We start from the raw sequence: 106237 nt of genomic DNA on the forward strand, positions 1-106237 counted from the left end.
ATTTTTAAGAAAATTCAGAACTCATAAATTCAAAATTTTGATTTTGCTTTTACCCTTAGAGCCTGTTTGGAAAGCCACCTGGTAATTGGAATTGGTGTAATTACACAGCCTAGTAATTACACAGTATTGTAATTACAACGACATGTTTGTTTGTCATAATGTAATTACAGTATAATTACAAGCATGTTATTTGGTTGCACAAGTGTAATTACACAATTAGTTTAATTTAAAAATAAAATATAATTCTAAAAATTTAAAATTAATATTTAAAAAATATGTGCCTTTATAAATGATATTAAATTAGTTATTTAATAACACATTGTTTCTTGAAAATATGTTAATTAATAATCATATATTTGTAACTAATATTATAAAAAATAATTTATATATAATTTCAAAATTAATAATATTTTAATTTTAATTGATTATAAAACTTAAAAGCATTCCTTTTTTGTGAGAACATCATGGGATTGGATGTTTGACAAAAAAAAGAATATTTATAAATATAATGCCATAACACTGTTCAAATGTTTGATAATAATTCTATCAACTGTAAGTGAAAAATAAACAACATGTAATGTGAAATAACAAGTCAATAGTACTAAAGCAAATATTTTTAAAATCGAAAATATAACCTAAATTCAAAATCCAAAAGAATTTTTTTTAAAATAATACTCTTATGTCAAATTCCAATGTTACATAAGTAAGTTTCAACGTAACATAATTAAATACTCCTATAATTCAAAGAAAGGGAAAATATAAGTCTATAACCCCATTTACAATGAAATTCTACTTTAATAACGTCACTTATTACATGCCAAATTTGTTAATGACTCATTCTGTCTAATATTAAGAGATGTAGTTTCAAAAATTAGAATATTAACACGGTTATGCTAAATGAATAAAATAAAAAGCTAAAAAAATACGAAGAATTATTAGACCACGGAAGTAAATGAGAAGAAAGGAAATGAAATATAAATTCTATAAAAAGAAAAATATATTAAAAAATACAAATAATTAAAAAGTAAAAAAGAAAAAAGAAATTAAATAATAGAAATAAAAAATAAATTAGAAAAGAAAAGAAATTAAAATAAAATAAAAAATAAATTAAATAATAGAAATAAAAAATAAATAAACAAGAAAAGAAATTAAAATAAAATTACAAAGAAATAAACTAAAAAGTAACCCTGTAATTACAGGGTGTAATTACACGATTCTCGGACCCTCCCCCCCCCCCCCCCCCCCCCGTTGGAGAGTGTAATTACACCTCTCAATTACACTCGATTCCCACCTAATCATGTAATTACCTGATCAAACAAACATGCCAAATTGTGTAATTACACCCAATTACAATTACTTGGGTGGCTTTCCAAACAGGCCCTTAATGTCCATCTAGCAACTTGAAATAACATGTGATTAATCAGTTCATCATAATAAATTTCAACTTTTGCATGACGTTGTGCATATATTTATTTTCATGAACGTCAACGTAGGCAAATTTAGAGTATAACATAAACGTTCACGGGAACTTAAAGAAAAATGTTTTATTTACTTAATTATGTCTTCAACCGGAAAAAGGCGGGGGGGGGGGGGGGGGGTAGTGAATTAAGAGAATGCTTGTAAGGTAATAGGATTAGTAAGGTAAGGCCTAACCCCTCTTGCTTGTATTTTTTTCCTTCGAAGGTTTCATTTTTATTAAATAAATAAAAAAAATTGCTTTAAAAAAAAAAAAGAGAATGCTTAATATATGTCAGAGAAAATTCTCCTTTTACACTTTTCCTTTTTCACCCGTTCATGAGATAACGAATCAGGTTATGCCACGTGGCAAACTGGGTGATAGGACACATTATGAACATGTGTAGCAACCTTGTCTTTTGTTTGTCGCGTGGTCTAAAGTCTTTAACCAACATGTCTTCTTCTTTTTTTATTATTTATTATATTATTATTATTCTATCGTGTTCGACATTAATTTTGAGCTCGATTAAATTAAATTTATATTGAAATTTTTTATTTTGAAAATAAACGCTACTTACAACTCCATTGTTAGAGTTTCAATTTAAAATATCGATAATGAAGAATAAAAAGGTATTTATTATTCATCATAATCTTTTATGGTATCAGCCTTTGAGGTACTTAATCAATCTCGTTTTCACAGTGCACAACTTTACCATCGAGTATCAATAAGAATAGGTTTATATATATTTATGAAAACATATTTTCTAAAATAGGTCGACATCATTTGAGAATTATATAAAGTATATGTTCGTTTAATATAAAAAATAAAGTATAAAAACTGTCATAATTTTAAATTTATCTTCACTTACACATGGAATTGTGGATTGCCTTTTGCTATTTTGAGTATGTCAATCCATTGAACTACAGGGTACATGCATGCCCCGACATCCCCATTATGCTGAGACCAGCGTTGGCTAAAAGCTTTGCCTTTTTTAAATCATGAGATCCTATTAGAAAAACTTTAATTACATGAGGATTTTTTTGGGGATTATATAAGAAAATTCACAGGTAATTTAAAATTTTACGAATTTTCTTGCCAATAAAATCCAAAGGAAAAATCTTCGTGATTAATTATTACTTTTAAAATCTTCAGGGAAGTTACTTGCTGATTTAAATTCGCATATAATTACTTGCTGATTTTTTCGTAAGAAATTCTAAATATCCGCATGAAATTTTGGTAGAACTTTGGAAAAAATGGAGTTTTCTTGCGGATTTTGATAGGGAGGTATTGACAAGTAAATCCCCATGAAAATTTCTTAAGTAAGCTGTAGAATCTTTTTGACAAAAAAACTAAAATTACTATCGTCTTCCTCATTATTTTAGATGTAGAAACCACATCAAGGGATTAACATTTTAACTATATTTACCTAAAATCACAACAACAAAATTCCTAGGTAATTTTGCACGTAATAAAATCTCTAGATAAATCTTCAAGACAACTAAAATCTCCAGGTAATTACGCAGGTAATAAAATCCCTAAGTAAATCTCCAAAAATTAATCCCTAGCTAAAATCGCAGCAACAAAATTCTCAGGTAATTCCGCAGGTAATAAAATCCACAGATAGATCCCCAAGAAATAATGCTCAGCTAAATTCGCAGCAACAAAATCTTCAAGTAATTCTCCAAATAATATCGCCGGATAAATCCTCAAGAACTAATCTTAGATAAATCCGCAAGTACTATTACCTGGGAATTTTCCTATAAGTTCATAAAGGAAACAAAACTTTTTATACTTTTGGTTATTTACCTGGAATTACCTAGGAAAATAATACTTGGAGATTATTTTACCAAATAAATCCCCATGAAATATTTTGGTGCTAAATGACGCTAAATTTACTTGCAGATTTACGTGAGAAAATTGTATCCGCTGGTAAATATTTTAGTAATTAGGAATTTTTTAAATTTTTACATGAAAATTCATAGGAATAACCTGCGGAAAAAATCCCCTAGTAAAATTCTCACGTAATTGGAGTTTTTTTTTAGACTTGAGAGTGATATTTAAACTCTTCTCCATTTCTACACCTCCACGTCACTCTCTAGTCTTTATATTGATAGCCAGCCTTGCAGAATCATTACAATTACCATCAAATGTTTTGATTGGATAGTAATTGCCCCTCCATTTGTAATATAAAAGATTTTGGGATTGAATTATGTAAATGAAGTTGTTATTTATAGGGAGCGTTTTATTCTCAAAATGTTAAGTGTGAAAATAAAGCCTTTTCTATTAGTAGCTAAAAAGAAAAACAAAACAATTACATATAAGGTATGTGTATGTTCTTAATAGTGTAAGATCTTCTGAAGAAAATCTCTACATGTTGTTCAAAGCGGATAATATCACTCCATGTTTAGAATATTTATGACCAAGTTTAGCCTAACAACTCGTATTATAGGCAATTGTTCGATGAAACTAGTATGGAGATGGCGAAGTGACTGTTATACCCCATTTAAACGGGTTAAATTAGAGTACAACATATTGGAGATTCCTAAATTGCTTATTTTAAGGAGTCGCCACCTAATTAATTTTAAGGTGAATTAGGGCACCTAATTATTAACTAAGGTAAAGCCAACTAAACCTCCGTTAATGGTCTGCTTAAATTTAATTCTAGGTAAGGGTTCTAATTATCCTAAAGGGAAGGGGTTAGGCGTCCTCTAGGATCCGTTAACTACGGTTTACCAGCCAAACTTAGGTTAATTAATTAAATTTAAATATAGTGCTTAAAATTTAAGAAAATAGTTTGTACATATTATTAAGGTTTTAAAGAAAATGTAATAATGCCGTTTAACATAAAACCTAGAAATATGCTTTAGGCGTTAAATAAAATGTTATTTAAAATAAGACAGTGAAAGAGACTTTAAATGCTATTTTAAAATGAGACTAATAACTTGCATAAAAAATGTTATTTAAGATAAGGCTTATAAACATCGCTAACGTCTTACATGAGAGTATAATAGTAAAATTGGCAAAATGTGATAATCTACATATAAGTAAAAGAAAATACGGATTTGTACAATGTTTAATAAATATTTGAAACAAACCAGATGATTAGGTATTAATTGATTTGCGATTTAGGAGTATGAACATAATACGAAAATAACTAATGTGAATTTCTTTATCCTTTCTATTATTATTAACTATGCTTAATTAAAAATATACACGATTTGGGGTAAATCTTTAAAAATGGTTTACAAACATATATTTGGGTTCGTATTGGCCTATCCATTATATTTGAATTCTTTAAGATTATAAGCATAAATCATGATTACTTTAGCTAAAACATATAGTCATGCTATTTTGAAAATCAATTATTCTAATGAAAATAAATATTGCAAATGCTATAAATAGTCTTAACATAAATAGAAGAGAACGAAACTTGGGGCATTATCTATTAGTTTCCTTTGATTAATTACCCATCATTCTAAGACCAGTCATACTAACTCCATATAATTCAACTAAACTAGAAAAACAAACAAAAGTAAAAGGGTTAGTCAAATAATGTAAGCTAACTTCACAAGAAATAAAATAGGGGCATAAAATAAATTAAACGGGTTGCTATGATCGCCGCTATTGGGCTTCGGCCTAGCATTTATTTTTCCCTTTTTTCCGGCGGACATGATCCGTTGTCATTGGGCTCCAAACAACAAAATTTCATTTTTTTTTTTTTTTTTTTTTGCGGACTGGACTGGACAGAAACGACTTGAGCAAGATTATGTTGGGCTTTTAGCCCAACTCCGAATGCGGGAGAAGAACGAGTCTCTCAGACTCGTATACGATAGTCATGCATAAAAAAAAATAAGGATTAGTATCTAATCGATGAATAAAGTTAAACATGTAACATATAAATTCAAAACAAATCAGCAGATTGTGTATATTTTATATATATTCTAAGTATACCTCATGTATACACACTCATAAGGATATATAGAAGGTCAATATCGGAAAGCTTTTACCCCCGTCTTCCCGATGTTGCACAAGTTCCAAGGGATTTCATGAATCCTGTGCATGTATAACACCGGCAGGTTCAAGCTTGATCCATAATGACCAATCTAACCTCCCTATCAATGTATTCTCACAAAGGTTTGCCGATAATATACATAAATATACATGACCAACTGAAATATACTTGCAACAAAGACACAAAGTTTATGCAACACCCAAACTGATAACTATACCCGAGATTCAAGCATTCACGTTTACTCACATGAAGGCACACATAATATAGACCAAGTATATCCATAATATTCAACTATTCAAAGAATCTAAACAAGGCATTTTGCAATATAGCGTGCACGGGGCTTGAAAGAAAGTACAGTGGCAACACACGGCATTATTCTGAGTCTAAACATGGCAGATTTACGATATGCCAAACACCTGCTGAATTCAAGGGGATATTCATGGTATTTAGGCGCGTTTTCCAGTCCATATTCTTTATATTAACAAAGCAGAACACTACCAGCTATATCGAAATATTCCCAGGGCAGTAGACATTTAAACAAGCACATGATCAGTAGTATTCAAACTAACCACCTTACAGGCATGCTAACGACTGGATAGACTCACTTAACACATGTTTAACAATTGCTAACTAGATTTAAGACTATACTAACACATAGAATAAGTTAATAAATGAGCAAATTTAACATATATGATTCTTCAACTAACTACATGATTAATTGATGCTACGCTATATTAACTAAGACTAAGCTCAACACACAAACACACATTAATCTAAAACACACGAAATACTAAAAAAAAAAAAGGAAGAAGGTACTTGATCGGATATATATGCTAGAGCACACTTCTATTTTGGAAAAGTGAAACCAATATAAATACATTAAGATGGAATTACTCATCAAAGCTCAACACTTAAAAATAAGACATATCTTTCAAAAGAAAAGAAGAATAATTTACTCATCACTCAGGCTGTTAGTTCTAAAACAGAAACAAGAAGGCATATACTCATTCAAGACATGACTGTTGATCCAATTCAGCATTTTTATCAAGCAACCCATGGCATCTCTGGAAACTTGCAGTATAAATTCTTGCATTAGTAGCAGCCCTGTGACTTTTCCCTAAACCAGTTCCTGCACTTCCTCGGGTGCAGCGAAGTGAGGCGTCGAATCTCTGATATACCTCGAAACACCACCAAACCCGAACTTGCGTGTGCTCGGATTCGAAGCACTACCAAGGAAAACGAAAACAAAATAAAATTGATTTAGTATTTTAACTCGATGTTAAAACAATATTGCGACTGCTAAAAGGATTAATATTTAGGGTATTCTAGGCGGCTAAGCTCATGTTTTTGTAGGGGGATTTGCGGCTGCAGAACTTATTTTTAGGGAATTTCGCGGCTAAGAAGACTTGTATTTTTAGGGATTTAATGGCTAAAGCTTTTTTTTTTCTTTTTTCGGGAATCTGGAGACTCGAAAAACTTCCTCCTAAACGACTCGAGAAACGATTATTTATATGGGGAAAATCTAGGGTTTGCTAGGGGTTTAAAAATTGGGCGGGACTTCAAGTCAACTCTCTGTTCAAAAACGTTAGAACACTTTCTGTCACTGATCAGGAACAACCGAGATAAAGAGACAAAATCAATTAAAATGTTGGTACCGAAAATGAAATGGAGTATAAAAAAATCAATTTGAAATCATAACTGGACAAAACTCATCAAAGTCATTTCAGATGCGATTAGAAAAGCAAGAAGAAGAAAACAAGATTTTAACCTCTTTCAACGTTTGAATCCGGATGGGGGGAGGTACGAAGCATTAATTTCCCTTCCCAAATTGACCATGCACGGTCTGGGGAAGGCGAAATAGACCTGCAATTTCGCCATTTTGGTCGAGGAGCGTAGAGGAGAGAGAGCAGTGAGGAGAGAGAGAGAGATGAAGGAAGAGAGAGGAAGAGGAAAGAGAAAGGGAGCGGCGGATCTGATAAGGTGAAGAACCCTAGTGGTTCTTCAACTTGAATAAGGCGGGTCGGGTCGTGGGTTAATGGACTGGGTCAATTAATTAAAACGTGGGCTGGGTAGGATGGATTAGAATATTAGGCTGGGTATTAAAAATGGGCTGGTTTTAATGAATTGGCTTTTAGCCCAAATGGTTTTAGGATTTAAATATGGACTGCATTAATATAAAATATGTAATTATTGATGCTCAGATAAAAATGAAAATTATATTACGTCGCAATAGCCGTGCAACATTTGCAAGTCCACCTTAAATAAACGCTATTATTTAATTATGCGAAGGTAAATGCGATGCGTGTGCATAAAAATGGTAAAGATGCTGAAATGATTATAAGGCGGATTGTCCTAATATCGGTAATAACAATAACAACAACAATAATAATAATAATAATAATAATAATAATAATAATAATAATAATAATAGTAAGAATAAAACAATAACAATAAATAACGAAAACACCGATATTAATGAGAGGATAATTATAGTAAAATATAACTAGTTATTTCTTAAATTGCCCAAAATATTATAAGTATAAATAAATATTTAGGGAAGGCGGGACAAAATTGGGTGTCAACAGTGACAGCGTGAGGCCTGAGTCATAGCCTTTACCTGTCACAAGCCGATTGAGTACCTTTATCTGTATCTTTGGAAACACAAAAAGTGTGACCTTTGGTGGTCATAAATACTTGGATGATGTAGGTGTATATATTGTAAAATATCCATATCAGCCCATAGATGATGGGCATGTGCAACTTAGTTCAAGAGAGAGAGATTGTACGTAGGAAAGTGGAAACAAAGTCCCATGTTGAGAGTTGAAAATAAAATTAAGAAAAAAAGCTAATTGTCTATATGGTGTAAAGATACTCTTTCTGGTATGAGGTCTTTTAGCAAAAACCCTGCAAGTTTAGCCCAAACCGGATAAATATTATATTATATAAGACTATCTTTAAGTTGTTTAGCCTAACACAAAATAAAACTTCCCATTATGAATTCGGATTGGTCGGACTGGATGGAAAATTAGAAAAAGACAAAGAATCTTTATATATTCTTATTCTTACTAACCCCACAAAGCATATGTTGCTTAGCTTAGAGGCTATTTGGGTCATGAAAACGTGCCATGATCTCTACACTACATGTGTGCATATTACATTTGTATTTGCTCTCAATCATGGCCTTTTCCAAACTTCTCTTTCAAAGTTTTATGGAAATTCCATTTTGATAGTTGTTTCTAAACGACGATTTTGTTATCTGCATAGTGTGGAAATCCACAATCATAATTTAAAGTACGTAAAAGATAGTTTTTTTATCACTTCAAAATGAGCGAGAGTTACATATTTCTTAATATTCTCCTTTAGATTTTCAACAACGATGATCACGAATTAGCGATTAACTATTTTATTTTACAAGTTATTAATTTCAATCGAGTTTAAAATATCTAACGTGAATAAAAAAATAAAATATCTACTCCAAACCATATTAAATGCTACCAGTAAGAATAATACAACAGATATTACTTTTGAATGACATGTTACAAACGAAAAAATATATATTTTCTAATTAAATATAAAAAAAACTTGACATTTACTCATTTAGCAGTTTACAATATGCCTTACAATTTACATGCAAATCATATTGTTTCATTTTAATTGAGCAAAAATAGTTAGAATGAATAAACAAATAGTTACCTAGGTCTCTTCCAACTTTTCTCTTGGTTTTTTTTTTTTTTTTTTTGATTGGTTGCGCATTCTCCTACCTAAAATTTTTAAGGAAGAAATTATATTAAATTTAAGTTATATGTATCGTTTTTTTTTTTTTTTTAAGATTATCAGGTCTTTCAAAAAATGTCTACAAATAAGCTTCTTACAAATGTGAGATCTGTAATGTTCATAACTCTGTCATATTACCTATTACAATATGTAAAAGTAATCTAATGATATAAAATTCTCTACCCTGATCATAGTGTATATAACTTAATTGTATTTTATGAAGAATGGACATCTTGTTCAAAATGCAGAAATCATGTTGTAGTAATTGACAAAAAAAAAAAAAAACATTAAAGTGACAGCATAATGTGATTGCCTCACAGAATAATTTGTTGTCTAATATATGTGGGTGAATATTATTTCTTTATAATTTTATCCCGTGTACTATATATTGATTTGCCGTCTCATGAAATTGACACCTTGTTTTATAATTAAAAGTGCCACTAATGTGAATGCCATTTGTGGAACAACTTTTTTGTACCAAGTGAAAAGCATATAACAAAAGCTATGGCAGTCTTTTTAATTGTGCGATGCCTTATTTCGCACATATGACGAGACATGAAATAAAAAGGATAAGAGTGAAATTAGGACGATTCATTTTTTCCCACATTCTTTTCTCTTATTTTAATGCCCTTTCAATTATTATCGTAACAGCCTAGCCTACTAGTAACATATTATTCGCTCTGACCCTAGATCAGTACAATATTGAAACACATTACTAGGATCTAAGACTTGTTCCTTATATACCTAAATCTCACTTTTGTTTTGTTGATCTGGAATTTGTCTCGGATGTTAAATCACTGCATGTTAATTGTTAGGAACTCAACAACTCCATATATGTAAATAGCGGCCAAACGACTCTGTCCTTTTCAAAAAGGCTATTCTTCTCTCACCCCGCTTCTTAGTCTTATGGGATAACACTAGCTCACCGTTCCTGTAAGTCCTAACCCTTAATGTCTTCTTTCTAGCCTAATTGGTAGCAGTCCCTTTTTAATGCGCTTCTTTGCTAACGTTTCTCTACCGTCATCTCAAAGACGTGAGATTCTTCTAAACTCGTTCAAAATTAGTTGTGGTTTCCCCACCATTATGTCAAAGATGTGAGATTTATTTAAACTCGTTTGAATGTTTTGGTCTGCCCTACCATCGCCCAAGGTTGTAGGCATGGGGCTCAGTTACCACATGTAAGTTGTAACCACCCAACCCACTAGTGGTCTATAAGTTCCTTGGGGCCGAGACCCGCACTGCTTTAAAATGCATTACTCTGCTTGTTTTTTTAGATATCCAATATCTCACATATTTTGCCGATGTGAGGTCTGTTTAATTAGGATGTTACATTTCTTTATTTATTTATTTCATTAAATAACTTTTTTCCATTTTTGGAGATTCATGCCTGCTAAATGAAGTCCATATGTTACAATTGGATTCTGTTCTTTTAATTTATTATATTTTTTCATTTATTGGTTTCAGAATATGTGAATCTCGCTCTATTCTTTGAAAACTATTAAGAATGAAGCCACAACCAATAAAAACAGGAAAGTTATAATAACTTTTCAAGCATCACCATATATGGAGATGATTGATATGATGATAAAGGTGAAGACACTACCGTACATTTCCTTTTATAATGCCATGATTTGATCTATCATAAGTATTCCTTTTGGCAAAATACATCAAAACACCCCTGAACTATACCCGAAAAGTCGATATCACACCTAAACTATGCAGGCGACCTATTACACACCTGAACATCTAAAAACTGAATTTATTACCACCCTACAAGCTGATGTGGCATAAATTATAAAAATAATTAAAAAAAAAAGCGCGTATTTTAGTTAAAATTTATTTATTATTTTCTCCTTTTAATTTAAAAAAATATTTTTCTAATCCCCACCCAACCCTCCCTTTCTCCTTCCTTTCTTCTTCATCTTTTTCTTTTTCATTCAAGCACGCCCCCCCCCCCCCCCCCCCTCCCTCCCCCGCCCACCCTCACGCCCCCCCCCCCCCTAGCCCCAAATTTGACCACCACCACGCCGCCCCCTTTCCCCTCCACCTTCTTCACCATATATATCATCAACACTAGATTTCAATAGCCACCACCTCCACTAATTTCAATAGCTACTATTAAACCCACCACCACCAAAATCAAAATACCTTCGTAACTTTTTCTTCTGGGTTCTAGCAATATCCCGTGCATTTCAAAGAGATCGATGTTCCAAAGAAGGGTTTGATCATATTATTCTTGGCGTTGATTCTTCCTCTTCTCGTGAGAATGCTCGTCTCATGTGATTTGATTTTATTTTCCTTCTTCGAGATTCAATCCCTACATTTGCGAGGTAATTAATTAAGTTCTTCCTTTTTGGTTCAAATTTTTCAAAAATTCTAAAATGCTAAAGCGGTGCCAATTTGGGTTCTTTTTTTTTTTTTTTTTTTTTTAATCTTTTCACTTAATTTTCTTAGAAGTCCCAAAGCGTTCATGCAATATCTTCATTGTTGCCCATTGAAGGGTCGTCGTGCGATTTCTTATAATAAATTTTAAAGTGGCGAATTGCAATTTTTTTTTTTTGGACTTATCGTTTTTTGGTCCCCTAGATTTATTTGAAAAAGGAGGTTCTTTTAAGATTTTCTTGTCATTGTGTGGTTAAAATTGAGTAGTTAAAATTGCACGGATCGCCTTCAAACGGGCAATGAAGAAATTGCACGAATTGCCCTTCAAATGGGCAACAATGAAGGTGGTGGTGGTGATGGTGAAATGAAGAAGAAAAAAGGTTTGGGAAGTGGGGGTGGGGGTGGGGGTGGAGGTGGCGTGAAAGTGACAGAGAGGGGGTGAGGTGGCAGTGAGAGGAAGAAGAAGAAGGGTTTTGGAGGGTGGCGGGAAGGTGGAGGAGAAGGGGGTGGCGGAATTGTGGAGGAGAGGGGGGATGGGGGAGGAGGGGAAATGAAAAAAATATCAAATTAAAAATTAGAGGATTTTTTGACGTGGCGCTGATGTGGACTGACGTGGCGCTGATGTGGGGAGAGAGTGTATACACTCTCCCCCTGCCTTAACCGGGTCATATTATACGAGGAGTAACAAATATCACTTTTCCATATATTAGGTGTGTAATGGGTCGCCAGGATAGTTTAAGTGTGAAAATGACTTTTGGGGTATAGTTTAAGGGTTAATTTATGTCTTTTGCCTATTCCTTTTCTGTTTCCTTTTTAAAAGAACACAAATCTTTTAAAACTAGGAAGATGCCTCATTGTGCACCCAATTGTATGGATTAGTAATCAATAAAATGGATATAAAGTTTGGAGATCAACATATAAATTTAGAAAAACGACAAAACATATTAGGTGATTTCTTTCCATTTACCTAAATTTTAGTGGGCTAGCATTTTAGACTGTTGGGCGGCCAGAAGATCGCCATGACTCATGAGTGAGTAAGTTTGGGGGACCGAAGAGCGAAAGTAATTCTCTATGCACAAAAAACGTAGCTTACTGAATTAGTTGTCACTTGTGACAAGGATAGGAATGCATGCTACAAAAGATATAGGGTGTGGTATTATACATCGGTTGTATGCTCAATATCCTTGTACTAGTTTATAATGACTACATGATATTTTTTTCTTTGATTTCTTGGTGACTTAAACCCACAACCTTACGATTAAAGATGGAGGTCGCTTACCACCTAAGCAACCCCCTCTTGTAGAAAACACGGATTGAATCTTAGCTTGGTGAATTAAAATTTGGCCTTAACTGTAATAGGACTCCTAGCTATTGCGCGCCATCATATACTGAGGTATTTCATATCCTCATTCGAATAACATTAAAGCCTTCGAACAAACAACTATTACCACCCCAAACATATCTTTCTACCCTATCTGACATCGTATGTATTTCAATCACATTTATTTATTATAAATCCATTCAAAATATATGCCTTTACTAGAATGATAAAAAAGAAGAAAAATGTCAAAATAACGTCCAAGCGCGTGTTTACAATGCAACATTATTATTTGATACTTTGTGCTAAAAAAGGAGGAAGATGCCTCATTCTGCTTATTTTCTAAAACATATTTGTCTTTATGTCTTTATTAGTTGCCATGTTTTATTTTAATGCCGCATTTTCATTTTCGTAACTACTTTGATTTGCGATGCATGAGCTGAGGGTTTCAGAAACAGCCTCTCTACCTTTACGAGATAGGGATAAGGTCTGCATACATTTTACTGGCCTCCCCAAACCCCACTTTGTGAGATTATACTGGATATGTTGTTTTTATTGTTGTTGTATTTGTCTTTATATATCATTAGCGTCGATAGAAATTACTACTATATACAAGGGAGAATACTCATTTTTTGTAGTCTTCGCATGAATTTTTTTTGTTCTTTTTATCCCTAATTAAATTCTTAATGACTTACAAAGTCCTCATACATCTATATATAATAAAGCTAGGCATAGACAAGGTGATGTGGCACCTCTCTATGACTAGCATTAAAGCTGTCAAAACGGGCCAGCCCAGTCCAAGCATTCCTATTTATCTTTTTTCTTATTTTTTTTTGGAATTTTTACCTAATTTCTCTAATAAAAATTAGATATACAATAGTAGAATTTATGTTTACTTTACTTTAAGTACACCTCTTTGTTTTCCGTTTATTTCTCCCACCTCTTCTGTCTCTTCTTTAAAATTGCAAGTCCGTAACAATTGAAATTTATCTCTTTTTGCCTTTTTACCTTTCTTTCGGTTTGTCTTTTTATTTTGTTTGCATATAGGACTCACTAATGACCATTTGCACTAATGACTTCTTTCAGCTAGCCTTTCCAATTCTCAATATCAGTTTTTATGAATTGAATAATCCAATAAAGAAGAATAACAAGAAATAGATAAAAATAAGAAAATTTATTTGTCATAGGTATCTCTAAGACATATTTATGAATTATAACTACCTTTTATTTTATTTATTTTTTCTAGCTAAAATATTTCTTAAATTACACATCATAACTAGTGTCCTGTATTTCACAAGTTCCTCTTTTAAATTGATTTTCTCTCACCTACCAAATCTATCTTCTCCGTCACCCCTCTCTTTCTCTCTCTCTCCGTTTCCCTCTCCTACCCCAAATCTAGTTTCCCCTTACCCCTCCCTCCTTCCGGAGTTGGCATTCTCTTAGCCTTCTTATGTTTCTTCTCCGACAACGCTTGAGCAAAAGCCTCCACAATCCTTTGTTGCGATTTGAGTATCATCTCGGTTCTTTTCATCTCCATTTCTATTCTCATCTCTTCCAACTCTCTTGCCATATCCATCTTCATCTTCTCCATTCTCACAAATCCATCCCCTAGTACCTTTATCCCGCCACCATTTCCCCCATCGAGTACCCCGACTTTTTCTTCTCCCCCACTCCTTCACCAACAACCCTTTTCCCCAAATCAGCCTTCTTCACAAACCCATCCCTGAAAATCTTACTAGACCCAAAATTTTTGAGTTGTTATGTGTTTCCAAGCCTAGACCTAAATTGCCAATTGGGTTTGGTGGGAAAGCATTGGTTTGGCTTGTGGATGCTTTAAAAGCTCGTGATGAAGGTGGACTTGATTTTATTCTAATTGATTACCCTACTGGCATTGATGAAGGTGGAGATCGGAATTCATGGCTTCTTCTCCTTTTTGTATCTCAGATGTATTTGAGTGTATTCGTCATTTTCTTAGTGTATTTTTTTTGTATTTGACAAGAGATTGGACCGGAATCTATGGCTTCTCCTTCTTGTATATCTTTTTTTTTTTTTTTGAAAAAAATTATTTTATTGCATAGGCGTCGGGGAAGGGGAAATGGAGAAGGGATTACGAGGTGGGAATCGAACCCTCACCAACAAGGTGAAAGTTCAAGTAGCCAACCAACTGAGCTACTAAAATCCCCCCTTCTTGTATATCAGATTTGAGTGTATTCGTTTTTTTTATTATTATATTTTTTTGTATTTGACCAGAATCTATCTCAGATCTGAGTAAATAGAGTGTATTTTTAAAAGGATTTGAATGTATTCTTCATTCTTTTAGTGTAAATACAGTGGTATTTTGTTTTTCACCGGAGATCCGACCGGTTTTATTTTGTATTCTTCCTTTTTAATTACAGTGTATTTTCTTCATTTTGTCATTTTCTGAGTGTAAACACTGAAATACAGTTAAATACAGCGAAAATAAAAGGATTATCAGTATATAAATACAATGAAATACACAACTCCTTCTGGTATTTAAAGGATATACTACACTCTTTTATGATACATGTATGTCGCAGTATTTAAAAACACGGAAATATAGCCGAAACTCCTTCGTGTAATTAAAGGATTTACTCACTCTGTTTTTATGATACATGTATTTTGCCGTATTTAAAAAAAAGGGAAATACAGCAGAAACCACGTAAAAGGTAGCTACGGTTTATAAATTACAAACTTGTAGCTATATATTGTTAGGAGCTTATAAAAGGTAGTTGTTTATGTAAGTTTCCCATAAAAATATCAGTAAGAGAGTTCTTTAGTACCATGAGAATATGGCTTTTGGTGTGTGAATGGTGCGTGGTGTGTCTCTGCTTAAAGAGAGACGATATCCTTTGTTTTCCTTTTTCATAGAGGTCTCATTAACCAGCTCATAGAGAGACAGGACACCGGTTTAACGATTCAAGATCTGGAAAAACATCAACGACGACTTTAACGAATTATTAAGTGCGGCATGAGAAGGTTCTTGAATGGTGATTGACTTGTGGGAGTGAATATCGACAGCTCAAAAAATTATGTGTTAACTCCGCATTTTTATCTTCTATTTTTTAATGATTAAGATCGTAAGAGTGATATGCATATTGTATTATTTTCGTTTGTTTTCTCTATGATTCCTCTTTAGTTTGATTTTTATATGAGTTTCTGATTGCCGTAAGTTGATAAGGTTCAAATTAGTAACTTATAACTTTGTAGTCTACTAACTACAAACCAAGTTTCAAAACTAACAATTGATTACTTAAAAGGAATAAATTTTAAACATTGAAATACACTGTTTATTTGGAGTTCGTGATGAAGTACCATTTATTTTTATTTAAAGATTTATTTATTTATGCTTTTTTTTTCTTTTACTTGGAGATATGATATATTTATGTAATTTATTTTAAGACGGTGTAAATTGCAAGAATATATTTGAAGTAATAATGTTGTTATATTTACTGTAGCACTATATTCATGCATTAGTTTAACTTGAAGGAGGAGGAGGAGGAGGAGGAGGAGAAGGAGGAGTAGTCTCTTGAATGATGATCATCTGTGTGGAAGTGGGTGTCGACAAGAATTCGGGAGATTATGTATTAATTCTATTTTTTTAATGCTTTAAGGTCGTAAGAATGATGCGCATATTGTATTATTTTCTACTTTATTTATTATTTATATGTTCTCTCTATGATTCCTCTTTAGTCTGATTTTTATATGAATTTTTGGTTGTCGTAAGTTAGTTATTTTTTATATTTTTTCTTAAATTTATTTACGTTGTGCATTTGGGGTTTTAATTCTTCTAAATTTTAATTTTTAAGGCTTACAGCTCGCAAACACGTGTTATGTTCTTATTACCTTTTCTTTTCCTTTTTTCCCCCCCCCTATATTCCTTTCTTTCTTTTCGGTAGATTTACAATTTCTATGCTTATTAGCACGTTAGTTCTACCTTTTTTTTTTTTTTTTTGCACTCATATTGTAAAAATTTATTTCTTTGATTGATAGAAACAAATATTTAATTTACATGTAGGAATCAATGTTTATACCTTTTATTTTACTTATCGGTAATTTGTTTGTATTTCTTATTTTTTTAATTAAATCTATAATCTTTTTATTTGTAAGAGAATATTTTTTGTGACTGCGCAAAGCGCGGTCAAGTGCACTATTTTTGATAAATTTTAGGAAATTTAAGGACTTTTTCCATACCATTAGAAATGATGATGTCATGAAAAATGTGATAATGGGCCCACAAAGTACACTAATCATACAAGTCTTTCTTTTATGTGAAAAATATTATATTAAACTTGTTTTAAATTATATTTTTCCTTAATAATTTATTATAGAAACATAAAGAAATCATCCTATCATTCAATTTATATCTTATATAGGCTTAATTATTGAATTAAAATATTATTCTTATAATATTTTTTATTTTCTATTGATGCTATTTACTATCTATCATATGATATTTTAAATTTTTATTCGTCCGATTAAACGTAAAGATTTTTTGTTTTATTTTCTCCTGTGATTTTGTATTGTACGTGCTTGCAAGCGACCCTCCCCATACCCCACTTTGTGGGATTTCACTGGGTATGTTGTTGTTGTTACATGTTTGCAAACATACATTATTAACAAAGATTTTACTTAAGGTAAGATTAGGTTTTAAAGTAAAAGAATAAACACAATTAACTTATATCACGTAAAATACTTTTAAAATGTCTCAGAAATGTAAATTATAGTCCTTTTGCCTCAATCAAAAAATGAATTCCGAAGTTTGATAGCTAACTAATCTAATTTTACGTGCAAACACTTTTAACATAAAATTTATCTAACAAATGACTAAATTAAAAGAGGAACTATAAAACATTATTTTCATATATATTCCAAAAATCTTTGAAGAAAACTGTAGTTAAAGAAAATACAATTTGATCTCCAAACAAAGAATACTGAAAAATTACAAAAAGTATACTTTCACTTTTTAAATATTAAAATATTTTGTGAAATATGAGATAGTCAATATTTTATATAATTTCGGATAAAATAGTTAAGTTCAACATGAAAAAATTATTACAATGTAGATTCCATAAAAAAGTTCATTAAATTAAGAAAAATGAAAAAAGATTATTTTAACTTGCACTTTTTGGAAGGAAAAAAGAAATCGAAAGTAAGAAAATTTCATTGTTTTTGCCGTATTTTTTCTATTTTTTAATTCGAAAGAACATCTATAAAAGTATCTTACAATATCAAAACTTTTAATTATTTATATTGATTTATAAGTTAACTTTATTGATTTCATCATACAACAATATTGTAGCATTAGATATTTTTGACCTTAATTGATACTGTAATATCCTTTTGTAAAAAATAAATTAGCTAATATGAATTCAATTCAGAGAAATAAATGATATTCATTTAACATATAAAAAGTTCATTGGATCATCAGAGACTATAATCTCAAAAGTTCAGCAAAATTGAAATTAGAAAAGCTTTCATTTGTTTGTCTAATATATAAACTAAGGAAAATGTTTTCCTTTAACTTTCAAATATCTTTTATTTTTTATTTTTTTTATTCTAACTTCGAAGAAGCGGATTTTTGCAGCATTTTTTTATCTTTTAGTTATATCTGACAACATAGCAAATGGCGATATGACAACTATGTTTTAAACAACGGGTATTTTTACAAGAAAGACCACAAAACGAGTGGTCTTGAATTTGTTACCCCGTTTGTCCTACCCACAAATATTCAACTTCAAAAGTCAAAAGTGTTGAAGTTTTTTCCATGAGCAAGCAGGGGTTAAAAATTCAAGATAACTCATTTTGGCTTAATGCGTATACGGCCCCTTAAACTTGCCCCTTTTTTTTTTTTTTTTTTTCATTTGGGCACCTCAACTAAGTGTTGTTCCTATTGAACCTCTGAACTCGTCCTCAAGTGTGTATATCAAATACAATCCGATTTACATAGTATTCCATCTTCAATGTAGCAACATGCTAATACATATTTTAATTTAATTATGTCATCTTTTAGCTAAGATTAGCAGCAATGAGGGAGAGAATAACTCTTAATTAAGCTGGCAGTGGAAGAGCAGAACCAGCAGAAACCGACACATCCATGACCTAAAGAATAACTTACCACATGTCTAAAATATTACTCCATCTTCATTTCCCCAATATAATTTATCTTTCTAATAAAAATCAGATTTAGGAGGTTTGATAGAAACACTTGAGGACGAGTTCAGAGGTTTAGTAGGAACAACACTTAGTGGAGGTATCAAAATGAAAAGAAAAAAAAGGACAAGTTTACGGGGCTGCATATGCATTAAGCCAACCCATTTTTTCAAAGCCATTGGATGTAATTTCCAGTTAAACAAGTAACAACAACCCTAAAAGTGGATATTGGTACACTTAACCCGTTAAGATTCATACATCGCCCCAATGGACCAGTCCATAATTTTTATATGAACAAATTGCACTGTTTGTGCTTTAACTGGGCTGGTCTTTGATATTTGTCCTTCAAATGGTCTTTAATTTTTGGTCTTCAAAATAGAACTTATGCCTAGTGGGGCAAAACATTTTTAAGAGAAAAAGTTATACGCGAAATAATTTATGCAATATTATAATGAGAAAATATAAATTTATGCTCCGTGGAAAAGTTGTTTCTCTTGAGGACAAAAAATTAAAGACCACCAATTTGAGAGACAAAAATTAAAGACCAACGTCTTTGAAGGGTATCTTGCAAATGACCCAAAGGATCTTATTATTAGGCCCATTGAAATGCTGGGCCAGGCCCAAACTATATAATACTCAGAGCCCAAGTTCCTAAACTAGAAATTGCATCAAACTGTAAAACATTTTGGGATCTTCATAAGTCACGTAGGAATTAAATTATGGACCAAAAGTTAGGTAGGAAATAAGTTATGTGGTTGTATAGTATTTTTCAGATTTTGTTAAGTGTTAAAAGTTTTGCCGTGTCCGACATTACTTGTGTAATATACATGTTCTAAGCGAAATTTAAACTTATACAGCACGGAAAGGATTGAAGGGCAAGCAAAAATTAAAGACCAAATTTGAGGGACAAAAATTAAAGACCACAAATAGATCATTTATGCGAATGAGCCCTCTCTCATTCATACACCAGCCTAATGGACTAAGTCCACAATTAGCATTTGTTGAAGAATCTTATTAGGCCCTTTGAAATACTGGGCCGGGTCGGGCCCAATATATATATTGAAAAGAGCCCAACTTTCTAAACTGGAAATTGCCTCAAAACATTTTGCGATCTTCAACTGGAGCTCGGTTTTAATGGGAGACAATAACAGCGATACACCATCGGCGGCCAAAATCGCCGCTCAGGAAGATGCACTACTCAAGCAATTCTTCGCTGAAGTTAGTGAAGTTGAACGCAATAACGAAGTTAACAGGTTTATAGAAATATTTGTTATGTTAATTGTAATTCTAGTTCTTCCTGTTTTTTCTTTCTAAGTGTTACAAGGCGTGTAGTTTTACCCTAATTTGGAGTAATTTTAGTGCAATAACCAAGTTAACAAGTGAATCTCTATTTTGCTGTCTATATATGCACATATTTATGGAAATTTTTGTTATATTAATCCATTGTAATTATAGTACTTCATCTTTGCGAATTCGAACATTTCCTGTTTTCCTTTCTAGGTTGTTATTTAGTTGTTTTTTGTTTGCATGTTCATATTTCGTGTAGTTTTACCCTAATTTGGACGAGTAATTTAGGCGATCACGAAGTTAAGAGGTTCATCTCTATTTCGCTGTCTATATATATGCACATATTTATGGATTTTTTTTTTTTGATGAAGTAAGAATATTATTAACAAGAAGGGCATTAACTAGCCCGTATACCAAAAAGTAGAAAATCCTACCAGAATACATGATTTCTACGAAAGTCGCCCAATCATCTATACAAAAAGTGACCTCATGGGTGCACCAAAAAGAAATAAGGGAAAAGAGGCTATTTCTCAAGTGTATGATATCTTTCTCTATTCCATCAAAAGCTCTCTTGTTCGTCTCACTCCATATGGTCCACATCAAAGCTAAAGGGGCAACTTCACATGCCCTGCATCTCCTCCTCCGTCTTCTACGAGCCCAGCTAAACATGTTTTCTTGCACATTTCTCGGCATTACCCACTCGAAACCAAACCATCTCATCAACTCCCCCATAGTGAAGATGCTACACGGCAATGTAAAAGTAGGTGATCTACATCTTTCCCTGATTCGTTGCACATGAAACACCAACTAACGCAAGTAATCTTCTTCTTCTTTAAGTTCTCCGCTGTCAAGATCACCCCCCTCGTTGCTAACCAAGTGAAGATGCATACTTTCTTGGTACTTTAGGGATCCATATCAAGGTATATGGGAAAACAATCTCCTCTCTCACCAAAAGCTTCACATAATAAGATTTAACGAAAAAGGCGTTGTTCCCCCGTTTCCCATTTCCAAACATCCTGACAACCAATAGTAATTTTTTGTTGGTTGACCAAACTAACCAAGTTTTGAAATTCTCCAACTTCCCAGTCTTGCAAGTTTCTTCTAAACCTCAAATCCCAAAACACTTCTCCCCCTTGTAAACTCCATAATTGTAAAACCGACATCCTTTTTTGGCAAGAAATCCTATACATGTTAGGAAAAGTGAGTTTCAAAATATTGTTTCCACACCGTGACTCCAAAAATTCACCCTACTTCCCTCACCCACTCGAAAAGAAGTATTCTCGTTGAACTCTTCCCACTCCTTTAAAATATTTCTCCATAGCCCACACCCGTATGGAAGTGGGGCATTTTTAGTCCTCCACACCCTTCCATAACCCCATACTTCTCCGCAATCCCCCCTCCAAAAAGCATTTACCTCTACCCCAAGTCTCCATAGCCACTTTCCTAAAAGCGCCTTGTTAAAGACCCTTAGATCTTTAATTCCAAGACACCCCAACATTTTGGTGTGGTTACAAACTTTCAATCCACCAAATGGAACTTCTTTCTCCTCTTGAGCCATTCCACAAAAAATCTCTTTGCACTTTTTCCAACTTCTCAGTAACACTAACAGGAGCTTGTAGCAAAGACATGAAGCATGTAAGAGTGCTTGACAACATGCTCTTAGTTAACACTTCCCTCCCCACTTTGGAAAAGTACCTCTTCTGCCAGCCTGCAAGTCTTTTTGCTGCCCTCTCTATCACCGGATTCCATGCCACTTTGTCTTTATTAGATGCTTCTAGGGGTAGCCCCAAATAAGTGGTTGGTGGAGCCCCAACTTTGCAATTCAAAACATGTGCTAGAGCCTCGACATGCTCCACCTCGCCAATTGGTATGATCTCGCATTTTCGAAGATTGATTTTTAGCCCTGCCGCCACCTGGAACGATGTTACACTTGTCTCAAATAGGATAATTGGAATTTGTCAGCATTGCAAAACACAGGAGTGTCGTCTGCAAACAAAAATGGGCACCCTCACCGCACTTTGGCCACCTACCGCAGCAGCAAAACCCCTCAAATATTCACCGGCCATCGCTCTATCCATCAACTCAAAGCTTCCATAACTAAAATGAACAACATAGGGGATAGAGGGTTCCCTGTCTCACTCCTCTCGAGCTTCCAAAATAGCCACATGGATTTCCATCCACCAAAATAGAATATTTAGCCGCAGAGATACAAAAACTGATCCATTCCTCCATCTTGCACCAAATCTCATCTTCAAGATAATGAAATCCAAAAACTCCCAGTTGACATGGTCATAGGCCTTCTCAAGATCCAGTTTGCATAATATTCCTGGTTCTCCTTGCTTGCATCTTGAGTCAACCACTTCATTGGCTACCAGTGCTGCATCTAGAATTTGTCTACCTTCCACAAAAGCATTCTGAAAAGTAGAAACTGTTTCATCCAAGACCTTCTTTAGTCTATTAGAAAGTACTTTAGAAATAATCTTATAGATGCTTCCCACTAGGCTAATAGGTCTGTAATCCATGATACTCGAAGCTCCCTCTTTTTTCGGAATAGTGACAACAAATGAGGCATTAAGGCTTTTCTCGAACTACCCCCCTAACCTGGAAAGCCTCAATAGTCTCCAACACCTCATCCTTTACAATACTCCAACACTGCTTAAAGAATGCTAGAGTGAAACCATCAGGTCCCGGAGCTTTATCCCCAGCACAACTGTCGACTGCCTCCTTCACCTCCTCTTCCCGCATAGCCCTGTCTAGACACCCCCTTTTATCCTCCCCTATTTGTTTAAATTCTAAACCCCCCAATCTAGGCATCCATTCTGTCTCCTCCTTCAACAAATGCTCATAGAACCCCACAATTGCATCTCCTACCTCCTCTTCCCCCTCATGTACTACCCCATCTATCTCCAACGATTCTATGTAGTTTATCCTCCTATTGGCCGCCGCTACCCTGTGAACTTTGTTTGTATTCGAGTCTCCCTCCTACAACCATAAGACCCTTGATTTTTGCCTCCAACTTGTCTCTTGAGCTAACGCCAACGAATCTTGCTCTCTCTTTACCTCCTCTTTTCTCAGTCTTTCCCCTTCCACCAACTCCCTCCCCCGCTCAACCCTCTCCAGTTCACCCACTTCATGAATTAGTTCATTCATCTTCTCGTCAACCCTCCCAAACACCTCCCTGTTCCACATCCTAATATCCCTCGTAAGCAATTTCAATTTTTTCGCAAGTCGAAAAGATGGGTTCCTCACAACCACATAACTATTCCACCACCCCGCTATTCTACCGCCAAAGTCCGCCACCCTCAACCACATATTCTCAAATCTGAACGGGGCTCTGACTCTCCTTCCTCTCCCACCATCTAGCATGATGGGCGAGTGATCAGAAGTCAGTCTTGGCAGAGGAACTTGGATCACGTTCGGAGACATCTCCCCCCAAGAAGCAGACACCAAGAATCTGTCAACTCTCGATCTAGAAGAAGAATCTTCTGATCTAGACCAAGTGAAAGAGGCACGTGTCAAAGGAAGGTCAACAAGAGGTTGGTTATCAATAAATTCTGAGAACTCCTCCATAGCCCTTGTAATCACCCTACTCCACTCCCTTTCCTCCGGATACCTGATAGTCTTAAAATCCCCTCGCAACACCCAAGGAATATCCCACTCCCCCATAACATTCATCATCTACTCCCAGAACATCACCTTCTATCCCTGCCCCACAGGACCATACACTCCCCCGAACCCCCACTCCACCATGTTCCAACAATCCCGAAATCTTGCTGCTTAACAAAACTCCCCTTTCTTTGTCTCCACACATTCAACTTTTCTCTCATCCCATAATAAGAGAATCCCTCCCGCATTCCTCCTGTCAGAAATAGGCTCATACTTCACAGATCTTGCTTCCCCCCCCCCCCCCCCCACCCCACAACAAAAAAACATTCTAACAGTGCAATCAGTCATGACTTCCATTTTAGTTTCTTGCAAACAAACAATGTCCGCCCCCCAGTCCCTAAGTCCAACCTTGATGATGGCCCTTTTATTAGGTTCATTCAACCCCCTCATCAATTGCGCTTCTATTCTTCATTGATGTGAATTTGTATTGTTTTATCCTCTGGATGCTTCAATGGAACAGCTTTAGTTACAACTTACTAGCAAGGAATGTAGTTTCATCCTGATCAAATAAAACTGTTACAAGCAAGGACTGTAGTTTTACCCTAATTTGGCAAGTAATTTTAGCGTGAGCTTTGATAAGAAGATGCTACGAGTTAAGGCTGGTTGGATACTTTACCTTATTATTTAGTCGGTTTTGTTTGCATGTTCTTATCTTCCTGTGTATAATTGTGACAAGTGAGATATGTAGTTTTACCCTAATTTTGGACGAGTAATTTTAGCGTGAGCTTTGATAAGAAGATGCTTAAGGCTGGTAGGATACTTTACCTTGTTAGTAAGTCTAGTAAATTAGTTTATAAGGCTTATGAAACCTTAATTGCATAAAAAAAACCTTAATTTCATTGGCAAACGAATCCATGTTTCTACGATGATTTGAGATGTTAAATTAAGCAGTATGGAGGAGAGCTTCGACGTATTAAAAGGAAGAAGAAATAAAGATGTCATGCTGGGTTTAATGATTTATGTTTGAATCATGAAGACAACTCTTCATCATGGTCGATGAGGCCAAGAACTCCATAAAGCTGAAATTGCTTTCATGGATGTATAACATGGATATCAACTGAGAACCACCTCTCTCTATTTATAAATGGAAATCCGTGGGCTATTTTTCAACTTAAACGGATTTAAGTCTAATGGGTACCTTATACCTCGTCCAATTCCATCGGGTTATGGAAGCATTAAGATTGATGATAAGTGATGCAAACAAATAAAGAATGGATAAAGGTGCTTTGGCATTGAATAGTTTGTAAAAGGCATAATACATCACTACCTCCTGAACTTGGCACTGTTTATTCTGTGCATACCTAAACTACTTTTAGTCATAATTAGCCCTTGCTATTGGCTATTTGATAGCCTCGACATCTTCTAAGTGTCAACAAAAACGTACTCGGTGTACTCCCACTAGTGGAGTTCTAGGGAGGGTGGTGTATACGCAAACCTTACCCCTTCCTTGTGAAGGTAGAGAGGCTGTTTCCGATAGATCCTCGTGTTAACCTGGTACTTCGTTATAGAATACTAGGATCAACTATTTTTTTTCTCTGGTTGTTGTAACAGCCTCATTATCACTTGTCTGGTTATCTCTTTATTGTTATTGATGCTTAAGCTATACTTTTTCTTTATAATAATGTGTTTGAGTGTGTCGTATATCTTAGTGTGTTTTCTTTTGATATGGGTTTGTTTGGTCAAAACAATTTATTCTATATCTTATTTTTATCATTCTAGGTTGTCATAATCTGGGTGCAAATTTAAAAACTGTGCAGGATCCTTTCATGCTTCAAGTTGAATCCGTTTGACTATCTTAACTTGCGCTTTGATTCATCCATAGATGAAGTCAAAAAGCAGTATCGCAAGGTGTAAATTTGTCAAAACATTTTCTGTTTCACTCAAACCATTCCTTTATTCTGTCAAGTTATCTAATATGTTGACTTGAATTACCTGCAGTTATCTTTGCTTGTTCATCCTGACAAGTGCAAGCATCCACAAGCGAAGGAGGCATTTGGCGGTGAGGAAGATGCTCTCTCTGTGTGCCATTTTATTCGATTCCATTTATTTTAGTTAGTTTCTGGAGTGAAGGATTATTCTTTTTTTTTTTTTCCCGAACTCTTTTTGGTAGGATAAATTTGCCGAATTAATGGGATTGCGCACTTCCTATAGCATTTTAACTGCAAGATATATAACTATCCATTATGAATTCTGGGTGTAGTTTTAGTGAATTTGTTGAAACTACCTTCAAGAAACCTCATTGTCAAATGTTAATTATAGCAGAAGCTTTGTCTTTTTGAACAAAGCCAAGAAATGTGGCTCAAGGATAACTCTCCAATTGGTTCAATGAACTTGCAGAACTAAGACAAGAAATGGGGCTCAAGGATAACTCTCTAATTGGTTCGAGGAACTTGCAGTTCATTTTTTTCAGTATTTAATGACTCGTGGTTGCTGATGAAATGCAGCACAGAGTAATATTTCACAGTTTTCATCACTTAAGATCATGCTAAGCAATTATTTTTTGGAGCACTGCATCTCAGTTCAGTTCTGTTGTCTATATGAATCCTCACTATTGTATTCCCACCACGTCCTCTCTTTCAATTGAGCTGATCGCCGTATATGGTTCGTCTTGCATACAAATTCTTCGGGTCCCACCAAGAACATTTCTTCCCTTAAGCGTAAAACTTCAAATTGTAAGGTGTCTTAAGATTTAAACCTCAAATTGTTAGGTGTTTCCATATCTCTTTATTCTTATAAATTGGAATCAAATACTCTTTCTCCGCTCTTCTGGCATCCTACCACTTAGCATTGAGTAGCTTATTGCACCACTCAGCTCCAACCTCTTCAAGACACTTCCAAACTTCTATGGGAAACTGTCTGGTCGACAAGCTTTTTTAATTCTCATACTGTGACCACTAAGTCCACTATTTTAAAAACATGAAATCATCTTGATACTTACTTTTACAGGTAGAGTTCATTAAGAGAGCCTCCTCCATTCACATTCTTACCAAATTTTGTTTTGTACAACCATACGACTAGAATGTCTTCATAGGAACTGGTTGTTTGGACTTAGACTTGCATTGAACTAGATTTTCTTGTAAAGGCAGAGTACGTGTGACATGAGTGTGTTGTTTTTATTTGAGTTACTTTTAAGGTGACATCATTCTGCATATCAAATTATTTTTTTAACCAGCAAACATTGTTATCATTAAAATATCACCGTTAAAAAATTCATAAAAGATATCTAATGTTGTAATAGGCTTTTCTTTCAAGAAGAATGTCAAGTATTAAGAATCCACTTTCGAAGACACTGCATAGGTATATGTGCAATCTTTGTCCTGTTGCTGTTTCTTGTCGCATTAGTGCGACATCAGTTTAAATAGCCGTTTGGAGTGAGAATTTCCCCCTCGTTTATTGGGAGAAACATTGTACTAGACATGTTGAGTCAGACAGAATTAGAAGCAGCAACGGATTGTTCCATAGAGGAGTTAAAGCCTTTCCTGATTGTTAAAATTAGTCTTTTAAAGCTTAATCATAGTTTTGTAGAGAGAAATTCTGATAAATTTGCTGTTTTACTGTTTGGGTAGGTTAACACCATTCTAAATTTTTCCGCTTCCTCGTGGAAAGTTTTTATCCAATTCAATCTCATTTTATATGCAGCATTAGCAAAAGCCCAGCAGTTATTACTCAACCCGCAGGAGAGGGATTATATTCTGAACCAGGCTAATGCAGCAAAAGGTCGGTTGTCCTTTTTCTTTGTCTTGTTCTCTTGTTTTCCTTTCCTGCTTGTCACATAGTCACTGTATCTTTTAAGGAGATTGAAACTGCTTCTGGTATTATTCTGTGGTGGACATTGTCCAAAGTTTCTTTTTTGTATATTTGGTTGTTACTTATGTGGGAAGAGTAACACATAAGTGCTTTCTTTTGTTTGGTATTGTAAGTCTTGTTTTGTCACTAAGTGGAAACTATATTGTTCTTCATTCTGTCGTATCTTTTTTATGGCTTGTGTCTAAGACTGAAACAACTCTATGTTTCACCTTCCCTTCTTGGGTATGAGTACAGAAGAGCTGAGAGCAAAGCGGAAGAAGGAGCTTAAGAAAGATACTGCTAGTAAACTGAAATCAATGGTTACTGAGGTAATTATCTCTGATAGGCTCTTCTGCAATGTCTTCTCATCAGATTTTGTCTAACTTGAATGTCAATTGATTAGCTGGAATTGGTGTCCCTGGATTTCAAATGGGGAATCGTCTCCCTGATGTTTTCTGTAGCTTTGGATGGCCATTTTATTTCTTGACATTGAGAACCTTCTTGACATTGAGAACCGTGTTAATCATTGCCCAACACACAACCACCTTAAACTGTGCTTGTATGCCACCTTGATTTACTATAAGCAACTAGATGTGTTTTGGACTAACTAGATGTGTTTTGGACTAACTTTCTCTCACCTATCTGCTAGTGCAACTTTGTTGAATTCCTCATGTTTTCTAACCCAAAGGTTGAGATCACGGAATGTTTGTTAGTAGCAGTTAATTGAACGTTTAGGAAAATATGTATAACCATGAAATTTATTTTCTTAATTTGAGATGTTGATTTTTTTTACTAAAGGGAAAATTTGACGAAGAGTATGAGCAATCAGAAGAATTCCAGCATCAGCTGAAGTTGAAGGTTAAAGAAATATTGACGGACCAAGAATGGAGGAGGAGAAAAATGGCAATGAGGGTAGTTATACCAGCTGTTTCACTTATCTGTCATCTCTTTAGATTTTCACTGAGACTTTATATATTGATGTTGTGTAGATATCAGAAGAGGAAGGTCGCTTGAAGAAAGATGAGGAAGAAACAAAAGAGATGTGGAAAAGAAAGCGAGAGCATGAGGAGCAGTGGGAAGGAACTAGAGAAAAGAGGGTTAGTTTTCAATGCATTATGTACCTTTCTGTTTCCAGATACATGAACCTTACAAAGTCTGACTTATATTTCGGTCGTATATATATATATATATATATCTAGTCAGTTGTCTAGTGTTGGTTCACAGCTCGTCTTGTTAGAAAAGGTTCCCATGATATATTTTGGAATATTTGTTCATCTGAAGTGTTCTTTCTTTAAAATAATTCCGCGTGGTCAAAGTTATACTAACTACTTAATAGTCTTGCTTCTTGATTGTTGTTTAGATTATATGTGCAGTTTTATGTACATTTTCTGCATGAGGTATTACCTATCGTGTATCCTCTGGTTGTATTTGATGTGGTTATAACAGAATTTTGATGTGATTTAGCATAAAATCTCTGAAATTACTACTTCAAGAAAGTTGCATCTAGTGTATACTTGTATTTGTCTAAGATTAAAGTATTTATTGGTCCGCTTTTGTTGTAAAATGACCAGAAAAAAAAAAGGTGATTCCTTCATTTTTAGGGTTTTGGGGGGGGGGGGGGGGGGGGATTGGTTTCTTTCTGATTCTGCTAATCATAGGGCATCTTAGCTCTTAGCTAAGACAGGATGTATGATGTTACAAGAGCCGAGCATATGATGCTTCCGGTTTCAGGAACATGAGGAAGTTGTTGACAATTGTTTATGAACTTAAGTGGTTTAGATCATCTATTATGTCAGTATAATTTTTCTTCTAGGACTGTACTTTGAAGCTTTTGGGGTCTTGTTATAGTTCTTTGAATTGAGTTCGCTTTTCTGGTAGCTGATCTTCAATTCTCCTTGTCATCAGGTGTCCAGTTGGAGAGACTTCATGAAGGGAGGAAAGAAGGTAAGACTGATTATCACTTGTACTGCAATCACTTGATACTTTTCCTATGTGAAGGTTATTTAGGGGAAAGTATATAGATTTGAAGAGAATGTGAGTGAACAAGCTTTTTGTGCTTCTGCAGGTGAAGAAAGGAGAAATCCGGCCTCCAAAGTTGAAAACAGAAGACCCCAATAAATCTTACGTTCAAAGACCTGTGAAACGAGGTTAAACACATGTACTCAATTAGTTCTGGTACAACGATATTTACAGCTTGAACTTAAGCTATCGTGGAGTATAAGCTTCACACTTGTATCAATTTGTATCTGTAGCAAACTTAATCATTCTGCAACAAAATTTATGTTGCACCCTATTTAGATGTATATTAAGTTAGACATGGACAGAGAAGGCGAGCCCTCGTTATTCTTTTCTGCAACATATTGGCTCCATGGATGTTGCATTTGACATAAATTTCTGTCTATGGGGCTGAATCCTGGGAATTCTTTTGAAGCCCTTTTTTTTTTTTTTAAAACAAACACCACAACTTGAAATATGAGTCTCTATAAATCCAACAATCTGAAAAGTATTGTAGGAATTGGCGCTTATAACACTTCTCATCCATTGTTGAAAAATAGCTATTGCCATGAAGTTCAAGGTTTTACAGGGAGAAAACTACTTCTATGTAGGGACCAACTAATATGTTGTAAAACTGTAAGGAAAGGATCATCAATTGCATCATTCTATCCCAGGTAACTTCAATCAATGTTTTTTCCAAAAATTATTGTACTACATTTCCATCAAGATTTTTGCTATAAACGACGCTGTCTATTTTTAAAGTATTTATGCCGCGTAGCTCATACTGTGTATAAGCAGATTAAGCCCATATTTATGTATGAAAACCTTTTTTACACTATTATTTATACAAGGTTAATACATTATGTATAATGTTTTTCCCTAGGTATAATGTTGTATAATGTTGTGTAATATTGTATATTGGCTTACGTAACGTAAATATTTTCAAAATCTGTGTATTTCCTAGTTACCACGATATAAAAGATAGAATTCTTTAATATGAAAATCAAGGATAAAAGACATAAGGTTATTCCAGGAAAAACACAATTGTAGAAAAACACAATTGTAGAAACTTCACTTTCCTACTTTCAAAGTGGGGAATGCCTCTTCACATGAGTCATAGGCAAATATGAAAAGGACGCAAGACAATTGACAAAAGCAGTGTCACTAAAGCAATAAACAAAACAACAAAGTTAAACTCAAGTTAAAAGATTTTTTTATGGATGTATTAAGCCAAAAATCAAATCTTTTTGGACATGTCTGTATTTTTCCAGTACAAACTTTCTAGTTAGAAATAAAGAAGGACCACGATATAAAAGAGAGAATTCTGTAATATGAAAATCAAGGATAAAAGACATAAGGTTATTCCAGGAAGCACAATTGTAGAAACTTCACTTTCCTACTTTCAAAGTGGGGAATGCATCTTCACAAGAGGCATAGGCAAATATGAAAAAGACAGCAACACAATTGACAAAAGCAGTGTCACCAAATCAATAAAAAAACAAAACAACAAAGTTAAACTCAATAATGGAAGACATAGACATTGTACTCCACAACAGCATCACCAGTCTTGAAATCAAAAGTATGAGTCTTTGCCTGAGCATAGCCACGAGAAAACCTGAAAAGCCCACTGCCGCCAACGATTGGCATCTCCCGGACAGCCGACATCACCGAGTTCCTGCCCAAAACACTTAGGCTACTCCCATTATACTTGCCTTCAACAAAAGCAAAGTTGAGAACCATCAATAAACCAACATCATTGAGTGAGGCTTGTGCATAGATCCCTTGTGCTCTTCCAACAAGTTTGGAGTTTGGCTCTGGTCCAACGGTTAAAGGGTCATCGATCATAGCCATAAGGCCGAATCCAGTGGCCGACTGGTTGGTCATGGCAGCTTCCACTATTTTCACGGCCGTGGGGTTTTTCCCACTTACTATGTCATGAAAGTAGAAGTGAAGGTGGCTAAGTTTCTCTCTCTTTAGGCCCATTGATTTCTTCGATAGTTTTCTGGAGAATTCATGAGAGTTCCCATGCGTAATGATTGAAAGGACAAGGAGGAGGAGTATAATGGAAGAAAGTTTCTGAAAGTTGCAAAGTTTAGTCATGGTTGCTAAGCAAGTTCAAGAATGGAGCTAGGTACTACATATATATAGCGGAGTAACAAGTTTAGTCTATGCGCGTGCATTAAATGAGTCCAAGGCCCCGTTTGTCCATACATATTAATTTTTTTTTTTTTTTTTTTTTTTGAAATTTTGGAGTTAGAGTTGGAGTTGTGTTTGGTAATTTTTTTGAAATTGTAGTTTTTGGTGAAATGTAGTAGTAAAAAAAAGTAAAAAAAGTGAATTTTTTGAAAAATAAATTTTTTGAGTTTTTGGTATTAAAATAAAAGTTGTATTCGAAATTCTCATAATTTTTTCGGAAAAAAGTGAAACACGAATTCGAATAAAGTGAATAATTCTTATGGCCAAAAAAAAAAAGCTAAATATATTTTATAAAAAAATATATATATATATAAAATTTGTGGTTTGTTATATATATATATATATATATATCGTTAAATTAACAACTCATAAAGTTCCCAATATTATTATGTCTTAAATGTACCACTAAACAACTTAACGGTCCAAATATGCCCCTTGTATTAATTGTGAAAGCCCCGTAAAGGTATATTTAAGAGGTATATTTGAAAATTTTCAATTGCTTAAAAGGGCATACTACAAATTATCACAGTTTTTAAATAAAGATAGTACCAAATTTTCCTGATTTTCTCTTTCTAACCATAGGAGGCACTTTTCCAGAAAATTGGTCAAAATTTAAAGGAATTTTTATCCTTTCTTGAAGAATCTCATGAATAATAAGCTTTGGTCTTTTTCTTGTTCATCATCTGAAGATGATATATATATATATATATATATATATATATATATATATATATATATATATATATATATATTTGTAACGGGAAAGAAAAAGTCAAATTATGTCTAATTTGAGAAATTAGTGATTCAGGGTCTGCAAAGTTTGCCTCAAAAGATTATTACTCCGAATTTATGTGGATCCTATCATTACAAAATTTCACTTTTACAATCTTAATGAAATTATTATGTTTTAAATATTTCAAAAAGCTTTTTTTGTTCTTAAACTTTGTAAACAACTTAAGACGGGAGTATAATTTTATAATTTATATGTATTTTTTTAGTTTGAACATGCATTTTATGATTTTTATCTCTATTTTTTTTATAATCTCTGAAATACTTTTTTCTATAACACAAGTTTTAATTATTTTTTTAATTTTATTTTCGTCAATGGTCCTTTATAAAAGTCCTTTAAAATTTTATATTTTAATGAAAAACTTAAGAATATTTCAGTCATTTTAACTGAAAGGGTATTTATTAGTTCTTTTTACCAATTACACTAATTTCATATTATCTAATTCAATAATTTTAATAAAACACGCAGTTGCTTAGTTATAAAATCACTTTAAAGTCTAAAAGTTCTTATAAACACTTGATAATTATCAACTACTTTTAATAAATTAAACCCAAATATAGCTTTTGATTTATTTTCTATGAGTTTTCTTTCTTTTACTCTTCGTCGTCCGAAAATAAAAAATTTTGATTTACCCCGTCCCCCCCCCCAAATATTAAATAGGCCCACAAAATAAAAAAATAAAAAATTTTGGGTCCCCCTAAAAGTGAAACTCACTACATCCAAACTCTTGACCTCAGAACAAAATCCAAGCAATATTAAAAAAAAAAAAATGAATTAAAAAAAAAAATAAACAATGTTAAAAAAAAATTGTGGGCCTCATATTAAACACCATGCGTATCGGTAGGCAAACACTAATATAATAAAGTTTTAAATACGGATCAAATGTTATATTAATCGTCTTTTGAACATAGTATCCCATATGACAAAATCAAGCAATATATATATATAAAAAAAGAGTTAATCTCATATTAAAAAAATAAACAATGTCAAAAAAAAGTTCGGACTTTTTATTACTTTTAATTTAAAGTTTTAGATACGGAGCACGATAAAATGAGTTAAACGAAAAATATTTACTAAAAAAAAAAAAAATGAATCCCGTATTAAAAAAAATAAACAATGTTAAAAAAAAAATTGTGGGCCTCATATTAAACACCATGCGTATCAATAGCAAACACTAATATAATAAAGTTTTAAATACGGAGAAAAAATGTTATGTTAATCGTTTGAACATGAGATCCATATTGACAAAATCAAGCAATATATATATATAAAAAAAAGAGTTAATCTCATATTAAAAAAATAAACAATGTCAAAAAAAAAGTTCTAGTATTATATTATAATAAAGTTTTAGATGCGAGCACAATAAAATGAGTTAAACGAAAAATATTTACTAAAAATTTAAAAATAGAAGTTCTTCTGTGGCCCCATATTAAACACCACCAGTATTAAAAAAAAAAAAAAAAAAAAAAAAAAAAAAGTGGAACCCACCACATCCAAACTCTTCGGAAAAAAATGTGGTTTACCATATATATTAAACAACAACTAATATTAAAAAAAAATGAATCCTATTGAAAAAACAAACAATGTTAAAAAAAAGTGCTTAGAAAATCAAACAATTAAATCAATAATGATGGATTCCTATAAATAATATCAACCCATTATTGGTGGGAGCACAAAATTTCAACATACTTAAAATACTTATATATTAAAATAAGATAGAATTTAATTACTTTTTCATTTTTCCTTACTCTAATAAATGTGAAAAGAGATTAATGTCATAAAAGAAAAAATAATATTAAATAGAGATCAAATAATTAATAAGGTAAATTAGTGAAATTCTAATTCTAATTGACGTTTCCTTAAAAAACATGTAAAAAACAACATGACAAGTAAAATGAGTTAAACAAAAAATATTTACTAAAAAATAAAAAATAGAAATTCTTCATTTAAATAGAAAATCAAATTTCTATGTTTCATCTTAAACATATAAAATTAATATAATAATTAGAATTAGAATTATCCAAATCAAATTTTGATAAAAAAAATTATATCTTTACTATTTTTTTTTATAGAAGAGCTCTGAAACATACTATTCGGTCCTATTTTTTTACTTAAGAGTAAAAAAAATCCTTTATATTACCAACTCTTCTAAAAAGTAGATAGAAATGCTTTATTATATTTATTATGTTTTACTAAAATAAATATACTTAAAATATATATATTTAAAAAATAACATACAATTTAATTACTTTTTTTTAATTTTTATTCTTACTCTAATAAATGTGAAAAGAGATTAATATCAAATGAAGATCAAATAATGAATAAGATAAATTAGTCAAATTATAATTCTAATTCGCGTTTCCTTAAAAAACCATGCAAAGACAACATGACAAGTAAAATGAGTTAAAGTATTTACAAAAAATTAAAAAATAGCATTTCTTCGTTTAAATAAAAAATTAATTTCTACTTTGTTTCGTTTCAAACATGTAAAATTAATTTAATAATTTGAATTAATTATCCAAATCAAATTTGATAAAAAATAATAAGTATTTTACACTTTTAAATTAATCGAATTAAAATTGAAAGTATCAAGTTGCTTAAATATTGCTATTATTTTATCTCAAAATCTTTTAAACAAATCTTCTCTTTTAAAAAGTATTAATAAATTTTTGTAGCAAACACGAATAAAATAAAGTCTTAGATACGGAACACTTATTATATTAATCGTATTTTGAACATAGTATGTATGTGTATATATATATATATATATATATATATATATATATATATATATATATATAAATACATAGCTATAATTTGTTGGGCTTTATTTTTATAGGCCATCTAGTTTGACTTATAAGCACTTGAATTGTAAATTATTTGATACTTAGAAAATGCATAAATAAATCAAAATGTATTTATTAGTTAGTTTGATCAACTTATAATTTTAGCCAATCACCATTTAAAGTGTATCATATATGCCTTTAACTTTTGGGAAAACCATACAAAATACTCCTAAAATGTAAAAATTTATCCGAGTACCCCCTCGGCCAAAACCCTTCCTTCATAATACCATTGTGATATACTCATATATTATGATTGTATCATTGAGGACTAATAAAAGGACTGAAGCATACCTACATAATACCATCTTCATTATATTTATCTATCACGATGGTATTACGGATGACTTATGAGTGTCTCATTGAAAGACTGAAGCAGTCCTCCATGATACCATCAAATATATGTATATAAGACGCTAGCAGATACTTAATATATATTCTTTTTGTTTGATATATTATATATATAGATACTTAACCAAATAACAAGAAAAAAAGAGTAAAAAGATAAAAATTCATATGAATTGGCAGATTGAGTTATGACCCGTTTATTAGCTCATTTTAATCCCCACTCCAAGTAGCTTTTTGGTGGCTCAAATAATCCACATATTTATTAACATAACACCGCCCAAATCCAGTGCAACTCTCTCATTTAACAACTTCAATAATTACCGTTTTATAAGTGAAAGACACGGGTTAAAAGGAGACTTTGACTATGTGAAATATTTCTTCCATCTTTATAATCAATCAAGGAGACTTTTAAGTCCACGGAAAAAGAAAAAAGGAAATTTACAAGACCAGGCAGGAATTGTTCTCATTAGATGATGGATAAGTCCAAGTAAAACCAAAAGGAAGAAACTTCTAAGTCCTTAAAGATTTGAATCTTAAGTTTCTTTTAAAATCTTTTTTAAAGAAAATACAGTTTTAATTCTTCTATTATGTAATTTTGCGTCTCTTAATCGGACATTAAATTTTCTATTGTAAGTATGTTTCTAATGATAATAACATTTTTCAGAAAACAAGTTTGGTATTTGATTACGAAAAAATATCTTTCAAGGAAAATATTTTTACCAAATAGAAAAAAAAAATGATTTCCCTAATTTCTTGGCCAAAAGTCATTTTTAAATCTGTTTTCTCTTATTTCTTTTTCTCTTTTAATAGTAACGTTTATGTCATAATTAGTTTGCTTGACATAAAAGTATAAAATACTCATAAAAGAAACTACTCAAATTTTCATATTAGTGAATTGTTAGGTTGCACGACCTACTTCCTATCCTATGCGTACCTTATTTTTGCTTATAGAATGGAACACGTTACTCTACATGTTCTATGCTAATCGTCTTGCGGAATTTAATCAACAGACAACAGGTAAGTAAAAGACACATGATATTACGTGGAAACCACCCGGCTCAAAAGGTGATAAAAATCACGACCTAAATAGAATTTCCCCAGCAACTTCACTACAACAATGAGCCAACTGCGAGTTACAAATTACAACCTCTGTAGTCTAACCTTAAACCTTAGCCTTGCTACCCAACCTTTGACTAACAAGCTATCTCCAAGTAGTAAACTTCCTACTTGGAGTTACAATGGTTTGTATTTACTTTTATGCTTCTATGAAAGTGGATAAAGATACAACTCTATAAATCAAATCTAATACACAAATCTAGACTTCAGAACTGGAAAACATTATTCAGTAAAACAGCTCCATTGATCCTTCTCTGTATAATAGGGACGCAACCTTGGATTCTTGAATATGCTAGATATATCTCTTGATAGCACAGTATTCTGAACTCTCTCTTTGTGGGTGCGCAAACTTCTTCTTGGAAAGACCTAGTATTTATAACAATGAAGCCCCACAGTTCGGTTAACACAAAATCCTTTCCTAGTCGATCAATTACATGTAATAGGATTTGTGTAGTGTTTGGGTTCTTGCCTTGTTGAGTCCGCTCCTTGTACGTGTAGGAGGCTTACTAATCCCTACAAATATGGCAAGGAGTCTTTCATACTTGACCGCCAAATTCTTTCCATAAATTTGCAAATCCTAGTTATTGTAGGACTTACCCTGGTACGAGTGCGGAACCAAAATGACTTTAAAAAAAAAAAAAAAGACTTGAACCAAAATACCCCAGAAAAAAAAGGGTATAAAAGTACCTTTAACACAGTAAAATACTGCGTTAAAGGAGCTCCCTTTTTTCTTTTTTCTTTTTGTTAAACTCTCTTTGGTTTACATTTCACACTTTTTTTACGTACTTTAGCCATAGATTAATCATACTTGAATCCGTGTTATATCCCAGTATTTTGACATTGGGATAATCCAGAGTTAGTCATGATAAGTTAAGGACAAGGTTGTAATTTCTTCGATTTTGTTAAAAGTGCATAAGTTGCATATTCAATTGGCGAGGGAGTGTTAAGGGTAAAATTGGAATAAGGAAAATTTGGGGTCAAAAGTGAATTATGAAAAGTTGGGCATTTCATGAAAATTAAGGGCTAGAAGTGAAATATTGGAAACTAATTATTTCATGAAAATGGCCATATGTGGCCATGTGTGGGGTGTGGGCCATAGTAGGCCATATGGAAGCATTATATATGTAACAAAAGATGACCAAGTCAATCATTTTTATCATCTTCTACACTTAGAGAAAAATCGAAACTTGGAGAAAGCAACCAAGCAACCGTTCGGCCATGGCTTGGAAAATTGAGGACCAAAAATTGACCAAGAAAATTGGTTTCTTCTAGTTTTCCCACTAATTGGAGGGTCCTAAACAACATGAAGTGGTTGTTGGGGGCAAACAAATCCTTGGTTCTTACAAATCTCAACCCTAGCTAAGTTGAAGAACAAAGTGGAAAAGGGTAAGTTTTAATCCTCTTTTCATATGTTATGCATGGTTTGTGTATCTTTGTGGAGTGTGGAAATGAATGAAATCATGAAAATATGGATGTTGATGTTTAGCGTTGTGAAATGGTGTGGGAGTGATGAATTAATTGTATTAGCATGTTTGGGTGTTGTTGTAGTGTGTAGAAATGGATGGAAATCATGGAATTTATGTATGTGATGTGTTGGTAAAAATGGGCTGTTTTGTGTGTTAGGGAATGAACTAGTTTTATGTAGTATTTTGGTTGTTGTTTGTTGTGGATTATGTGATGAAAAATGAAGGTTTGATGGTTCAAAGTGAAGTTGAAATCATGTGGTTTTTGGAACCTAATGGGATCTTAATATGGTTTCTTGTATTTTTGAGATTAATGTTGTTAAAGTATGGATTGTTAGTATGGTTTATAAATTTGGAAGAAAAGAAATGCGTTGTTGATATTTCCTTGGACTTGGAAGGTTTCGGGTTTGCCTTATGTTTTGGTTGGGTTGTTTTGAATAATTTTGTGGATTGTTGGAAATATTATTGAATCATGTTTAAATGGTTTTGGATTGGTATTTGAACGCGTGAGCAATGATGTTGGATTGATTATATATGTTGATTTGAACGTAATTGGAATGTCGTCGCATTGTGCGAAAGAAGGTTGTTAATGTTAAAGTGCGTTTTGAATTAATGGTTGATGTTGTTAGAATGCTTGTTGGTATTCTTTGTTGATGAATTTGGCGGTTGAAATCTCGGGGTTGTTGCATTTATAGGGGAAATCTTTGGAAATTGTCAGATAAAAGTGATGGCATGAAATTGAATTCCTAAGTGCTTATGGCTAATGTTAGTATCCAATGATGTTGATTGTAGATTTTGAGAATACGAGACTTGAGTTTGGATTAGCTTAGGAAGCAATCAAGGTATGTAAGGCTTACCTTTCCTTCTTTGGGCATGTCTTAGATATGAGTAAGGTATGATATGTTATGAGCCTTGGGGGTAATTCCATTCGAAAAATCCGAACATGTTTATGATTCGTATTCGCTTTGTGATGTTGGCATCCTTAATATGGTCAAGATATGATCCGTATGTCCTTGATATGATTGGATTTGAAATGCTATGTACACGGTTTGTTCCGAAAGAATCTTGTGTCTTTTGTATGACTAAATTTCAAAAGTTGCATAAAAGTTGGTTTTAAAAAGAGTTTTGTTCTAAACGATTCCAAAAACTACGAACGTCCGTAACTTTCACAAACGAACCGGATGGCCTTGATATGCTCAAAAATGATTCCATGATGTATGATGACTATGTTTTCCATAGGCGGGCCCGGCTCGGTCGACACCGTTCGTGAGTCCCGCGACTCTCCTTATGTACTTCCGACGATTTTTGAAAGGATATGATATGATTATCATTCCGATTTCAAGTACGATCGCCTTTACTTATCTTTTGAATTTGTAATAATGATTCGATAACATAGGATGACTATGATTTTCGTAGGCGGGCCCGGATTGGGTGGACGCTCGTCCGTACCCGCGACTTTTTTTGTGTAGTACTAACGATTTTTGAAAAGAACTTAATATGACTACCTTTTCGACCCCTGAATATGATTATATATTTGTTTGTTGAGTCTGAAATGTTGATTCGTATACTTATGATTCCGATACGTAACTATGGTTTCTCGGTTTGTAAATGATGTGTATTTCGAAATGTGATGTGATATTGCCGCTGGGTATTTGTCCGCGGTATGTGATGTGAGATTGCCGCTGGGTATTTGTCCGCGGTATGTGGTGTGATATTGCAGCTGGGTATTTGTCCGCGGTATGTGTGATATTGACCGCTGGGTATTTGACCGCGGTATGTGTATATGTGATATTACATATGTGTATATGTGATATTACCGCCGGGTTCCCGGCCGTAATGTGATATTACCGGCCGGGTTCCCGGCCGCGGTATGTGTGTATGTGTGTAAAATATTGAATATTTGACCGATGTGTGTATATATGGTATGTGATATGTGATGATTTGACAATATGATATGTGATATGATGTGTGATAATATGACGGTACGTTTATGATTATTATGTTATATACGGATCGGGCCGTACGTTCTCGGCATTATTATGTTATATATGGATGGGCGTACGTTCCTCGAAATCGGTTAATGTCGACTCATGTGGTATGTTTGATTTTCGTATATACGAGAAATGTTTTTCAAAAAGAAAGCGAAGCATTTTGACATTCTGATTATCCTATTTGTCTTCTGTATCGCTTATGTATGATTTGGAGGTCAGATGTAAGTACCTTGGTATTCGGCTTATTATGCTCGCGTTTGGTGCACTTTACTTCGATTATGACTCGTTTTTTTCCCGCTTTGCATACTCGGTACTTCTCTTTGGTTTACCCGCGAGCCTTGAGTAGGTGATGTTAGAGAAGATGTTCCGGCTGGGTTGGCGAGCTCCATATTTTTCCGGACGAGTCGGAGCATATGTGTGATATGGTATCAGTTATGTTAGAGACTTTGCAGACAATCGTGTGTGTGATATGTCGATTTTGTAAGCGGCTATGTAAGCCGGTGCATTATTAGGCATTATGTTACAGATTTGTTATGACTACAGATTTTATTTGATTTGAAAAAAGAAGGAAGGCATGTTTGTTTTCCGAAAATTTTCAGTATGTGCTTATGTTATGTTTTGCGGGCCCAGTATGATTATGAGTATTACGAAAGTCAGCGGGTTCGCTCGGCCCTAGGTAAGGGTCGGGTGCCCATCATGCCCTATCGAAAATTAGGGTGTGACAATCCGGACTTATTTTTGTGCGATTATTAAGGTAGGCTCAACACATCAAGGATACGCAAAACTTCGGATTGTCGTTTTAGTGGTTGAAAAGTGCTCGAAGTCCATATTTGTTTGAAGGTAGTCAAAATTGCATCATTCATACCAATCTCAAAATAATTAAATCGCATCATTCATAACAATATGAAAATACTTAAACTTGTTCATTAATAACAAACCCAAACTTGTTAAAATACAATCATCAAAGAATGAAAAAACTTAAAATACATTCATCAATTCTTGCCCTTGAGTCAACGCAAAACTAAACATACTAATATTCTTCAAATTAACAACATCATCATAAATTAAACATATAACTAAAATCACAATATTCTTAATCATCATCAGAATTGAAGTCTTCAATATCGTCCTTAGATAAATATCTTTGGTTTCTTAAGACATATCTTCTTTCTGTAGATGTTAGTACCCTACCGGTTAATGATGCTTGTTCGTCAGCCAACTTGCCCATGTCGAATCTACAACATCATGCTAGCATTCAGTTGTTCTCTTTCCTAATCCTTTGTACCGCAACCTCGCAAGAATCTTGATCAGTTCGAGGCATGCTCAATGAAAATTTTGTTGGGATTGTTAACACACTTCTCATTTTTTATATGGAAAGGGGTCAATACAGTGTAAAGTAGCTATCAATGAATATAGTGAATTGATTACAGTCGAATTACATATAGTCGCAGCCGAATTGAATACAACGAAATACACCTTATTGCAAACACTTTGTAGCTATGAACACTAATTAGTGAAACTATAGCTACGCCTTGAAAACAACGTCCAAACTATAGTCATTTATGATTTTTTTTATAATATAGCAAAATTTACAAGGTGTAAATAACATATAAGAAGTATTTACCTACCATAAACCATTATTTAAATTAATTACTATTAATAGCTATACTTCGTATTTGAATGTACAACCGAATTGAATATAACGAAATACACCTTATGACATGAATATAACGAAATACACCTTATGACAAACACTTTGTAGCTACAAACATTAATTAAAGAAACAATAGCTACGCTTTGCAAACAGCGTGCAAACAATATTTATTCGTGAAATTTTCTCAATATTATAATATGTTAACCATACATTTCAAAAGTTTATTTTATTTTATTAAATTTATATTAAGTCTGTCAAATTATGGAAAACAAAGTGAAAAGGTTAGAATACTCTACTACGTAATACTATATTTAAAGCTGAGGGCATGTGGGCTGTTGGGTTGGTGAGAGTGGTCATGAGGTTAGGATGCTTTAGAAACTCCCTTCTCTTTTTCTTTGATTTGACAAGCCTTATGATGTTTGGAATCAATTTTTTCTTGCGTTTCACATACTGAATACAAGAATTTCTTGGAACAGTTGGTCAAATGAAACTCGTTGTCAGAGAAAGAAAAAGTAGTTCACCCTTCCCATTTTCAGAGTCAACAAGGTCCACTATGGGCCAAATTTTCCCATATATACTCCAAATCCAGACTTTTTCTTAACAAGGACCAATTTATTAACGGCAAGAATTTTCAATTTCCAACAATTCAAATTCTTTGATAATTTCCCTCTAAAAAGTTAATTAACAACCCAATATGACTAGCTACTTAAACTATGATTTGAATAGAAACACGTGGTTATAAAAAGAGCTATAACATTTGTGTGGTTAAAATTCTTATAAAGAATAAATGCAAAGTGTAAAGTTAATTGATTCAAATGTCAAAGTATCATATAAATTGCAACGGAGGAAGTATGGAAAGCACGTGGAGTGCTAGGTTGGGGAAGGGTGGCGGACGAGGTGAGTTAGGAAGCTTTAGAAGAGTAGTTCTCCCAATACATTCAAGCAGGCAGATCTTGAATTTTTAGAATATGAGTTCATCACTAAAAGAAAAAAAAGAAAAGAAAAAAATGTGTGAAGTGGGAATTGATTCCCTAATACTCTAGGTAAATAACTCAATCTTCAATCAAGTGCACCATACGTCATTTTTGTACTATAGGTTCCAATAGATAATATTATACCAATTTTAAAAAATGTATAATACCTAATTTTACGGAGAAATCATGAGTTCACATGCCCCAAATTTTCATCCTAAATTCGCCCCTGCATTCAGGAGTGTCATCTAGTAAGTAGTAATCAATGAAGCAGGAGTAGGATCCTGAGGTGTCAAATTCATATCTTAACAAAAAAAAAAAAAAAAAAAAAAAAGGTCTAGGTAATTCTTCGCATCTGCCTAAGAGCCAATTTTGGCGAAGCTCGTAAAGATTGCTTATTTTCTTTTAATGGTATAGACAAGCTTTATCTGAGCAACACCTAAAAAAAAAGAGTAGTTCCCCAAATAGTGATATGACAAGTACTAGAATTTAATGTGCGTTGTCAATTATCTTGAACGGTTTCTATTGAACTAGTGGGAGGTTACCCGCGCTATGCACAGGCCCAATGTCTTTTTGTTAGGCATTGAACCCCACCCCACGGAGCGGTGCTGAGTGGTGTCCTCCCCTCCCTAATACCTAAACAGAGTTCCGTCTATGGAGCCTAAAGCTTAAACCATGGCAGTAAGCAGTAAGCTCTCCTCAACTTAAGGCGCACCTACTCTTACTAGAAGTCTAGTCTCTCTCAGGTCCAGTTTCGATCTCTAACTAACTTACAACATAGGCCGGAAGAGAGGTTCTCTCTTTATTCTCTTGAGGGACAAGAAAACATCCAGGTACTTGATAGGAAAACAAGCATTTTTGATTCCCCTTCAATGATCTGGAATTTCTGCGTCTTTGTACATCGTATTATGCTACATAATTTTCTTAAGTGAGATAGTTGTTTCCAACATTAAAAGTGGTCACTGCTTGAGAAACGCAGTATTCACAGTTATTTATGGGCGATCAGTCGAAGTTTCTATCAAGCACGGAAGCATCTATCGATCAATGCTATTATTAACAGTGTGGTCTATAAAAAATATATGGAATGGCTTGTCTTTTTATTTATCTTGAATGGGGGAATCATGACACATAGTATGCAGATCTATTCACTCTATCAATAACCGAGCCGGATCTGGTGTATCATAAGGGATTTGCCTTTTCTAAATGCAGCTGTTCATGCTACTACACCAGGTGAGCTTCGCCGCGTGCAGTTTTTTTTCTCTATTCCCTGTGTAAATAAAATAGTCAGTATTAGAGTACCACATAGAGTGGACTAAATTTTCAATATTTCAGCAATTACTGGAGAAAGAAGACATTACCAACTAATGATTGATCTTTAGCTCCAATTACTGAAAATGTTTCTATTCCATTTTGTGATCGAACCTGCAAGAAAGTGAAGCCAAATCACCAAAAGCTTTAGATTTTGGTGACAGTTAAAAATGTTTTCCCTATAAAAATAAAATATCAAGAAAGCAAGAAGTGTGTCATATTTGAAGCACAACTATTGGATAAGAAATTTCAAAATTTTAGTTTTTGATCAATTTTTTCTTTAAAAATTAAAGTTACCAACTTGAGCAGCAACAAGATATGATACGAACAATTAAGCTCTTGTCATCCCAGCATTGTCAAGTGACGGCTCAACGGTGACTGTTTCCAACAATGCCAATCCTTTTTAGATACGAGGTTGCGGTTACAAATAGCGCTACTACATCATGAAGAAAAGTGGAAGCTATACGCATATAAAGTTTCACATTAGTTGGGGATAAAAGTTGCGAGCACATTTAATGCACAAATCAGAGTAAAGCTCATATGTGTACCTGCATAGTTATATTTAGTCGCGTATAAGCATAAAGCAATTACATATTTAATTAAAGAAAATTCAATTGTACCACACTGCAGATTAGTAACAAGTTAGAAAAATGCACATGTTGTCAGAAGAGAATCTTATATTGGTAATTTCTATTCACAGAAATAACACGTGCAGTATAGTGGATGAATATTCCTCAATGAAAACAAAACATAACAGATTTTGTCAAGCACTGAGTGTTAACCGATACTGCAGAGTTGCTGAACAAAAAGACAAAGAAATTTATGCAGACAATCGTTGTAGCCATGATATATGAATCAATGGGAGTATGCGGGTAAAAATGGACTTCAGTAGATGTACAAGTTTACCTGTTGATGACAAATTTTCACTTCTCTATTTGCAAAGCATCCATAGAAGCATAGAAATATGTCTGAATAATGGTTGAAGTGAGTACATTAAAGAAGCATCCAATCTGTATGGTCATTCTAGTTTAATACTTATTGGTAGCATGTCATACCTGGTGGTGACTCTTGAATTCATGTTAGGGTCTGAATAGTTGCAATCAAACAGTCATTGTTATTACAAGCGGCTGAATGATTGAATGTTCTTACAAAAAAGCTGAGCTTTAGTTGTGCGCATAAGTTGGAACATCTTATTTTAGCTAGCATGTAAGGTAGGTAAGCCATGGGAGTTGTACCGCGAAGACGGTGATTGTAAATATAGGCTGAAAGCGAGCTAAAATTATTGAATGCTGGCAGGAGCTTATATTGCTAACAGTTCTGAAATTAGTTAGACGATCCGGTGTTGTGATCTTCAGTAAGCAATAGCAATATCGTCCATGAAATAAAAGTTTACCTGCAAGATCTTAATGAGGTTAGTTTGTGTGAACATTATTACTACCGATCTGGAAAAAAGAATTAACAAGAAGGGATTGGTAATTGGGAGAAGAAAAAGAAAAAGTAAAAAAAAAACGCTATCTGCTTACTACGAAGTTAGTCGCAAGATAAAGTGATAGTATTTACGATGTAGCTAACAGAATAATATCAACGTATGATGGTAAGATGTCTCACACAGCTGAGTATATGAATTGTAAAACATAAACATAGAACATTATGTCGAGGGAGAGTTTTTTTTTTTCGAAGCTCAGCTGCACATTGAAAAGCTCCAGGAAGAGCAGCAGCCTCAAATCATACTACTCCTATTTACTCTTTCCTTTTTGTTCGCTGCTGTAGTAATAGCGTTGACCCCATTTTTTTTATTTTTTATTTTTGTCTGCGGATACCAATCTATACATTTCAAGTCTCTAAGTTTCGTCTCAGTATCTCGTTAGGCTGAGTAGGGATGCTAGTTTGAAACTAAACAGAATGACTACTCAGAGTTCCACCCCAGTCAAGAAGCAACAAAAACAAATTGCTTTGAAGGAGTTACAGTGGGGATATTCTAGCTGGCAACTGTAACAGCTCATGTTAATCTTAACATTTAAAGATAAAGAAGCTAAAAAAATATATAATAATTAGCCATTCCTTTTGTATCACATTTCCTTGCGCTAGTAAAACTTCATATTTTCACACACAAATTACACCAAGCAACACCCACTATAATACATGAAAGCCTATCTATCGAAATTTCAGGAATATATATCTCACCAATCGTAGACAAAAATAATACGCCTAAACGAGAAAAAAATTATGTATAGGACTAGCCGGGAAATATATAAAATGAAAACCTAACACTATCCATCCCATGAGAACTTAGCAACACTTGTCGATCCTTCTATCTATGTCTGTGGCTCCATGTACAAGGGAAAACTTCGAAGACCCCGAACTGCTTCCACGTAAATGAATAGACAATGTGCCTGCTCCCTTTTGAGATTTGAATCTGTCCGAAGGCCTGTTGTCCATTCTGCAGGAAGATCCTGAGTGCCTCAAAGCCTTAAATCTTCAAGAGGATATATTTGTCCGCGACACTCTCCAAATGCCGTCATGCTATGTACATATCACTGGAAATTCCAGATGTTAGAGCATGAGCCTCGAATTATATGAAAACAATCTTCACTATAAATCTAAATCCAAGCAAGAGAACCTCGATCATTGGCACCTTGAGGACGACCTCTAGTTGGCGTAGGTGGTCTGTTAGCATTTAACTCCTATAACAGACATACATTAACGAGACCAGCATAGATCAAAACACAAAAGATAAAGGGGGAAAAAAAGATGAAGAAAATAACGGAACCTGCATCCAAGTGTCTTCTATATGCCGCTCAGGTGAATTTTCAGGCGATGAAGCTGGCGGAATTGGATGGATAAGTTTTGGAACCACAACAAGATCTCTACCCAATACCAAAATGGCACCAGCATTGTTTGCAGTACCTGCAGCAGTAGATTTTACTTCAAAAGGGGTCCATATATAGATAAAAATGCTATCTAAAAAGTTGAAAACCTTCCGAGCATCCAAAATCAGTAAGAACATACCACAGTAATTGGTGGCTGAAAAAAGCGTAATCAAATGCCCCTGAGCAAATCTTTCAAAGCCGTCCATCACACATTCATGGGCTCGGACTATCAGTTGAAGATCATTGTTATTGCAAAATTCCATCACACGATCAGGCTGCATGTAAAGAATGGTTTTACATAAGCGCAATGTAGGAATGCTATAGAAAGTACATGCAACCGACAGCCGGGCAGCAAAAAAGAGGAATGACCTGTGATTTTCATGGACCAAAGAAACATCCAACACCAATAGCTAGAACAATGATATCCCAAATATCAGAACTTTTTGAGATATAATAACCCAAAAAACTCAATCAGATAAATCATTTCAAGGATTATAAATATAGTTCTTATTATTGAATAGAGCTAGGACAGAGAAAAAACGGCAGCCTGGTGCACAGAGCATCCCGCACCCCAAGGGGTGTGATGTAGACAGCCTAACCCTAATGCAAGCATCAGTGGCGGCTTCCACGGCTCGACAAATTAAGATTGTACAACAAATTACAATAGCAGTAAACAAAGACAAGGATTGTTGCAGATGAGAAGCTACACTTGCCCAAAGGTACTAATAAGAAAAGCAATTAAGAAATCACAGCCTGCATAGTTATTTAATACAAGAGATAGAGAGGGGTGAGGCAGCTGACTTGTTTGGTTCAGGGTCTTTAGAACCAACTAAAGTCACCCAAATGAACAAGAATATAGCAGCTTTTAAGATGAAGAAAATCTAAGAGCTGTGGAATGCAGAATTAATTCAATCACTATCCTCAAAGAAGGCGTAAAGAAAATTACTCACCCCAAAAGTTACCAAGCCAGGGCCTCTTGCATTTGGTCTTAAACCTTCAACACTATCATTTTCTGTTGGGTCAGACCTAGAAGGCATAAATTAATGTTAGAAAATAGGACAATATTAAAATGGTAGAAGGAAAAAGAGAAGACAAAGACTAACCACAACAAATCCATCAGAATGATTGAGCCAGCGTCCATAGTGATAGGACGCTGGATACTCTCTATTTGTTCAACGTGATTAATGGACCTTCCAATCCCACCATGCATACAGATGATTTTTTTCTCAATTAGGGCAGCCAGAGGAAGCCAGTTGAACAATCTATTAATCCGATGCCATGCCCAGATTCCATCTCTCTCACCCTGCTCCATAAAGAAGATCAGCAACCAACTAGAAGGGGAAAGGGCTTTCATTTGGTAGATGATAGTAGCATACCAGGCGTTCGATGCACTCAATTCGAAAGCCAAAAAGCGCATTTATATCTGCAGCTTCATGGTTCCCACGTATTAAATGTATATTGTGAGGATACTCAACCTAACGCAAAAAGTTATGTGCATCAAATCGATAAGAGTAATTCAGAAAGTGGAAGCACAGCATAAGTATATCCCAAGCAGGTACCTTTAAAGCAAGGAGAAGAGTAATGGTCTCCAAGCTGTGTTGGCCCCTATCAACATAATCTCCCAAGAAGAGGTAATCAATATACCTGAATAGGCAATTACACATAGTGAGCATCACCGAAAGAAATTTTTTAAACTAAGAAAAGCACTTAACACTGCACATCGAAATTGGAAAAAGATCAATTTGACTATCAATTATGAAAATCGGAAGAAGCCACAGAGAGAAACAGAAGAAGACACACATTGCAACATCCCCACTAAGAAGTGTTTTATAATGGACAGTCTGAACGGATATATTCACTAGTCATGGTAAAATGTAAATCTCAACTTGATTTACAACATTCAGCAAACATTTTTTTTTTTTTGGGGGGGGTTTGTTGGGTGGGGTGGTGGGGGGGGGGGTGTTGTTGGGAATCTGTCAGAAAAATACTAGGCTACATAATCACCTATATATAGTTGTATATTATACCAACAATACAAATAAAACAGAAAAGTCATTTTTCCCTCTCTTTTTTCGATAAGTAACAGCAAAGTGGAGCAATGCAAGTAGCAAAAATGATGGAAGAGAAGGCTCGAGCAAAATATATAGAGAAGAACAGACTGAATGGTATAGAAATAAATGAATTCACATCATCACATGCCTACATGATAGGATCCGCATGTGATTTGATATATTAGATGGATGGATCTGTGGTTTCCCAATGATTCTGTAACAAGAATACAACCAATAACGTAAGGGGCCTGGCAAATTTTTATCCACCAAACAATATCATCTTACGTTATTGTACTGTTCCCTGCCCCAACCCAAAAATGGTGAAAACACCAAAAAGAAGGATTGAGAATATTCATCTTAGTAGGATACCTCAAGTAAAAGAATTATGAAAGAGAACTTTTAGTTGAACCAACATTAAATTTAAAAGAAACAAGAGAGAGATGTAGAAAACAAACATAAGGAAGAACATGTTGAACAGTGCAGAAGAGACAGAAGCAGAAATCGAAATTGTCCAAGATGATGGGGACTAAACAGGAAATCTGAGTAGATGGAAGGACAATAAAAGGATATATTCCATTCTCCCTCACAGACAGGTTCTAATCGTGAAACTAAAAAAAGTAAAATGTGAACAGGAAAATGCACATGCATATGCAGGGTTTCTCATACTAATGAAGCCATGAAGTTAAAACTGACCTTTAAGATCGTATAAAAAGGAATAAAATTGTCAAGCTTCGATAAAAGACATGCATGTACACTCAACAAGGACAAGGTCTAATACTGTAGGAGTTGGGACTTCACGAAAATCTAAAAAGCAACTCTTCTTTATATCCAGTTGGACAGCTTGGAAAAACTGGCACATGTAAGCAAATCCTAGCTATTTCCTTGCCCTCTAATGTCCTCGTTAGATTTGTACATTCTTGAACACAATGCTTGGCAAGACTGGCCTCCCTCATCTTAGACTTCATGGGAAAAACTCGAAATTGGGGTTCTCTCTCCCCTTACAGTCTTCCTTTCTTTTTCTATACCTCTTTGGGAATAACTGGTAAGTAATAATAACCTCAACAAGTGCTTATTTAAGATTATGAGAATGACAAACAAAGTTTCTTTAGTTTTCGATGTAAGTACCCAGTACCAAAGAAAAAATTACATCAGCATTCCAATAGCCCCAACAGAAAAAATTACATCAGCATTCCAATAGCCCCAACAAGACAACAAAATAGAAAAAGAATCACTGAAACCGCTACAATTTCAGCAATTTCAATCACGACAAGGACTAGACGACATAGTGTCGAAAGGACGCTCTTTAACAAAAACTAAAATACAGAAATGCAAGATTGTCAAGGCACTTACGCAATATCCCCAGCAGTCGAGGGGGAACCATATTCGTCAAAAAGACGCATGAGATCCCCAAATTGCCCATGTAAGTCACCAAATATCTTAATAGGAGCCCTAAGTTGTAAAACAGTAGGTTCACTAGCAAATATTCTTTCGGCACAATCACAAAGATCGGCGATCTCATTGCAGTCCAAAAAGAATTGTCGTCGCACAGGCGGCTTCCAACCCCGAGGCTTCAAAAGATGCGTGATCAGCTGAGACAGAAAGAAAGAGGAAAATATTATAACAGAAAAAGTTTTCTGTTCTAATATGAACAAGACCCCCAAAACTTATAGCAGTTATTCTGCTAAGTGGATACATATTTTTCTGTTGAGTACTGTGAATAGCAATGGGCCGACTGCCCAGAGTATTTATTGCAGTCCAAAAGTCTCCTGTTCAGAACTCTTCTTGTCTTTCTCCCCTCCCTCTCCCAACCCACCTTCCTCTGACCCTCCAAAGTCGCAAGATACACATCGGGAAAAATATAAAACTCAATTTCTTATATTCACTTGTGTTTCCACTTGTTCTTCATGTGCCCATTCAGCGTCTTAAGAGTCCTACAGGTTTCCTAGACAGAGGAATTTAGATGGGACCGCAACACCCAAAGGTGTGGCCTAGTAGTCAATGAAGTGAGTGCAAACCTTGAAACCAGGCTTCAAATCCTGGCAGAGAAAAAAATAACTAGGTGATTTTTTCCTCTCTGCCTAAACTTTGGTAGGTAGAGTTATCCGGTACCTATACTGATGGGAGATAGCAAGTATCCACTGGAATAGTCTAGGTGTGTGCCAGCTGAACCGGACATCATCGTTACTTTTTAAAAAAAAAAAAAAAAAATCTGATTGGGACCAATTCATTAAAATACACCCCTATTCACTATTTCCTGGCATGGAAAATCACAAGTACTTAAATTCCAATCTGTGATTCTCATTGCTAATCCTAACTAGTTGAAGCACAAAGAGGTAATCGCACCTTTTTTGGAACACTGTTGATGGACACTTGTCGATCCAAAAGTTTTCGTGCTGCCGTGGCATTTTCTGGGGTTCCATAACTGACTCGCCGGCCTTCATTTTCAAATTGATCGATGGAAAGCTGTCTTACCATACCACCTAGCGCACCACCAGTCTCTGCAGCTACAACTATCTATAAATGTATATTAAAGGCACATCATCAGTCTATTACTTTTCAAACTTAAACTGATAGCACGACATAACATTAAGGATCTGAATACTAACGGCACGATGATGAAGACGGACTCCAGTTGGGGCAGAATTATTTGATCCAGAAGAATCTAGATTGATCAAAGTAGATGCTCCTTTTCCACTTGGTGTAGCCTCTGCTCCACCATCCCTATCAGGAAGTTCGACTTCTCCATTACCTTGCTGTCGAGCCTTGGCAGCTGCTAGTGTAGCAGTAATAGCCTCAGCTTCAGCTGCAGAGGCCTCCACTAGATATTCAACACCTTTGCTGAGTCTCCTACAAAGCAAACCGAAGATGGTGGAATTGAGAAACCAAAGGCAGCAACAGAATTTTACAAAATATGACAACAGGCACTGCCATTATTATGCAACTGCAGACTCACCGAGATCCTTGAAGCATGGCATTCTCAGTACTTATATCAGTATACATATCACCATTTACAGGGGGAGCGACAGGATTTCCCAGTACAACAGAGCCATCATTAACGGCATCAGGAACTGTTTGCCTCGCTGTTTCATCACCAAACCCATACCTCCCAGCAAGCCTGCCTGCTTGTAGATTGGCTGCAGCAGCTGCAGCATGTGAAGCTGCACTTGTTGTTTCTGCGGCAGCCAAGTCTTCAGCAACAAGCAAGTCATCCAGCAGTACACCTGTGAAATTGGTGACAAGTAAATAATAGCATCGCATAAAAGGAGAGATAGCCAGAAATAAAGATATTCGGGACAAGGTGGGAGTATCCTCCGTGGCAGACAAGATGCGGGAGGCGAGGCTGAGATGGTTCGACCATGTCCAGAGGAGAGACGTCAATGAGCCGGTGAGGAGGTGTGAGAGGCCGGCGATGGGAGGTTGGAGGAGAGGTAGAGGTAGGCCAAAGAAGTATTGGGGAGAGGTGATCCAGCAAGACATGGCAAGTCTTCAGCTTACCGAGGACATGACCATAGATAGGAGGGTGTGGAGGTCGAGGATTAGCGTATAAGGCTAGTAGTGGGTAGATACACGTTTTGCCTTTCTGTACTAGTAGGATTAGTACTATTTTCGTCATTTTTTGTATTTTAGAATTCTAATATTGCTCATTCTTAGTTTTCTACTACTACTTGCTGTTTCTACTGCTTCAGTTTTCTTACTATCCTATTGTGTTACCGTGAATGTTTTTTTTTTTTTTTTTTTTTTGAAACTGTTAATGTTGTATTCCTCGGCATTAAGGATATGTGGGCAACCTTCAAAAAGGGACAGAAGGAAAAAGGAAAGAAAGCTACTTACAGAGAGCCTAACAAACCTACAATTTCTGATTCCTCTACTTCTTTTTCTTTACACCAAAAATAAAAAGAGACAATACAATTCCATTTAACTATGTGAATGGAATTGGATCTATCTTCAAAGCTTCTGTTGTTTCTCTCCCTCCACACAGTCCACCAGATGCAACGTGGAATGATTCTCCACCATTTCTTCTGGCTCTTACTTTCTCTTCTAATCCAGCAACTCAATAGATCTGCAGTGTGCTGAGGCATGGTCCATTTTGTGTTTGTGAGGGTCAAAAATAGAGCCCATAACTGTGCAGTGAATTTACAATGCAGAAAAAGATGACTGTTGGTCTCTTCTGTTTCCCCACATAGTTGACATCTGGAAACAATTATCTGCCCCTTTCTCTTCAAAACTTCCTGTGTCAAGCAAGCCCTTCAGACTACCAACCATGTAAAGCATTTTACTTTAGTTGGTGCTCTGTTTTTCCAAACATTGTTCCACAAAATTTGCTGGTTTCTGTTTTGTTGTACATTGTCAATTTCATAAGCCCTTTTAACAGAAAATTGCCCATCCTTGTTATGCTTCCATCTGATAGAATCTGAATCTGCGGTAATGCCTGAGAAACCTTCTAGCTTGTGAAGTAAACTGGCCACCCTGTCCGCTTGTGAAGTAAATTGGCCAACCTGTCCACTTCCCAATCATTCAAAAGTCTTCTAAATGCTAAATCCCAGCCCTGATTAGTCCAGCACTCATTGACAGTTGCCTCAGGATTGTTTCATATGTTGAAAAGGTGAGGAAAATCTTCCTTCAATGGGGCCTGTTTGTTCCAAGCATCACCACAAAACTTTGTTTGTCTACCATCTCCCACTTTATAGCCGTGTTCCCTGCTAGCTTAGGCCAAAGATCTCTAATTGTTCTCCAACCCCAACTCCATAGGGCGCAGAACTAACATTACTACACCAAGGGTTATATTCACCATATTTGCACTTAATTACCTCCTTCCATAAAGCTTGACCTTCTTCATTATACCTCCATAGCCATTTCATTAATAGGCTATTGTTCCGTCTCCTTAGGTTTTTGATGCCCATTCCCCCCACGTATCTGCTGTTCAGTGTTTTGTCCCATTCCACCAGGTTGTAACCCTTATTCTCTTTGCAACCATGCCAAAGAAAGTCCCTTCTAAGTTTGTCCAACTTCTTCAGAATATCAGAAGGTATAGGAAACAATGACATAACATAGGTACGTAAAGAGTCTATAGTTTATGAGGGTAAGTCTTCCTCCTAAAGATAAGTATTGTGTCTTCCACCTTGTCAATCTCTTTTCTGCCTTCTCTATAATGCCATCCCATATCACTGCCTCTTTATGTATGTTACCTAGTTATCGGGTATGTTTTATAATTGTTGTGTTTCTGCTTTACTTGAGCCGAGGGTCTATCAGAAACAGCCTCTCATCTGCCAAGATAGGGGTAAGGTCTGCGTAAACGCTACCCTCCCCAGACCCCACTTGTGGGATTACACTGGGTATGTTGTTGATAAAAGGATTCCAAAACATCAGCAATTTTTTAACAGCTTAAGTACGCTCGCAGCAGAAACCAGGAAGTGATCCAAATAACAGTTCCAGAGGTTCTCATTTGCTGTACTTTACATGGAAAAGACTACAAGAACAGAAGGAAGAGAAGTATCCTTTGCAGTAGTTGGGTAGTTATCTAACACTTCATTTGCCAACATAACTGGCAACATCCCAACATACAAATTTAATCCGAGATCAGCTATAATCTATTGCCTTGATATCCACGAATATCTCTATACTTGAATATCAATATCTAAGTTTCAAAGGCAGGTCTTGGACAGAAAGACAACTAATTGTTCTCATGTATCTCATCATCACCATGTGTCATATGGACAAAGTAGATATTTCACTGATTTCAACCAGAGAGACCATCATCCACTTGCATAATGAGTAATCAGTTCTCAGAGAATTATGAGGAATTCAAAAAGTATCCTAGTGCTGAATAAAAAGATCCATTTTTTAGCTTCACTTTTCTGTTCTTTATTCAGCCACCTAGCTAGCATACCTTAGTGCCATTTTCATTTGCTTTCATTAGTAAAACCAAGGTTTCTTTTTGTTGTAAAAAGCACAAATTACGACTTTTTAAAGACTTCTAATTTAGTTTTTAATTTTTTTTTTTAAAAAAAAGCTTCGTTTCTGAACTGAGATCAAGAATTCAATAGTTACACTTCGAACCCCACCATTCCTTTTTCTTTTTTTTTCTCTAATAAGTAATTCAGCCATCACTTATAATTTAAAAAAAAAAAAAAAAAACAAATTTCTTTTATAAATGAAGGGAATAATTGTTTATTCCTAATCCCCAACATATACATCCATAATGTCTCGTATCTTTTTTTTTATGAACGAATACTTCATCTGGAGCCACTGTACATCGGGGATGATGGGCCCGCCAATCTACCCTTCTCTACTTAAATACTGGACTTAGTTGGCTTGGCGCAGAATTCGAATTTGTGACCTAAGACACAAGTCCCTCAATATCTGCCAATTGAGCTAAACCCGAGGGATAATAAACATCTAAAATTGCATTACATTTATCGTTAAGTACTACCCTGATCATAGCACCTATAGGCGATGAGGCACATGCCATTGCAAAGCACGTCCTAGCAAGGCGAAGCGCTTAGTCTGAGTTGCACCAAGTTTCAACGCTTAAGAAAGCCTCAAGCAAGTCTTTAATAGCACTGACGCGAACATAGCAGGAAAAAAAAAAAAGCACAACAAAAAACAAAAGAATCCAAGTAAGAATACCAACTAGTTAGGATTAAGGATTAGATGATGTTTACACTTACACTACATCCGGCTTTTATGAAGTCTTTAATCTAGGTAGAGACTTCTATGTCCTAGTGAAGACAAACGTCCGATTTAAAGAACCTCTAGTTTTGAGAACCCCAATTTTTCTCTCAAAGAAAAATTATTAGCATTTGACATAAATGGGCCTAAAATCACATGGATGGAAGTTGTCTCAAATGACCTACATATGCTTGGTATCAATGTAGACTGAGCTAAAGATAAGTCACAATGGAAGAAAAAATCCATACAGGTAACAGCTCTAATACAAGATAGGTTCTACACTTGTTAGAGAACTTCTATTATTATTATTATTATTATTATTATTATTATTATTATTATTATTATTATTATTAACTAATTTTTCACCTATATTTTATTTAGTATAATGATGATATAAAATGAGCTTGAATGAAAGTGGGGATTCATATAGCAGACCCCAACTTGTTTGGGACTGAGGCATAATTGTTGTTAGTGATGTTTATCATAGTTTAGCAATTGGTAAATAATTTATCTTTTTTGGGTTTAGATCTAAATTCATAGTCTTTGGGCTTTGACACAAATCAGATGTTGGGGTCTATTTTTTAATTTTAGTCAGGCTATATTATCAAAGTTAGTTTGTTGGGCTTTACATGCAAAGGATAGCCTCTTTTCGAAGCTTTATCCTACATTGGATTGAACTTAAAGGGGCTTACTACAAGTACAAGTAGAGGGGAAATGATTATTTGAAGGAAAAGTAGAAGGTATGCTGCCACCTTCCACATCAACTTTTTCCAATCTTTGCAACAATGAGAAGCAGTTATTGAACATGCATATCTTATAGCCTTACCGCCACGTAGACCCCCATAGATAAATATCAAGTCCCCAACAGCAGCAGCTGCATGCCTACAGCGTCTCGTCAATTCAACAGCAGCATCTCCACCAGCTGCATCTGCGCTGTATCTGCCAGTCCTAGGACTAGTCACAACAGATTTTGTGTCACACCACACTCCTGCAGCTGTATCAAGAACTGCCAAAAGAAGAGAAGGAAGAAAGAAGAAACATGGGTGTGAGAGAACGACGAACACCCAACCAAAGTGAAATTAAAAGATATAAACAAATCTTGAAAGTGTTTATCTAAACAAGCAATCAACACAAACAGCATAAAGGAAATACCCGCTACACTGGATGAGTCCTCCACCATGCGTCCACCACCAAGTGCCCCTCCAGATACATGCAGCCGAGCATTAACAAAAACCTAGGTTACCAGAAACAACTGATAACTCCCTTACAATCTCTTCCAGAAAGAAGCAATTTAACGAAGATGAAAACACACACTTACTGCAGCATGTTGATATCTGGGGGAAGGTGACACGCCAGGGGCAATGGCCCATTCCCAACGCCCATCTCTATGTTTGGCAAGTCCATAAGCACTTGCCAGAGGCTGCGAATAACCAAGGCAACGAAAAAAAATAAGAATGATTGACCAGTTACTAAAGCATAGCACCACCATTTGCCTTCGTTTCTCTATGAAAAACACGCATACCCCATGATGACATAGTGTTCTAACTGCAAGGCAATCAGCAATATGATGGAACAATTATACCAACATAAAAATTATATGCTTGACTCACCACGCTATTGGCATCCCTCCCTCCACAGAGGAGAAGAAGACCATCTGAACGTGCACTCGCAGTTGCATACCTAAACAAGACAGAGAGGCATTTAGGATTGCGCTTAATTTCTTAATTGGTTGGGTCAGATTAGTATCACATCCACAATAATCTAATTTCAGAAGGAGAAGGTCAGAGGAAACTCATGATGATCAAAAAGAAAAAGAAAAAATAGATGACGATGAAGAAACATAAAATGTTATTTTACCAAACACACAAGCTTTCATTAGCAAACAGAAAGACATTTCCACTGCTTGCTCCAGAGGTATTCAGCACTAGTGCATGAAATGCTTCAGTAAACAGAAGAAATAACATCTTCTATGAGATGTTATAGAGAAAATTAGTATGACACTTATGCGTTATTGGTTCCAACCTTTTATTTTTTATGATATTATGCATTATGCTCTAGTGAATGAATGCTTCAGAAGACCACAAGAAAATAGCAGTTTCTTGCTAACTGCTCCTATGAGATGTTAACAGAGATATTAAATACACATTTGTTTGTTTGTTTTTTTTTTTTTTTTTTTTTTTTGGATGGTGCAACTGTGGTTGAATTTGGTAATTGTCTTGACAACCAATTCAAAATTTCAAACTGCAGGAAAAATAAAAGGCAATTCGATTTTTCAATGAGCAATTGTCTTGACAACCAATTCGAATACTTCACCTCACTCTTGAAAGCCCCCTTGCACGGTCACATGCCTCCTCCCAGGGTAACAAGGGAAGAACAAAAGGAAAAAAAAGCTCTACTCAAGTGGGTTCCGACAAATATAAAGTTCTAGAGGCAATAATAAATTCCACCAGAAAAAGGTGAAATGGACTAGAGACCAAGAAGTAATAGACGAGCTCAATAGAAGAAAGCCATTGGTCAATCCAGCACGTGAATCTAGTTAAATTTCATGTTTAGTTTTCTAATATTAGTTCATTTATCAGTAAGGAAATAATATTATATAGATGGCACCAACAAGGGGCAAAATCAAGCTATATTTTAATGTATAAAACCAGTCATAATTGCAGAAAAGAGAGAGGAAAAAATTAAACAGAAAGAACTGCAAAAACAGCTAAGGTCAAAAGGACCAGTAATCCGTACAAGGTTTTCCATCCCTTCTATGCAATTTTCTTTTTTTGATAAGGTAAATAATTACATTAAGAGTATCCCATATACAAGAAGTATACCAAAAGGTAGAGCACCTACATCAAAATATGATTCTCCATAAAAGAAATCCAATCTTCTATCCCTTCTATACAAACTTAACTGTACCAGAAAAGGAGTTGTCTAAGGCAATGACTTTTAAGTTTAGAACTGGCCCTGGCATATCTTCAAAACACCTTGAAGTTAGTTTCTAACAACATATCTTGCCAACGAATTAAAAATATCTACCTCTTAAAAAATAAGGACCAAATCATTCTAGGAAAAGCTGATGTGAGAATTCCAAGTATTCTCTCTTTTCCAGCAAAGTTGTATGTCTTTCTCTAAAATAGTCTAAACAGTAGGTTTCCTCAGCAAAACTACAAACAGAAAGCCGACATTGCGCTCTACAGGAAACCATCAAACTTTTGAGTTGCTGGGCAGTTGCACTTCAGTAATGCCTTGTTTCCCGAGACGTGTGAGGAAACAGCTAATGAATGTGTTAATTAACTATTTATTGAGTAACCCAACATATTTTTCATATTAAAATTTACTGCCACCTCTTGGGTAACATGAGTTAGGCGAAGCAATTCCAAGCAGAGATGTAATACTTTGTCAATGCTACCGCAGTGAAAGTAAAAGAAGAGTACAGGTAATATAGTTGTGAAGAACTGCGTCTGGGAAAGGAAGACAGCTTAACATTGCAAACTTATAATTTTCTACAACCACCTCCAGGGCGTAATTTCTAAACTTTCGGGAACTAAAAATATTTATTGCATTGATCTCCAACTAGCATGAGCAAACACTGTTCCACAGATACAGCTCTAGGATAAACGAGTTTCCATATAACAGATCAGATACACTCTCTAATCAGATCATATACACATAATTTGCAAGCTAACCAAACAGACAATGCCTCATTGACACTATTTATGGCACGTAATACTTACAGATATGTACAAGTAATTCTTGAGGTTCACTACCTTCTAAAGTATAGAATGTTGAATAAGCAAATAAATACAATCAAGAGAAACGATAACGTATTGGGTAACAAAGAAATTACAGCACACATCCTCAAGGGAGAGTATATGAACTTTACATGCAAGGAGGTGGACCTTCACCCTCCGGTTCCAACTTCCTCCATTCATATGGCTTGGCAGCTGTGTCCAAAGCCCAAACATCCGCTAGGGGCCGTTTTCCTGAACAGTGGAATGATTTAGATTTTTCTAAACTATGTCATTGCTGAAAAGAAATAGATCTGACTTAGTCATCAGACTAACCATCATTTCCGCCAATTGCCATGAGATATCTTTGCCCCACCAAAGCCATGACGTGTCCATAACGTGGCCCTGGACCAGGTCCTTGCACCACAACCCTGATAAGATCAAAATCATTTCAGTAGTACTTAACACAAAATCTTCATGGGTTCATGTATCTTCACACAGGCAACATTCATCTTAACAATTACAGACATTACTTCAAAAGTGCTAACCTGTGCCATCGTGGCCGTTGTTGAGTAAGGTCCAGAACATGAAGATCCTCAGCTGACAAACCAGATGGACCAATTCCACCCTGCGATGGATTGGTAATAGAGCATCTTAAGTAGCTGAACGAGATTATCATACACGAAGCAAACAACAAAGTTATCAGCCGATACAAACCTGAATAACAACCATAGTTCCCACAGCTGTAGCAACATGTGCAGCCCTTGGTGTGGGTGGCTCTCCAATGGGAGTAATCCTGTGAAGTTCATCACATATTCAACCTTCTAACTAAGCACCAAAAACCAATATGTAGCTTGTAATTGGTACAATTAAGACTTACCTAGACCATTTATTCGTCAAAACATCATAACAGTGCACATCAGCAGTAGCCCCTGCTAAGCCTGCAATTAATTACGAAAGCTCAGATAAATCATTTTAAATTTAAAACCCATAGGTTCAGTTATACTAGCACACCCGAGGGTATGCCCTAACAAGGATGAAGCTAGAACGAAGACAAGGAGACCACGGTTTCAAATCCCAGCAAAGACAACAGCCTAGATGCTGAAGGCATAGCTACCCAATACCTATAGGGGTCGTTTGGTAAGGTGTATTAGGGAGAACAGTGCTGGTATAAAATTTTAGTACAATGTTTGGTTGCAAATTTAAGTCCAGTACAACTATTACAGGTATTACTTATACACCCTATTCAGTACTATTCTTATACATAGTAAACAATTACATTAACAATACCAATACTATTCTTATACTTATACATCCTATTTAGTACTATCGAGAAATTATGCAATGCATGTTATTTTTAATACAAGTCGATAAGAAATAATGCAAGCACAACTAATCCCAGCATAACTTGTCTTCGAACCAAACGACCCCGTAATGGTAGACAGATGCAGGTATGCGTAGAATAATGGAGGTGATCACAAGCTGGCCTGAAACAACAGTATACAACAACAACATACCCAGTATATTCCCACAGGTGGCGTCTGGGGAGGGTGGGGTGTACGCAGACCTTATCTCTACCTTTGTGGGTAGGGAAGGCTATTTCCAGTAGACCCTCGGCTTAAGAAAAATATTTTTCAGAATAGGTTTGAAAGAAATGCAAGAGTCAAAGGTTATGATGGAAATAATGAAGAATGAAAAGTACTGACAGTAAAAATAGTAAGGATAATCAAAGTAAAAGAAACAACAGTCCTAATAATACCAATACTGGCAAAGGGAACGGATAGAGAAAACGCTCGACTGCCTACTAACCGTCTCCCCTAATCCTCGATCTCCATGCTCTCCTAATCCACCAGTTTAGAGAACTAACAATTTTTAAAGGAAACTTTCAGTTTTGCTAACGAATTAAGTTGAATAACCTACGAATCCCAGCACTCATACACCCTATTCAGTACTATTTTTATACATACTAAATCATGACATTAACAATACGAGTACTATTCTTATTCTCATACACCCTATTACTTACTACTTCAAATTATGAAATGCATGTTATTTTTTATACAACAAACCAAACAGTCGATAAGCAATAATATCAGCACCACTAATAAGAAAATTATCAGTTGTGCAGATGAATTAAGTTGGATAACCTACGAATTCCAGCACTTCCAGCAGACGACGGGGTTCCAGAAGCACCCGAATTCCCTTCAAGAGCAGTAGCACCACCAAATAGAATAAGCCTAGGACCAATATAATTCGTCGAACCTTCTTCACCAACAGCTGGTACAGCTGTTAACGTGTGCCCACACCTCGGCCCTGGACCATCTTCTTTTTTCTCTATTACTTCGTGCACAACAGAATACATCGGTGCACACTTTGGCCCCACAACAACCGGACTACTACTACTACTACTAGTACTATTACTACTGTTACTTTGATGTTGAGTTTGTAAATGTTGGTGTTGCAAAGATGATGATGATTCATCATTAAGTTGCTGTTCCGATGTGGAACTATCATTCTGAACCGTTGGATCGTGATCAGAATCAACATCCATATCTAATATTCTCAATTCTCCAAATCAAAGATCAAATACTCAACAATATGCATTTTCACTCAACATTTCCCTCTACTAAAATTCAAAAACCCTAATAACTAGGAGAAATTTCAATTCTAGTCCTCAGATTCTTCGATTCAATTCAAAACACTTCAAATATTTTCCAAACCCTTTAATACTCTAATCTGCCAAATTCTCCAACTCGAAGCTCAAATACTCAACAAATATGCATTTTCAATCAACATTTCCCTCTACTAAAAATTCAAAAACCCTAATAAATAGGAGAAAATTTTCAATTCTAGTCCTCAGATTCTTCGATTGAATTCAAAACACTTCCAAATATTTTGCAAAATCCTTTAATACTCTAATATTCCAAATTCTCCAAATCGAAGCTCAAATTCTCAATAATATGCATTTCCAATCAACATTTCTCTCTATCAAAACTCAATAAACCCTAATTCAGCACAAAATTGATTGGAAAAATTTCAATTCTAGTCCTCAGATTCTTCGATTCAATTCAAAACACTTCCAAATATTTTGCAAAATCCTTTAATACTCTAATATTCTCAAATTCTCAATAATATGCATTTCCAATCAACATTTCTCTCTATTAAAATTCAATAAACCCTAATTAAGCACAAAATTGATAGGAGAAAACTTCAATTTAAGCCCTAAGATCCTTCGATTTAAATTCAAAACTTTTATAAATATTTTTTGCAATAAAATCACAAACCTAAATTAGAAAGAGAGAGAAAATTCAAATTTTTAATCCTTTTTTTTTTTTTTCTCTCTCTCTTTCTTCTCCACACCGAACAAAAAATGATAATAATAAATACTGTAGCTTCGTTTTTTCTTCTTCTGTAAAAGGCGGCCAATATATATCTCACTTTCTCTCTCTAGGAATGGACAAACTTTCTCTCTCTAGGCCTCATCATCCGCCATTTCTGTTTCTCTCTCTACCTATATATATATATATATATTTAGAAAAAAATGAGAAAGATGGTCCCTTATCTTGGATAATAATAGATTCAAAATAGTCCAGTTCTGGTCCATTTAAGTTTGTCAAAAGTGAACACTTTTAATATCCGTTATGAATATATAGAAAATAATTAATGGAAACTCACATTTGGAAGTATGTATTTTGTACTTTATGTTAATTTTCATCTATTTCTAGAGTTTGGTCCCAACCTTTTGAGGAGCAATTTCTCTTATTTTTAGTTTAACTTTTGTGTCCGATGTATTTTATTTTTTTTTGGCTGGTGTTTATGAAATATTGACTGAATTTTTTGTTGTTTATGGTTATGTTTTTCAAACAAGTTTGGTAAATATTTGATGGAGATTAAAAATGCTCACTTTTGGCAACAACAACATACCTAGGAAAATTTCACAACTTGAGGGCTAGGGAAGGTAGAGTGTAGTCAGGCCTTAATCCTATTTTGAGAGGTAGAGAGGCTGTTTCCGAAAGCCCTCGACTCAAGAGAAAGCATGACAAAAAAGGTAAGGACTTGCAATTCAAAGCAGCATGAAAACAAAAATAACAAAAACGAATATTTAGCAAACTTAAAAAATCAAAACTGCTCAATTGATAACAAAATAATACAATATAATACAATACAGCACATGTGCATTATCAAACGATGGGTAACAACTATCCAAACAAAGTGTAAGGGACAATTTGAACCTACAACATAGATAAGGGCTATTTTTGTAATTTTTTGATATATTTTATTGTATGTATATGTACGGCAGAGAGAAAATCCGACTACTACTTGAAAAAAAAGTGACGCCGCTGAAGACTTGAATTTTACCTTGTAGGGGTCGTTTGGTTCAGGGTATAAGATGGAGTTATCTTGCGTAACTAATTTTATCTGGCGTTTGGTATAAGGTATAGATTTATCCGGGATTATTTTATACCTTGTACCAAACGCGGTATAAAAATTAGCTGAATAACTCAACTTATACCTTCTTAACTCATCTTTATCGGATTATTTTATACCATCTTTTAGATGGTATAAAATAATCCCAATAGATGGGATAAATTAGTCCCGGGATTGTAATCCCGGGACTATTTTGACTAGCAACCAAACGACCACGTAAGGTACAAGTCAGGAATCGTGACGTACAATTACCTGAGGCTGTTTAAGAATAAGGTACTGTAAATTCATCTATGTTTTTTTACCGGATAAACCCGGAGAAGTGGTTTTGGTCAACGGCGATAACCGGTTGCGATATCAACGTGGCATTTGGGGATACAAGTGAACGCGCGGAATCGGCGCGTGTGGAGGAAGTGGGAAAATGATCCGGCCTGACAAATACAATGGGGTGAGCTGGCTTTAGCCAAGATTATTGTGTTTTTATTTCTACTAACTAATGAGTATATCATACACTACATACTACTCTTTCTATAAAAAATTATGTGGCACCATTTAACTAGACAGAAAATTTAAAAAAGAAAAAAGATGATTTTTAAAATTTGTGATTCAAAATAAGTCTAAGGGATTTGTGTAATTGTAAATTATCTCATTAAAGATAAGAGAGAAATTTTAAATTAAATTACTTCTAAAGATATAAATGTGAAATTATTTTTGGAACAAACCAAAAACGAAAAATGAGCCGCATAAACTGGGACGGAGGGAGTAATAGTTTTGTTTTGTAATTTCCTTATCTCTTATAAATATGATTTTTTTCTTCCAAGTATGGTAAGGTCTACGTACACTTTACTAAGGGTGTTCAAATGAGACCGAAAAATCGATCCGAACCATTAAACCGAGTCAAATCGACTTAATAAACCGAAAACCGGCTTTGTTTGACTTGATTTGGTTTTAAATTTTAAAAAACCGATAACATTTGGTTTGGTTTGATGCTAAACCAAAAAAATCCGAACCAAACCGATAAATACATACATATTTAAAATATTATATATATATATATCTTCTTCAAAATTTTAAAGAACCCCGAGTCCAATATAAATTCAAAATAATTAGAAAGAAAAGTGTAGCCCATTTAAGTTTAAGGTAAAATAAAATAAAAATTTGCTAAAGGTAAAATAAATTTTTCCCCTTATCCAATTTTGCAATTCCCTCTTTTACATGCCATCTGAATTACTACTAATAAACTAGCATTTTATTCGTAACAAATTAAAGGGAAGAAAATGGCAATTGGAATTTAAAAAGATTTGGTAGATGACTTTGTCTTTTTACGTTTATCATTTTCCGTTTTAACTTTTGTGCTTTCTTCTCAATGCTTCATAAACAAGATGAGTCTGGCTAACAAAAATTCACTGAGAATTACACGTAATATCAAAAGGCTATATGTAGGGAGATAACTAGAATCATGAAAAGTAGATATTACGTTTATGTAATTCCTATACCCATAGCCATAGGCCTATACCTAAATAAAGTTAATGAAATAATTAAGAAGATTCTTAGATTTGAATGGATCACGTCAAAGCTGTATTTAGTTACCATTTAATTTAAAGGTTCTTTGTATTCATACATTTTTAAAATCCGAAAAAACAGCAAAAAACGAACCAAACCAATAAAACAGACAAAACCAAAAAAACCAAAACCGAAATTTATACTATAATGGTTTGGTTTGAATATTAAAAAAAACCGACTTAATTAGTTTGGTTTGGTTTTAACCAAAAACCGAGTCAAACCGAATCGTGAACACCCCTACCAGACTCCATATTGTGAGATTTCACTGGTCTGTTGTTGTTGTTCACTTTCTGGTGTCTATACTGGGCCTTGATTAATCTGAATTCATATTACGTAAGTTTCATTAAGGGGAATGCTCTTCCTACTAGAATTTTTTCCAACTTAGAGCTCGAACCCGAGGTATTTGATTAAGAATGAAGGGATTTATTCATCCTACCACATGATGGTTCATAAATAGTACTCATTCAAATACAACTTTTATATCATGTTATATATTGTAGCAGATAACATATCTTATTTTAAAGGGGCAGTCTAGTGCACAAAACAATTCTCGCATTAGTAGGGTTCAGGGAAGGGCCGCACTCCAAAGGGTGTGAAGTAAACAGTTTACTCTAATGCAAGCATTAGTGGTTGCTTCACGGTTTGAACCCGTGACCTATAGATCACACAGAGACAACTTTACTGTTGCTTCAAGGCTTACCTCCTACTTCATCTTTTATGTGGAGTTACTTATACATATTCTTTAAATGATTTAATAATGTAGATTTTTTATTTATATTATTGGTGCATCTAATTTAAACTCATTAGTGTGTGTTGTCAGGAGCAATTTTTCTACTAGAAGACATAGAACTAAGAGAATTTGCCAAAACATTGTAGGCGTTTGGACACGAATTGGTTGAATTAAAAAATAAAATAAGATTTGAAGTTGAAATTATAAAAGGATGTTTGGAAGTTGAAAGTTGTGATGGGGGTATGAAAACATGTTTGAAGTTTACGAGTAAAAACTTAGAAAAACTCGGACCCGTTTGGACATAGATTTTGGCTCAAAGACTTGAAATTATTTAAAGTTTATTTCAAATAAGTATATGTTTATCAAGTTGACTCATTATTTCAATTTCAAAGTTGAAATATGAAATTTGAAATTTGAAAAAGAAGTTTTTAGGAGTTTTTCAAATTTTCATTCACAAAACGTCAACTATGTTTTCATATTTAAACACTACTTTAACTTCTAAATACTTTTTAGGTTTATTAACTTTCATCTCAATGTTACAGTTTCAATTGTTCATATGCAATGAGTGATTTATTGAATGTTTAAGAGACACTAATTAAATATATATGAACTTAAAATAGAAATATGGTAACCAGTTAAACAGAAAAAAAGATCAACATCATAACTTAAATAATGTTTTGTTTAAATTGACTCCACTAGATAGACACGAGTAGTTTATATATGGTTATCAATTTGCTTTTTGACTAGAAATTTATAATTATTCATTTTATCATGACTCACTAACTCACTATTGTTTAAGTCAAGTGTCAACTTGCTTATGGGAAAAACTTTTAATATTAAAGATTGACAATAACATTAGCAAATTGAATTGTATTTTGATGACATTTTCCAGTGCTTTAAAGATTTCTATTAATACATCGGTTGAACCAGTGATATAAATTTATCTTTTAATACAACTTATGTCCTTGAAAAATGATTTTTGATAATCAAAATTTTTTATTTTTTAGAAAAGAAAATATTTTTATCATATTTTATTTAGACAGTAGAAGAGAGTGAGAGTTCATTCAATTAAGCCCCCGTTGTTATCAATAAAGATTGTATTGAGATGATATTTACTTTTCAATCTTTAATTAGAGATCTTATATTAAAGCCCTTGAATGAAGTTGCCTTTGATAAAGGGGTGTTTGATCCGAGGAGGAGCAGAGATTTCAACTTTGTGGGTTCTGAATTTTAGAATAAGATTTCAAGTGATAATAACCGAGTTATAAATTTAATATTTGGATATATTTAATGAATATTTTAACACAAATACACTGTTTGAGCAAAAGCTATTTGGTTCGGTCAAACGCGCATCAAGACTTCTAGCTCCCCTTGTTTTACTCCTAAATTAGTGAATTTTTTTTAACGCACATTCATATTAGTCGAACCGCAAAATAAGTATCTAACACCAAATTGAAAAAAGAGAAACCTCCCGAAAGTTGGTTCTGGTAACTTGAGAAAGGGACCGTTAAGTTAGAAGTGTCAGCGTCAAAGTTGCATGGAATTCAACTTTGGAAAGTGAAAGCAAAACTTTAAAATGCAGACAAACAATTTATAGTAATGTCGACAAGTGTCACACATCAAAATTAATTCTTGTCATTTTCATACTTTTTTCCTCTCTTTTTTGTTTTTGGTTTTTGACATGTAGTGCTACAAATATTTTATTTTTGCAGGGCTATAATTTTTAACTAAGTTAATTATTAAGCATTTGGACAACATATATTTGAGTGGATATAAGCGACGTTATACATTGATTGTCTCCTACTCACCCTACAACATTCGGTCGAACTACCACACTCCACACCCTCCACTTCCCCTGCACTGACCCCCCAACCCCAACCAAAAAAAAAATCCAAACTCTCTTTACACCCCATCCTCGTCATATTTTTTTAGATTATATATAAATGCTTTTGGACAAAGGCGAATTCAGTATTTGAAGTTTATGGGTTCTTAGAGTAATCTTAAATTAATTTGCAATATTAACTGAGTTTACAATCAAATATTTATATATGTTTAGTGAATTTTTTAATGGATATATAGTGAACAAAACTATTGGTTATTGTGAATGTATAAGTAAAGCTTTGGAACTGCCTCTGCTTTTGAAACAATAATGTTTGTTTATTTACCAGACATAAAAAATAAGTATGAAATTCACTTATTTTCCAGCAAAATATTTCCGTGATTTTTTTTCTTTTATACTAAACACACCCTGAGTGCATGCAAATCCTTTAAATTAAAAAATAAATAAATGGACCAATTAGGCATTAGCTATTACGAAAGAGAAAAGGAGAAATTGAAGCTCTATGACAAAGTTAAAATCTAGGTGAACAACTCAAAATACTCTGTTAGAATTAAAAAAGAATTCCATTGTCATCCTCCCTGTGTTACTCCAGAGTAAAGTACGAAAATTCCATTAAAAGCGTATAAAGTGAGAACATCAACATGACTAAAAGTATATAAAAAAGGCATTTTTAAATTTAAAGTCATCCATAAAAGGGAACATTCCGATTAAATGAGATTCTTAATTATGTTTTTAACTTTGAAGAAACTTGCCATATATTTTTTTTTTCTTATTTTCCATCACCTGTCTCTTCCCCGGACAATGCTACCACGTTTTGTGCATCGGACTGCTCTTTATTTTTCATCTTGTGTCTGCTATTCGTATTGGGGTCCAATCAAATCCGAATTCATGCCGAGAATATCCGCATTGAGCGTAATCGCTCCCTATCAATGTAACTTAATATCAAAGTTCGAATTCAAGACCTCTGATTAAGAATGAAGAAATACTTACCATTTTTCCTCGGTGTTTAAAAGTTGTCAAGTAAAGTATAGACAGTCAAGTGGAATATTCTAACCAATACTTCCTTAAAAAGCCGACAAATTAATTTACTCACTTATTCTATGGAAGAATCATGTATAGCTGTATTGATTATTTATATGTTATTTATATCAACATCTAAGTATCCACATTTTCTATGATGATTAAGTACTAAAAGCTAAGACCTCTAATGAAGGCACCAACCTAACTGATCAAGTAGCCAGGGGTCAACCCTGGATCCACCAAAAAAAAAAAAAAAAAAAAAAAAAAAAAACAAGTAATAAAAGCAACTATGACTATCTTCTCTTTTTTTTTTTTTTTTTTTTTTTTGGTTTGTTTGTTAATATTGGGAATCTAATCAACTTAGCCACTTATTTTTCCCTTTTCTTTTCTATGCAAGGCTCATTTTTTTGTCTGGCATTTGGTAGGTAAATAACATTAATCCAAGACCATCTATATATTGATTTAGGTAAACACTATGTGGTTGGGTGCGGGTGGGGTGGGGTGGGGGAGGGGAGGGGCAATCAACATGAAATTCCACTTATAAAATTTATTTTTCCTACATTCAGTGAAGTTATTTTACCGATTTTTTAACGAGTTTGTCTTCCTAGAGAAAATATTTTTCAAAATAGTTTAACCAACCAAACATGAAAAAAAAAAAAGAAAAATATTTTCCATATCTTAAATTTCTTAAAGAAAATACATTGAGAGTACTAAATAATAGTTTTAATTACTCCCTCAGTGCCAATCATGTGGGGATATTTGATTCAGTACGGAATAGGAAAGGCTTCTTAGTTTGTATGGTAAAATGAGAAACTTGGAACTTATAGTTAAATTGTTTTCAATAAAAATATCATTCTTCTTTTAATGAATTAGTAAAAAAGATGTCACTTAAAATGAAACATAGTTGAATATTTACCTTTTTAGGTAGTGAGTGCAGGCTGTCCTGTTGTGGTGGAAGGAAAGGGAACACTAGATGTGTCAATATACAACTTTGACATTACATAAATATATCCAAACTGCAAAAAGTGATTCAATAGTATAATGAACCACAGTTGTCAACCAAACCATATGTCTTATATTAATCAAAATATTTCCATATTTCATGGTTTTCTCAAAAGAAAGAAAGAACCAAAAACACAAGTATGTGTATGATCCTTTCAAAGAAATGTTCATAAATGAAAAAGCTTGTTTCAGCTAGAGAAGGCTTTTAAGCAGATAAAAAAGGACTAGTCTACTAGCAAGAATAGTATAACCTGACCTTGACTGTTGAACCAGTCCCTTAACTATTTTTGGATATTTGGATTGGTGTAATTGCCTAATCAACAAAACTTTATATTGTCTTGTACCATATCTAGAAATGATAAATACAATGACCTAGTAACAAGAATTGTTATTGTAATGGGGCTAATAGGAGATTAGCATTCGTACAATAATCCAACTTTTTATTGGTATAAGTGGGTTACTCATTATTCAATTTTTTTCGTCACAATGACCAAGTGTTATTTTCACGTCCTTTAGTCACAGGCAAGGCTATTTACACCTTAAGTGGGATACATTACACAATTTGGGAATACCTAAGAGCAGTAGTTCTTTTCATTTTCCTTAAAAAAAATTGGCTTAGCCAATTAAAACGTAATCTCCCAGTGCATCATTTCAACTGACTGTGCATAGGAAAGAAAGGAGGAAAAAATGGAACAACACAGTTTAATGTACTTCCTTAATTAGTTTGTTTGTTTGTTATGAAGTAACATATCAAGCATATCAGTGCCAGCTGCAGAACTTTCACCACGACATTCAAAATATAAAGAAGAAAACACGCCATAAAGTCAAGGAAACACAGTTCTACTATTGAAAGCACAACTCAAATAAACTATTACAATTGTACTTGACGAGATTTCATCTCTTGAAAAGTTTTTATAATAGCATCATTAGAAATAGCATCAAATACCTCTCTTTCTACGTAAGGTATTAAGCAACCTCTCAAAAATTCATGATCCATTCTGTCCAACATATCATTCTTGATAAACTTCACGGCCGAAAAAGCTCTTTCAACGGATGCAGTTGCAATTGGTAGAAGCAAGGCAAGTTTCACTAAGCGGAATACAAGATGATAATTTAGATGCTTCTTTGTCTGAACTAATTTTCTTGAAAGGTCACAAAGTCCATTTACATTGGAGAACCTTTCATCAATATCACGAACATCAATAATGTAAGTCGCAAGTTGATTCTCAAGAGCACCCATACTAAACTCATCAAAGTCATCAGGATATAATTCGGCCATTCTCATTACCTTCCTAATATCAAAACTAGAAAATGAGTCAATTGGATTCAAACAAGCAACTCCATGAAGCAAATCAATTGTCACCTTGTCAAAAAGATCATTAAGTTCTTGAAGTTGCCAATCAACAATTTTACAAAACACATCAACATGATAATGATGTAAGACATTATAATCGGCAGGTTTACGTCGTCTTCCAAAGGTAACATATGGCTCATCAAAATTAGGTATCAAAATGTTATGTTTGATACAAAATGTTGATACCTTATCAATAAGGGGATCCCATCCATTGTCCTTTAACTTTGGCAACATTCCCTTTGCTATTTCAACAAGTAGCATAGCATTTGCAATGTCCTCCTCCTTCTTTTGTAAGGATTCATTAAGCTCATATGTGATTGCTAAAACATCTTTCATCAAGTGCAATATAAAAGCAATCTCAAATGTTTGACTAGTTCTGAGATATTCCGATGCCCTAGCTCTTTCATCTAAAGAATGTGCATCTGTAACAATAGCATCAAGTATATCTATAATGGAGCCAAACAAAAGGATAAAATTGCTAAAAGATTTGTAGTGAGATCCCCAACTAATATCACCAGCTTTAATAAGATCAAGTTCTTGTAGCAAGTTCCTACCAGTTGTAAGCTCACCCATATCTAATGCCTCTCGAATTTTTTCTCGTTGAGATACTTGGAATTCATCCATAGCTCCCAACACATTCATAATATTTGAAACCAATAATACAAGTTGCCCCACTTGAACACATTGTGCAGAAACCATAACAAGAGTATGTTGAAGTTGATGAGCGAAACAGTGAAGAGAATGAGCCGATCTATTTTCTTGTCTAATCAACATCTTAAGACCTTTGATATTATCATGCATGTCACTCTCTACATCATAACATTGTCCACGCACATAAGATAGACTCAAGGAATGATGAGCAAGTAAATCAACGATTGCCCTCTTTAAAGATAAAACACCAGTATCTTGAACATGGACAATGTCAATGATACGCTCCATCACAAATCCCCTTCTATCAATATATCGTAGAACAATAGTCATTTGCTCCTTGTGCAACACATCAAAAGATTTATCAACCAATAAGGCAAAGTAGTCGCCGTTTAATTCATCTATGATAGCCTTAATTGTTTCTATCTTACATGCAGTCACAATATCTTTTTGAATCATCGGAGAAGTCATTTGATCATTTTGTGGAGCATGTTCCAATACAAAATCATGAACGTCCTCGGACCTTTTCGCATACCATGAAAGAATTTCAAGAAAATTACCCCTGTCATGTGATGATTCAGATTCATCATAACCCCAAAATGACATTCCTTGTTTTATAAGAAGTCTTACCACATCAACCGAAGCAGCTAAGCGAACCTGATCCTCATGCTTAACTTGATAAGAAGTCATCTGGAATGAATCCAATGGTTCTTCTAATTGGTTGACATTTGCTTCCTGGTTAGGTTGATTATGAGGCGTCAAACTCGGTTTTGGTACTTGGGAAAATACTTCTTCATTGAATTTTGAAACTGAATCATAAAGTAAATATTTAGTGATAAGATCAATCTAACAGTCGTATGCACACAAAAGAAATACAAATGAAACACTGTTAAGAATCTGATGCATCAACTATGAACCACATGTTCCTGGTTGTTTACTTTTAGGTGCTTTAAAGATTGTTTTCTTTTCTAGTTGAGTTCGTTGGAGTTTTCTTCACTATTTGACCAAGAAGATGTTGCATTAATCTGTTTCAAGCCTAAAAGAAAATATCAGCACCAAGTATTTTAGTTCCACTAGTTGTAGACTTGTAGTTTAACTCAACAGATACTCCCTACGTTTAATCCCAGAAGCTTTAACATTTATTAGTTACAATTATAGAGGCCAGATAGAAAGATTATTAACACTTTCTCTGCGCCACTCTACTGAAGAATATTTAAAGGGATCAAAATTCAAGAGGGAAAGGGGTTTGAAAAAGTGCAAAATAAACTACTTACTATTACACATGACAGACATGAGAATGGGAGCCTTGGAGCAACATTAAAATTGTCTCCACGTGACCTATAAGTAGAACAAAATTTAAAATCCACAGGTTTAACCTTTAAAATTTTTAGCATCAAACCTAATATTTTAATTATGGGTTCAGACCTAGTACAGTATTTGTTACAATTTTAGTGAATTCTTATGCATAAATTTATACTTTGCGTGGAAAGTGCTGAGTTCAGATGAACCCGTGCTACAAGGCTGCATTCGCCTTTGCTAAGTCACGGGTTCGAACAATGGAATCAACATGGTTTCATCAGGGTAAACTGCCAACATCCCACCCCGTTAGAATACGCCCTTTCCAGACCCTACGTGAATGCAAAATGCATTATGCACCGGGCTGCCCTTTACACATGAGAATCTTAGGAAAAGCATAGGGTGTGTTTCGTGTGGGGGAAAGCATTTTCTAAAAAATGTTTTTCAATTTTTTCATGTTTGGTTGGTCAAATTGTTCCGGAAAATATTTTCTCTAAAAAAACGAGTTCCTTAAAAATGAGAAAAATGACTTCCCTAATGGACACAGGAAAACAAGTTCTATAAGTGACATTTCAAATTCATTATCTCCTCCCCGCCCACCCAACCCTCACACCTTCACCATCCCATCCCCCCATCCCACCCCCGTAGTGTTATGTTTGATTACGTATAAATGCTCTTGGGATATTTTTCTTTTACTTGCTTACCAAACATCTGCCTTGATATGCTTTTCCTTGAGCCGAGGGTCTATCAGAAACAACTTCTCTACCTCTCAAGGTGTGTCCATCTCTTGTCTGTACACTCTACCCTTCCTCCACTCCCACTGGATTAAAATAAACACACCCATAATGTGATATTTGTATATAGTAAAAATATTCGTTTATGTCATTATCTACAAGCTAAGTGACTGTTATTTCCTTGACAAGTATGGAGCACAAAAAACACAATCACATTCACTTATTCAATGAATATCTAATGCACAGTATTTCATTCTCAAAAACAAAACCAATAAAATATCAACACCACTTTTAATTTCTAAAAGAAAATAGAGGGAAAAGAAACTTACAGTTGCTGCTATGACAACACTGAGAGGCAGCAAAACAGCATTTCTCTCTTGCACGTAATGAAATTAGGTACTATTTGTTTAACCCCAATTGGCCCTTGACTCATTTTTAATTGATTTTTTGTTAGATAGAGCACAAAACGACAGTGTTTTTTTCTGTTCCAAAATAGTAATAAGGTAATAGAGTAGCACTTTTGTTCCATCAATTATTGATAAACTCGGGTTCTAGTTCCTGTTATTATATGCTCCCTCCGTTCACTTTTACTTGTCCGTATTCCAAAAATAAAATTTCACTTTTAATATGCATCAATTAATATGAGAACATTAGTAAATTATGCACTTCATTTATTATTTCTTAAACAGCATGAAAAGTCCAAAGTGGACAACTAAAAGTGAATGGAGGCAGTATTTGACAAAGCACACTAAACTTTCAATTAATTGAATCGTCCATTTTGTATCCCTTTGCAGGTGAATATGGACAAATTTACTAATCCCTGTGTCTATTTTTATTTGTCCTGTATATTAAAAATAGTTGTCCTTTTCTAATTGTCCAGTTTGGAAAATAAAGAGATAATTTACTATTTCATACCTATTTTACCCTTATTATTAATTATTGGGTTGACAAGTTCAAGGAATTTTTAGTGGTTGCATAACTTTTAAAATATGTTTTATTTATTTCTTACTTAGCAATAATTAGGGGTGATATAATAAAGTTGTTATTCTATTTTTGGTTGCACAAATAAAGGGATCCAGATTTGAAATTTGGCACATGCTTCTGACCAAGTGTCTCTATTGTGGGTCTCTCAAATTTCTTATATATTTGAAGGGTTTCACATTATAAATACAAGATTCGGATAAAAGTTGTGGGTTCCTGTGAACCCACACCCAATGGTGTGGATCTGCCCCTGATACCAAATCAATACATGACAAGTAAAAATGAACGCAAGAAGTACAAATTAATAACAGTCTCACCACTTAATTACTCGTGTATTTAGTAAATTTATTTTGTTACTTTATGTTTGATGGTAATATAGTTCTACAAACAGGAGCGGAGCTCCTTGGGAGTTGGACTAGAAAACTTTTGTCACGAACCATATATTTGTATTAAAATTTTTGTCGAATATGTACAAATTATTAATTAAGAACCCAAGAACTTTAAAGAATTAGAACTCGAATTCACAAACTTCGAATCACCTCACTCTTACAAAGTCAAATACAACATATATCCATATGAAGATGCTAAAAAATAAAGGGCTGTTTGGTCCAAGGACCAATGAATTATTAATAGATATTTTTAATGGATTCCTTAAAAGTTCTTCTTTTAATTAGAGCGTTTTGGTCCAAGGACCAATGAATTATGAATAGATATTTTTAATGGATGCCTTAAAAGTTCTTCTTTTGATTAGAGCGTTTTAAGTCCTTTCAGTATCTCCTAAAATAACCCTATTAAATTCTTGCATCTTGTAATTTAAGGTAATCTTAGTTGCTAAACCACTTGTCGAGGAGTTTATATACTGTATGTGCAACGAATTGAACCTTTGAGAGGACGTGAACATGGAATAAACCCATTTCCTAACTATTGCTACAAACTTTTGGAATGATTATGAAAAATAGTTTTCAAGGTTACAAAACGTAAAGCCATAATTTTTTAATGTGGAATGATGTTCAATTATTTAAAGGTAAACTATAACATTGATAATTTAAGAAGTCCACCTTTGATTACTCCTTGTATCCACATGGCATCATCTTCTAATAAAAACTGCACAAACACTAATTACAACAACTACAACAATGTCTTCTCATACAATAAACATACGTATCCCTACATTATTGCAAATCTAGGAATATTATTTACAGTAGAAATATAAGAATATAATCTTCAAGTAGATTTAATAGGTCATTGAGAAATGTAAATAAATTCTATGTTATCTCGCAACTAAACCTGTTCAGCCATGTCTAATTGTTTGGTTTAAGGCATGCCTGCTACTTTGTGAAAACTATATCCAATGATGGAAAACTAGGAAGAAGACACCTAACTAGTAGTAGCTCAGGCCAGATTAATCCCATACAAAGGTAAGCCAGGGCGTAATAGACAGCAATAAAATCACAACCCACATCATAACTTTGAAATCAACAACCAAAGTCTCGTTTCATAGTTCTTTCAACAACAGTTAAGTAATGTAGAAAGGTTACCTCGTAAAGACAAAGTTATTACAAAACAGACTAGCCAAAACATCAATAATCAAGATTCACTTATCTATAGTATGTGACAAGTGAGGCTTGCTCTAGTGGTTCACCACCTCCACCATCAACCAGTATCTACTGTATCAACACTTGTTTCTCTCTATTCACTTCAACTTTCAAAAGATCTCAGCTTAAGATGATCATGGTGATCTGACTAAAGAGTCCAGAAGATCAAACAGGATTGTTATATGGAACCTTATTAAGGTCAAAGACAACTTCTGCTTCAGGTGATGCACGCCAACAATTTGCAAGCTCATCAAGTCTTTTGTCTATTCTCCATATATCTTCTATCCAGGACTCGATTAGCATTCTCTTCAGCACCTGAGACTTGGATAAAAGAAGCTTGATAAACTGCATCTCTGGGATTGAGCCTATTACGAATAGCTTAACTTCTATGAGGTGAGGAAAAGTCAAGTCTGAGCAACCTTCCACTTCTAGACATTCTAGAGCGGGAACATCAACACAACAATATTTCACCTAAGAAAGATTAACAGAAAGACATCTTTTTTAACATAGGGAGCATCTAAAGAGCGAGAAAATAAGAAAGTCACTAACTAACAAACGAGAAAAAACCAGAGTCAAATAATTATAAGAACCTCAATTTCCAGATATTGTAATTATGGGAAGCTTCTTAGCAAGCAAAGTCCACACAAGACCACATCTACTTCATCAAAACCAATACATAGGCATAGCCGTTTCACACAGATAAGATCAAAGGGAAGCCTCTTTGGTACGCCACCTTCAGCGAAGACCTAAGAATAAAATGCTAAAAATCTTAATCATGCCACAAAATGGATACATCTATGGAAGTCATCAAATTGAAGTCGTGAAGCAGCATTTACATTTACCTTGATATTATCGGAACTCAAGTCGAGATGCTCGAGAGAATTGCAAGATTCGAAAAATGTGGCAATATCGCATATTCTTGAGTTCTCTGAAGGTTCGTCACTTGTCAAAAAAAGTTTCTCAAGAAGAGGGACATTTACTAAAGAAATAGATCTTATACTGCTTGTATAGTCTAAGAATCTCAGCTTGGGAGTATTAATTTGAATGTGATCTGAAATATCTAAGACCGGAGCATTAACCAGCGCCAAATGCTCGAGAAACTGGGCATGACCGATTAAACTTTCAAGAGATTTGGAAGAAATTGTGACGTTGTATAGTTCCAGCCTAATTAACCTATCAAATCCTGTGAAGTCAGGTGGAGGAAGTATTAAACAATATTGGAGAGTCAGATGCTTCATCTGCAAACATGTGAAAAATGAAAGCGGCAATTTGTACAGGTTCGTCGATGTGAGGTTAAGAACAAGATGGTTAATGCCATTTTTAGAAAGGAAATGTAAAGTTGTCAATCTTGGGACCACTTTCCAAATAAGGAGGATCCAGGGAAAACTTAGTAATCGGTCTGGTGACAAAGTTCAAAATGTGGTACATAACATTTACCAATTTAGTTGTAGGATATTCTTTATCCTTTTCTGATTTCCAAAGACTACGATCAAGAGTCAATGCCTGGAGTCTGCACCAGTTGTACCTCCATTTCTTTGATAAAATGCTTGTCCGGACAGCATCTTGTAAAGGTAAAAACATCAGAATGGCATTGATTACATCCTCAGGAAGGTTGCTGAGAACATTGGGGCAATGATTTTTTTTGCCCGTAGGAGGCATCAGTCAACAACAATCACCAAAAAGAATCTGGAGAAAGTAGGAAAAAAATACAAAAGATAACTAATCACGTCGTCAAATCAATACACCACAATTGCAAGAAGAAAAGCAAGGATGTATGACTTGCATTTTTTACGCCAAGAACACCTTCCATCAATACTTCTTGAATAAAATGAAGAAACAGCAACGAGAATTAAATTACCTGTTGCTTCGAAAAAACATATGAAATGAGATTGATCATTGCTACAGAATAAAAAGACCTTCCCAGTAACAGGTCATTATAACTGATGCAATTAGCTTAATTACTAGCTGTTTCGAGATTTTGGCTAGATATATGACATCAAATTTGCATGGCCCATATAATCTTAGTGGCTTTAAGCCCACAATTTGAAAACTCTCAAATTGCTGGGAAAGTCAGCAATTGAAAACAATGGGAACTGAAAATAATGTCACATTTAACATTACTAAGTGATACTTCAAATAATTATAGAACCTAGCGAAGATGCTCTGTGCATCGGGCTACATCCCACCCCTTCAGGGTGTGGCTCTTCCCCGTACTGACGTGAACGCGTGATGCTTTGTGCATCAGGCTGTCCTTTATACATGACAGACATGAGAATCTTAGGAAAAACACACACCCGAACTATGGTTTTTCCACGAGTTTCACACCCCAACTATCGGTTGTTCCCTTTTCTTATCTGAACTATCACCATCTATGTATGAAAAGTTGAAAACACATTTCAACTATTACCTGTTCCCTTTTCCTACCTCCTACCTGAAAACCCTAAACCCTATCAGGTAGGAAAATAGATCAGCTGATAGTTGAGGTGTGCTTTAATATACATATTGTTTTTTTAATTTTTAACTTTCTTTAATTACATTGGGGGTGGGGAAGGAGAAATGAGAGAGGAGATTACGAGATGAGAATCGAACCCTCATCAACAAGGTAAAAGTTCAGGTAGCTAAACAACTGAGCTACTAAGATCCCCTCTGTTTTAATATATAAATGGTGATAATTCAGGTAGGAAAAGAAAACAACTAATAGTTGGAGTGTGAAACTCTCGAAAAAATGATAGTTAAGTGTTTTTTTTACCATTAATTCATTTGGATACATTAAAGAAAATAGTTTATACCATTATTTTAAGGCTCAGTGAACCTTATTTCCTTTACAAGTGTGGAGCAGAAAACCAGTTCAATCACAATCACATAATCAATGAATATATAATGCACAGTATTCACTTAATATTTAATTCTCAAAAACAAAACCAATAAAATATCAAAACTAATTTTACTGTCTAAAACAAAATAGAAAGGAACTTACAGTTGCTGAGAATGTATGGTTTAGCAGAAGCAGCAAAACAGCATTTCTCAGTCTTGGCACATTTTGGAATTAGGGATTTACACGCCCATTAAGAAAATATTTATAAGGATAGTATTTTGATTATCTTACCCTCTTAACATTTTCACGATGTTCTCTTCAATAAATATTTACTCCATTAATGATAAAATTAAATATTGGTGCGTGAACTCATAAAATCAATCCATTGATGTAATTAATACAAGGGTAAAATAAAAAAATTATTTAATTTTATCTTGGGTTAAATAGAAGAGATAAGGCACTAGTACCCCTCATCTTTGACCAAAATTGGTACGACACGCCTTGCGTTTCCCCGATCCTATTACCCCCTAAACTATAATTTTTCCTTATTTCTTTGCAACCTTAATGCTGACATGGCATACATAACGTATGACACGTGCTTCACATACTTTTTTTGCTTTAAATCTTTTTTTTCTTGTTTTTTTGCCCCATTAAAATCCCTTTTTTCTTTTTTCCTATTATCTCAATCCTTTTTCATCTCCAAGAAAATCAATGTTCAGGTCCTCCCTTGTGCGTGTGACAAGAGGTGTAGAAGATGGAGGAGACTAATTGATTAGATGTATTTAATTGTGTAATGTCCAATCAAAAAATGACACTTGTACCTGTTAATTAATTTTGAAATTATTTTCGTAACTTTCATTTTGCCACTCTCTATGCCACGTCAGCACTTAGGGTGTTGTTTATTACACTTTAAAATAGTTTAGGGGGTAATAGGATTTCGGAAAAGGTAAAGTGTGTCGTAACAACTTTGGTCAAAGTTGAGCAGGGTTGATTGCACAAATATTTTGAGACGGATGAAGTACGATTTAATACTCCGTTTGTCCAATTTATGTAATACACATTCTTGTGTAGTCTGTATCTAAAAGAATAATATATTTCTATATTTAGAAATAATTTAACTTAAAACTTTCATTTTTTCTATAATGAAATAATTTATAGCCCCACATATATATATGGCTTGTTTTAGATCATAAGTTTCAAAATCTTTTTTTTTTTTTTTTTTTTTGTAAACTCCATGCCTAAGTCAAATTATATTACATAAATTGGGATGGAAAGAGTAGCACTTTGGTCCATTAGTTATTGATAAATTCTAATTTTAATTCCAAGTATATTTGACTAAGCATATTAAAATCTTCAGTTAAATAAGTTGTACACTTTTGATCTCTTTACTTGTGACTAAGCATGTTTTATTCTGGAAAGATTTGTCTCGTTGGGTTCTAGATGCCATGATTTTCCATTTTCACTTTATGTATACACTTTGCCCTGATTCTTTCTTCGTCATTCTTGCACCATTTGATATACTTTCCTTTTCTTATCTCAGGTGTTGCTATAGGATTCTTGAATTCCCCTTGGCTCCCAAAAGTCAACTCTAGAGCTAATATTGGATTATCCCCATCACTCTTTGAATTGAATTGAAGGGCAGCTTTGGCGTAACTGGTAAAATTGCTATCAAGTGACCAGGAGGTCACGAGTTTGAGCCATCGAAACAGCCTCTTGCCGAAATGCAGGATAAGACTGCGTACAATAGATCAGCGTCCGGCCCTTCGCCGAACTCCGCGCATAGCGAGAGCTTAATGTAACACTGCCTTTTTTAGTGCTTAGATTGAATTGAAGATACTTATATAACTCTTAGTTTTAGAATCACTATGCAAACTCCTTATACCAATAGAATCACAACAATCAGAATCCCTTCTATAGCTGTGATCTTTCTCTTTACATCAACACTAAGAAGCTCTCTCTCATCCATGATCCACTGTTTTGTCTTTCCATGGTTATTGACTAACTCATCATCAAATAAGTCAGCCTCCATGTCACTAAAATCGTCACCACATGAATTTTCATGTACAAATTATTCTCTCATTGTCTTCGATGATTGTTTGACTTGGGGTATCCCTATTGTCCATTTTAAAATAAGAGTCCAGGTGCTTGAAGTAAAATCTCATTCACATCGTCTCTATTCAAATTGAAATGGATAGAGTATATACATTTTATTTCAAAAAACAGTAAAGTTTTTAAGTCATATATTATATCAAAAATTAAGTAGTTCAACACTCATACTCCGCCAATTAAATGAAACTAAAGAGGTAATATATACAACAAATTCTTTCTTTGCTTCTTTATGTTAAGCCCTTTTCTTAAGGTTCTTCTGCCGTTCCATCTGTCCATCATACCTCATATATCTAGTGAATTGCACAGATTTGCAATTCAAAAGGAAAAACAAAAAGAACATATACCAGAATAAAAGGATCTTGTGCTTTTTTGTTTTTGGTTTAATCAATGATATCTTGAAAGCAAAGTGTCTGAAGAAGAAATGTGTCTGCACTAAAATGTTTAGTTCAACATAAGGCAAAATATAGACAACTTAGACATAACTGTATCATAAATCAAATTGAGCGAATACAGTATGTACGTGTGATTCCTTTTGGATCTTGAGTCCTTGCATGTTGCAGATTTTAATCAGAGTTGTGAAGGTTTTTCTCACTCTTACCAAACTGTTACTGTAGAACGGCTCTACTTCACTATACTACAACAATCAACAACAACATACCCAGTGTAAGCAGACCTTACCCCTACCTCATGGAGATAGAAAGGTTGTTCCCCAAAGACCCTCGGCTCAAGTAACGCGTAACAAAGCAGTTTGAAACAGAAAAAACATAAGCAAATAGGCACAACAATTAATAGAAAGAGTGTAACATAACATTCATAGCAAAATAATGTGCTAACCGAAGCACAAGAAACTACGGGTAGAAATAGTAATCGAAGGACAAGAAACTACAAGAATAGCGCTCAAACTAACTACCCACCAAGCCTATTCTGCAGGAGAGCGATACAACAATCAAAGTACCTTCTAACCTTCTATCCTAATCCGCGACCTCCATATCTTCCTATCTACTTCACTATAATGATACAATAAAAGATCAGCTCCTTTTCTCAACAACTGCCTGGTCCACGTCAATGTGCGGTAGCAAGTCCCGGATTGAGTTTGAGTGGCGATAAAACTCTGCTACGACTTCTTCACACTGACGGCCCAATTCTTGGCATTTAGATGCTCCAGATTCCTTTACTGAGTTAATTTTTTCAGTTATTGCATCTGCCTCTACAAGCACACCTTCCAAGTCATTTTGCCTTGCTTCAAGACCATGCCTCTTTGATTCCACTTCCGTCTTTACATTTTTCAATTCTTTGGCAGCCTCCTCATAACTAAGATCTCTTTCTTTCTCTAATTGCTTCCTTAATTCTTCCAATTGGTCCACTTTTCCTTGCCTTTCAACTAGTTTAGCGTCAAGGGTTTTTTCCAGTACTTCCTCGTCACTCAGCTTTAGTTTGAGAACCTTAACATCTTTCTCAATAGATTTAGTTGAATTAACCTGTTCCTGTATAGCCTGCATCTGATTGAAGTTCTTGGACATTTTCTTGTGAGCCTTCGTATAAACCTCAAGAATTGCAGTTTTATTTTGAAAAGACTGCATTGCTGCTCTTTCAGCATTCCTTGTCTCAGCTTGAAATGATTTCTTTTCCTCCAGTGCTCTCTGAAGCTTATCCGGTGATTGGACAATCTTAGAACGTAAATTGGCATTGTCCTGAACAGCTTGTACCAATGCAAAGTCTGCATTAGAAATCTTCTCATCCATCTCTTTAGCCCTCTCCTTAAGTTTTTTTATTGAGGCCTTCAAGGACATTTGGTGATTGTTAAGACCAGAAATTGTTTGCCTCAGTTCCTTAACACTAGAATCTATTTCTTGAACCAGAGGCATCTCCCTTTCTCTTGATTCATTTTGTTCTTCAATCTCTTCATTTAACTGAGATATTCTATCCTCCAAAGCTAGCCGTTGATCATCAATGAGAGTCAAATCATCCACAATCGGTCTTATAGCATTTAATTTAGTGTCCCTGTGAAGACAAAAATTGAGGATGGCTCCGACAAAAAACCTGGTGCGATCAGGCTCAGGCTTGATCAAATCCCTGAGAGTAAATATCTCAGGACAATCCAAAGCTGACAACATCTCCCTTATCTTATGAAACAAATTCATGACCCGAAAAGAGTCAACATGAAGATCCGGGTTCTCAAGATGCTCCAGAGCTGAAAAATCCACCTGGTCATGATCATCCTGGAGAGTGTTGATATGGAGAAGAATGCTGGAGTAGAGGTTGGTGACAAAGTCAGCAGTGGGTTTGAGGAGATCTTCGTCGTTGACAGAGGCTATTTGAAATTCGGCTAATACAGCGATGATGTCTTGTCGGGGGAGTGTTGGGTAATCAAATCTCGACATGTTTCCCAATGGAAATTGTGGAGAGCGGTCAGAGGGAGAGTGCCTTGTTTACTTGTTTTGCAAATGCAAGGAAGCAGAGGAATATCAGCAGGGTTCCATTAGAGTATCACACTGCACAGAAATAAACTTCTCAACTCACATTGATAGCCATAATGAAACAAAGATTTGTCAAATATTTGGTGATTCTTACTCAACCAGACAGCTTAGTACTGCTTCAGCTAGATTCGACATCAAACAAGCAAACTTACTACTCCCTCCGTCCCAATTTATGTGACACTCTTTCCTTTTTAGTCCGTCAAAAAAATTGACACTTTTTAATGTTTAGTAACAATTTAAGTTTAAAATAAGTATTTTGCCCCTGAATCAGATGATTTATAGCCACACAAATATCTATGGCTTGTTTTGGACCACAAGCTTCAAACGTCTTCCTTCATTTCTTAAACTCCGTGCCCAATCAAACACCATCACATAAAGTGGGACGGAGGGAGTACTTATTTCTATAAAGCCTAATTAAGCTTATAATATTTACTCTCACATTTGCATGACTGAGTTTGCCTGGCCAGTCTAAACGCAACAAAAATGAAATCGTTGCAAACCGGAAAAAAATATATGTTAGCTGATTAGCTGCAAGCCAGCATTCCCGTTAGTTCATGAATTGATAACAAAGACTTTATGGCAAATATTGTTGAAAGTTAAGGTAAGGTCTGCGTACATCCTACCCTCCCCAAACCCCACTCGTGAATTTACACTGGGTAAGTTGTTGTTCTTGTTGTTGTTGTATTGTTGAAAGTTGAAACATACAAAACAAAAGAAAACATAACACAATGGGTGTGTTCGGTATGGAGGAAAACATTTTCCAACTTACTCATGTTCGGCTAAAATTTTTGGAAAACATTTTCTTAAAGAAAAACAAGTTCCTTAAATATGAGAAAAATGATTTCCCTAATGAAAGTAGGTAAAACAAGTCCCACAAGTGTTAATCCACATTGATTGTCACCTCCTCACCCTCGAACTCACCTCATCTTCACCGCCACCCCTACCTCCACCACCCACCCCACCTAACCCCACCTACCTCACCCCACCACCTTCACCCCAACCCCTACCCCCCACCGCCCATAGTTTTTGTCTAGATTATATACAAATGCTTTTGGGATAATATTTTTTGCTAGCGTACCGAACATAAAAAAAAAATAAGTAAGAAACCACTTATTTTCCTGGAAAACATTTTCCTTCGTACCGAACACACCCAATGACACAGTTATAGCTGCAAGCCAGCATTTCATTCAGTTCATGAATTGATAACAAAGACTTGATGGCATATATTGTTGAAAGTTGAAACATACAAACAAAAAGAAAACATTATAACACAATGAAATAGTAGTTATTATCAAAACAGACAAGTGAAAATATCGATCCACCCTCATATTTTCAATCAAAGTATACAAAAGAAAAAATATCAAAACTACTTTTTTTACTTTCTAAAAAGTAAAAATAGAGGAAGAAGGGAACTTACAGTCTTTCTCAGTCTTGGGCATATTTTGAAATGAGGGATTTGTTTAAACTCCAATTACTACTTTTTTTTTTTAGAAAGATCACCAAACGACGGCGTTCCCTTGTTTAAAAACAATAGCATTAATAGCATTTTTGGTGCATTAACTATTGATAAATGCTTATTTTAGTTCCTAGTATTATACTCCTTCCGGATCAAAAAAAGTGTCCACTTAGCCGTTTTTTCTTGGGTTAAAAAAGTGTCCATTTATTAAATCAAGAAACAATTAACCTTATCTTTTTAGATTTGCCCCTATTAAGTGTTATGTGATCAAATCCCAATGCCTATTTAATTAGGGGTAGTTTAGTCAATTTACATATATTTTTTTTTGGAGTGAGTAGTTTCTTAAAGGGTGTCCAAATGGCTGAGTGGACTCTTTTTTTGATTCAGACAGAGTATCTGCCTAAGCACATTAAATCATGATTTGTGCACTTTTGATCCATTTGTTAGTAAATATTTATGAAGTTATCACAAATTATTTATTTTTTCATTATTTAATTACTCATGTGTTATATCAAAACTAGTTATACGAGGACCGTGGTAAGCCCGGGCCCAACTCATGATATAAAAGAAGAGTAACTTACATAAAAAGCTATTGTTTGCAGGCGTCTAACATCATGTAGATATAGCTTAGGTATTTACATTTCGTAGCTACTAATTATCAGCTATAATATGTTATCCGTTGTATTCAAATACGTAACTCGGCTGTATCCAAATATATAGTGAGCGAAAATAGGTTGTATTTAATTCTACTTTATTCAATTCACTATATTCAATTCGACTTTATTCAATTCACTGTATTCAATTTGACTATATTCAATTCGATTGTACTCATTCATAGCTAAAATTAGTTGTATGTAAGATAAATGCTTTAAAAACACCTAAACTAAAAATCTCGCATGATAATCAAATTTTCAAATAAATGCATTTTCAATATAAAAAGGCAAAACTTCAATTTATTCCTTTAACATTTCAACTTTTATTGTGCTGGAATTATTTACTTCAAACTCATTTTATGTCTATCTTGAATTAATTATAATTTTAATAATATATTTTATTTTCAATTGTATTAGAAAAGACTCATATTTTCATCTTCTAAATTCATCTAATGCAGCAAAATTTTCAATGATTTCAAGTTTATACTATAATATTTATAAATAATTTTAGAGCCTTTACACAAATTAATCTTTCAAGTACATTAATAGAGTAAAAGAAAATTAATACTATAGCTGCAAATAGTTCTAGGGCAAATCAGTATAAGCGCATATGAGCTCACTAAAGAAGTAAAATTTTGGATGTTTAAAATAGAGAAAATAAATATGGAGTACTATTCGTAAGACCTAATTAATGCTCCGATAGGTAACGAAACTGTAGCTCTAAAGTTGCAAAATTTTTACTAAAATATATAATGACAAATAATGTAAAAATAAATTCCCTCCGTTCTTTTTATTGTCTTTTGTTGACTTGACACTTTCCTTAAAAAACTATTTATTCGGGGTTCGTTTTACTAAATCACTCTTATTAATTATGCTTTGAAAACTTAAGTTTTACTATGAATATTTTATGCTTTTTACTTAATGATAAGAGTAAGATCAAAAAATAATTAAATTTACCTTGATTTGTTAGAATAAACAAGTGAAAAAAAAATTAATAATAAAAAATAATTACAAAAGAAACGAAAGAGTAATCTATTAGGGATAAGAAGAAATCCACAAGGAAATTACTACAGTGTCAACAATACACTAATGACAAAAGCCCAAAAGGACGAAGTAGAAAATGTCTTCACAAAATAAATGAGGGCAACAACCACGTGTAAGAGCTCCATTGGATCAAATTTGATGTGAGGATGACAAAATCTTTTGATTGCCACTTACATAGAGTAGTAAAGTAACTAGACGGCGTATGCCTGTGCTATGCACGAGCCCAACATTTTGGATTATAGCGTATCTATACGTATGTAGTTGTGTTTGGATAGTAATAATATATATATTTTATATTGCTAATAAACATACATAAGTTTGCACTGTTTTTATGCATATATATCTTTAACATGATTAATATAACATTGTAGTTTGTTATCCAAAACTTTATTATATTAGTTTTGTTACTACAAAGTTGGCAAAAATTTATTAATACTTTTTAAAAGAGAAGACCAAATTAGGAAAACTATTTTCCTACTTTTAATAAAACAATAGGAATATTTGTCAAGACAATTGATACTTTGAATTTTAATTCGATTAATTTAAAAGTATAAAGTATTCTATTGTAATGTATGTAGATTGGACCTAAACAATACTTATTATTTTTTATCAAATTTTGATTTGGATAACTCTAATTCAAATTATTAAATTAATTTTACATGTTTAAAACGAAAAACAAAGTAGAAATTTGATTTTCTATTTAAATGAAGAACTACTATTTTTTAATTTTTGGTAATATTATTGGTTTAGCTCATTTTACATGTCATGTATGTACAACGATTTTTTTTTTAAAACGTCAATTAGAATTATAATTAGACTAATTTACCTTATTAATTATTTGATCTCCATTTAATATTATTTTTTCTTTTACGACATTAATCTCTTTTCACATTTATTAAGAGTAAGGAAAAAAATGAAAAAGTAATTAACCCTTCTATCTTATTTTAAAATATAAATATTTTAAGTATATTTATTTTAGTAAACATAACAAATAAATGACATTCTAATAAAGAATACAATGATTTAAATGCTCTAGATTAGATCTCATGCTATCTGAACGAGAAAAGAAATAAAATAGTTCAAAATAAACAAGAAGCGATAATATGGGGGAATCGAATGTTTTTGTTGTATAATAATTTTAGATTTCTTTCGAACAATATGCAAAAGATAGATCAAGCAATTATTTAATGGGGATACTTTGAAAATTAACTTAATATTGTTTGATTTTAATATGGGGTGTCGTTTTTTTTTTTTTTGATATTGCTTGATTTTTGTAATATGGGGTACACTTTTTTTTTTTTTTTTTTTGAGTTTGGAGATGGTGAACTTTTTTTTCCTTTTTTTTTTTTTTTTAATATTGCTTGGTGTTTTTAGTATGGGGCCCACCTTATTTTTTTTAATTTTTTTTTATATTGCTTGTTGTTGGTGGAATAGCAAATACATATGTATAGCATTAGATCATATGTGTATAAGAAAGAAATGTATGGTTTAGTATATTATATAAGAAAAGCAATAATATGGGGTATAATTGACTTAATGGGGATCTTGTAATTCGTGAATATTGTTTGATATTTTAATGCGGGGTGCAGCGTTTTTTTTTTTTGACATTGCTTGTTTTTTTTTAATATGGGATCGACTTTTTTTTTTTTTTTGATATTGCTTGGTTTTTGTAATATGGGGTCCACTTTTTTTTTTACATGAGTTTGGAGATGGTGGGGTCCACTTTTTTTTCTTTTTTTTTAATATTGCTTGGTGTTTTTATTATGGGGCCCACTTTTTATTTTATTTTTTATATTGCTTGGTGTTTTTAGTATGGGGCCACCTTTTTTTTTTTTTTTTTTTTTTAAGAGTGATGACTGACAACGAAGCATGGGTTTGTAGATAGTAGAAATATCGAATAAATAACCCTCCTTAGATTTGATCATATTCTTATTACCTTGAAGTTTTTGAAATCTCTTTTTTTTTTTTTTTAAGATTATTTACTCTTCTATTCTATCTTTTTTCCCTACTGCTTTCCATTAATAATTTTATTTATGAATTCTATCATTGTTATATATATATATATATATATATGTGTGTGTGTGTGTGTTCAAGACATGATTAATATAACATTGTAGTTTGTGCTCCGTATCCAGAACTTTATTATAGTAGTGTTTGCTACGAATACAAAGTTGGCAAAAATTTATTAATACTTTTTAAAAGAGAAGACTTGTTTAAAAGGAAACTATTTTCCTCTATTTAAGATAAAAACAATAGCAATATTTAAGAATCAATTGATACTTTGAATTTTAATTCAATTAATTTAAAGGTGTAAAATATTATATTGTTAATGTATGTAGATTGGACCTAAACAATACTTATTATTTTTTATCAAATTTTGATTTGGATAATTCTAATTCTAATTATTAAATTAATTTTACATGTTTAAAACGAAATAAAATAGAAATTTGATTTTCTATTTAAACGAAGAACTACTATTTTTTAACTTTTGGTAAATATTATTGGTTTAGCTCATTTTACATGTCATGTTGTCTTTTGCACGATTTTTTTAAAGAAACGTCAATTAGAATTATAATTAGACTAATTTACCTTATTAATTATTTGATCTCCATTTAATATTATTTTTTCTTTTACGACATTAATCTCTTTTCACATTTATTAGAGTAAGGAAAAAAATGAAAAAGTAATTAGCTTCTATCTTATTTTAAAATATAAATATTTTAAGTATATTTATTTTAGTAAACATAACAAATAAATGACATTGCGGAATAAAATACGCGAGTTAAATATCTAGATTAGATCTCATGCTAATACAAGAAAAAGAAAAAAAATTGTATGGTTTGCATTTAACCCCTTTTGAAGAAAAGCAATATATGAAGTTGTACAATTTCATTTCCGCGTAATGAGTTGATATCGTGTAATGATAATGAAAAGATTATTGAAATAAGTCTTTTTGATACGAATATTGTTTGATTTTTTAATATGGAGTGCATGTTTTTTTTTTTTGACATTGTTTGTTTTTTTTAATATGGTCCCACTTTTTTTTTAATATTCTTTATTTTTTTAATATGGTCCGTTTTTTTTTAAAAAAATATTCTTAGTGTTTTTAGCATGGGGCCCACTTGATTTTTTTTTTTTTTTTTTTTGGAAGCATGGGTTTAACATGCTTATATAGAGTAGTAATTTGTATTGTTACTTATGCTTGACGATAGTAAGTTCTATCAGTACAGAAAATATAACATACTTTCTACGTGAAGGAACCATAACCAAATAATTTAACTGATTTTAAAATTATTTTAACAATGTTTTCTACATTGTTAGACCAAATTAGCCCTACTATTAAATAGGTTGAATTGTGTCGGTCAAGATGAATTGAATTAATAAATAAGTCGCCAAAATTTGAACTAATTGAGCCGATCATGTTTTAGTAGACTAAACTCGCCACCCTAATCTCAAGTTATCCCAAGTTTTTGGGTTATATTTTTGTTTTCATTTGGTTGGGTAAGACCTTTGTTTTTACGAACCAAAGGACCAAGCCTACTCTTAAATTGAAAATAAAAAAATAAAAAAAAACAAAAAAAAAATAGGGTGAGGATGATAACAAAGGCTCACGCTAACGGGATTTATGAGCTAGCCTCAGCGTGTGTTGTAGACATCATCTATCATCTTTTTCACTCGAACCAAAATAGCCTTCAAATTGCAAACAAAGGTCCCTCTTGAGCCTTGCCATTTTCATTGTTGTCCTAGTCCCCCCCCAAGTCTTATGATGTATAGGCAAATTCACCGACTGAGGATGATAACTAAGGCTATTTATGAGCTAGCCTCGAAAAAATACTTCAGAGAGAACCTTTTCCCAATAGCCAAGAATTCTCTATAGAAACCATTAAATTAAGTGTATACCGGAAAAATCCTGAACTCAAACCCATAAAGATAAATCCTTGATCCACCTCTGGCTAGTCTAGGCTAGACATAGCACGAGTTGAAGATAAGCAAATCAAATAGCTGACATCCACCGTAAAGTGTACCACTGCCTCACAAGTCATCGATAATAAAAAAGAAACTCTTTTTTACTTTTAGCCACAGTCTTAAATGGAACTCATACGACTTTCGTTCTTTTATATTTTGGATTGACCTGTTAGTTGGCTCGAGCTAGAACTGGACTCCGACTGAAATTACACCACCACCAATACCAGCCCTAGCCGGAGGACCAACGATCGAACACCAGTCACCCAAAGCGCTTAGTTTTGTAAACAAAATAACATAAACAAGGCAATACATCAACCACTATGACCAATTTATACTAGCAAGGAAAAAGCTAGACATTGACATGCTTTTCTACTACAGCTTCTTGTTCAATGAAGAACCATTACACGCAGAAGATCAGATGAACAACATTAATCCAGATGGTTTTAAACAAAGCAAGATAGTTTGTGCTACATAAGACTTACCCTTTAACTCCCTTAGTGAGAGTGCTACTTGAAAAATATAAGCATATATACCGCACCATCCTCATACAGATATGCGTGTAATATATAACGCTTGCAGTAATGTATAGGCGAAGAAACAACAGTTCACAAGGCAGCAGAGCAGGAGCCAAGAAAGCCAGCAACTTCCATTGACACCTACCGCACGTTTACAGGTCCAGTGTTTGCTGCTTTCCTGAAGACTCTTACTACTGGCATACCATCACCTTCACCGTTCTGGACCCTCCATGACCGGTCTTTCTTTCTCTGTGTTTTCTTATGTTGTTTATGGTGCGCAGTTGTGGGCTTCTTTTTGCGAGCTTCCTTGTCAGAAGCAAGTCCATTGGCCATATCAAATGTACTCAAATCACTCAGCACATGATCTAGACGTGCATTTTCATCTTCATCATCCTCCTCATCACCATTATCATCGGAATAATCAGAACCAGACATTCTAGGTCCATCAGCATCCTCTGTAACATCTTCGTCGTCCTCTTCACTAGCTTCATCGTCTAATTCTCCTGGAGGCAATTCAAAGTGTGGAAGCTTCCCATCAACATAATCCTTCAACATCTGACGTGTTGCTCTTGTTTCATCAGGCAATCCGCTTGAAGCAACATAACCACGAGAGGCACAGTATGATCTTAAAAGTTCTGCAGCAGTAGGGGGGCGAGACTGTGGCTCATATGGCTTTGGTTTCGGCAGAGATATGTTGTAGACTTCCTCAATAATTTTTCTAGGGACTCGATTTGCCACCACCTGTACTGCCTCTCGATGCTCAGTGATCCGGTCAATTGGCAAAACACCACATGCAATCATCTCATATCTCGAACTTGTAAATGATGGAAACACTAAACCAGGGCAATCACATAGAGTAAGTTTAGGAGAAATCACGAGTGTTTGAAAATGCTTTGTCTTCCCAGGAGTAGATGTCACACCAGCTCGTTTTTCACCTACCAAAGCATTAATGGTTGAACTTTTCCCAACGTTAGGATACCCCACAAACCCCACCATCACACTTCTAGATTGAACATCTGCTGCCAAGTTCTCATCAGCATGAGAAGCTGACCTATTCCTAGTCAAAACTATTTCCTCTGCTGCAGACTGTAAACGGGCCAATAGCTCCTCCCTGCCTAAAATTTTCGTATCAGCATCACCTGCTTCTTGAGAGCTCGTTGGTACTTGTGAAGAACTGAGAGCAGCAGAGGCAGCTTTAGCTGACCAGAACAGAAAAAGGATCCCTTGCTTGTGGAAGTATTCAGCCCATTTCTTTCTGCAGAAGATAAAGCAAGAACCATAAATTGCACATCCAAAAATAAGAAATCTGATGGGAAACAGCAACTGTATTTTCAGCATGCTGACCTAATAGAAATGGGTAAAAGATCTGCTTTGTTAACAAGCAGCATTGTTTTTTTGTGTTGGTCTACTTCGAGTGCATAAGCCTGCAATTTGCCCCCGTCAATGCATAATCATTTTCACAGCTTGTACGATACAGGTAAAACAAGAGACACATCACTAGTGCAAGGGTTTTTGGTATATGTACGAAACCATTAGCTACTTCTTTAAATTTCATTAAGAAAAGTAGTAAAAGAAAAGAAAACAGAATTCAACAGTAGTGCATTAAAAAAATGCACAGCCACATGCGATAATATGAAAAAGATATCAACACATGTCAACATTCTTTCAGTGGCAGTCACAAGAAAATGTGACTATCCAAGTAAACAAATAGAAAATATATCATAGTTGTGGTAACACTCAAAAGGTACTTCAATCTATGGTGAAGCCTTGAAATATTTACCTCAAGATCAGGGCACCGGTAAAAAAGTGGGTCTCGTGCATCAACAACCATTACAAGCTGAGGACAAAGAAACATTAACATAATCAGAAATACTTTTTTGATACAGTAATAAATTTTATTAATGGAGGGCAAAACGCGCCTGAATACAAAGAAAAATAATCAGCAGTACTCCGGAGAGAGATTAAAAAGCACGTCCATAGAAAGAGGGAAATCATCCAATCAGAAAGAATAAGCAACAATCAAGTAGCAGATAGAAACACATTACTCTTTTCCCGATTGAACTAGAAGATCATTGCAAAATCATACTGCATAATCTAAATGGGGGAATATCACTAGCAGGAAGATGCAAAAGAAGTAAATCCTAAGGATCTAATCACGGTCAACTATTATCTGAAGAGCCCAGAATAGACAGGCCTAAGTGAAGTGGTCTGATTCTGCAGTCACGTGTTTAAGCTCTTTGCCTACACAAACTTCTTTTGCGGAGTCAAAATTGTTCAGTAAAGTAAACAGGCAATACTTGATGCTGGAAATTTTCAATAGTTAGCATTGCTAATATTATCCGATAGTTATAGGAAATAGTGGATGCTTCCGAAGTTCGCAGTATCATTATTGCCTATCTAATCCAAAAGATACAATCAACCAATGACTAATATACTGTGGGAATCTAGAAATTGGTGGGAGGGAAATATAAATGAGGAAACTATACAAGAAGTATGAAAGCAACTTATGGCTAAGAATAATTGACTATTGGAATTGAAGCATCTACAGTAGTAAACACTGACGAGTTATAAGGTCCTTACAAGTTTTCATGGCTCAAACATTTGCAGCCAACTACTCAGCCCAATTGAAACAACGTTGACAGAGACAATTTGTTATGGGAAAGTATCTTCAGCACAAGGCTAGAAATGTTACTACATACCAGATTAACAACCAATCTTCAAACTATCTTACCAAGCACTTTCAGGCTTCTTTACAGGAAATCTCACTTTAGTTTAAAATGTTCAACAGAAAGGGAACCTTGAGTTTGAAGAAACAGTTTCTCTCAGCGTTTTAGTCTTACATAATTCGATCAAATAAACTACACGAGAATTAGGTTCTAACTGTTAAACTGCCACAAAAAATATTTATCCTCTTAAGGAATAACATCATAAAGGTACAAATGACCAGAATCTCACCAGATCACTACGCTCAACAACTCTCCAAAGCTGTCTCCAGATATCCAGGTTCTTTTCAAAAGGGGTGAGAACCAGTTTCTCGTTCTCTTCAAGCCTATATAAATTAAAATCTGTTAGAGCAAAAAATGTACATAAACAAAATTCACATGCTAAGCAATAGCCCAATATAAGACGAGAGCCTATTTGAAAGGCTCTCAATGTACTACTGATACATTTTCTGGTCATAACTACATCACACATAAATTTACTATAAAGAGATAGAATTTGCTTTACATACAAACAAACTAGTTTATTTAAGTGCACGTCAAAATAATGGTTGACGAATTAAACTGGGAGGGAAGATACAAATACTCTGAATATATACCAGGCAACTTCCTAGCTTAATCTCTGCTTTGCCTATGTAAAATCCATAGTAACTAACAATTACCTTTACCATTACAAAAAAATACATAGTAACTTTTTTTAATAAGTGAAAATAATCCATAGTAACTAACATTGAATGTAAGCAGTCTCCATAGGAAAATGAATGCAAGATATCTAAAACTGTTAAACATTCATCTAAAATTTACAATGTTCATAGTCCATGCCCCCTTTCCCCAAAAAAAAAGATGAAAGCAACAAAATTCATAAACATGCATTCATCAGTGTAGCATAAGCAGTAAAATGTCTTCTCACAGAACATACCTTGCAAGATTGCGGCGCCAAGCTAGAAAAGATTGTCTTTCATTGGCATCAAGCTCTTCTACTGACATTCTAGTATTCCATGGTGGCCTGGAAAGAAGTACTTCAGAACCTTGGACCAGGACATCAGATAGTGCACTAGATTACTAGGTTAAAAAGGAGAACAATTACCTGCGTGGAACACGAAGACTACTAGCATGTAAAGCCTCCTCTTTCTTCTGCTGCTTCTTTCTCTCTTCAGGTGTCAGATCACTAGTACTAGATCCAGAGTCCCTATTACAAAAAAGTCAGGACACAACCAGCATTAGTGTAAAGGGTATGTAATCTTTCAACACTGTTAGAGAGGAAACTAATACATAGAGTTAGGAAATAAGCAAAAAGCAAAGGGATTAAGATAAGCAAAAAGGCCAGGTCAAAGATGAGAAGTGAAATAGCACAAAAACTGTTTCTCGCAGATAAAGACACTTGTTATAGGATCTCCATGGTCCACACTCCACACTACACTAGAATTTCCTATGGAAATTTAGAAAAGCAAATTTAGTATATTAATGCAACTGTAAACTTCACGGGGTAAACCAAAATTACTGAATCTGAAAAGAGAAGATCATCCAAATGACCAAACTTTTAAAGGGCTGACCATGACACATAATCAGCAAATTTATTGTTTAAATTAGTTTCAACTTCAAAACAGTGCCACTATTCCAGAGACCATAATTATTTTGCTCAGGTAATGTTGACTGATTAGACGAGTTCAAGCAAAACAAATTACAACATAGCAAACCCGCAATAAAACAAGGCGTGGAAACCTTGACTCACAACAGCTTCTGATTGGGATATGATTCACTTCCCCTTCACTGAATATGTAAAACTTAAGAGGATTTCTTTCGGTGTTCATTTCAAACGTGTTACTGCCCCATTTCCTTTCAAATTCACAACTTCATCTACACCAATCAAGTCATTCCTCAAAATAATAACAGGAAAATATAACATTGAATTTTTAGTTTTATGACCAACTTTTAAGTAACAAACTGAGTAAGAAGAATTAACCTAAATAGCCGCCCACCCAACTGCTTAAACTAAAAATAGCCAGCGAATGTGTAATATATGTAACCCATATGCAATATGTGTATAATCGATGTATACCAGCTAGAAAAAGTAACAGTGAATCAGGCTAACTATTTGTCTAAACATCCAAAAGGAAATGTTAATGAAAGGGGGGCCTTACAGATTGACAAGGAGATTAACGGGAGGATTAAGGTCAGAGTAAAGGCGGTGGGCTTCATCTGTCTGTTCAATAACAGCTTCTACATCAGTGACTTCGGTAACAGATTCTAGAACCTTCTTGTTATTGTTCCTAAAAAATCTACCTCTCTCTTTCGATTGCGGTATCATTTGGTTATGGTGCTTTACCAGTGCCCTACCTAACGACGTTTTCTCTCCTTTACGCATTACTGTATTTTTTCCCTTTTTCCCCTTTTCTTTCAATCCAATTAGCCAAAAACACCTAATTTCCTTTTCTTTTTTTTCCTTTTTCCAAAAAACCCTCAAGCATTACAACTCTAAAAAACCTCAAAACAATAACAGAAAAAAAAACATAAATAGCCTCCCACCTAACCGCTTAACCTCAAAATAGCTGGTGACCATATAAATATGTATAACATGTGTATAACCATGTATAATTTATGTATACAAGCTAATAAAAGCAAACAGCAAACCAGGATGGCTATTTGTGTAAATGCCGCCACCCAATCACGTAAACTAAAAATAGCCGACGAATGTAAAATACATGTAATTCATGTACAATATGTGTATAATTCATGTACAATATGTGTATAACCGTGTATAATTAGTGTACAATCTATGTATATAGGCTTTAACAGTAAATAAGGAAGGCTATTTGTGTAAACATCCCAAAAGAAATGTATACTGCCTAGTAAAAGTAAACAGTAAATCAGGATGGCTATTTGTGTAAAGATTAAGGTGCTTACAGATTAACGAGGAGATTAACGGGAGGATTAAGGTCAGAGTAAAGACGGTGAGCTTCATCAGTCTGCTCAATAACAGCTTCTAAATCAGTGACTTCAGTTACAGATTCTAGAACCTTCTTGTTATTGTTTCTAAAGAATCGTCCTTTCTCTTTAGATTGTTGAATCATTTGGTTATGGTGCTTTACCAGTGCCCTACCTAACGTTGTTTTCTCTCCTTTCCCCATTACTGCTCTTTTCTTCTTTTTTTGCCCTTCTGATTATTGAAAAAATGATTGATAAGCAAACCCTAGATTGAAAACTTGACTCTGTATATAAATTTTGGCCCCCGTAGGCGGTGGTGAAATTGGCTGCCTTATATAGAGTGGGGCGGCCAATAGGAGTTGCAGTAGCGGGGAAAAGGAAGGAAGGTAGTTTCAAAGGGATTTTTCTTCCTCTTCTTCTGCGCGTGTGTGGGCTTGTTAATGACAAAAGGTCATTCGACCCTCTAGTAATGAAATGGTTTGAAGGTTAAAATCACTTATTAGAAGGTAAGAATAATTACTCGGCATAGCTACGGCTAACAGGTAATTATTGATAATAATTATTTTTTAATTTATTTATATTTAATCGTTACAGTAATTTTGTAAATTATCCATAGCTATGGTTTGGTTATTGGGCGTGGTTAATTCATGGGTTCGAACCAACTAAACACGTTATTATTTGAGTGTATTTAAATACGTATGTATTTGTTTCATGTGTATCTAATATGTATTTAAGCATGAGTGTCTTGTATATCTGAATGTATATATGAACCTTTACGCTCAACAATACTATCACTTGATGTTCATATCTACGTTTTGAGTGTAATCTTCTATGATTATTTGGTAATTACTGGGCCCAATTTGTGCAGCTTCATATTGTATATTTTTACCCTCGCTAATTTGAAAAAATGTATTTATTATATATATAATTGCTTGAGTGTTCTTATACGTTATTATACACTTTTATCGAACGTCATTGTATACTCCGGATGTATAAAGTTGTATATGAAGCCTTTACACTCAAATACAATACTATCACTTGTGAGAGAGTTGTGTTTGTTACCATTATCTACATTATAGGAAAGAAAATAATATATGTTTTGCATATGATTATTTAGGAAAAATAATTAAAGAAATGGCCCAATTTGTTCTCGATGTTTTACTATTAGCTATATATGCTCTTAGCGTTATAAAAGTGATTCAAAACCTTCGTTTGTTAACCTCATCGTTTTGTATATTTTTACCCTCACTACATTTGAAAAAATGTTAGTATATTATTATATCTACAATTTTAAGATAGGTTTTTTGATGGTGATGGCTTGGATATAAACACCTCTTATACATTATTATACACTTTTATACAAGCTTGATACATTAATTTCCTTCCTCCGTCCGTACTCCGGATGTATAAAGTTGTATATTGTGAAAAAAAAATCATCACCAACTTGCTCATGCGGGAACAAAGTTCATCCATTTAAAAATATGGCTTACGCAAATATAATTTTGTATACTCTTTAAGTTTTGCCCTTGCTACAATATTGAAATTTTCCCAAACTATATATAACAAAACACTAAAGTTATCATAGTGAACAAAACTTTTCCCTACGAACTATCATGATTTTTGAATTGGGCGCATAGGTGTGTTTAAAAGTTAAAAGTTTAAAAAAAAAAAAAAGTCTCAAGGCAAAAGTCTGCCCTCTCGGCATAATTAAAGTGATAATTTTTGCCTTAGATTTTCCTTAAGGGGAATTATGGAAAGGCATGTATGCCCAACAAAGTTAAAAAAAAAAAAAATGTCTCAAGGCAAAGTTTAAGGAAAAACTAAGAGTGTGGGGGGCATAACTTTTCCTCAAGGTATTTTGCATATTAATTTTTCTTAAGGAACTATGCCTTATAGTTTTTTAATTAAGTAAAAACTAAAAGTGTGCCTTTAAAAGTTAAAAAAAAAAAAAAAAAAAAAATTCTCAAGGCAAAGTAGTTCACGTAGGAAACTAAAAAAAGTGATATTTAAGGTTTTTATAAAATTTTTTCTTAAGGAACATTTTCTCTTTTTAATAAATAAGTATGCCTTAACTAAAAGTGTTGTCCTCCATTATACTATAAAGTTATGTAACTTTCTCAATGTTTTACTATTGAGCTATATATGCTCTTAGAATATTTTAATTAGGCGTAACCAAAAGTATGCCTTAACTAAAAAAGTGATTCAAATTTACCCTTCTTTGTTAACCTCACTCTCTGATTTCAATCAAAATGACATGGGGGTTAACTAACTTAAGTTAACACAAATATGAAAAAATTTTAAAGACCACCCCGAAAAGAAGTGGCAATCCGTGCAAAAAATTGTTAAACAATCGAGAATTTAGAGAAACCCGTTTAGTGTTCCTTTCATTTTCTCCAAATTCTTAGCAATGGAGTTTAATTTTCTCCCCAAATCAACTCAAAGAATTAGTGCTTAAATAACTCCAACCAAGCACATTCAAACAAGCAACTATATTTTCTTTAACAAGATTAGATTTTTCATCCTTTTTTATTTTTTTTTCCAGATTTTTTCCTTTTTCTTTCTTGATTTTTCATTTTTTTCTTGATTTTCGTTTATGGTGGAAAGTTGTTCTTTAACAAGTTGTTCTCATATGTGGATTTTCTTCGGTTAGATTTTCGTTTTATAATGGATATTATTTTGACAACAAAAAATGGGGATGGTATTATTTTGATGGTGGAGGGAGTGGCATGTGATAGTTGGCGTCCAAAACGGAGTGCAGATTTTTAAAGGCCGTCACGCGCCACCGGCGGTGTATTCACGCTCTCTGCCACACGTAAAAAGGGCCATTTTGCTACCGAAAAATTTGTCCGGGGGGTAATAGGACCCCCGCAAAGGTTCGGTGTGTAGTTGGCATTTTGGTCAAACGTTGGGGGGTATTTTGACTATTATCCCGGTGATGGCATATATAGTGAATGTGTTGGTGATTTTGAATAGTAAGAAAAGAAGAAGGGTTGATTACGTGAGTTGGCGTTAAAACGGGGGAGGACATATTTTGAGTCGCTTTTATAATTTCAAGGGCGTATATAAATAGATAAATATAACGTGGGGAAATATTAAACGTTTTTCAATAGTAGAGGAGAAATTATGACCCTTTTCCTTTTATTATTAATTGATAAAATGCAATTTGACCGTAATACTCCTATCCTTTCAAACTAATTACACTAGCATCCTTTTCAGCTTTAGTTCACTGCGCTGGAATTTCGCATGTGCAACAATCTTATATGATGTGGAGTAATAGTAGGGGGTCAACGGGACGGTTCGGTCGGTTATTTTAAAAAAATTATACCATCCCAATTTTTCGATTATTTTATTTTGTATAACCAAAATTAGACCTTTCGAGACCGTCCCATCATCTCGATTTTTCTTCGGTATCGGTACGGTTCGGTTAATTTTCGGTTATTTTAGTTTTAAAGTGTCACCTAAAAATACACCACCATTAAAATTTACCGACACAGACGTCCACAAGCCTATTTGTAGTACACCATCAAATAAAGCTTCTATTTGTTTCTTATGAAAATTTAATGTAAAAGCTATTAAAAAAACTACACAAAGTAATTAAACTGAAATGCGTTATATCAAGTAGCAAGACAATAATGATGGCATCATCGCGACGTGAATCCTCACTGATTGACCAGGGAGAAGAATAACTTGCCAAAGACAACAATGTTGAATTGAGCCAAAACAAACATTAGCTTGTAGGTCACAGAAACCACAACTTGAATTTGATACATATACATCAAGCAACATAGCAGAGGAGACCAAGATGGAGTTAAACTTCTGTTAGTGCTAACTATAACAAAAAATGCCTACTTAAATCATCTAAATCTATGACCGTATGACTATGTATATGAGGTATCCTTTTGAAACTAAATCCAATCAACTAAAGGCCCAAAATTTAGTGGCCAAAATTCTTTATTATATTTGAAACAGAACTTATAAAATATATTTTATATATTCATTTAACATATTTGTAATATATAAAATATATTTCATACATGTAAGGCTATTCGGTTCGGTTCGGGAATTTTTAGGTTTTTTGTCTAAATTAAAAAGACCACCCTAATTATTCGGGATGGTTATAAGCATAAATAAAAATTCACGATTTTATTGAAAAAACACTATAAATCGATTCGGTATGATTAGGTTCGATCGGTTCGGTATCTAATTACACTAGCATCCTTTTCAGCTTTAATTCACCGCGCTGGAATTTCACACGTGCAACAATCTTATATGATGTGGAGTAATAGATAGTATAATCTATATATAATATAAAGCTAGGCATAGACAATCCTATGTGGCACCTCTCTATGGCCTCCATTGACATTTATCTTTTTTCTCCTTTTTTTGGCATTTGTTGGATTTTCTCCTCATTTTAATTCAGTTATTTACTTATTGAATGACTAATGCATTGGTTCTTGAAAAGTCACAGTCACGACTACTGCATTTACCTTCCCAAAGCTAAATGCACTGATAATTCATAACTACTCAATGTAATTATCTTAAATGCACCTATCTCTTCCTCTTCTGTAGGCTTTTTCCTCCAAAAATTGTAACGTTGAAAGTTGGTATTTATATGATGAAACTCACTGCCTACCAACAAGTGTAAGATTTGTTACAAGGGATTCAAAGAGACAAGAACCAACATGAAGACTTGTGCAAAACAGATCATTCATTCGATTATGAAACTGAGGTAACAATTTGCCCATTTCTGTCCGCTTTAGATTACCTTAAAAATAGTATAGATATGTAACATTGTGAACAATGTTTTGAAAACGATAAATATAATACTTCTCAAGTATTTTATCTTCGATTTACTGGTGACGTAAATTGATAAGAAGTCTTTGTTTACTATGTGAACTGTTGGGACCATTTTCTTTATGGATATTATCATTTGTGATGGTTGTCGAAAACGCACAAATTAAAAGCCTTCATACGAAGCACTTGAAAAAGATCAAAACAGGTAAAAAATACCGTTTATCTTCTTTCCATTTCAATTTCATATATATATATATATATATATATATATATATATATATATATATAAAAATTAGGAGAGTTGATAGAAAAACGACTATAGACCATGAAAAATGATAAGGTAATTGTTGAAAAGAAGAAATAAAGGCAAAGGCAGAGCATATAGAGATTTTCTTTATACAAAAACGATAAATCGATGACAAAAAAAAAAAAAAAAAAAAAAAGCACATTGGATTCCAACTAAGAAACAATCACTACTTAGAGTTATTGCAATTCAAAGAGTGTGTGTGTGTGTCAAAAATGGATATCAACTTATGTTGTTGGGATTCATATCACTGCTATTGACAGTGGTGCAAACCCCATTTTCTAACTTACTAACTTTATCCTACTTACAATGGTTTGAATTATATCTTTATGTCTAAGGCTGCGGATGGAAAAAGAAAAACTACGCTAAGGTATTGTTAAAATTTTATTCTTTGCCTTTTTTCCTTTTCATTTGTTCAAGGTAAATGCACAAATATCTCCTACTTTCAGTCTACGATTTCGAGAATGTTGAAGAATAAGTGCCAATTAACGAGTCAAAGATCAAATAAAGCCTTTTTTTTCAAAAGTAAGCCTATTTTTTCCGAAAGTAAAGCCTATTTCACAACTCTCATAGTTTCATCAATTGGTCTTTGATCTGGTCATCTCTATGTTTATATTGTATATGTTGAACTAGAAGTGATTTTGTTTTTTAAAAAAAAAAAAAAAAAAACTCACAAAATGGAGATTTTGATATCCATTTTTGACACACACACACACACTCTTTGAATTGCAATAACTCTAAGTAGTGATTGTTTCTTAGTTGGAATCCAGACTCTGATGTGCTTTTTTTTTTTTTTTTGGTCATAAATTTATCGTTGTTGTCATATTAAGGAACGTTTTATCCCAATATGGGACTTTGCCACATGAACCCCTATTTAGTGCCTTTGCCTTTATTTCTTCTTTTCAATAATTTCCTTATCATTTTTCATGGTCTATAGTCGTTTTTCTATCAACTCTCCTAACTTTATAAATTTTTAAATGAGTATGTAAATTTAGAATATGTTTATCTCAGTATGTTTTTTCCTCAAAATTCTTAGGTTCTCTCTCATATTACTTAATAATTTTTTTTTTTCATTTGGTCTTCAAAAGAGAAAGGAAGAAACCAATACAAATACAGAGAAGTTCAAAAGATGAATGACTTCAGGAGAAAAAAATCTGGCGCTGTCACCTTTCTTGGAAAAAAGAAAAGAAAAAAAGAGAGGAATAATAACAGCTCTATCACCACCTGAATCATCGCCACCTTAAAGCTTGACTTGTATCAGAAAGGTTATGCCAAGGCATTTCACTATTTTAGTTAACACGCAATGTAATCTAAGAGAATGACATGTTATAATAGGCAGATGACATTTATATACTGAAATCTTCTATATTATCAATTTTAAATAACTTAAGCTCAATTAGTAAACATCTAAGACATCACATCAATTTGATATAGCTTAAATTCAATAATTAGTAAGACATATAAGACCTCATTTATTACATCATTAAATTCAATATTCTGATTTAGAACGAGAAAGCTATCTATTTAAAGTGATTGAATTATTTAAGTAAAAAAAAAAAAAAAGAGTAAGTTTCATAAGTATTTTGACGGGGTACAAAAAAGATTTTTCATGCTATGGATAAAAATGTATTTTTTGAATTGTGTGGTGCTAAAAGCTTTTGAGAAGGATAAGTAAATAAACATTGTTTCTCAGGTTGTCATTTTTTGGTAGTTTAAAAATCAGTATCACTGGACGACAAGTTAGTGTTAGAAATAAAGTAATTAAGATGTTAAGTTGTTTGAAAAGAATTTTTGAGCTTTTAGAATTTATAATAAAATTAATTTGGGTATCTTTTCTTAATAGGGCTGTTATTAACATATTCTTTTTTTAAACAAAAAAGTGAAAGGTTCAATACTTGGTTAAAAAAAATTCCGTTACTTGTGTCATTACTCTAATTTAATGTTGCAAACTTGCAATAACTCAATATATATATATATATATAATGTAATAAAGTTAGACGTCATAGAAGTTTAAAAATGTTTGTTGCTGGGGGAAGAGGAAATTGTCTTCGAAATGATCTTTGTTGCTATAGCAAATAAATAAGTATGTATTTAATTTATATAATTTCATCTTCTCAATATCCCTTAATAATAAATTGATTTTCTTTTTATTTCGTGTAGTTAGTAGTTCTAACTTCTAAGACTAAAATTTATGTAATGTTTACTTTTTGTTAGTCATTGGACGATTTAAATTAGGTTTATTGGTAATTTATAGTTGACTCAACTGCTATAAAATAAGTAAGAAATTCATGAGTTAAACCAATGCTATTTATCGATGATTTCCTTTCTCATAGTAATGAGGGTTTGGTTATTTGACTAATTTCATAAGAGAAGAAAAAAAAGAAGTGGAATCGCCGGGTGGCTGAACTATTAGGATTTCTATTGTTGAGCCGGGTTTTATATCTCTTTGTTAAAGTTTTTATGTTCCAGAAAGCGCGGGCAAATTTACTAGTTCTTACATAAAAAGGAGAAAATGCCGAAGACACTATTTTAAGATAAACTAAAAGGACAAATGTAAAACTGAAACAGGCAATGTATTAAGATAAGAGGAGCATTAATTAATAAATATTGCTCCCTCCGGATAAAAAAGAGTGTCCACTTAGCCATTTACACACCCGTTAAGAAAATACTAACTCCTAGACAAAAATAGATAATTTGACTAAACTGCCCCTAATTAAATATGTATTGGGATTTGTTCACATAACACTTAATAGGGGCAAATCTAAAAAAATATGATTAATTCTTTCTTGATTTAATAAGTGAACACTTTTTTTGACCCAAAAAAAAGGCTAAGTGGACACTTTTTTTGATCCGGAGGAAGTAACGTCTTCTGTGATAATTCTCTCTGAATAAGGTAATTTTTCTTTTCTCTGTCCACTATTTAATTTCATATTATTAGGTGCGGTCAAAGAGCAAAATGGGAGTGCTTGAGAAGGTAAAAGTAGACATGTACAAAAAGGATGTAAATTTAACACACAAACCTGCACATCCAGCTTTCTATTCTAACATATAGTCCATACTCGATATCCAGCTCCCCGCCACGCCCACACACACACACATATAAAAAGTTATTTCCGCGTGAAGTATTAGACTTTGATTTAACTTATTAGACAAAAAACCCAAGTAGATAATAAAAACTAATGTTGTAGAATGTAAGAACTCAGAAGATAACGATTGTTTTCAAGTTTTGATGGACCTTTGAGATCACACGTGACTAATTAAGCATACAACATGTGTACACTAATTAAGTTGAACATGACGATGAGTTCTTGTTTCAAACATAACAAATCTACAATAAAGTAAACAGGCAATACTTGATGCTGGAAATTTTCAATAGGGAAAATAATCTTCTATGATTATTTAGGAAAAATAATTACTCGAAATGGCCCAATTTGT

The 106237-nt window shown here is 34.0% G+C and overlaps 7 protein-coding genes across 12 annotated transcripts; 1 reads left to right on the forward strand and 6 right to left on the reverse strand.

The window, feature by feature from the left end:
- The first annotated feature begins 20190 nt into the window (after nucleotides 1-20190).
- On the forward strand, nucleotides 20191-30257 carry LOC132065529 (J domain-containing protein spf31-like). The gene is made up of 9 exons (XM_059458958.1): nucleotides 20191-20366; nucleotides 25824-25914; nucleotides 26005-26065; nucleotides 27706-27783; nucleotides 28108-28181; nucleotides 28651-28764; nucleotides 28842-28949; nucleotides 29758-29796; nucleotides 29918-30257. Exons 1-9 carry the CDS (start codon nucleotides 20248-20250, stop codon nucleotides 30002-30004), a joined length of 771 nt encoding a protein of 256 aa, XP_059314941.1. The 5' UTR covers nucleotides 20191-20247; the 3' UTR covers nucleotides 30005-30257.
- A 917-nt stretch (nucleotides 30258-31174) lies between these two features.
- LOC132062942 (dirigent protein 22-like) lies at nucleotides 31175-31989 on the reverse strand. Its single transcript, XM_059455403.1, has one exon. It carries the CDS (start codon nucleotides 31945-31947, stop codon nucleotides 31366-31368), a length of 582 nt encoding a protein of 193 aa, XP_059311386.1. The 5' UTR covers nucleotides 31948-31989; the 3' UTR covers nucleotides 31175-31365.
- Nucleotides 31990-46682: 14693 nt separating this feature from the next.
- LOC132065530 (serine/threonine-protein phosphatase BSL3-like) lies at nucleotides 46683-62449 on the reverse strand. 3 transcript variants are annotated; one of them, XM_059458961.1, is made up of 22 exons: nucleotides 61988-62449; nucleotides 60717-60777; nucleotides 60554-60632; nucleotides 60385-60464; nucleotides 60173-60267; nucleotides 59992-60091; nucleotides 57728-57797; nucleotides 57436-57537; nucleotides 57270-57351; nucleotides 56944-57123; nucleotides 52402-52669; nucleotides 52055-52295; nucleotides 51792-51962; nucleotides 50799-51037; nucleotides 48957-49041; nucleotides 48774-48872; nucleotides 48501-48700; nucleotides 48348-48423; nucleotides 47537-47672; nucleotides 47298-47434; nucleotides 47163-47211; nucleotides 46683-47064 (listed from the first exon to the last, which is right to left on the reverse strand). In XM_059458961.1, exons 1-22 carry the CDS (start codon nucleotides 62385-62387, stop codon nucleotides 47051-47053), a joined length of 2964 nt encoding a protein of 987 aa, XP_059314944.1. In that variant the 5' UTR covers nucleotides 62388-62449; the 3' UTR covers nucleotides 46683-47050. The 3 variants fall into 3 exon arrangements, with proteins under 3 accessions (XP_059314944.1, XP_059314943.1, XP_059314942.1); XM_059458960.1 differs by having other exon boundaries at nucleotides 47148-47211; XM_059458959.1 differs by having other exon boundaries at nucleotides 46683-47211.
- Nucleotides 62450-71262: 8813 nt separating this feature from the next.
- LOC132065532 (uncharacterized) lies at nucleotides 71263-74981 on the reverse strand. Of its 2 annotated transcripts, XM_059458963.1 has the most exons (3): nucleotides 74778-74981; nucleotides 71957-73227; nucleotides 71263-71704 (listed from the first exon to the last, which is right to left on the reverse strand). In XM_059458963.1, the coding sequence occupies exons 2-3, from the start codon at nucleotides 73106-73108 to the stop codon at nucleotides 71288-71290; spliced, it is 1569 nt and encodes a 522-aa protein (XP_059314946.1). In that variant the 5' UTR covers nucleotides 73109-73227; nucleotides 74778-74981; the 3' UTR covers nucleotides 71263-71287. The 2 variants fall into 2 exon arrangements, with proteins under 2 accessions (XP_059314946.1, XP_059314945.1); XM_059458962.1 differs by having other exon boundaries at nucleotides 71263-73227; nucleotides 74778-74979.
- Nucleotides 74982-76848: 1867 nt separating this feature from the next.
- On the reverse strand, nucleotides 76849-80074 carry LOC132065533 (F-box/FBD/LRR-repeat protein At4g26340-like). The gene is made up of 4 exons (XM_059458964.1): nucleotides 78462-80074; nucleotides 77867-78262; nucleotides 77615-77770; nucleotides 76849-77495 (listed from the first exon to the last, which is right to left on the reverse strand). Exons 1-3 carry the CDS (start codon nucleotides 78681-78683, stop codon nucleotides 77636-77638), a joined length of 753 nt encoding a protein of 250 aa, XP_059314947.1. The 5' UTR covers nucleotides 78684-80074; the 3' UTR covers nucleotides 76849-77495; nucleotides 77615-77635.
- A 2639-nt stretch (nucleotides 80075-82713) lies between these two features.
- On the reverse strand, nucleotides 82714-85948 carry LOC132065534 (kinetochore protein NUF2 homolog). Its single transcript, XM_059458966.1, has 2 exons — nucleotides 85843-85948; nucleotides 82714-84440 (listed from the first exon to the last, which is right to left on the reverse strand). Exon 2 carries the CDS (start codon nucleotides 84327-84329, stop codon nucleotides 82977-82979), a length of 1353 nt encoding a protein of 450 aa, XP_059314949.1. The 5' UTR covers nucleotides 84330-84440; nucleotides 85843-85948; the 3' UTR covers nucleotides 82714-82976.
- A 6010-nt stretch (nucleotides 85949-91958) lies between these two features.
- Nucleotides 91959-98140, reverse strand: LOC132065535 (GTPase LSG1-2). 3 transcript variants are annotated; one of them, XM_059458969.1, is made up of 9 exons: nucleotides 97961-98140; nucleotides 97880-97912; nucleotides 96921-97116; nucleotides 95867-95968; nucleotides 95699-95785; nucleotides 95015-95108; nucleotides 93840-93896; nucleotides 93404-93483; nucleotides 91959-93314 (listed from the first exon to the last, which is right to left on the reverse strand). In XM_059458969.1, exons 2-9 carry the CDS (start codon nucleotides 97905-97907, stop codon nucleotides 92201-92203), a joined length of 1758 nt encoding a protein of 585 aa, XP_059314952.1. In that variant the 5' UTR covers nucleotides 97908-97912; nucleotides 97961-98140; the 3' UTR covers nucleotides 91959-92200. The 3 variants fall into 3 exon arrangements, with proteins under 3 accessions (XP_059314952.1, XP_059314950.1, XP_059314951.1); XM_059458967.1 differs by lacking the exon at nucleotides 96921-97116 and having other exon boundaries at nucleotides 97684-97912; nucleotides 97961-98139; XM_059458968.1 differs by lacking the exons at nucleotides 97880-97912; nucleotides 97961-98140 and having other exon boundaries at nucleotides 96921-97178.
- Between the last annotated feature and the right edge of the window lie 8097 nt (nucleotides 98141-106237).

The sequence above is a fragment of the Lycium ferocissimum genome, chromosome 7 (genome assembly GCF_029784015.1).
Source record: "Lycium ferocissimum isolate CSIRO_LF1 chromosome 7, AGI_CSIRO_Lferr_CH_V1, whole genome shotgun sequence".
Classification (NCBI taxonomy): Eukaryota; Viridiplantae; Streptophyta; class Magnoliopsida; order Solanales; family Solanaceae; genus Lycium; species Lycium ferocissimum.

What these genes read in the sequence shown, in the direction of transcription:
- LOC132065529 (XM_059458958.1), top strand. Translation starts at nt 20,248, where the DNA reads ATGGGAGACAATAACAGCGATACACCATCGGCGGCCAAAATCGCCGCT. An exon ending in TGAAATCAATGGTTACTGAG is followed by an intron (nt 28,182 to 28,650) that starts GTAATTATCTCT and finishes TTTTTACTAAAG; the next exon opens with GGAAAATTTGACGAAGAGTA. An exon ending in AAGGAACTAGAGAAAAGAGG is followed by an intron (nt 28,950 to 29,757) that starts GTTAGTTTTCAA and finishes CCTTGTCATCAG; the next exon opens with GTGTCCAGTTGGAGAGACTT.
- LOC132062942 (XM_059455403.1), bottom strand. Translation starts at nt 31,947, where the DNA reads ATGACTAAACTTTGCAACTTTCAGAAACTTTCTTCCATTATACTCCTC.
- LOC132065530 (XM_059458959.1), bottom strand. Translation starts at nt 62,387, where the DNA reads ATGGATGTTGATTCTGATCACGATCCAACGGTTCAGAATGATAGTTCC. An exon ending in ATTCTGATGGATTTGTTGTG is followed by an intron (nt 48,424 to 48,500) that starts GTTAGTCTTTGT and finishes TATGCCTTCTAG; the next exon opens with GTCTGACCCAACAGAAAATG. An exon ending in TAGAAGACACTTGGATGCAG is followed by an intron (nt 47,212 to 47,297) that starts GTTCCGTTATTT and finishes TGTCTGTTATAG; the next exon opens with GAGTTAAATGCTAACAGACC.
- LOC132065532 (XM_059458962.1), bottom strand. Translation starts at nt 73,108, where the DNA reads ATGACTTCTTATCAAGTTAAGCATGAGGATCAGGTTCGCTTAGCTGCT.
- LOC132065533 (XM_059458964.1), bottom strand. Translation starts at nt 78,683, where the DNA reads ATGCCTCCTACGGGCAAAAAAAATCATTGCCCCAATGTTCTCAGCAAC. An exon ending in AATATCCTACAACTAAATTG is followed by an intron (nt 78,263 to 78,461) that starts GTAAATGTTATG and finishes ACATGTTTGCAG; the next exon opens with ATGAAGCATCTGACTCTCCA. An exon ending in TGAGTTCCGATAATATCAAG is followed by an intron (nt 77,771 to 77,866) that starts GTAAATGTAAAT and finishes TTTTATTCTTAG; the next exon opens with GTCTTCGCTGAAGGTGGCGT.
- LOC132065534 (XM_059458966.1), bottom strand. Translation starts at nt 84,329, where the DNA reads ATGTCGAGATTTGATTACCCAACACTCCCCCGACAAGACATCATCGCT.
- LOC132065535 (XM_059458969.1), bottom strand. Translation starts at nt 97,907, where the DNA reads ATGGGGAAAGGAGAGAAAACAACGTTAG. An exon ending in TGGCGCCGCAATCTTGCAAG is followed by an intron (nt 95,109 to 95,698) that starts GTATGTTCTGTG and finishes TAATTTATATAG; the next exon opens with GCTTGAAGAGAACGAGAAAC. An exon ending in ACCGGTGCCCTGATCTTGAG is followed by an intron (nt 93,484 to 93,839) that starts GTAAATATTTCA and finishes GGCAAATTGCAG; the next exon opens with GCTTATGCACTCGAAGTAGA.